We start from the raw sequence: 139130 nt of genomic DNA, 5'->3' as shown, positions 1-139130 counted from the left end.
GGTAGGATTAAAGACAGGGTCCGTGAGAATGTCTACTTGTTTATTGAGTGCTTACTATGTCCAGGCACTGTGCTGAGCACTTTATAGTAGAACCTTTTATCCTCCCAGTTCACCCCCACGAGGTGATTGTTTTATCCTCATTTTATGGATGAAAAGCCCGAGGTTCATGGAGTTGAGTCAGGAGCCAGTCCTCCAGCCTAATCACGGGAGTCAGGCAGACCCTACACGAGCTGTTCACTTCACTCCTTTGTGTCTCAGACTCCTCGTCTGTAAAATATAAATGAGTTCTTACCTCAAAGGGTGTTGCAGGGATTAAAAGAAACAACACCCGGGTGTTTACCACCAGTCCTGGCGCACCGTGAGTCACTCTAAGCCACGGCTGCTTTATTAGACGCCAGGGCTGCATTCAGGACCGGCCCCAGCACAGGGTCAGGCTCCGGGGAGAAAACGAGCCTGGCACCCAGGTCCTCTGGCGCCGGGGCCCCTGACCTGCCTTCTGTTCCTCCCACTGAGCTCTGCCTGCCAGGCCAGTTAAAAGAACTGCCTCCCGCCCTCGCCCTCCCTCGACAGTCATCCTGCATTTTACGGCGAGGCCCGGGCGTGCCTCTGCAGGGAAAGGGGTTGGGGCCTAATTGCCAGTGACAAGAGCGAGTCCAGGACTTTAATGTTCCTGCCCCAAGGCAGACTTTCCGTTCTGCACACTCCAGGCCGGGGCGGGGGTGGGGGTGGGGAGCGTCCAGACCAGTCTCTGCGGAGCATCCACCTGTGTGAGGTGGGGACACGGACAGTGGGCCCTTCCCCCAAGGGGCCGATGAGCAGAGAGAGGTCTGTGTTCTCACATGTCCTGGCCACAACCCGCTAACACAAGGATGAGTCCACCGGACTCAGGCGCTCAGAAGGCAGCCGTGGTTCAAGAGGCCTGAAGAAGCCCCTCGCTCTGTCCTAGCTCCTTGTGATGGAATGGTGTTTTTTCTTTCAAGATCTATTTATTTATTTTTAGAGAGGGAAGGGAGGGAGAGGGGGGGACATCAGTGTGCACAATGTGCGGTTGCTGGGGGCTGTGGCCTGCAACCCAGGCATGTGCCCTGGCTGGGAATCGAACCTGTGACACTTTGGTTCGCAGCCCGCACTCAATCCACTGAGCTATGCCAGCCAGGGCGGAATGTTTTTTTTTTTTAAACCCTCTCCTCTAATCTGCACTTGGATACCTGTGATATCTGGGAGCTCACTCCCTCCCGACCCAGCCCGGCCTAGTCGGCTCCCCGTTAGGAAGTTCTGTCTGATCTCTCAGAATAGCGAGTGCCCGCCGGTCACTGCGCTGAGCTGCACCGAGCATCTTGACCTCCCAAAACCCTCCCCTCAGACCTCCACGGCTGCTGACACAGCAAGCTCTCCCCAGCCCGTGGCAACCAACTCTGGGCACCTCGGTGAGCTGCCACGTGGCCACGGCTGTTCCCTGCAGTCTCACCCTTCCAACTTTTGGGGTGTCGAAGGGAAGGTAACAGTGGTGCTAGCAAATGCCTGCTGTTTCTCTTCCCTCACTTGGCAAAATTAAGAATTAAACATCGGTGATCCTACGCTGATCCCTCCCCTAAATGCAGGCAGGGGCAGAAGTAGGTTCACTGTTGTTCACATGGAAAACAATACAATAATCCATAAATAATAACATAAGAGTCAACTCTGTTCCGAGTGCGCACAGCTGTGAGCCTACCTGCGCCCCAGCCTGCAGGTCCAGGAAGACCTTGGTGCTGCCGGCCCCTGCCCTCTGCCCTGTGGAGGAAATAGCGATGAGCTAGCTCCCTGCCCCTGCCTCCTGCGGACCTTCCTTCAGGTTCGGTGGTGACCGGGCAGGGCTCCCATCCCACAGGGGATGCGGCTCCTAGAAGCCAACCCCGTATTTCTTTCTCTATCCTCCCTTCCTCCCCTCCCCATCTTTGGAACAGACCCCCACATTTTATTTTCCAGCAGTTTCTGCCAGGAAAGGCTGTTTGCCAATCCCAAGTGAAAGGTGCCTAAATACGGTCTCTCCTTCCCCCACCCACGTGACCCCACCCACCCACCTGGGTGCTGGCACCCACTTCCACTGCGCCCTGCTCAGACTCGCCCCAGGGGCCTGTAAACAGTGACTGCACCCGGTGATGGGCGGGGTTAGGGCTCCCCCTCCCTCTCCCCCAGGCAAACACACCTCGCCAACAGCAGGAAGTGACTCACAGCTCCGGGCCACTCCTGCACTCCCCGCTGGCTTCCTCCTCCCCCAAGCATGGCCCTGGGAGAGTTTGCATGGCCCGGTGAGGACGTGGCCCAGAGCTTCCCCGGACCAACAGACCCTCCCCAAAGCAGCTGAGCACCTTCTCAGCACCTTCTCTCTGGCCAAGGCCTCAGGGGAAAGGTCCCCAGGAGCCCCCTCCTCCAGGCAAGAGGTCCCCCATCAGAGCACAGGCACAGAAGTCCGGTTCCTCTTACTCCCTGGCTGTGCCACACTGGACACCTCACCTAACCTCTCTGTGCCTGGATCTCTCATCTGATATACGGAATTAATAGTATTTCCTGCTTCCATGGAGTGATCGTGAGGGCTGAATAAATTCATGCAGGTAACATGTTCGTAACAGTGCTGGCAGAGAGCACTTAATAAATACCAGCCTTTATTAAAAACCGTGCAGTAAATGTTAGCTCCACCCCCTCCCCCCATTTCTCTGGGCCTCAGTGTCCTCTATAAAAGTGATGTCTGCTGGCGCTGGCCATGAGGGCCGTTGTGAAGCTTGAAAGGATTATGGGTATAAACACTATAAAGTCCTATAAAAATACAAGTTGTGCTTGCCAAACTTCCAGAAGAATCCACTCCATTCCAAGACCTCATTTCTTTCAGAGCCCACAGCACATGGTGCCAAATATTCTCCCCTTGCCGTCAGCAGTGGGACCCACGCTTCAGCCAGAGCGCGTTAGCCACCTGGCCAGTGCTGCCCCCAAAAGCAGGCGGGGAGAAGATGCTCCTAGGGCCCCAGGGGGGGCCAGACTCCGGGCTCCGTTCATCCGTGCACTTTATCCTCACTGCAAGTGTTGGTTTTACGCCCCCACTTCGCACACGAGGAAACTGAGGTTCAGGGTGGTTAGGAAAGGTCCCCGATGCCTCTGGGTGGGAAAGCGGCAAAGCCAGGACTCACACCCAGGCTGGTCTGACGACAAAGCCAGGCCCGTGCCTCTGCCTCTGGAGCAACAAGCCCAGGTCAGCCCATCATCGCCTCTCGTCTGACGCAGCCCCGCACCCAGCCCCGGCCCAGCAGGCTCAGACAGAGGCAGCGGTGGTGAGCAGAGCCAGAAGGCCCTGCCCCAGAGCAGGCCGGGGCAGGCAGGTACTCCAGAGTCACGGCAGGCGGGGTGCGCATGCCAGGGCCCAAGTAGGTGAGAGGTAGGCAGACAGGAGCTGAGGGTGCAGTTTCCTGGGGACTCTGCCTCAGTTTCCATCCTGGGAAGCCAGAGGCAGGGGTCACAGCCCTCGGTAACCCCCACTTTTCACCACCTTTGCTGGAAAAGCACTGAGGATAGTTCCTCTCCCCCAGGCCAGGAAGAGGGGTGTCCATCTCCACCCTGGGGAGAACCACAGGGCACCCCACTCCAGGGAGGAACACGGTCTGGGCACAAAAGTCCTAGGTGCCCCCAACTGGGGAATTTAAGAACTTCGGAGTGAGCCAGCAGCCAGGGCCAAGTGCGATGACCAGCCACCAGCACGGCCCGCCCTGCCCTCTGGAAACTCCTGCCCTAAAGCAGAGTTCTCAAACTCTGCGGTGGACCCTGATCCCCAGGTTCTCGCTAAAATTGCAGATTCTGATGCGATGGGCCCGGGGTGGAGCCTGAGATTCTGCACATCAGGCCCGCTCCCAGGTGGAGTGCGCTGCTGGGCAGGGACCACGGTGACGCTGGAATCACCTGGGGAACTAAACAAACAGCCTGAGGCCTGAGCCCACCCCAGAGATGCTGGTCTAATGGGCGCAAAGGGGAGCCTGGGCACTGGGACTTTTAAAAGCTCACTGGGTGACCCTAGGGTGCAACCAGGGCTTCACAGTAGGTTCAGACACAGAAACAGCTTTCTCACCCCCTGAGTAACAGAGGCGCCAGGAGAGGTGCCTGGCACACTCAGGTCATTTCAGACCCCCCCCAGGGGGGGCACAAAGGGCTTACTACTATGTGCCAGTTTTAAAGGGCTGACTATGTGACAGGCACGGCGATGGGCCCCCTGCCTTCATCTCATTCCGTCCTCACTGCCTGTTTGACAGGCGTGGAGACTGAGCGTCTAGGTGACGAGGGCAGTTAGCCAGGCTCTCCCAGGCAGCAAGTGGCAGAGCCCGGCCTGAAACCCAGGGCTGCCTGACTCCAGGGCAAGGCCGGTCCCCACCAAGGGAAGATATCACAAAGAGGGTGACTCTGGCACTGGGCCCTGCAGGTGGAGCTGGACACCAATCCTGACTCCAGTGAGATTCTCGCTCTGGGTCTCAGTGGTCTGGCCTGTTTAACAGAGGGGGCTCTCCCAGCGTCCCCCAGGTCCTGGGAACCCAGCCTCCCGGTCTCACCAACGCTCTGCCTCTATCCCCAAAGATATCAAGTACATCGAGGTCACCTCCACAAGGTCAACGTGCCACGACGGCCCCCAGCGCTGCTCCAGCCCGTCGGTCAGCCCGCCGTTCGGCTCCCCACGCAGTGGCGGCCTCCTCCTTTCCAGAGACGTCCCCCGAGAGACCCGGAGCAGCAGCGAGAGCCTCATCTTCTCTGGGAACCAAGGCAGGGGCCACCAGCGTCCTCCACCCGCCTCTGGGGCTGCGTCCTCTCACCCCCCACCCTCTCCTAGCATCTCCATCCCCTGCACAAGGAGCAAGGCCTCGGGCCCCCATGGCCTGGGTTCCCCGCTGAAGGCTTCCGCAGGCTTGGAGAAGAGGCTGGGCGGCCCTGGCCCCCAGCAAGGCAGCAGGGGCTCCGCACTCTCAGCCAGCCCAGCATCTGACGTCAGCTATGTGTTTGGAAGGTAGGTCACTCCCAGGACAGCTTCTGACGCTTCCCCCACAGCGCACGCACACACACACGCGCACACACATGCTCATGCACACACAGAGCCTAGAACTGGAGAAGCACCCTGCTTGGAGCAAAATCTGGGAATGCACCAAAAATAAAAGAGTGGCTGTTCTCCTTTATGCCACCACAGCCATTGGGATCTCAAGCCTTCCATTTGGAATAGGATTCAGTACACAAAAATCTTGACTTACATCCACCTCTTGGGAAAAGAATCGTATTAATAAGGCCCACCTGTATCCTTTCCAGCCCTCATGCAGTCCATCTTGAGGAAGGATTTGGTTCTTGTTTTGTTTTGTTTTGTTTTAAAAGATGTAAATAGACTTGAGGGGCCTAGGGTGAACCATTTAGGAAAAAAGAGACTCCTTCCTCTTTGTTGCTGCAAAACCCAGCAGGAGAGAGGCAGACCTGGACATGACTGACAATCGCCCAGCCCGGTCCCCCCGCAGGCCCCCCGGTGGAGCTGCACTCACCCACCCACCCTGCACAGGAGGGCCCAACCACAGGACCTCTGTCCCCCCACCCCAGTTCCAGAGCCGCTGGTGGAGGCAGTCCCCAGCAAGGAGGCTGGGGTCCCACGGCCGTGCCCGCTGGCACGGGCCTGTGAGCTCGGGGAGAGTCCGGCTGGGTGCAGAGCTGCCTCCTCCTCCCCCAGCTGGGGAATTCCCTCGGCATTAGCTCGGACGGGTCCACTGCGGGTCCAGCCTGTGTGCAGGGTTCATGGGAGTGATGGAGCTGATGGGGATGCTGGTGTGACGGCTCAGTCAGACCTGCCTTGCTGGGGAAGCAGAGGGAATCCGTCCAGCCTGAGGCCTGTGGTGTGCGGAGGGGCAGCCCATTTGGCTACTTTAACTGACCCAAGACTCAACAGCGCAAGGACATTTCTGCATCCTTCGGCACCCCTTGGGGGTCAGGCAGGCATGCCTTGTGCTCCGGGCTATAGGGAGTGGATTCTGCAGCATTTTACTTGGCCAAGGCCGTAGGCACCTAGATCGCTGAACACCAGAGCCTGGCTCCCGCCCCCGAGCGCCCACCTCGGCACCCTAACGCCCTGCCCGTCTGCCACTCTCTCCCCTTGCAGCAGCCAGTCCCTCCTCCGCTGCAGCCTCTCCAGCCAACAGTCATGCTCTAGGTCCTTGGAAAGCCCGGCCAGCTCTTCCTCCAGCCTCCACAACCTGGGCCCAGCGTCCCTGTGTACAAAAGCCTGTGACATCCAGGTCCCCAGCAATACCATCGCAGGCGTGGGCCGGCCCAGAGCCACCTGCTCCCCACCACTGGCCAAGGAACATGCCAGCAGCTGCCCCCCATCCATCGCCAACTCCATGGTGGACATACCCATCGTGCTGATCAACGGCTGCCCGGAACCAGGGTCTCCCCAACCCCAGGGGACCCCAGGACACCAGGACTCCGTCCGATCTGGGGCTGCTTCTGCCAGCAACCCTTGTCCGGCCACCAGGAGCCACAGCCAGTCCCCGCCAGAAGCCTCTCCCGCCCCATCCCCAGAAGGCACAGGTAAGCCGACACCTCAAGCACTGCAAGCTTTGGCCAGGGGGGCCAGACAAAGCACCAGCGGGCTTCTGCGATAGTCAGTCAACACACTGACTGAGAGCCTACTGTGTGCCAAGCACCATGCCAGGGAGTCGGGAGAGAGGAAATCAGTCTAAAAAGAGAGGCCAAAAGCAAGGATAACTGTAGACTAGGATAAACACGAGGGTAAAGGAATGTTCGAAGTCGTATGGGACCACAGAGGGAGGGGTGACCCCCTCGCCCTGGAGAACTGGGAGGACTCCGCAGGGGGAGGGACGCCTTCGCTGAGTCTGGGTGCAGATCAGGCATCCGTGGCCAGGGCAGGAGAGGAAAGGGGTCCCCAGCAGAGGGAATAGCGCCCACCAGCGTGACGGTGTGGAGCACAGGGCATGTTTAGGAGATGACTGGACTGCCAGGGAGGTAGGTCGCTGGGAGTAATTCAGGGCCAGATTGTAAAAGGCCTTGAACACTGGGCTGAAGGGTAGATTTTACCCTTCAGGCAACGGGAGAGCATGAGTGTCTCACACAGGAGAGTGATGGGGCAGTCGACAGATCCGCTTGGCAGATGAGTTACGTACAGGGCCCGGCTCGTTTGGTTCTGTTTGGGTTCTTGTCATGAGGTGGTCCAGACAAGCCGGAGCGGAGCCTGCACCAGGGTGGTCGTGGGGGGGTGGGAGGAGAAGGGACAGAGCCCAGAGACCCTCGGGCCGTGGGAGCAGCAGCCTCGATGACTAAACTCAGCTCAGGAGAGGGAGACGGGGAGGGGGAGGGCGAGTCAGTGGGCCGTGACTCTGGAGCCAGTCGGCCGTAACTCTGACGCTGGCGGATGGACAGGCAGACAAAGGCGGACAGGGGAACGGAGCCGAGGCGCGCCAGTTCAGACAGCTAAGACCACGACACAGCAAACGGCCTCCTCCCCAGAGGCTGTGCCTGCAGGCCTGCGACAGAGCAAACCCACCCAGAGCCCAGAGCGGTAAACAACAGGCTGGGAGCAGGGCCCTTGCTAGCCCCAGGGACACTGCCCCTCCTCGCTCAGCTGCTCAGCCATCTCCTTCCCAGGGCCGGCCTCTCAGCCCTCCCTGGGCCGCCAAAGGGGTATCAAGGTGACTCACAGCCTGGGGGGGCATACAGGGGAGGGGCAGGAGGGATGAAATGCTGACTCCAGCTGGCTGCTCCATCCCACTCTGGCTCGAAGCAAGAGAAATGCACAGGCCTTTGAATCTGCTCTGACTGTCTTCCTAGGGCAAATCATTTGCCGATCTTAGTCCAGTTTTTGTGAGTTACTCTCCGCTGGCCACAACACACCTTTTCAAGATGCTGAAGTTCAGAACTGCTGCTCTCTGCCGTAGGGACCTGGAAAATGGGCATTTGGGCATCCAGAGAGCACATTTACTTCATGTGGGGATAGTCCTATCCTGGTTTGGTGCTCTTTGGGATTATCACTCAAAACACCCCGGGGATCTTATTAGATTCGCAAAACAGTCTCACAGCAAAGTTCACGGGAGCTTCACAGGCTATTGGAGTGTAAGGGGCCCTCCGCGGTTTGTTTCTGAGTCCACTCAGCCCCCTCTGGGTTTCAGGGGCCGGACAGTGGTCCCCAGACAGAGTCAGGAATCCCATTTCCTGACCTCCAAGCACACCCTTTCCTGCCTGGACCTGCTGTTTTCCCTTCCTTCACCTTTTCTTTCCTTCTCTTTGCCAAACTGAGCAAATCCCTAAGGAACCTGCAGGGTTATTAAGGAGGAGAACAGTGAGAAATCAAACAAAGGATGTATCTCAGAATCCCGTATTTATCCTTTATTCAGTCCCCAGCAGGCAGCACTAGGTTTGAGAAACAATTTCTCATGAAACTGAGATTTTCATCTATTTGGGGTTTTTTTAATCCATTACCAAGGATACAAGGGAAGACCCCTAAATACTAGATGTGCTGAACCCTGAAGTTCTTCTGTTGTATTCTGCCCCTTTAGGCAGTTGGAGATACAGTTGTGGTTAGGGTAGGAGAGGGTGGGTTGAACAGGACCGCTGGGCAGGGGGTGGGGGAGGGTCTCCCAGCTCCCCTCTGTCCAGCCTACAGGGTGCCCCCTTCTCTGTCCATCTCCAGGTGCCGCCCGGGACATGCAGCCCACCATGAAGTTTGTGATGGACACCTCCAAATACTGGTTCAAGCCGAGCATCTCCCGAGAGCAAGGTAAGGGGACACGCGGTGCTTCGGGGGGGTCGGGCCTGGGTCCTGCAGTCGGGGCCCTGGGTGGCGGCAGAGAAGGGAATGGCAAAGGGCAGGTCCCGGGAAGGGCATGTCCTTGTCCTGCGTGTGGACCTCACGACCTGAGGGATGACATGAGAGCAAGGACTTCCCGGGAACGAGAGGCGGCTCTGGAACACCCACTCCATGAAGACCCTCTGGGGCTGGTGGGCGGAGGGCGTCCAGGTGGGGCGGTAACCGTCTCTGACCTGAGGACTATTCCAGCCATCGAGCTGCTGAGGAAGGAGGGGCCGGGGACCTTCGTCGTGAGGGACAGCTCTTCCTACCGAGGCTCGTTCGGCCTCGCCCTGAAGGTGCAGGAGGCCCCCGCAGCTGCGCAGAACGCGTCAGGTATGCGCCTGTCTCGGGGCCTGTCCAGGCAACAGCGTAGGGTGGGGTCCAGTCCCAGCTCTGCTGCTGCTTGCAGGGTGACCTTGGGCTGGGCCCACCATGACCCCTGGGAGCAGCGCCCACCTCAGCCTCCCCCTGGCGGCCCTGCAGCCCTGGGGCTCTGTGAGAAGCTCCTTTCACAGCCAGCCTGAGCCTCGAAGCCCCTCCCCGAGTCCCCAGATTCCCTGCTTTAATCTCCTGGTGGGACGAGGAGGAGGAAGGTCCCAGCCCCGCTCCAGGCTGCTCTCTTCTGAGCGCCCACCTCCCTCCAGACCGGACTCCATGTAAAAACACATGTGTGGCAGCTTATCACGTGCTTGCCCGTGGTCTCGTACATGCAACACACGGGGACGGGACATCCACCCTTCCCCAGACACTGTGGAAGGCACCAGGGTGCCTCGCTGGGGACAGAGGTTAAACACAGGTCCCTGCAGCACGAGGTGCCTGGTCACAGCCCCTCCCTGAGCTCCGGGAGTGCAGCTCTCTACAATGAACATGAGGTGACAGGGCCACAGAGAGTTAGCAGACGGCCCCACAGAGCAAGTAAGTGGTGGAGTGGAAACCCAAGGAAGAAAAGCCAGCCGGGATTTCTCTACCCTACGCCTCTCGCCTCTCGGGCTACATAACAAAGTGAGCCCTGGGGTGCTGTTGGCCATGAAGGAAGCCTTGCTCGTGAGCCCAGAGAAAGGAGGGAGCTGTGGGTTGGCGGAGAAGTGGGGGGGGGCATTGTTTGCCCTCCCAGGCTGGCTCCGGGGGAGACCATCTGGTGGAGGATCATAGGCACCCGGGAGGGGGCAGGGAGGGGGAGAGAAACCAGGCTGAAGAGTTGAGATTTGGTCTAAACCACCCCTGAGGGTTCTTGAGACCAGGAGAAAGGTCTGCTGAAGGGAGAGTCACTGGCCGCAGGAGCCTTTGAGCAGAAGTGCGGGTCCCTCCTGCGGGGGAGGCCTTAGAGACGGGGTTCCCGCCTACAGCCCCAGAGGCAGGAGCGGGAGGAAAGGGAGGAACGAGTTGACCTCCAGATGGACCCCGAGCGGGCTCTGGATCGCTCACCCACACCCATGCTTCCTCCTCCTTTCTCTGTCCAGGTGAGGACAGCAGTGACCTGATCCGCCACTTCCTCATCGAGTCCACCGCCAGAGGGGTGCATCTCAAAGGGGCGGATGAGGAGCCCTACTTTGGTGAGCCCCCAGGCCCCCCGGGTGGGCCCGCCACCCTGGGCCAGGAGGGTGGTCTGGGAAAGGCCTTCTCATGCAAGACCGCCCATGTCCTTGCAGGGAGCCTCTCGGCCTTCGTGTGGCAGCACTCCATCATGGCCCTGGCCCTGCCCTGCACGCTCGCCATCCCGCAGAAAGGTGGGTCTGGGCCCCCCGGAGGCAGAGGCGGGGCGCCGGGTCTGCGTGTTCTCACCAGCAGGGGAGGGCTCCGAGCGGTCGCGTCTCACCTGATTTGTGGGCTATTTCGGTGCCACAGTGACAAGTGCATACTCTAGAATCCCTGAGCCTCAGTTTCCTCATCTGTGAAATGGGGGCAGCTGTCATCATGCCTACTTAGCGGACTGGTGCACGGATTAATTGATATAACTCGGGCGAGGCTCTTAGCACAACACTGGGCACAATGGACGTTTGATGAATAGCAGCCTTCTTTGAGAGGATGAAAGGAACATTAAATTAGCCAGTCTGGGGGGCGGGGGGGTGGGGGTTTTTTCCTTCCAGGTCTAACATTTACTGGGGATTCCCCCATTCATTCATACCTCACTCCACCCTGTAGAGTAGATGTTGCTGTTACCCCCATTTCACAGATAAGAAAAGTAGGGTTCAGGGTGTTAAGTAACTCACCCAAAAACACTCAGAGTCCGGCCTCAAGTCCAGAGCAGGAAGCCCCCTCTAGAGTTTATAGCTGAGCCGCACCCCCAAGCACTCCCGACAGAGCGAGGGAGGGGGTCGTCTCGCAGGAGGAGCAGCAAGGGGGCTTCTGGGAGAGGGAGCAAGGACCCGGGAGCCCCTGGTGGGGGGATGGCGACAGGCTCTCTACATGTGGGTCAACAGGCCTGGGTTGGTGCGGACTGGAATGAAGTAAGGGGTCAGCAGCTTCTGAGGACCAGGTCACTGCAGCTGTCCCAGGGCTGGAGGAGGAAGGAAAGGAAGGAGGCATCAAAAGGCTCGCGAGCTGGGCGCCGGGGAGCCCGAAGCGGCCCCTCTCGCCCAATTCCAGTAACCACACCTGGTTTCTCAGCCCAGTCATTTCCTGGAGGTGTGGGTGGAGGTGGAGACGTTCAAAGGCCTTAATGAAGCCTGTTCCTAGGAGAGGGGTCCACTCACTCCCCCCCTGGCCCCTCGGGGCTTGTTCCTTTACTTTGGCTCAGAATTGGGAGGTGCAGACGGAGCCTCAGACCCCTGGACAGACAGCCGGGCCTCCTGCCCGAAGAAATCTGCGGGTGAGTGATACGTGGGAGGCTCTGGGCTGGGCCGTGCCCCTGGAGGGCACCTCCCAGCCCTGCACGCACGCACGTGCACACGCATGTCCACACGTGTTTCTCATCACTGCCTTATTTCTTCATCTTTAACAAGGTGCCACATTCCTCCCCCTCCCTGTAAACCGGGAGATGAGAGGCTGCAGGCAGTGGGCCAAGGGGAGGAGGGACCGGAGAGCAGGGGCCCTGGGGAGGCTGACACCACATCCTGCACACACAGGGGCACAGGCAGACATGCTGGGGTCTGTTTGGACCTGCAGTACCTGTTCTAGAGGTGACCTCTGTGTCTGCCATCCTCTGGGGGGGCCTGGGGGCTTCCACAGGCAGATGGTCCCACCTCCTCATGTCCAGAGGCCAATCACAGATCAGCACTTGTCTGAGTGACAGCTCCTACTTTGTTTCCCTAAGCACAATGGCCCCCTCCCCACCCTAGTCTTTTCTCTCAACAATGAACAGGGGCTGCAAGGGGTGGGTGGAGGTGGAGGTGGAGGCAGCATCAGCCATGGGTCTGAGCAGAAGGAAGGTTTGCCTGAGTGTCCCCACAAACAGGGCATGTTGTCCCACCCCCGAGGGCCAGGGGCCAGGGCAGTACAAAGCAACAGATGATCCCAGAGTCCTCAGGGGTAATCCGCAAATTAGTCACCCACACAGTCTCAGTCCGTCTGCCCAGCGGCTCAAAGAGGAGCCCTACTGGCTTTCTGAAGAAGACAGGCCACCCTGCCCCCTGGCTCTGGCCAGAGGAAGGACCAGGGCCTGGGTGACCCCCGCCCACCCCACGGATCCTGGCAGGGCCCCAGCTCAGTGTCTGCCTCCCACAGGCTGCCATGCCCTCTACCTGAGTTCCGTGAGTGTGGAGACCCTGACCGGAGCCTTGGCCATACGGAAGGCTATCTCGACCACCTTGGAGAGGGACGTCCTCCCCACACCCACCGTGGTCCACTTCAAAGTCACCGAGCAGGGCATCACCTTGACCGACCTCCAGAGGAAGTAAGGGACCTCCCTTACCCTGGGGCTGCAGGGCCGGGCAGGGTGAGCTGGAGGGCACAGCCAAGAGGGTGATGGACCAGTGATGAAGGTAGAATTCAGTGTCCTGGAGCCCATGGGGTCAGTGAGATGCTGAGTGACCCCAGGCAAGTCCTGTGTCTCCACTGAGCCTCACTGCAATGACCTGCCAAAGCTCCCTTCACTGTGACTGATAGAGGTGGAATCAACCAGCATCCACTGGGCATCGATTAAGTCCGCACCCACTGACAGGACATCTGGCAGCCACTGGGACTCAGTGGGACGAGGCTGCTCCTTCCCTGGGCTCAGGAATTTACAGTCTAGCGAGGGCCTGGTGCTGGGCTGGAAAAGCAAGAGACGACCAAGACATAATTCCTGTCCTCAAATAGTTAGATGACAGGGTGGGCAGGGAGGAGAAAGGGGCCAGAAAACCCCAACACGGAGGACAGACACATGGCAGAAGCACCCCATGAAAGGCGGGATGTACAAGCACGTGCCCCGGGGCCCGGCGGTGGGAAAGGTCCCGCTGGGCTGCAAGGGGCCCGGCTGGGAGGCTGGGAGGGCAGGGAGCTGGAGATGCTGGAGGCACACGACCCAGGGACCAGCCCTCACCAGCTCGCTCCCCTTCTCGCCTTTCTCCTCCCAGGCTGTTTTTCCGGCGCCATTACCCCCTTGCCACCCTCCGCTTCTGTGGCATGGACCCCGAGCAGCAAAGGTGAGTTCAAGCTGGGCCACAGGAGGAAGGCCATCCAGGGCCCAGCTGCCCATGAAGTTCCCTTCTGGCTCTGGGACTGGGGTCCCAGACGGGCCAGGGACAGCAGAAGGAGGGGCAGGCGGGATGTGGTGGGGGCAGGGACGAAGCTGGGCATCCTCCACCCTGCTCAGCCAGGGCTGGAGCGGGAGTCGGAGGCACGGAGCAGAGCCTCAGCCCTCACTCCTGTCCGTGTTCCTTCCCACAGGTGGCAGAAGTACTGCAAGCCCTCCCGGTAAGGCCTTCCTGTCCACTCGGTTGGTCCCCGTAAGAGGTCTCCCTGAGGCAGGGCCTCCCACCCAGCATGGGGCAGGAATTAAGAAAGAATGGGGGCCCATCCTGACCTTAAGAACCCTTGATGGGGGCGGCACAGGCCCTAACCTCAGGGAACCTTAGTCTGTAGGGAGGCTCCCGGCTGATGGCCAAGACACATCCTTGCCCTCCCCACTCTGATGGGATATACATCACCGGTCCTGTAGTTCCCAGGGACCCCCATGTCAAAATGAGGGAAACCCAGATCTTGAGCCCAGGGGCCTCCCAGGCTGACACTTGGCTGGGGCAGGGGCAGGGGCAGGGAGGGGCTCTGTGGGCTGAGCTCCCTGGTCCTCCCAGCCTGGGGCCGCCCGCGGTGCCCCTCCTCACTCAGGCCGCCCTCTCCCACCAGGATCTTCGGGTTTGTGGCCAAGAGCCAGACGGAATCACAGGAGAACGTGTGCCACCTCTTCGCAGAGTATGACACGGTCCAGCCGACCTCCGAGGTCATCGGCCTGGTGAACGCTCTGCTGCAGGACGCAGACAGAGTGTAGAGGGGAGCCCCCTGCGCGTGTCCCCGGATCTCCCAAGGCACTCGCTCAGAACTCCTCTCTGCCCCTCCACACGCTGCTGCACCACGCTGACGGACCGGTGTACTGAACTGAAGGAGACTGGTACTCAGTGGAAACCTTTGAACCCCCCTGTGACCTTCAGCAGTGACCTTCATTCAAACCCCCCTGGGCCTCCGTTTCCCCATCCAGGAAAGGAGGCCAATAGGACCCACTGTTCTTCCGAGACTTTGGTGGGCGTCTGAACACGCTCCCTGCGGTTCTGAAGCGCAGCCATCTCTGAGGCCCCCACGTGCAAACAGCCTCTGGGGACGCCCGGCCCCATCAGCCTGGACGCCAGAGGCCTGCGCCCCTGTTCACTGCAGACAGCAGGGCTGGGTCGTTAGACCACGGGGCCCTGGCCAGGGGCCGCTGGCCTGGGAGCAGGTGGATGCAGGGTGTGCTGACTCTCTTTCCCTCCACATCTGTTCCTTTCCGCATTTCCCCAAAGGCTTCTCGGGCAGCTGTTCCCAGGACAAAGCTGAATTCTCTGGCCCGGGTTCTTCCCGCCAGGAGGCCATGGCTGCTAGGGCAGCTCAGCCAGGGCGGACTTGTCCCCATGGTCAGAGCGGACCCAGCTGTCCTCGCGTTCTCGATGTCTAATCCCCTCCACTGCAAATTAGTGTCAAAGCCCCATCTTTTCAGTTTTTGGAAAGCCAGTGTCCTCCTATTGGTGCTACAGCGGTCCCAAATGTTGCCAGTGTGACCACATCTGGAGTGGGGACAGAGAGACCCCTCCAGAACAGACACAAGGAATGGATCTCTCTAGTTCTGCCTCAGCCCCAGTCTTTCTGAGTCCCCCAACCCCCAACACACCCACAGACACAGACACACACACCCCACTCTACGGTGGTGTGGCGACAACTAGCCCTACAGCCACAGGGGGGCAGCAGAGAGTCAGGAATGCAGCCAGGCCTCCACTCCAAGAAGCTCGGAGAAGCTGGGCGGCCATTCCCGCCCCACCCCCACCCAGCCTTCCAGAAAACTGGGATAGTTTGTCTGGCAGGCCTGGGGTCCTAAGGAAGCCACGCCATGAGGGCGGAAGGCGGGGCTCAGAGAAGAAGCCCACGTTTACTCTATGAAGACAAGTACCTGCTGTCTTCTAACCGGGGGCCCAGCTAGAGCATCATTATTTTTGGCCAAAGTTGGGCCTCACAGATTACGATTTCAACCCAGGAAACCAAACCAGACTGAAGTGGCCCTGAGCTGGTGGACCGGCTGAGACCGGCCCACCCAGCCTGCGGTCTGGCACCGCTCCACCACCAGAGGCTGCAGAATGTTAGGCAAGGTTCTCAAGGTCACAGTGCCAGAATCCTCAAGGTCACGCCCAGGGGCAAGGGGCGGGGGAAGTAGGAGCTGGCAGAGAGCCCTCCACATGCTCCTGGGTGCCTGTGTCGCTCCCATCACGGAAAATAAAGTGTCTGTCTTTGCACAACAGTTGGTTCTAAGGCCATCGGGACTGTCCCCTCAGGGATGGAGACCTGAACAGAGGAGGGGACCTGAGTTGGCAGCAGTTGGCTCTGTCTTAGGGAAGCCCACCGGTGCCCCACCCCCTCCCAGCAGGACAGCCTCCACTGGCTTCCACTTCACAAACCATCGCTTAAACCATGCTCTGTCCCTCTCGTGTCCAGCACGATCCCTTTCCTGCCACTCTGCCAGGAAGACAGAGGGTTAGGGCTTCTCCTGTGTGGTACCCCCGCTGGTTCCCAGGCCCCACTCGGGTCCCCGGAGGGGCAAGGAGAGGTGCGTGGGACAGGAGCCACTCAAGAGGGGTTCAGAAGAGTCCTTGGGCCCAGATGAGCCCCAAGCGACCAGTCCAGCCCTAGAGAACCGGACAGGGGCCCTGTCATCCTCCCACCCTAGGCCTGGGGGGTTCTACCTGGCTTCTGCCACTGGCAGTCCAAGTCCAAGGGGTACCCAAGGGGGCTGCAGGGGGCACCCACTTTCCTGAAGAGCCGTAGGAAGGGGAGAGCTGCTGCTTCTGTTTGGGCTGAGCTGTGGGCCCCAGGGGCAGGTGCTGCCCTGGAAGGTGTTGAAAGGGGTGCTCCCAACAGCTGTGAATAGCCCTGCCCCCTCCCCCTCCCACTACCCCCCCACTCCCACTACCCCTCCCACTACCGAACCACACTTCCAGCCCACCCCCCTCGCCAGGCCCAGGACAGAGTCTGCAGAAGCTAAGAATCTCTGTTGCATGTGCCGCAGCTCATCTTTCCTCCGGGAAAACTTGCCACAGAGCTTGACTTGGATGTTTGCTGGTGGGCAGAGCAGCCAGCCCAGCAAGGGTGGGTGGGAGGCTGGAGGGCCCAGGGGAGGAAGGACTGTCACCAACCCAGGAACCAGGAGGGGAGGGCTCGTTGCCCCCACACGTGGACGCCCAGGAGTTTTCTCTCCAGAAGGTTTCAGGCCTTGCAGCCCTTGGCCTTAAGCCCCCCTCCTGATACCCCCTCCGGTGTCACTTCTCCCAACGTCCCGTCCCTCCCCATCCCTCTCTCCACCCTTCTCTCTACACACACAGATGCTGCCAGCCTACCTCCTCTCGCTTCCCTGCTTCCCCACTTCCCCGAGGCCAGTTCCTCTCTCCCTCCTCCCCTCTCTCTTCATCTTACCTTCTCCACCCACCCACCCCTAAACCCAGCTCCTCCCTCTTGACAGAAAAACCTTCCCTCTCTCCCACTCTTTTCCCATTTAAATCCTCTGCCCCTTCATCCCATGTGGCTGGACCCAGAGCCAAGCCCAGCTGCTGCTGGAGTGACGGACAGCAAGGGGAGGTGGCAGCTACCTGCACCACCAGCCATTCGAGACTCAGACCACCGTGCCCCACGAACCAACCCTGCCTCCTCTCTGGCTACAGAGTGGCCTCCGGAAGGCTGAAGCACCCTCACTCCTATGCCCCCACCTGACCACCGCCCCACAGCCACCTCCCGGTGAGGCTGGTGCTCCCCTCTGCTGCTACATCCTTGACCTCCTACCCTGAACTCTCATGCCGTCCAATAGGCCTGGGGCTTGGGACCAGGGCAGGGCAGGGGGTTAAGGGCCCCCAACCCAGAGACTGGTACCTTGATCCACATAACAACTGTTTTCTGGCTGCATGCTTTGCTCATGTGAGCCAGGAACCCACATAAATACAACGGTGCTATGACAGAGGTTTGTAAGTGCCACGCAGGCCTGGCAGGAAGGGCAGAAACAGGGAAGACAGACTTTGCCCAGTTGGAAGGCATGAGGGCCATGCTACCAAGGAGACGTCATTCAAATTGGGTCTTCAAGGATGGACAGGAGTTCAGCCTCCCAAAAAGGGGGCGCAATCTCATGTCCTGAGGGCAATGCGGGGCACATCATACGTGCTTAATCCCACTTTACAGATCAGAAGACTGAGGTGCATGGGGCTCACCTGCCCACACGCACCTAGCCAGGAACTGGCGGAGAAAGAGGACTCCAGACCTGTGCCCACTCTGTGTCCCCGGCATTCTCAGACGAGCAGGCAGATGAATGAACTTGTGTGTGGGGCGCACAGGTATGAGACGGCATCACGTTCAGTGGGGCTGAAGTGTGTGGTGCCCAAAGGAGTGAGAAAGGAAGCAGAGGAAAGAGGCAGGAGCCGAGGCATCGAGAGCCTCATGGGCTCAACGGAGAAGAAGGTCTAGGGACTGGGGACTTGTCCCATGCGTGAACGAGCGACGCCGGACTCGGACTCACTGCGTGCCGTTGTGCAGGTGGCACAGTGCACAGCCATGCAGGGAATGTGCTTGGAATTCACCCTGTGGGTCATGGAGAGACATCAAAGGCTTTTTGGCCAGGGAGTGAGCAACCACATTTGTGCTTTTGAAATATGACCGTGGGGCAGGAGGCAGGGTTGGGGAGAAGTGGGATGGGAAGAGAAAGCCGTGAGCACTTGTAATTCAGGCCAAGAAAGGCATAGGAGCCTAAGAAGAGGGGCTCTTATTCCAAGACAGGTGGGAGCAGGAGCCTGCTTGATCCAGGCCTGGGTCCTGGTTCTCTCTGAACTTGGAAGGACCACGTGGGAAAGAGCAGGACCAGAGACCCCCACTCCCCCTGGCACCAGTCTGCTCAGGCTGCCGTAACAAAATCCCGTGGACTGGGTGGCTTACACGGGCTGGAACCGCAGACGCTTGCCTTCTCACGGTTCTGCAGCCTGCAGCCCGCATGGCTGGGTTCTGGTGTGAGCTTTCTCTTGGTTACAGACGGCCACCTTCTCGCTGTTCACTGTTCACACGGCATTTCCTGCGTGTGTCCTGGAGAGAGGGATCCATCACTTCTCTAGACCTTGAGGCTCAGTTTTCTCAACCACAATATCCCTACCCTATAAAATTAAGGTTATGGGCCCTGGCCGGGTAGCCCAGTTGGTTAGAGCATCATCCTGATACACCAAGGTTGCAGGTCCAGTCCCCAGCACCTCCGTCAGCCTTTCACCCAGCACCTAACTCCAACACCAAGTCCTGCGGCCCTGGAACAGGAGCTCCGGGAGAAAAACGACTCGTCTCGCTCAGCACCGAGCCCCCACACCTATAACAGTGCCTGCCGCACATCGGGCCGCAGTGTTTGTTAGAAGCTTTGCCCTGTGAAGCTATCTCACTTAATCTTGACACCACCACCACACAAGCACTATTTTTCAGCCTCGTTTGGTGGATATGGAACTGCGGACTAGGTGATGCATTTCCCAGGTTCCAACTGTAAGTGCCGGAGTGAGACTTGAACCCAGGCAACCTGGACCCAAATCCGTGGTGGTGATGACAACAAGGAGGGCAGACATCTGGAGCCTATTATTAAACCAGAGGCCACCAAGTCCAGTCCCCTGCCTCCTCCAGGCACACTGGGATGGGGTTCTCTGCCCTGCCTTCCTGTGTCTCTGCCGAACCCCTCTTCTCCCATCAGGGATTAGGCCCCCCCACTCCACCCCGGTCCCCAGCCTCAGGCTGCTCAGGACGTTGACAAAGTCACCGCTCCCCCTTTCCGCCTGGAAGGTGGCACATCCTCCTTTATCCTCTTCCACCTGGAATCTTCCATCAGGACCTCCTTCCTTCCTCCCAAAGGATAGCCCTTATCACTTAGTTTCCCCTTTCTGGTGCCTGAGGAATCCCGTTCCTTTTGGGTGCCCAAAGGCCCACCTTGGTCCCACAGGGAGATGGTGCAAAAAAAAAAAAACAAACATTGCCCCGAGTTCTAATCCACTTCTACCATCGGCTTGTTTAAACCTTCAGGCAAGCAAGGCCCAGGCTCACTAGGCCTCAGTTCCCCATCTGGGTAATGGGTGAGCTGGAGAAGGTTTTAGAGGCTCTAAAGGTCTTCTTGGGAGTGATCTTTTCCAGCCGCCAAGCTAGAGCCATCCCCTCTCTCTCCACCCTCCCACCCCCCACCTCTACAAGCCCCCTCCCCAGTGCACACACCTTCTCCCAGCCAAGATCTTGCCCTGCTCTCCCCAAAGCTTCCTGTGTGGCCTTTCCTCCCTCCCCCTCCCACCCCAGAAATTCGGGATCTCCCTCCGGGTAACCTCTACTCTTCCCCCACTCTGGGTCTTCCCTCCACTTTGGGTTGTGCTGACCCCGCTTCCCCTACCAGCGCCCAGAGTCCCCCATGGGCCACCCGCGTCCCCTACAAGGCCACCACCTGCAAATAGCACAACTGGAAGCTGACCCCTCCCCAGTCTGCAGGGCCGTCTCCCCTCATGAGAGTCCCACCAACGTCCCCCGCAGGGGTTTACAAGGCAACCTCCCTTTTAAAAGGCAACCTCCCTCACCCAAAAGAAAATTTTTCAGAACTTTTAAGGTCTGCTTACATATAAACCCTTCTGGGCCCGTTGCCTGGGACTTAGGACTCACCCACCCCTAAACTCTTCTGGGGAAGGCTTTTGTTTCTACCACAGCCCCACCCTCCTCGCTCGGGGCTGGGCCTGCCTGGGGCTCTTAGCAGTGAGGGTGGTCACCGGCCCTGGGAGCAAAGTTCAGGCTGGCCTGGCCTGACCAAGCAGTCACATGTCGCTTTGAATGAGAAGCCTTGAACTAAGGCTGAGAAATGAAGTTGGGAAACAGCTCAAGCAAAGGCAACTGGGCTTTTTTTTTTCTTATGCTTTTTTTGGGGGGTGGGGGGACTCTATTATCCTCAATGCTGGAAAATTGAATTTATTTCCGGAGCAGTCTGGTCCAGTTCCCCCCCTCCCCACCCCGGCTGGGGGTGAGGCTGCACTCCCCTCCCCGCTGCTCCAACTCAGAGGTTTCTAAGACTCAGACACCGGACCCTGGGCCCTGGCTCTGCGAGCGGCACCCCACCCCCAGCACAGCCCTCCCGCGGGAAGCCCACACTCCACCCCCTGCGTGTGGGGGGGGGACTGTTTCAGGAGCTTCAAGTTTCCTTGCCCTTCTCACTCAGCAACCAGCTGCCTCGGCCTGTCCCCCACCCGCCCCAGCTCTGCGTGCGTGCCCCTGGGCTCCCCGTCTCCAGACTCTCCCGGGCAAGCGGAGAGAGCGAGGTACAGCTGCAAAGCATTTGTGCTGGCCGCCAGGCTGGCGGGGGAGCCATCTGCAGCCAGGCAGCTGCCAGGCCTGAAATGACGGGAACCCTGGGCCTCAGCCTGGCTCCAGCCAGGCCCGGCCCTTCCACCCCAGCCCCCAGCGCGAGAACCTCTCTGCCTACCAAGGCCAAGGAGGCCAGGGGTGAGGAGAATGACCTTGAGGCCACTCCGGGAGACAGGGGACAGGCACCGTCAGCCCCTACTTGGCAACCTGCACCAGAGCTTTGCTGTGGGGGTGGGGAGGTCATCCTTGGGTCGAGGGCTGCCCCCCCAGCCTCAGTGACAGACTCAGCTGATCACCGCGCCACCCCCCATGGTTAACAGAAGAGCTCCCAGGCCGATAGCCTGGGGAGCAGGGAGAGGAGAAAGGACTCTCTTTCCCGGCACCCCGTGAAGGTGGATTGGGGGGAGGAAGAGCACCCCCACCTCCACCCTCTCCCCTGTTGAGGAAGGACACCGAGTGAGTGGACTGCTGGGACAGCCCTCTGACCACGGCAGGCCCGTCTGGTGCCAATCAGGGGAGCAGGTTCCCGGATGGCGGAGGGCACGAGGGGGAAGGAGGCCACGGCCTCGCCATGCACCCCCGCAGCCCTCCCCAGAGCATGGCCCCTGTCCCACTGGGTCGCCCTTCACCCCCCAGACGGACCTCACGCACAGCCACCAGGAGGCTAGGTGAGGCGAGGAGACCTGAGGGGGCACGGGCCTGCCTTTTCTTACCCAGTCAGTGGTCTGTCACCGGGTAAGAATTTTGTAGTTTCTTTGAGCCAAACTGACTGACGACAATTGCCGGGAAGCAAAACCTCAACGGATTGAGAAACGGCTTCAAAGAAGGGCAGGGTTGCACCTTACTTTATGCATCACAATCGAAGGGGGAGATGGAGGGAGTTACGTGGAATCCATCGGCTACAGATTAGGGGGCGGGGAGAAAGCCAAGGGGGAGGAGCTCTGGGTGCAGGATAGCTAACAGTTAACAACGAGCACGGTAAAAACAACAGTGGAGGAGGGGGTTTGTGGTCTCTGTTCCCGTGCGTGCGGGGGTTGTGCTGTGAGGGAAAAGGGAAATTACTTTGATATTCCAAAGGTATGTTATTAGTATGTTATCCTGGATGTGAAAAAAAAAAGATCACAGACAGGCTCGGTCAAGGTGAAGACGGACCTTTATTAGGGAAAAGTACGGGCCCAGCACAAGACTGCCCGCCGTGACCTGCTTTTGGTTAGAAAGTTTTCCTTTCAGACCATCCCATGTGCTCACTCGAGGTCTCTGGGTGCGTAAGGCCACCACCACGCAGGCCTCCCCTGAGCTTGTCGCCTTTGGTATGTGGCCGCTTTTTTCGCCCACGGGTCTAAGCGCATGCCACAGACCTCTGCCCGCAGTGAGATGTTCAGACCACACGGGAGAGGAGGGAAGCTGGAGGGGAGGAGGGACGTGGAGAGGAGAGATGGTGGCAGAGGAGAGTCAGAGCGAGCGAAGGTTCTAGAAACCCCCAGGCCCCGGCTGAACCTTGCTATAAATGGGGAACCAGAGGTCCCGGGAAGGATGTTGAATGCCACTTACTGACCGCGACCCGAGCCCTGTCCACGCCTTCTGTCCGCTGGTCTTCACAGGCACCATGGATTTGCATCCCCATTTGACAGCTGGGCAAACTGAGGCTCCAGAGGAGCGAAGTCCTACCTGCCCAAACTCCCCCAGCTGGCAAGCGACTCCAGGTGTGTCTGACTCCCGAGTCTGGGCACCCGGCTGCCGCCGAGGAAGTCAAGGCTGCCTCAGCAGCCCACGCCCCCGGGCCACCACGCTGCCTTCCCTGCTCCTCTCCAGCCTCGGACCGGGGGGGGGGGGAGCCCAGTTCTGGAGAAATGCACCCTCTTCGCCCAGGCCCTGCTCTGGGTCCCCAACCTTCACCCTCCCAACCCCAACCTCTGTCTCTGGGCCTAGGGTAAAAGGATACAAACCTGGAAGAGGAAAAAAGGCCCCCCTGGTCATGGCTTAGTGCCAGAGTTCTCACACCCTGGCTCTGGTTGAACTTGGCCTCTGAGCCTCAACTTCCCCATCGATACAATGGACCAGGGCATCTAAAAGTGGTTGGGCAGTGGCTCTGTCGTTACCCAACCCCCATTCCTATCCTAAACAAATGCACCGACTGACTTCCCCTTGGCTTGGAAGGTCTTTATGAAGAAGTTTCTGACCCCAGCTTTGGAATTTAAAGCTGCCGAGGGGGCCAGGAGAAGAGGGGACCCAGCCAGCCGTGGAAGCTGCTAATCGCCATCCCCGCCTGGGGGACGCACTGCCGCCTGCACTGAAAGCAATTTGTCATGCCCTGAATTAAGTGATTCCAAAAAGAGTTTAATTTCAGTTTAATGGCTCTGTTTTTTTGTGTAATTAAATACCATCGCATGGCGAAAATATGTTGTTTGCACTTTAGAGAGTGTGCAAGGGCCAGGGAAGCCAGTCCCACCCGGGTTTCTGGTCCCAGGCTCCAGCAGCCCCTCCCCGGTCTGGCTGCGAGGGTCTAGGTCGTGGGGATGGGCACAGGAGAGCTGGGGAAAACAGGGGGGCAGTGAGCTGAGGGGTGCTCCTCGTGGTGCCTGCTTGCTCAGTAGAGCATATTTCTAATTATGTACAGCACCCCCCTTCCACTCCCTGGGGCCTCAGACGTAGGAGGGGCAGGTCACTCTGACAGTGAGGGTCTAATTCGACCCTTGGCTGGCCGGAGTGGTGTCTGCTCCCCACTGGGTGTGCCCAAAGGTACCCCACGGTCTCTCCTCCACTTACTGTTTCCAATACTCCTCCTCCCCCTTGCCTGTCTTCCCGGACTCATAGCCCGGCCCGTCTCCCCCTCTCTTCCCTGTGACCACCCAGGGTTCCGGCTGCCAGCCTGCCTCCCAGCCCCATCCAGCCCGGCTTCTTGCCTTTCTCTGGGTCAGAGGTGACATTGCCGTAGGCGTGGAGAATGCAGGGGGCGTTTCTCCGGCTGGGAATGTTTCAGGGTCACTTACCACGGAGTTATATTCCTCCCCCAGGACGGGGTGGGAGGTAGGGGGTGGGGCCCGGCAGGCGCCCCAAGTCCTGCATGCTTCACAACATTCCTGGAGCAACTTGGGGGAATCGGGCCCAGAGGGCAGAGAGGTTGGAACGGGAAGCCTTTTCCTGGAAGGAGCTGAAGGGATGACAGTGACTGGAACCTCAGGGCCCCGGGAGGAGGAGGGGCCAGGAGGCCGGGCCAGCGCCCCAGAGACTCCCCCACCTGAATCCAATACTCGCGTCCGTCCGAGGCTCCACTTTTTTCTCCCGACTCCCACCCGGCGTTCTTGCCAATGGAAAGCCCAGCCCCCAACCCTCAGCAGACATCAGGGCTTGATCTCCACTAACGAGCTGGGAAATGGAAACCAAATGCCTGATGTGGATCGGCCCCAGTGGGCAAGGAGATGCTGGCGGGCTGCCCCCCACCCCCCTGCCCCTAGCCACAGCAGGGGGGAATCACGTTTTGGGGGGAGGCAGGGCACAGCACTCAGGGCTCTGGTTCTAAGTTCACCCAGGGCTGGTGGCCCCACGTCCTTGCCACCTCCTCCTTTCTACCTCTGCCGGGGGTGCTGGTGCCCCCGTGGCAATGAGAGTGACCTTGTCAAGGGTATTTGGAGGCTGAGGTGGGAGGGCCGGGGTACAAACCAGGCCAGCAAGCCTTCTCTGGAGCCCAGTTCTCCTCACGGTGACACTGCCCGAGACGGTTTCCTTTGCCCCGGAGAGTGTCCGCATGGACGCTGAGCTGCTTTTACTTGCTTCCTTTTAGACCCCTGGGACCTGCCTCCAGATCATGGGGGCGAGCGCCGGGCTTCTGTGGGATATGAAATCGCTCCCCTCCGAGGGCATGTCCTCTGTTCTCCGGTGTTAGGCTGCCCCCCCACACACACACACAAACCCTGCAGGGGACACCTAATGAGCGAGGGTCACTCGTTCACAGCAGGGAGGCGAGTACATACTCTGAATCTCTTATCCCCTCCCTCCTCGCCTCACACACAGTCACAGTCAGGTTCATGCAGACACACCACACAAACACACTCATCTGCACACACCCAGACCGGGGATACGTGTCCTGTAAAAGCCCACACTTAAGGTATCGCTTTGTTATAGTCACACACGCGTGAGCACACACACACATGCACCATAAATAGACGTATGTCAAAGGCACATCCCAGGCCATTTGTGCAACTGCTGCCTAAACAGACCCTGCTCTTTCTGAAGGCCCATGAAAGAAAGGAGCCTCCTAGTCCCCACTGCCGAGGGTGCGAGGCTGCTAGAGCATTTAAAGAGATGGTTTAGGGGTCTAAAGAGATACTTTTCCTGCATTTGGCTTAGGGACCTCAAGTGTAATCAGCCGCCGACACCCAGCCTCCTACCCCAACATGCCTTGGCCCCGGCCCCAGAAGTAGGGGACTCTCTCAAGTGTGGTCAGGGGGGCTGAGAGCGCAATGCTTGGGGTCACTTTGTTCTTTATCTCCTGCTGCTGGCAGTGGATCCATGGTGCCCCGGGGAGACTAGACGGCTGTGCTAGAGCTGAGTGAAGATTGCAGCCCCAGACTCAACATGCAGACGGCACGGGTGCCAGCACCCCAGAGGCGGGTGAAATCGAGAGGCCTGGGAGTGCCTCTGGGGCTGGGGAGGGGCTGGGAAACCGGGAGGCTGCCCCGGGGTGCAGCAGCCCAGTCTCCAGGCTGCCCTCGACCTCCCAGAAAGAGACCCCCACCCAAGAAATGAGTGCCTGGCACAGAGGTGAAGGGGGCGTTGGGAAGGGACCAGGAATCCAATCATACCCCATGGGCACAATTACGGGGCTGCCACCAAAAGCCCACAGCCTGATGTGCCAGGGCAGCAAGATCAAAGATGCCCCCACTCTCAACCCCTCAGAATCAAATCCCAGCACAACCCCCATCAGGAATGCAGGCAGGCAGCGCTGTGGAATGTGGTGGAACGTTTACCCCCTTTCCCGGGCTTCAGGGCAGCGCCTCCCCCTCACCGCCACTAAATTGATAAATGAAATCCAGATGCAAACCCGATCTGCCTCATGCCCCAGGAAATGCCCCAGGTCCACACACCAGCTGATCCCAGAAATAGCTGTGGCCCAGCGGGGCTGTCCTGGCTCCCTCCTTTTGGAAGTCATCATTTCCCCACCCGGAGTCTGAACACAGACAGCGCAGACTCTGGGGACAGGGAGGCCCCTTAGGAAGAGGCCACAGGGAGAGGCGGGGGCACTGACTGACCGTCAGTAGCCCTTCTACCATGCAGGAGAGGCCGCCCCACACCCAGTGCACCCCCACCTCTAATTGTAAATAAGTCAATGAAACATATTGTCTAGCATTTTTTATTTTGTTTTGTTCTGTTTTGTTAAAAAAAAAAAAAAAAGAAAGGAAGGAAGAAAGAAAGACAAGACATTCTGGCCGACTGGTAGGTCCTTAAGTCTTCGTCCATCCAGCGGGGCCAGAAGATGCCCAGGGGGCGGTGTGAAGGGGAGGGAGGTGCAGGGGGAGCTGGTGTGGAGCGGGAGGCAGAGCCACGCAGGCTGTCAGCCACTGAAGGACAGAGTCGTCCCGGTGACTCCATCCTGGTGACCTCTGACCCCAAGTGGAAGGAAGCAGGGCCCCAGGCAAGCCCCATCCCCGGACCCCAAGGTGCTGGTCCTCCTCTCCATCAGGCACACGCAGTCCCATCACACACTCCTCCCTCTCTCCCCGTGACCGCTCAGACCCGGCCCCACCGCCCAGCCCCCTGTCCTGCGGGCCCTCCTCTGGCCCTCTCTTCCTTGCTCCACAAGCAGGGACTCGGTTACCAGGCAATAAAGCGGATGGTACTACACCTGACCCAAGAGTAGGCGTGTCTCCGCAGGAAGAGAAGAGGAGCCCGGCCCGGCAGCCCTTGGCTTTGGGAGTGGGTCCGCTCTCCTGACCACGGAGCCACCCGCTACCCCACACCTTCCCATGGCCTCCACCCCATGACTAGATCGAGGGGAGGGACAAAAGTCAAGGTACATGTCTACTCTCCTCCTCTGAGGACAGGAATGGGACTCCTCCCACAGACCTGTGCTCCCTGTACAGGACGCGGCCCCTCGTGCCCAAGTCAGAGGAAGTCAGACTAAGAGCCCCCAGGGCTGAAAACCAGAGCTGGCATATGATATGTAGTCAATACATGTTTTTAGATGGCTGAATGAATGAATGAATGAATGAATCCAGGATCAATGTGGAACTACACCAGGGCTCCCCACTGCCACTCTCAGGCTGTCTAAGCCCAAAGGGGACACCCTAGGCTCCAGCTCACCCCAAGGGCACACCCATGCTCATAAACACACACACACACACACATCCTGATGGAAACTCCTGGGCCAGAGGCAGAGCCAGGACTTGGGCCCAGGCTCCCCGTCAGCTCCGCAGCCTCCAGGGGAAGGGGTAGCAGGGGGCACAGAGCCCCCTGCCTGCTGGTAGGGCTCACTCATGGAAGCTGTCAGCCAACTGGTGGCAGTCCAGCTCCCCATTGGGCTCCAGGTCCCCTGACAGCCTCACTCCTGTCTTCCGGTCCACGCACCAGCACTTGCCGCGCTGCCCGTCCAGGGCGGGGTGGCACTGTCAAGACGAGGGCGTGAGAGGTCAGTGACCAGGCAGCCGGCCCCGACCCCAGCCCAGCCCCCCGTCAGACCACTGCTCCAGAGGGCCTCCGAGGGCGGAGACTCTCCGATGAGCACAAATCCCCGGAGCTCACTGCGGTAGAGAGGAACTCGGCCACGGCCCGGAGAAAGGCCGATAGCCTACCCGGAGGGGAGGCTGGATTTGAAAGGCTAAGGAGCAGGTGGGAGAGGTTTTGAGTGTGTTCTCAACGCGTCGGGACTTTAAGAATGAAATTATGGTTCACGGCAGGATGCAAGCTGAAGTTAAGGTTAGGAAGTACAGTTGATTGGGAATTAAAACTAAAACTTGAGTTGGGTGAGGCTTACCCAGGTCAGAAATAGAACTGGGAGAAAGACAGAGGTCAAAGTCAGAACAACTGAAGCAGACGGGCCCCAGTTTGGGTCAGGATTAGATGGAGAGGGGAGGGGAAGGGCAGGGGCAAAGGTGGGTTCCAGAGCCAGGGTTAGAGCTGTGGTGAGCTTGTCTCAAGGGTCTGGGCTGCTCTGGGGGTCAGGGGTCAAGTGTCAGAACTTTCAGTAGGAAAAAAACGGGGGAAAGAAAACCCATAGAACACAAAGGGTTTTCAACATGTAGAGTGAACCCTAATGTAAACTATGGACGTTAATTAATAATAACGTATCTCAGTATTAGTTCCTCAACTGTAACGAACACAAGGTGTCAGTAGGGAGAACTGGGGGTGGGGAGTAGATGAGAACTCCATGCTTCCTGCTCAATTTCCTGTAAACCTGAAACTTCTCTAACAAAGGATATAATTTGTTTAGGGGAAAAGTACTTTAAAACTTGGGACAAAAATAAAAACAAAGTTAGTGCTGGGAGAAAGGTGGGAGGAAGGATTGGCACCAGTGTGGGGGGCCCTCTCGGACCCCTCGCTCCCTGCACACCACTCGCAACACCCCGATGCCATCCCGGGGCCTGCTGACCCGGGGGCAGCCTCTCTCCTGCCGGCGAGGCCCGTGCCGCCAAAAGCCACTCTGTGGGTCTGCCTGTCCAGGGTGAAGTATGTGGGTCTGCCTGTCCAGGGTGAAGTGTGAGAACGGGTGTCTATGCCCACAAGGAGCTGCAGAAGGAGATCCAGGCAACACCCAACATGGGACACCCCAGGGCCCTGTCCAGACATGCCACCCTTCCGTGTGGGGCCAGCTCGGACAGGCCAGAGCGAGGCTGGAGCAGGCCAGCCTTCTCGAACATCCCAGCTTCCCAGGGGCTTGTTGGAGGAAGCCATGTTCCAAGGTGGGCAGGTGCACAAAGGTTTCTACATTGCTGTGCTCCCTCCTGCCCACCTCCTCCTTCTGCTCCCGGCCAAGCCCCCGTCTCCGGCTGTCAGGGCTGGTGTCCCCTCCATCGTGGCTGCGCCCCAGGAGGCTTGGCTGCTCCCCTTGGGCAGGGGCAGGGGCAGGCTGTTTCCCCCTGAACCCCTCATGACTTAGTCCCTCCGTTTCCAGGTGAGACGGACAGGGACACGCCAGGACAGAGGAGGGCCACCCCTGCAAGGGACAGGGTGAGTGAGGAAGTGCTGGGAAGCAGGGCTGGTGGGAACGGGAGGTGAGCGCCACAGACGCTGAAACAAGGTGATGAACATAATGCTGCACTCGCAGCCAAGATGGTCGGCCCGCCACTAACTCATCCTGCGATTTTGAGCCTCAGTCTCCTCATTTCCAAAACGAGTGAGGTGGGCAAAATGAGCTGAGGCCCAAAGGCTGGGGGGGAGGGTTCGGGGTGGGTCCTGGGTTTGGGCACGGTCAGGGAGCCTCCCGTTCCCTGAGACCTCGATCCCCAGCCGAGCCTGTCGAGTGCCCCTGGAGCCGAGGCCAGGGCCCAGCAGGAGGGAGACAGGGAGACGGAGACCCACCTGCTTGGGGTGGAAGTTGCCGTTGCGGTCGCAGTTGGGGATGGGGATGATGTAGAGGTCCTCATGGGTGCGGCCCTGCGAGGCGGCCAGCCGCTCCAGGGCCCGGTGCAGCTCACTCTGGCAGGAGCCCTGGGGCTGAAGGGCAGGGAGGGCAGAGCTCTTAGCAGGAGGGGAGAGGGGCAGGAGAACCGGGGCTGGGGCAGTCTTATCTCGGGACTGAAGGCCTAAAGGAGGGTCAGGGCCCGGAGGCTGGGCAGTGAGGCGAAGGGCGTGGCTTGGGTTCCAGGGACAGTGGTGGAAACAGCAAAGGACACTGAAGACAGGATCTTGGGCCAGAGAACTTCTAGCAAGGAGAGGTGTGAAGGGAAGGCCCCCTATGGGAAAGGAGCTGTGGAAGCCTATGGGGAAGGACTTGCAGGGGACGGTTCCTGAGGGGGAGGCATGAATGAAGTCATGCGACCCACATCGCGCAAGACCCAGGCCCAGAGCCATCAGAGCCACCCATCGGGAAGGACATTTGCCAGACCCTGGGGCCGGGTCCCAAGGCCCCTGAGATGGCCAGCATTAACCCTTTAGAGACTGAGAAGGTCTGGGGTGGGGAACCTAAGAGAAGGGCCAAGAAACATCAGGAGGCCTGGGGAACCATGATTTTTACCAGCCAGTGCAGAAGCATTTCAGTGCTGAACCACCACCTCAGCTGTACCAGTGCAGGGAACGGCTGAGCAGGGATGGAAGTTTAAGGACAGGAATGAGGGCTGTCTGGGTCCTGATGATGACACCCAGTGCCCCTTGTACACCGTAGGCACCCAACGCATGTCTACTGTGTAAACACAGTCCTGGTGGTGGTGGTGGTGACAGTGGTGGTGGGCTGGTGTGTGTGTGTGCCTGTGAACGTGTACACTGGAAGTCAGAGGTCCTCACCATAGGCCGGGCTTCCTCCCGGGGCATCCCAATGACCTTCATCTTGCCCCCACTGTTGCTCCGGTCTCGAATTTTGGCAAAGTGCTTCTGCAGGCATCTGCGGTCATGGGCACCGCAGGGGCTGAAGCTGTTGTTGGGGTGGTCGTCCTCATCCTTGTCTGCAGGCAGGACACAACGAGGAGAGGTCAGCACCGAGAAAGGACAGGGCAGCACACCACCTGCCTCCTTCTTGGGGGTGCTCCAGCCTGGCTCTGGGGAAGAACGGGGGCGGGGGAGGGTCTGGGGACAGGAACAAGCCAAAGCAGCGCCCTGTCTCTTTCCCACACCCCTGGATCTCCTCAGGAGAGTATTATATTCCGCTTCAAGTCCTTGACTCGTCCCTCATCCCACCCAAGCCAGCCCTCAGATGAGTCACCAGCTACAGCTGCCCGGACAGCAGGACGGTCCCCTGGTCCCTGCAAGGAGGTCTGAGGCAGGCAGGGGGGCCCCTACTGGGTCTTGCCTCCCTCCACTCAGCTCCTCCCACCATCCCCCTCTCCGTCTGCTCTCTCTTCCTGTCTCCTTTCCTGCTCTTTTCAGCATCTGGCGGAGCTGGCCAGGGGATCCTCCGGCTGTCAGCTCTGCTCACCCTCTTCCAAATGGCCAGAATCAAAGTTTCCATGAGGGATGAGAAATCTGACCCAACAGACTCTCCCCCTTGGCTGGACAGGAGAAAATAGTGGGAGTGGGGGTGCGTGCCTGTGTGCGGAAGTGCAGTATGTCCGTATGCACTTGTGTAATGCTCTCTGCGGCCCCGGGACCAAGAGAACACCTTCCACATCCCTTCTGCCCCCTACCCTTAGACTCCAGACCCCACCCAAAGCCCACGTCTGTCGCCCAGGGCAGTGGTGATCCGGAGATGGGGTTGCCAAGGCTGGACCTGCACCCCCTCCCTGGGATCTCCCAAAGACTCTATCTGAACTCAAGGAAAACCCAGTTGTAAGTGCTGCTTCTCTCTCCAGGCAGCCAAAACCGGAACGCAGGGCCGAGCTGGGGAAAAGGCTGCAGGACCTCTCCACAGACCCGCACCACCTCCCCGGCGCTCGGGCCTGGCAGCACACGGCGGGCCGAGTGCAAAGCCCCTGCCAGCATTCCAGATGTTGGCAGCCCGTCAGAAGGTCACATCTGGTTTGCGTCAGGATTTTTTTCCTGAGGAGTTAGCAGGTTCCTCCAAGCATGGCAGCGGTCCCAGAGCTGCCTCTAGGTCAAATGGTATTTTTCGGCCCAGCCTAAGTGAGGTTGGGGTGGCGGGGAGGGGGGCGGGGGGGAGGTTAGTTCTCTTTTTATTCTCCTAGTCCTGGGGGTGTGGGGAGAAGCATATGGATAAAGGAAAACCAGGCAAGGAAGACTCAAGACCCTCAGAAAGTCTATGTCAAGATTTCACACCAAAGGTTATTTATAAAATTGAGTCACCCAGGATGGGAAGAAGGCTTTGTCACGAGTGAAGGGCTGGCTTAGAAAAATCAGAGGGAAGGAATAAATGGGGCTGAGAAATAGACCCCAACCTTTGGCATTTTTAACCTCCCAAGGAGGACAGCGCAGAGGGGACTCCTGACTTAGGGTTGGCATCGAGTCCCTGAAGGTCAACCCAGGAGAACACACTGGAGTGGGACCCCCAGCTGACAGGGATGCCCCAGAAGGGAAGGGTCATTCCAGAGGAGCAGCACTGGGCCGTGGGGGCCGCAGAAGATCGGCGCTGGGCCCTCCATCGGGAACCAGAGGAAAGGCCTCAGGCCCAGGCTCTCCCCTGAAGACTCTCCTAAGGAGCCCTTCCGGCCCAAAAGGCCTGGACTGGCCGGGGACCGCCCCTCCGCGTCCACCTCGCACAAAGCCACGAGACTTGTGGATGGGGTCCCCGCGTTTCGGGGCCGTCGGCTGGAGCGGGGGGAATGAAGAGAAAAGGGACACGGAAGACCCAAAAGAACTGGAGCCAGATCCTGGGACAGCAGGGGCTGGGCTGCGATGGAAACAAAGGCCCCCCTCTTGACCTGGGAAAGGCTGACGGGGGTTACAGGGACCCCCATGGTGTCGTTTTTTACACCCACTCGAGGCACACCCTTCCCACCTGGGAGCGCTCTGCTGTCTTTCCTCGGGGGCGCGCTCCTCCCGTGACCATAAGGGAAAGTGCCCCTCTGCGATGAGGCTCACTCCTCTCGGTAGGTGGGCGGAGCGTTCTCAGGCTCGAGGAGGAAGGAGGAGCTCTCTAAGGAATGGGGCTGCCTGGGGGGGGGCAGGGAGCCCCGAGGCCTGGAGGTGTGGGGCGTCCCGGGGGTGGAAGCCTCAAGAGGGACAGAGACCTGCAGTAGAAGTCCAGCGCAAACAGGCTTTTCCGATGTTGAAGTCCCGTGAGCAGAAGTCCGCAAAGGACTCCCGCTCGAAGGATTATTGATGAACATTGGAAATGTCTATCCTTTCATCGAAGAGGTACCATTAAGAATGGCAATGAGGTCCCTTCCCTGAAACCTGGGGCTGCGTGGAGCCTGGAAGCACAGCTTACGTTCTGGTGCTGGTGGGGCCCCCCCGTCACGCAGAGGAGGTCCCCGGGGGAAGATGGGCAGACAGTACGGCTGGTCTCCCCTTCTGGGTCCCCCCACTGCCCAGCGTGTGTGTATGATCAGAGGAGAAGAGCACACCACCACGGGGAGACCAGCCCCCTCCTAACGCTCACGGGGACACAGGCATGCAGAGTGTACCCACGCTGGCCCCCAGACACAGAGGGGCCGGGACTCAAGAACCACAAACATACACAAACAGTCACGTGTCCAGACCACACTCGCACACCAGGGCACGCCCACACGCGCTCAGGCCCTCTGACCCGGCCCTGGGCAGAGACACCGACCTGGGGCGGGCGCACTGACCGGACCCTAGCTTGTTGACTTGCTGTTTAATCTGTAACTTTTCCTCGCCCGGCCTTGCTGACCAGCACACTGAGGACCCAGCCCAGGATCACCCTAGGCACTGGGTCTGGAAGGGTGAGGGCCACAGCCTACGTCTCTGAAAAGCTTGTTAAATACTTGCTATGTCCCTGCTAACACAGGAACCCCAGCCACCCGGCGCTGCTCACAGAGGCAGTGCCCTCTGGAAAGCCCCGATCCTGGTGGGGTCCCCTCTGAGCAGGAGCTGGAGTCAGATCTGGCCCCCTGAAAGGTCTGACCTCCTGAATTCCAAAGGGCTTGTTTGGGAGGCGGGGCTTCCAAAGTAGGCTAGGTCATCTCCTGCGGCCCCAGGCCACTGACATATGGACACGCTGGAAACCTTGGTCTGTGTTCCAGTAACAAGGGAAGGCACCCAGAGAAAGAAGAGGCCTCACAGCTTTGGCACTACTGCCTGCAAAGTTCATGGTCAAAGCTAGAGAATTTCCTCTTTCTTGCTGCCTGATTTCATCCCCATGATTTCTCCTCAACTCCAGCCCCCGCCCCACTCAAGACACCCAGGGTGAGGCTGTGAGGTGGGTGGGGTTCAGCCGTGACCTGGCAAGTCACCCACCTGCCCTAGAAGAAAGGCCTTTTCCTTCTTCCCCTGGACGCTGGCTGAAGTCAAGGCCACCGCGGCAGGCACAGGGCCCTTTCTTTGGGTTCTGGTGCAAGGATGTCCCCTCACTATTGTGACATACTGCTGGCCTCAAGAGTCAGAGAAAGACAGCCGGCTCGTCCTCCCCATGTTTACAGCAGGAAAAGGCACCAAAGTCTACCCTAGCCCTGGAAACTCTCTGAATGTCCCCCAGCTTTGTGCACTTGCCCTACTGTCCCCCGAAGTCCCAGCGTCAGAGGAGGATTTAATCTTCAAGTTAAAACCATCCAGCTTCCTCTTCATCACCATCCTCATCATCACTCCAATTTATTGAGCTCTGACTGCGTGCCAGACCCCACCTCGGGGAGGCACGTCCCGTTGTAGGCCGGGTGGAGGGGGAGAAGGAGAGGCTTGTCCCTGCGGCTCCTATGACTTTAAATGGAAAGACTCCTGATACTGGAGGCACCAATAATTCTGGCTTCGCCAATGCTAAAGAAAAATGTTAAGCAGCTATGCTCCTCCTTCCCCCCTGCCCCCAAGGCACAGAATTTCTGGGAAGGCCCTGTTCCCATGACATAACTGGATTCCCAGTACTGAAGTAGGGAGGACAGTATTTGCTGTGTTAACTAAAAATTAACCCGGCATGCGTGTGCCCTAACCCTGTCCCAGAGGGCCCCAGAGCACAGTTTAGGAACCCCCCAGTCCAAACGCTGGTGCCACCGTCCACTCCCCCAGGTTCCGTGAATCGAGAGTCAATACGCTTACGCAGAACTGTGGACTTCTGAAGTCCATGTCCTGTCCCACCCCCCTTCTGGTGGCCTGAGTGGTGTTAGTCCGCAGCTTGCCCTGGCTCAGAAAGCCGGAACAGGCAGGTGGGGGCGCCTGCAGGTGGAAGGGGGAGACCTGCCCCTGATGCAAATAGTAGCAGCTGGACCACAGCTGTTCAGGGGAGGGGCTATGCCAAGTGGCTGTCCTCCCCTGTCACCTGCTGAAGCTCAGCCTAAGAGGAAGAGGTGGAAAGAAGAGGCTTAGGTCCCCAAGCCTTGGGACGCAGGAGGGACAGTGGCCTACTGACAGTGAGAGGCTACAGAGAATCATGGGGATAGGGGCCAAGCCCTGGACACCTTGGCTCACTAGAAACCTTGCAGGGCTGCTGCACAACTCTAGGGGGCACCTTTCACGTGGTGCAGTGCGACCCACACTGCAACAGGGGATACTTCTGTGATGACTGGGAGTTAAGAAGTCAGGGACACGGCTTGCCAAGAAGAAACTTCGTTTTCCCAGGGTCCTCCAGACTTCACCTTTCCCTCTGCAAAGAGTGTACGCACTGCATGGGTAGGGGGGCAGGCAAGGAAGAAAGGGTGAGGGGCGTTAGAGACTGGGGCCCTGGGATCCAAAGGGGACCTAAAGCCGCCTTTGGAGGCTGGTTTGCAGGATATGCACAGGATAATCACAAACTTTTCATGTCCCCCGCCTCAAAGCTCCTAGGGAAACAGATTTTTCTCCACTACAGGATGGGGTGTCCTACCCAGCAAGGAAAAATGGGTGCCCAAGAATCTCTGCAGGCTCTTCGGCCCATGTTCAAGTCAGTGAGGGAGGAGGAGGCCACCAGCCATACTAGTCTGGTGCCAGATACCTGCTGGCCAGTGGAGGAGGGAGATGCAAAGAGAATGTGGTCCTGTTACACACAGGGAGCCCAAGGATTCAGCTCTCACTCCCAGTCTGGTCTGGTACCAGGACCCCCTCCTCTCCCACTGGCACTGGCATCTCTGCCCCCAGGATCACCAACTTAATCCCTGAGGACCCCCCCCCCTTCCCCGATGTGCCGGGTGCCAGGCTGGCACTTCTCCTAGAATGTTTTCTGCTGACCCATCTCTCATTGCCCAGGGGCAGGAAGGGCAGAGAGAGGCCTGGAGCCCAGACCCCTGGAGTCCACCTCCTTCCTGTTTTCCCTGCATCCTGCTCTCCTCCAGCTAACAAGCTGCAGAGGATTGAGGAAGTGGAGCGGTCTGGGACCCAGGGCAGGAAGCTTGGGGCCAGAGTCCCAGCATCCGGACTGCAACAATGGAAGCTTCAAGCACCAGGAAAAGAAACAGACAGACACACAGGCATGGGGAGAGCTAAACAGAGTCAGAGAGGGAACAAGAAACAGAGGCAGGCACACAGGAAGGCAAGCAAAGAGAGAGATTCCAAAAGTAACAGAAAGACGGGAACAAAGACAGAGAGAGCAACAGTGACACGCAGAGAGAAGGAGCAACAGAAGGAGACCGCAATGCCAGTGCGAGACGCAGGGCAACGGGAAACAGAAAAAGGGACTAGGCGAGAGAAAGAGAAAGCCACCGATACCCAGCAGAAGGTACAGAGGAAACAGGAACTCAAGAATGCTGTTAGTGGAACTGGAGGTTGAAAGACACAGCAGGGAAGAACAAAGAAAAAGAGAAAGAAGGAAAGAGACTGAGAAAGATTAGAAGGAGCCACTGAGAGGCTCACCGAGAAACGGAAAGAGAGAAAGTGCCAGGCAAAGGGCTTTCTAAGCCCGCCTTTCTCTGTCTCTCCCCTGCTCCCTAGCTCACGCCCGTCGGGGTTCTGCAGCCCCCGGCTGGCGGCCGACTTCCCTCTGCCACCTCACGTGGCACCTGCCAAGAGAAAAGAGCAGGATGCCGGCGTTCCAGGGCAGGAGGGTGTGCCCAGACCTGGCAGGGAGACCCCTGTCTTCCCAGCACCTCTCCCAACAGCTAGGCGAGCTGGCCTGGGGCTGTGGGAAGGGCAACTCCCACGCCCCTCACCACCAAAGCCCCTCTGATCTGTGTGTCCCACTCCACCCACCTCAGTGTCAAAAGTCCAAGCTCTGGCTTCTCAGACCTTTGGCATTTCACCTGTAGGTCCTCCGGCACAGAAAGCCCACCCCCACCCCCACCCTCCAGTTCTCTGGCTCACTTGCATGCAGGCTGTGGGCTGGGCCAGGGCACTTAAGTTTCCACTCTTGCACCAGCAGCCAAGACTACTCTTCCCCAGTAGGCATCCTTCGGAGGTTTGATATGGAGGGAGGGGGAAAAGTCCTCCTCGATGGTGGCAACAGGCTGTTAGGGACTCCATAGCAGTTTCCTTAGCTGAGCCTGCCCCGTGCCAATAGAGCCCTGCCACGTACCTGCCTTCTCCCACACTCACAGGGGATTTTCAAGGGCCTTCCAGGCCAGCCGGATTGGGGGGAAGGGGTTTCTGGGAGGGGCGCACACCAGGGAGGGCGTGCAAGGGCAGAGACACCTTACCAGAGGGCTGCATGCTTTCCTGGATGGCCTCGATTTCCGCCAGCTCCATGCACACGCCCTGCCCGTGCATCAGCGTGTGCAGGGGCTTCTCCACCCCTGGGGGTGGGTAGCAGCGCAGGCCCGAGCCGCAGCGGGGGGTGTACACCCCGCAGGGCATCCCCTTGCCCAGGGCGCAAGTGGCGCAACAGCCGCAGCCGGGCTCGCGCACCAGCTCCTCGCAGCCCACGGGGGGGCGGCAGCGCGCCAGCTTCTCCTCGGAGCAGGGCGGGCAGTGGATGGCTTCGTCTCCCAGGCTCGGCCCGGGCCCGGCGGCCAGCAGCAGGGCGGCCACGAGGCAGATAGGCAGCATGATCGGGTGCTGACGGAGCGCTAGCACAGGGTGCGGACGGGGAGCGCGGGCACGCGGACTGGCAGCAGGGGGGCACACGGATGCTGCGCCCCGCGCGCCTGAAGGACCCGACCGGGAGAGCGCGGGGAGACGGGGCGGCCCCGCTGGCGGGCAGAGACGCAGCCGGGGAAGTTAGCAAGCGGGCTGGAGGGGAGCGAGCCTAGCCACCGAGGCGCTGCGCTGCATCCTCGGCCCGGCCCGAGCAGCGGGCAGCGAGGGGAAGGGGGCTGAGTGGCTGCCCCGGACGGGCTCCTCCGGTCTTTATACCGGCCCCTGGCCACACCCCCAGCGCCTTCCTAGAGGTGGGGGAACCGGGTAGGGTGGGGGAGGGCGAGGGGGAGAGGGAGACGCGACCGTTAGGGGGAGGGGGCTCTGTCCTGAGTCGCGGCCGCCGCCGCCGCTGCAACATCTGAAAGTCCTTTTCTGCCCGAGAGGGAAGCGGCGCAGTTTGGAAGCCCAGACAGGCGCCGAGAGCGCTTCTGAACCGGATCCCGGGAGGGGAGAGAAGGGGATGGGGAAGCAAAGAGGCTACCCCTTGGCCCCCTCCCCCGACCTTGGAGGATTCATCCCTGACCCACAAAGGCGGCCCCTAGTCCCCCAGCTGAGAGCGCAACCTTCGAGCCCCAACTCCTGGCTCCGCGGATCCAGTCTCCCTTTCCACTCTCCCCCAGTGCTTCCAGTCTCAACCAGTCGGGTGGGATGGTGGGAGGGGTACAGGCACCCAACAAGGGGCCTGGAAGGGCCTCATGACCGTAAGACGTTAGCTGGCTCTCTTCACAACCTCTTTCCGCCCCCCACCCCAGACTCCCCAAGGTTCATGTGGGTCCGGGTCCACTCTGCCGTCCCCGGGGTGGAATCACTGAACTCCTGGGGAGAGAGGTGCCCAGCCTCTTCCTCCTTCCTGGATATTTGCTTTTACTGCCCAGACCCACTCCTGAGTGGGGGGTGGGGGGAGGGGAGATTGCCACTCTGGGTTTGCAAATTGTGCATTGCACAACTCCAGGGGGCACCCTTTCTTTTGTAGTCATTGTAGATTTGTATGGCTGTCGTGTCAGTTTTCCGGCAGGTGGCAGTCAAAGGTTTTGAGCGAGGGGTGTCTTTTTCTAATTCAGTGAATGGTGCTCTTTGGGGTTGGCTAGGCCCTCAGTGAGATTCTGTTAGTGCCCGAACCCCCGACACTTGCCTCAGTCCTGCTGATTGGGAGAGCCTCTGGGGTCACCTTTGGAGCAGGGACCCATCTCCTAGGTTCTCTCTCAGATCCCCCTAGTCCTCCCCCATCCTCCCCAACAAACTCGTCTGCTCTCCTAGAGCTGGCTTCAGGGTGAGGGCGCCTGTCCAGGCATAATTGGTGACCCACTGAGGGTTTTTTTTGTTTGTTTGGCTTTGCCTAGAAAGCTGCAGGGCAGCCAAGCTGAAATGCAGATCAGAGACCCTCTTCCCGCTTCCTCTCCCAGGGCAGCCGTCTCCAGGCTCACAGGGATGGACTGGGCCCTCTCCCACTGTCTCCAAGTGCAGACTGCCCAGGTGATAGGAGGACGGGGCTGCAAGCCAGACCTGCAGGGACAGAACCAAAAGTTGCAAACGGACGGCACCTACTGGCAGCCGTCAAGACTGCAGAAGGGCTGGCGGGCCCTGGCCAGGGACAAGGCTCTAGGATTCTCCACTGTAATTGAAAAATAAAATAAAATAATAAAAGATTCTAGGATTCACTCCATGCCATCTCACAGACCAATGGGGGTTTCTTCTGTCCCAGAGTCGGGTTCCTCACCTCCCCGTGGGGAAGCCCACCTGTCCCTGATTCAGTGAACTGCCCTATGCCCTCTTCCCCACCTTCATCACGCTGGACCCAGCTCTGCCATCAACTTGATCTGTGAACTTGGATGCCACCCCTCGGAGTGTGAATGTCCCCAACTGTAAAATGAAGGTAAGCCATCTCCATTTTTCCTACTCTTAAGTTCTCGTGAGAATAAAATGGGACCAGAAAAGATGGTTCTGATCCCAATGCCAGACTTGTCCCCTACAGAGCAGAGGTGCTGGGAGGGACAAGGTTGTGGAGGGAGGAGTGCAGGGGAGCCTGGGCGAGGCTGAGGGCAATGCCTGGGGATGGGGAGTGAGTGTCGGCGAGTGTGGGAAACTGGAGAGGTGTCCAGGTGAGACGGATGTCCACACCTTTACCCCAGCGGCACCCCTCAATCCATCCTCTGGTGCCCCACCCCCACCACCGTCTGGGATAATTCTAAGGAGGCAGGAAACCGGACATGAGGAGGCCTCCGAGCACCTCCCCTGCTCATGCATGACGCCTTTCTGAAACACCTGTGGTGCCCAGGCTCCGCGCTGCACCCAGGGGACGCAGAGATCGCTCTCCACCCCCAAGGAGCCCCCTGCCCAGGGAGGGGAGGCAGGTGCGTAAAGAAGTTTAAGAAGTGTGCAGGTGCCCTGAGGGCATTTATATGGGACACGGCGGGGACCCAGAGGCACTGGTAGTCAGTTCTACATCCCGGACATGGACAGACTTCATGGAGGAGGTGAACTGTGAGCCGGCATTACACAGTCTTCCATGTTAGCATCGGGCCGGCCCGGATTCCAATCCCAGCGTTGCCACTGACTCACCAGGGAACCTGAACAAGTTGCTTAAACTCCAAGCATCACCGTCCTTCCCTGGAACATGGAACTGCGGTAAGAAAGAAAGAAGGGTGGGGAGGGGAAAGAAATGGTGGCCTGTGCAGAGTGTCCAGCACACAGTAGGCACCGAGTGTTTGCTCCCTCCTGGAAACTCTTAACTTCTCCCCGTGGCTGCAGACCCCCTGGTGGCAGGACGCGTGTCTCTCCCACTAGGCTGAAAGCTCCTGGAGGGCTGGTTTAGTGTCCCCCACCCCACCACACCCCCGGGCCTGCTAGTGTCTGGGAGAGGCTGGCACACGGTGGGCTTGGGATTTGGAGTCGCAGGACCTGGGTCCAAGTTGCATGTGTTAGACATGGTTCTATGTGCTTCACTCATATGCGCTTTGCAACAACAGGTAGCAAGTGCCATCATTATCCTATTTTTAAGGTAGGGAAACTGAGGCACAGAGAGGTATGGGAGTTGCTCAAGGTCACACAGCAAGTATGTGGAAGAGCAGGGATGTGAACCCAGGCAGAGTCTACATGATTAACCTCTATGTTTTACTGCCTTCCAAAACAGCTGACATAACCATTCTCAACAAGTGCCAAGGACAAAAGACTGTTGTACGGAGGGCAAGCTGGCTGGAGAGAATCAGAGCAGAGGTAGCACTGATGTGGGGCTGGGCCCCAGGCCTCCGCAGGACTTTGGCTTCCTAGACTCTCCCTGGCTTCCCTGGACTGCCCCCTGTGCCCACCCCGAGTCGGGAGTTCAGCTTCTCTCCATGTCAGCTGACACCCAGGCCCCAGGTACGGCACCCTCCACAGTCACCCCAGGTGTGTGGGCTGAGCAATGGCACATTAATACGGCTGCCTCCTTGCCCAGCAGGGCCCCACTCCTGCAAGACCAGATCAGAAGAGTGAGGGCCTCCACGGAGACCCAAAGAGGACGTCAGGTCCAGAGGACAGGGCCTGAGTCCTGCCGAGGACATTCAGCTCAAGAAGTGGACACCTAGCAGGGGAAGGCGTGGGGAGAGGAGAGTCCATCTGCTGTGGGGCTGGCCGGGACCCAGTGTCATATCTCCAGTCCAGCCCGCCCTGCTCCTTGCCAGCTTTGTGGCCACTTCCCCTTCCTCAGCTTCAGTTTTGCCATCTGTAAAATGGAGGAGGGGAGCTCATTGAATTGTGAGAGCCATCTCGCTTGGGCCGTTTAAGAAAGGAGATCTTCTGGAGCCGATTCGCATGGTCCCAGGCCCAGTGCTGGCATGGCTCCCAACCGTCCGGAGTCAGCACCGGTTGCAGGCCAGTTGGCACCGGGGGTGTCTCTTCCTCATTGCCCAAACCCCGTGCAGGAGATGAGCCAAGTGAGTGAGGTTGGACCCTGTGAGAGCCCTGCCACCACCCAGAGAGGTGACGGGCTCGCTCAACGTAACTTAAGCCGAAAAAATGTGCTGCCTGCTGTGGACCTCGCCCTGTGCCATGCTGCCTGTGCTGCCAGAGCACCACCAGTGAGCCGTGGGCTCAGGGCTCCAGGGAGGGGGACAGGGGAGAATCTATGCGGAGAGTACTGCTTGCAAGAGCAGAGACAAGGCAGGGCTCTGGACAGAGAGAGACAGACGTCACAGTGGGGAAATCACTTGCTCTGCCTCTCCTGACACCTGTTAAGTCGAAGGACAAGGGGCCACCTTGCCAGATGCCTCTGGGCCTAAAAGACCAGAAGCCCAGGATGCAAGCAGACCCCATGTCCTTCACCACGTTCCCTGGAGTGTCTCCGGGCCCTGCCTCCTACTCCCCCTGGCCCTGGAAAACAGAGTGCTACCTACTCCTTAGTAAACTCAGAGACACCCTACCAAGTGATGTCTGAACCCAGAAAGACCACCTCCCAAAAGACTGTAGGATTAGAGACCCTCCAGAGTCCTCAGATTCAGGACAACCCCAGACAGAGGGCCTTGGACCCAGAGAGATCCCCAACATTCCCACTCTCAGGGGTCCACATTCCCTGGCTACAGGCCTCCCCTTCCCCACCAGCGCTAGCAGCTCACAAACAGATAGCCCCAGTCGTGCTTTCTGTTTGGTCCCGAGACCTCTCTTCTGGCCTCATCATCCCATGCCCAGAGCCAGGATCTCTGGTCCCACACACCAGCCTCTATGCTTCACCCATTCTCTCCTCCCCGCCCCCGCCCACGCCACCCCAGCCTCCTCTCCTCCCTACCCAGGAGAACTTCCTGGCCCGAGAGGCCTCCCAAGGTTCGTGGTAACCAGACATCCCAGCCCCACAGGGTAAAAGTGGGGAGGGGTCCCCAGGAAAGGTGAGTGGATTGCAAGAGAGGAAGGAAAAAGGGAGCATGGCTTCCATGTCCCCATCTGCAAAATGGGGGTGATAACCACGCCTTCCACATAGGCTTGTTAGGAAAAGCTGTACAGAGTGGGTGTTCAGAGCGCTTGCTTCTGGTTACACCTCACTTACTAAATGCATGTGGAAAAACATAATGGAATACCACTACGTATCCACCAGCTTGGTAAAAATTTTAAATACTGACAATATCAAGATGTGAAGTAAGGGGACTGTCATACAGGAAACAAATTTGTACAACCATTTGAAAGCAACAAAAATTCCACCCCCAGATATACACCTAATGGAAATGTGTGTGTGTGCACGTGTGTGTGCCCGAGCACATGCAAAAGATTGTTTATAGAAGCATTATTCAGCCAAACACTGGGATCAATGGCAGGGTAGATGAATCTACAGTTGAATAAAGTATTGCTATATCTAGCAACATAGATGAATCATGTATTGAATCACGATGAATCACATATTGAACAGAAGAGTACCACTGTATGATTCTATTTATATAAAACTCAAAACCAGGCAAAACTACCATATTTTTTTGGACTATAAGATGCACTTTCTTCCCCTCCCCCCAAGTTTTGGGGGGTGCAGGTGTGTTTTATAGTCTGAATGTAGCTTGCCTGGCTTGCTGTGGCAGGGGGGCAGTGGTGGAGCGGGGTCACAGGTTATTAAATATTTTGCCACATTTTTTGCTTCAAAAAATTTTTTCCTATTTTCCTCCGCTAAAACCTAGGTGCGTCTTATAGTCCTAAAAATATGGTAATGTATGGTTTTAGAAGTCAAGATAGAGGTCAGCTTCAGGGAAAAGCGTGGAAGTTGTTACGGAAAGGGGTCTTTTTAGGGTACCAGTAATGTTTAGTATTTACGCAGTATATTCACTATGGGAACCTTCCCTGAGCTAAATATTTCTCATTTCTGCACTCTCCTGTATGTATGTACGTACGTATGTATGTATGTTATACCTTAATTTTTTTAAGAAAAAAATCTTTTTTGCTTGTTTATTTTTTTAAAGAGTGCTGGCTCTCAAGGCGGCCGCCGGGACTGGATCCCCGGCAGTGGGTTTGGGACCCTTCAGCACACCCCTCGGCATTCATTAAGCGACTGTTACATAGGACGCCTGCAATGACTCAATGAATGGACCTGTGTAAAATGCTCATGATGATGCCTGCTGCATAGTAAGTGCCCAGTGAGTGTTAGCTGTTCGCCGAGATCAGCCAAGTGAGATTAAGCGCCTGGAGCCAAAACGCCTGCCTGCGCCGAACCCTGGATTTGCCATTTACTAGCTCTGCGACTTTGGCCAAGTGACATCCTCCCTCTTATCCTTAAATGCCCTCCGTGGTAAAAGAGGGATAACGCCAGCGGAGCCCCGCAGGGCCGTGCGAGGAACTGCGGAAACGATGTGTGTAAAGCACTCGGCACAGCGCCCGGCACAGAGTAAGACTCCATACACGTTCACCGTTATGATTACCGATCACCATGGCAACCCTATAAATCCGTTTTTAGATGGTGCTCCTGGTAGGAAAAAGACTGGCTTCAGGTCACAAGCAACTGTGCTTTAAACCCATCTGTGGGTGACACGGAGCTTGTGCCCGTGGCCCAGCTGGCACCCTCACTGCACCCAGAAGCGCCACAGCCCAAACCCAGAGAGCATCTCTCCCTCGCGCCAGGCTGCCCCTGTCAGAGTTCTGTGTACCAAGAGGCTGTTGCGCCCACGGTGCCCACCACAGTGCCCACCAGGCTTTCCATGCCTCGGACCTCTTGTGCTTCTGTCCTTGTCCTAAGAAGTAGGGACAGTCCTAAAGCCAGCTGGTGAGTGCTGGGGTGGGGGGCAGAATTTGAGGACAAAGGGACAGGGCTGAGTGGGCCCAGAAACACAGCCCACACTACCTGGAGCCCCTCACCCACCTAGCCCCCCACCTCCTCTCTCCCCAGTTCTTACCCCCTCAGCCTCTGCCTTTCAAGAGGCTTGATGCTTGGAGCCAGTACTCCTAAAGTCTGTGTGCAGCCTCTTCCTTACCCCCACCCAGACGGGATGGTCTCAACAGTAGCAGAAGCTGGGCCCCGGAGGCAGGGGAGAGGCAGATGGCCTACCACTGGGAAGGGCTTTGCTCTCCAGTTGCGGCCCACCAGCTGTGGGGCAGAGTGCTCTTGCAGACAGAGCACTCCGTCTCACCAGGGGTTAAAATCCCAGCTCTGCTCTGACTAATCACACACTCTGGGCTTGTGTCTTCACCATGGTGGACCTCAGTTTCTTCATCTGTAAAATGGGGATGCCAATCCATAGGGCCCTGAAGGAGGATCCAACAAGGCCATAAATGTGGAAGGACGTATATCCCAGAAAGCAGGTTACAAATTAGTGGCATCATTAATTGTGACTTTTTCTGATTCTAAAATTCTACGGTGCTTTGAGGTGGGAAGATAGAGAGAACGGGAGAGGGTACTAGCAAAGGGAAGGCCAAGAGAGGGAGAGACCGAAACTTGGAACAGGACAGACAGATGAAAAGAAAGAAAAGATGGATAGATGTGATGAAATGAAGAGCTTGGAAAGATGGGAGAGATCCCAGTGCAAACTCCTCCTATTCATTCATTCACGCACACTTGCATTCCTTAGAGGAAGAAATGAGGCAGTAACTGCCAAGCTGGACCGGGTCTCAGACCCTGCATCCACCCACCAGGCCTGCTCCCCGCAGCAGCCAGGGGCCCTCTGAAGGCAACACATGGACTGGAGGATAGGGCTCTGCAGCTCTAGTATCCTCCTCCTCATGTCAGGCCCCTGGGTTCAAGGCCAAAGTCAGAGCTGGGGAAGCAGCTAGCTACCAGGAATGCCAGTCCCCTGCCATGCTCCCACTGGGACTCTCATTAAGGAACGGGAGTTCTCCCCCAGGCTCTGTCAGATCCCGCAGACACGGAGTCTCTACTCAGGCTCTCCCACCAGCAAACAAGAAAGCAGATGTAGGGTGAGGAAGGGAAGGGGCTAGAGCCCCAAGAGATGAGACCACCCGGGAAACGGATGCAGGCAGAGGCACACAGCATCCCACTCCGCCCTATTTCTTTCTTTCTGGGACCCACCTTCGATTCTGACACCAATTCTGATGTGTGGGGTTTTCCAACACCATCAAGCAAGTCTCCAACAGTGGCTGAGTGCCCTACAATTTCACTCAATTCTGACACTAGCTACCCGGAATTAGCATCAGACCTCATGGGTTACGGGCTCCGTCCTACAAGACTGCCCCCTCCTTCAGTGGCCAGAGAAACAGAACTCAGAGGAACATTGTACTTATTAGATCACAGGTTTATTATAAAAAGAATACAACCCAGAAACAGCCAGATGGAAGCTGGCATCGGGCAAGGCCTGGGGCAAGGGCGCAGAGCTTCCCTGCCCTCTCCCAGGGAGCCCGTCCCGCTGCACGGGCGAGCATTCACCAGCCCAGGAACTCTCTGACCCTGTCCTTTTGTGGTTTTCTGGGTTTTTGGGACATAGGCATGATTGGTGAAACCACTGGTCACTGGTGATTGCACACCATCTCCAGCCCCTCTCCCTTCCTGGGAGGTCAGTGGGTAAGGCCAAAGTTCCAACCCCCTAATCTCTTAACTGGTTCCCCTGGCAACCAACCCCCATTCTTAATTACCTAGGGGCTTTCGAAAACTTGTCTCCTTAACATAACAAAAGATAGCTTCATTGCTTTCACCACTTAGGAAATTCCAAGCGTTTTAGGAGCGCTGAAGAATACCAAATATGTTTCTTATTATACATCACAATGTCCTACCTCTCAGGGACCTTATCTGGGATTTCTGCTACTTGCAGGGCTGGGGAGAAAGTGACAGGCCCAGATGACCCCATTCCTCACACCACATTAGGAGACATAAATGGCTTTCTCACTCTGCCCCCCCAGGCCAGAGCCATGCCCCACGGCAGTCAACTGCAGTTACACCTCTCTCTGGGCCTCAGTTTCCCCATCTCACCATGAGGAGGTTGGACCTAGTGATCTAAGAGCCAGCCTAGTCCTTCCTAATCTCTCTTCCATGGCGATCCAACCCTGCTCTTGACCTTCCTTCTGGGTCTGCCTGCCCTGCTGGGCCCCCGCATGTCAGATAAATGCCATTCTAGGTGAAACATTTCAGGGAACTGGGGACCCTCTGGGGTGGCAGCGGCCGTGGGGGAAGGGATCAGAAGGAAGGCTGAGAAGTTGGAGTGAGAAAGCCTCCCTGCCCTGCTTGTATCTCTACTGCATGCCTTGTCTGCTCCAACAGCAAGAACAGGTACTGAGCCCTATGTGTGTGTGGGGGGGGGGGGGGCTGTGGGGATCCTACAGGGACCCCGGCCTCTGAGCACAGCAGCCTCACCTTTGGCAGGAGCAGTCAGACCAGAAGTGAAGGGTGGATGTTGTGTGTGGTTGGTGGGAGGTGGGAGGTGGGAGGGAATGTTGGGGGTATGAATGAGCGAATGGTGCATGGGTGATGTATGACAGCATTTTTGGGGTAGAAGGGGGGCTGAGGGTCTTCTGAACCCCAGGGGACTGGGGTAAAGGTGGCGACAGGAGTCTCAGACTAAGAACCCAGATTCTTGCTGAGACAATTGCTATATTTATACTCAAGTACTCTCATGGGGCCTGGAACCCAATAGTTAGTTAATGATTCTGTGACTTTAATTTAAGGCCTCACGCCCAGCACCATCTTAGATTTCCCTGAGTGACCTCAGGGCCATGAGCATTTTCCCATGCACACATGCTGTTCCCATCGGGCCTCCTTGCCCTTCCCTACAAGAGTCCCCTACTCCCAAACACAGCCCGCCACTTCTGTCGTTCACCTCCACCCCTCCTGCCTCCTTCCAGGTGCAGGACGGAAGTGGACCTCCTGGAGGTCGAACGTCACCACCCCCAACACGTGCCTTCTGCCCCCGGGGTAGCCCCAAGTAAGAGGGGCAGGAGGGTTGTCCACAGAGGAATGCTGTGACTGCCCTGCTTCTGCTTCCAGGAAACAGACTTCACCTGCTGCGTTCAGGTGAGGCACCTGGTCGTAGGAGCACCTCACCTCTCTGCACCCCCACCTCACCCTGTCCTCAGAAGCAATCCGGAAAGAGCAGAACATTTGAGAGGAGGGTAGGAGACATTTGAGGCTCGTGAATGAGATTGCAGGGGCTGCTGGCTCGCTGCTGGCTCTTTACCCACTCCCAGTCAGGAGCAGGCACATTCATTCACCCAGTGGGGAATTCTCCTCCTCCCCCTTTCACCTCATGGGGGTGCAGCCTTACTCAGGAGAATTCCCCCGGGACGCTGGCAGCTGATCCCTTCTGCCCATTCTGGGTTTTCCTTCCTGCAGCTCACGCACTGGGTCTTTGAGTTCAAGGTACAGGTGCTCAGGGACAACCCTAGCATCCCCAAGGGCATCCCTGCCAATGTCAGCAATGGGTACCGAGCCTTCCACTGAATCCCCAGAAGATGGGGCAAACTGTTGGTACAGTGGGCCCCAGGTTCCACGAGGGTGCAAGCAGAGGTTCGTGTGTGCCTGTTTCTTCACTTTGGGGGTTGACTTTGCTGGGCCATTCCTCCAGCGTCCGTGCACTCCTGCACAAGTGAGGGGGGGGGATGGTGTTTGCTGCTGGGTACGCTGCCCCCCCACCCTGATAGACAGTGATAGCACTGACAGTGTCATTCACTGAGGGCCCCTCGGGGAGGGAGTGGGCATTGAACTCAGTGCTGAGGGTTCCAGAAGGAGCAGGCAAACCCATGCTTTCAGAAGACCTCCCGGTCTGAAGAGGGAGTCCTTTGGGCAAATGCGTCACGATCAGTGCTATACGTAATAGAGAGAAAAGCTCTGAATGTAAAGAAAACTTAGAGGAGCCCCAGGCGCTTAAGGAGAACTTCAAAGGGAGGTGACACTGGATCTGAGTCTTAAAAGATAAGGAGAGATTTACAATCTTGAGGAAATTACCTAACACCTCCAAGTCTCGGTTTTCTCAGTTTAAAGAGTTGTTCTAAAGATTGGGGGTGGGGGGATTATATAAATGGCTGATTATAGTGCCTAGTACAAAACTGGCACTCAAAACCTTATGTATATTAAAGGAACTGGCTCCAGTGGTGGGGGCGGCAAGTCTGCAATCTGTAGGGTAGGCCAGTAGGCCAGAGGAGGCTCGTGCAGGATTTTGATACAATCCTGAGGCAGAAATCTTTCTTTGCTGGGAAACCTCTTGGTTTTAGTTTTGGTTTTGATTTTTTGCTCTTAGGACCTTCCATTAATTAGGTGAGACTTATCAACACTATGGAGAGTAATCCTTTTACTGAAAGCCCCCTGATTGGCGATGTCAATCAGATCTACAAAATACCTTCACGGCAGCATCTAGTGTTGGACCAAACAGCTGGGCACCCTCGCCCGGCCAACCTGACCCGGACGGCTGACCTTCTGGACGGGCAGAAGGCGCGGGATGGGCTCCCCCACCGCCCGTGGTCCTGCGCAGGCGACCCCGGACGCTCTTGGGAACCACTGGCGACCGGGAAACCGGAGGACAGGGACATGAGCAAGGCCAAAGCGCCATTCCTCTGGCTTTCCCGACCATCCCAGCCGCGGGCTTCTTCCACCCGTGACTGTGACTGCCCGTCCGCCACATCCCGACGCCTCCTTGCTGGCCCCCCTCCCCCGCCCTGGGGCTTCGCCAGCAGAGTGGACACCGGATGTGCCGGGTGATTAACAAGTGGTAGACCCTCGAGTTCTTTCAGCAGGAAAAAAAACCCCAAAAGCATTAAATCCAAATGGGCATGCCTCCTGATCCTGATACAAGTAGCTTACTATTCTAACTGCTGCGTTCGTGGAAGCGTCACACAAATTTGAGGTCATACTATTATTTTATTTTATTTGTTTGTTTGTTTGAAGCAGAGGAAACGAAAGCGGTGAGAGACCGCCTCCGGCAAGGTCACGCCACTGGCAAATGGCCCGGCTGGGGCTGAACCCCCAGGGATGCTGGCGGGGTTGGGGGGGGGGGCGGGCGGGTGGTGGCCGAGAGGGACCTGGCAGTCCTGCACACCGGGGGGTTCTTCCTAGCATCTTGTAAGGGCAACGCCTTTTTTAAAAAAATTTTTATTTATTTATTTTTAGAGAGGGAAGGGAGAGAGACAGAGAGAGAGAGAGAGAGAGAGAGAGAGAGAGAGAGAAACATCAATGTGCGGTTGCTGGGGGCCGTGGCCTGCAGCCCAGGCATGTGCCCTGGCTGGGAATCGAACCTGCGACACTAACACCTTTTTTGTTTTGTTTTGTTCGTTTTTTTTTGTTTGTTCTGTTTTGTTTTGGTTTTGGTCATCCCAACATCGTGGGTTGGTGAGGAAAAAAAGAAACCCGCCCGAACCCTTCTGCACCGGAGGGATAAAACACAGCGGCCGTGGGCATCCTCTCGGCCCGTCCGCAGGGCCGGCCCGGCCCGCGGAGCGCGGGGACCCCAACGCAGACGAGGGCGGCAGGGGCCACCGCGGCAGGGCGCCTCCCGGGCCGTCGAGGTTGTGGGGGGGTCAGTCCCGGAACGACCCCCAGGCCGCCCCCAGCTCCCGAGGCCGTAACTACCAACTATCCCCTTGGACGGGCGGGCGGCCGCCCGCTGCCACTATTTCGCGCGTGACCCCGCCACGCCCCCCCGCCACACGAAACCACAAGCCACAGCCGCGGCACTTTCGTTTCTCTGAAAAATAAATTCTCGTCGGGGAGGTCGAGGCAGCCGCCGGAACCCGCGCTGCTGAGGCAAAAGGCCAGGCGGCCGGTCCCGAGGGCCGGCGCTCGGTCTCCTCGGGGGAAAATGAGGGACGTTTCCTCAGAATGGAGCTCGGGGTCTCTTCCTCTCGCTAAAGAACCCCGGGACGGAGGACGGTCTCTACAGTTCAGGGAGCTGACATGAGGGGACGCTCCGGGGAGTGGAGACACTCCCCCCTCTCTCTGCCCCAGTCTGCCCCTCAGAAAGCCCCTTCACGCCCGCACCGCGTTATTCCGCTCGGATTTCTGCACAGCCTGAACAAAAAGAGCCCTCCTCATTGGCCAGATTCCCTGTCCGTCTCCCCGCCACACCTCAGAGTGGTGCCTTTGGAAAACACCCCTAGTCCCGCCTTCCTTATCTAATTGGTTCATTCAAACAGGCCCCGGTCAACTCAGCCTTTCATTGGTGGGTGTAAAACCCCAGCTGCGATTGGCCCTTCGGGACGGAACCGATGAGAGCGAGCCAGCGATTGGCTTATCTGGTTTGGGCGGAAAATTCGAGTCGAGCTGGAGTTGCGCTCCCAACCGACGAGCGTCTGTGGAGAAGCCGCTGGCTCCGCGACTGTCTCGTGGACCCCGCTAGTTTAGTCGCTCGCAGGGTTCTCGAGCCCTTTCACGACCGTCACCATGGAGGTGTCACCACTGCAGGTACAGCTCGCGGAAAAGGCGGGTCGCGGAGCCTGGGCACGGCTGAGCATCCCCCCGGCTGCCCGAGAGGGGCTAGGCGTCCGGGCTGCGCGCTGGGAGCCGGTGGTCCCTGCGAACCCCGCCCCCGGGGCTCGGCGCGATCGCGGGGCGCGCGAAACCCTGTACGGCGCCGCTATTGGAGTTGGGGCGGCTAAGCCGGCTTCTAGGGGCTTGTGTTCCGTTTCGCTGTTCCTGGGGAGCGGCCGCGGGCGGGCCTCCGGTACCCCCGCGCTGTCCCGGCCGTCTGCCCGCGACCGGAAAGCGACCGGAAACGGACGCCGGCGGCACCGACGCTTTGCCCCCCTCCCTCGGGTTGGCGACGGGGCGGAACGCCCCTGAGCGGCAAAGGTGCGGGGCCGAGCACAGGCTTCCCTCCCGGGTGCCCAGGAGATGTCCTTCCCGCGTCCCCGGCCTTCCCGGCGGCCAGTCGGTGGCCTCCCGGACCGGGACATCGTAGGCGCCCGGCCAGTGCCTGCGAGGGGGACGGGACAGGCGGGGGTGTTCTGTCGGACACGGAGAGCATTTTCCGTGGGAGGCCGCGTATCTATTAAAACGGACGCTTGGGAACCCGGAGCGGGGTCGGCTCCGCCGGCACCTGCTGCCAGGCTGGGATCTCCTACCTGCAGTGTGTGCCACAGTGTGTGCACGCGTGTCACTGTTCATCGTGTCCGACGAACCTGTGATTCAACTTCCCTTTTCTTCCCGTTTCTCTCTTACAAACGGCTAGCCTGTGAATGAAAATATGCAAATCAACAAGACCAAGAAAAACGACGATGCTAAGAAGAGACTGTCTATTGAGAGAATCTATCAGAAGAAAACACAGTTGGAACATATTTTGCTCCGGCCCGACACCTACATCGGCTCCGTGGAGTTGGTGACGCAGGTAAACCCGCACTGGACACGCGGTTCCCACGTCATTGAAGAGCGTGGGCCTTTGCTGGTTAAATTTCTGTAGGTCGTGTGCTTTCCGTGTCACCGGGACTAGCCTGACCTGATACATGCACGCGCGCGCGCACACACGTGTGTGTGTGTAAACATATAAATATACACATATGAACATATACAGATGTACATAGTCAATCCCAAAGACTCTACAGCAATCATGACGATGAAACAATAAATAAATAAAGGGTGAAAATACCGTATCTCTCTGCCTTGTTTCTAGCAAATGTGGGTTTACGATGAAGATGTTGGCATGAACTACAGGGAAGTGACGTTTGTTCCTGGTTTGTACAAAATCTTTGATGAGATTCTAGGTGAGTAAATTCTTTTATATAAAGAGGTACTGGTGAAATCAGTCACAGGAAGTATTGTTCCTAACAAACCCTCTGTAGCCAGAGCTGTCATTTCAAACAATTGTTGGCACAGACGAGGCAGTCAAGTTGAATTCTTTCCTAGAAGCAGTACAATGAATAAATAAAAAATGCTGAATTTATACCTTGTTGATGCTATTGCTGTGCCTGAAACTTTTTCTTTCTATGTCTTAACTATTAGAGTTTTTTAAGTACTTCAGGTTTTTACAAATGTGTATTTTTTTTTCAGTCAATGCCGCAGACAACAAACAAAGGGACCCAAAAATGTCTTGTATTAGAGTCACAATTGACCCGTAAGTCTCTTGCTCAGTCTTTTGTTATAGTTTATTGTTACTGTTAGTTGCATTTTCTTGGGTTTACATTAAAGTTGGGGTTTTTTAATGAAAGTTTGCAAAAACACAGAAAGGCATAATACTAAAATGAACAATCTATGATACCTGTCATCTAGTTCCGACAGCTATCAACACTTTGCCATATTTGCTTCAACTATAGTTTTTCTACAGTGTTTTACAACAAATTACAGACATTGTGATACCTCTGTCCCTAAATACTTCAGTAAGCATCTTCAACAATTGAAGTATTCTGGATTCTAGAGCTTTGGAGCTATTTTTTTTTTCCCACATGATGCTATGTAAATAATAAACCAGCAGGTGGTGATAGAGAGCTAACATTTCAGGTTGTAAATTCTGGTGTCCTTTTGTGGGTGGTCAGGATGCTTGTTTCACCTTTTTAAAATCCAATCCTATTTGGATTTTATATTAGCATCATCAAAATCCAAATAGCCCTGGCAGGTGTGGCTCAGTGGATTGAATGCCAGCCTGTGAACCAAAAGGTCACCGGTTCGATTCCCAGTCAGGGAACATGCCTGGGTTGTGGGCCAGGTCCCCAGTTGGAGGCCTGCAAGAGGCCCGGGATCACTGATGGATGTATCTCTCACACATTGACATGTCTCTCCCTCTCTTTCTCCCTCCTTTCCTCTCTCTCTAAAAATAAATAAATAAAGTCTTTTTAAAAAATCCATATACAATTCTTAGCATTCTTGTGAGCAAGGAAGTTTACAATTGATAATGTTTTTCCCTTTCATATTTGTTTTGCAATGAGTTTTGTTGGGTGGGAAAGCTAAAAGAGCTAGGACAGTACAAATGAACCTCTTAAAAGCAGTATAATAATACTATACCCAAATTTTGTTCTTTCCATTGAGTAGAAATCATTTCCCTTTGTTTACCCTAACATTTTAAAATCTCATGTTTTTTCAACATTATCAGTGTCTGCGTAGGTATTGGAACAGATTTATTTTTTTTCCCCTCTTGGCTCCTATTTCAGGAGTATCAGGAACTGAGCATGGTGCAAAATGTAGTTCATGCTGAATTTCAGAAGAAATATATGAATAAGAGCCATTAAGAAATTAAGACCATGAATTTACATATTTTAGAAACAATGACATTTAAATACAAAACATGTTTAAGCACCAGATTAACAATGAAATTCCAATCTTCTTTCCTAGGGAAAACAATTTAATCAGTATATGGAATAATGGAAAAGGTATTCCTGTTGTTGAACACAAAGTCGAGAAGATGTATGTCCCAGCTCTCATCTTTGGACAGCTCCTAACTTCTAGTAACTATGATGATGATGAAAAAAAAGTGACAGGTAGAGTATTGAAGAAAATAAAGAACATATTGTTGCTTAAAAAATAATAATAAACCCTGGCTGGTGTGGCTCAGTGGATTGAGCACTGGCCTGTCAACCAAAGGGTCACAGGTTCAATTCCCAGCCAGGGCACATGCTTGGGTTGCAGACCAGGTCCCCAGTTGGGGACGCATGAAACGCAACCACACATTGACGTTTCTTCCCCCCTTTCTCTTTCCCTTCCCCTCTGTCTAAAAATAAATAAATAAAATCTTTTAAAAAATACAAAACCTTATTTTTAAAAAATAATAAAATAAATACACCTATTCAATGACCATCTATGGCATGAAGTTTTAAGTTTTAAAATCTTTATAATTGCATCTCTTTGCCAGTGATTAAGAAATGAAATTCAATAATATTTTAAATTTATTTGTCCAGGTGGTCGAAATGGCTATGGAGCCAAATTATGTAACATATTCAGTACCAAATTTACAGTGGAAACAGCCAGTAGAGAATACAAGAAAATGTTCAAACAGGCAAGTAAATAGGTATCTGGTGCCTTGATTACAAATTATATGATACCAACTTATAATGGCATAAATGGTTGGCTTAACTTAACATGATTTATAATCTTAAAACATGGGAAATTATTCATAAATTAAACATGTATTTGGTTATTTTTTAGGACTTACAAATTTGTGTTATTTAGTTCTAGTTTGTGAGGTGATTTGAATTTTTCATCTTTCCTGTCCTTTCCTCCCACAGACATGGAGGGATAACATGGGGAGAGCTGGTGAGATGGAACTCAAGCCCTTTAATGGAGAAGATTATACATGTATTACCTTCCAGCCTGATTTGTCTAAGTTTAAAATGCAAAGCCTAGACAAAGATATTGTTGCACTTATGGTTAGAAGAGCATATGATATTGCTGGATCCACTAAAGATGTCAAAGTCTTTCTCAATGGAAATAGGCTGCCAGTAAGTGTTTTCCAGTCATGAGGGAATTTGTGATCATTGTCAAAAGCAAACTTGATTTTCTTTCCTCCCATATGGTTTTCTTAACACTTCTCAGATATGTTCCTGAAAAGAAAACTATATACCACTTTTAATATGCTCATTTTAAACTTACAAATGGAAATTTCTTTCTCAAAGAAATATCAAACTAAATCCTTTTCTACCCTTTAATTCTTTCATGTCCATCACTGAACAATCATTTCATTGGTTTTGAAAAATACTAGTTATTATTGAATCTGCTTTTTGTAACTTTTTTGTGTACCATTTTAATTCTTATAACAGGTGAAAGGATTCCGTAGCTATGTGGACATGTATTTGAAGGATAAGGTAGATGAAACTGGCAATCCACTGAAAGTTATCCATGAACAGGTAAACCACAGATGGGAAGTGTGTTTAACAATGAGTGAAAAAGGCTTTCAGCAAATTAGCTTTGTCAACAGCATCGCTACTTCCAAGGTAATTTTATTCTTGAATTATTAATCATGATTTATATTTTCATATGTATTACTGTTTTTAATATATAAAATGAACTTGGATATTTGTTACCTCAGTGCAAAGTAAGCTAAATTAGACTTTTGTGTTGGTTATTATAATTTTGAGGATGCTGAGCTTTACAATCGGGCATTTTTTCTTATCAGGGTGGCAGACATGTCGACTATATAGCTGATCAGATTGTGGCTAAACTTGTGGATGTTGTGAAGAAGAAGAACAAGGGTGGTGTTGCAGTGAAAGCACATCAGGTATTGTATTTTAGCACAGTTTTTTTTCCAAAGTCAAGGATGAAGAGGAAGGCTATGAATAAAGCATGAGTACGTTTTCAGTGATTTAATATCAACTTTTACTGCAGGTGAAAAATCACATGTGGATTTTTGTGAATGCCTTAATTGAAAACCCAACCTTTGACTCTCAGACAAAAGAAAACATGACTTTACAAGTCAAGAGCTTTGGATCAACATGCCAACTAAGTGAAAAATTCATCAAAGCTGTGAGTAGTACTTAGAGGGAAATAAAAAATAAAAGTGTCTTTATTTTCCATTGTTCTTCTCAGCTCTGCAGAACAAAGGTTCCTCCCACATATTTTTTCACTCTAAAAAGGAAATTTAAGCCCGGACTGGGGTTGGGCATCATTCTGCAAAGCGAAAGGTCACAGGTTTGATTCCTAGTCAGGGCACGGGCCTGGGTTACGGTTTAGTCTCTGGACTGGCACATGCGAAAGGCAACCAGTTGATGTTTCTCTCTATTCCTTTCTCCCTCCCTTTCCTTCTCTCTAAAAATAAATATAAAATCTTTTTTTAAAAATTAATAAAGTTTTTACCTCACTGTTCTTACCAGGGTCTTTGATTATCACCTATATGCCTATATTCCCCACCCCCCATTTTCTTTTTAATTTATTGATTTGAGAGAGAGACATCAATTTGCTGTTCCACTTATCCATGCACTTACATTGGTTGATTCTTATATGTGTCCTGACTGGGATCAAACCTGCAACCTTGACATATCAGGACAATGCTCTAAACCAACTGAGCTACCCCCCCGGGGCACCTGTATTCCCCCATTTCATATCACCATTCAGTTTAGATCACTTCTGAACCTGGCCCATCTAAGCACTTACCAAACATTGAGTGCCTGAAGTTTCTCTCAATCACACATTCGAAACTTAGTTCTCTCCATACTCACTGTCCTCCATATAAGGACTTCTACCCCTCAAAAACAAAGTTATTTCCTGTCTTAGTAAAAGGCCCCCAAAATGTTGCATAAACAAGAAAGCCGGGAGCCTTCTCTTTGCCCCCATAATCCAGTAAGAATCATGTCTTGGACATAATCAGTAGCCTTCCCTTATCTGTTTTCTTAATAGGTCCTTAACATTCATACAATTTCAGTCCTTTCCTTGTAATGCCCTTGAGTAATCTGTTTGTGTTGTGTTCACTCTCTTTTGGAAGTCTTTCATGAATTTCCACTTTTAGAAAAAGTCCAAATTTCTTATTTTGTTCTATAAAACCCTGCTGTCTCCAGCCTCATCTCAGGGCCACTCTTTCCTGTGTTATCTAACCTTCAGTCCTCCGGGCTTTAAATTCTAGGAAAACACAGTACTCTGCCCCTCCTTAGAGCTTTTTCACATGCTGATCTCTCCCTGAAATGCTTAAATCTGTTGGAACTACTTTAGGTCTTCAATGTCATTTCCTCAGGAAAGCCTTTACTTTCTACCCTTCTCCCCCACTAAGTTCGTTCCAGCAGAACACTGAACACACACCTATATGCAGCACATTCCCATTTATCCTTAACATTCATCACACTTGTGATTTCTCATTTTATTTCTGCCTTGTCTTCTTTGCTATAAAACTCCACGAAGATAAGGACCATGTCTAATTTGGTTTAACTGCTGCATGTTCAACATTTAGCTCAGTGTCTGGTCCAGTATAAGTGCATAGTCAGTAAATATTTATTGAATGAATGAACCCAAAGGAACCAGCTTCCTCAGCAGTGATAACCCAAGACAGGAAGGTGTGCCACCCTCTGTCCAGAATCATATTTCTACCTCAATCTTTGAGTTATTTTTATGGGAGCTCATTTGTATTCTAGATTTCTGAAAGAACTCTTCTTCCCTAACATGAAATCTTCTCATTTTTAGGCAATTGGCTGTGGTATTGTAGAAAGCATACTAAACTGGGTGAAGTTTAAGGCTCAAGTCCAGTTAAACAAGAAGTGTTCAGCTGTAAAACATAACAGAATCAAGGGAATTCCCAAACTTGATGATGCCAATGATGCAGGTATACACTTAATATTTCTAAACTTTAAAGTCTGACAGTTGCTATTTGCCTTATTCATTAACAGCATACCATGAATATTTTTTCTTTGATAGTTAATATCAAGAGAATATTTTTACTCTGTTAAAAAACAGTGGATTCCTTGTTATTAAATACTTAGTTCATTTCCAGTTTGGGGCTATTATAAACAATGTTGAGATGATTGTTTGAAGGTATAGAACAAAAATGTTTACATATTGATCTATTGAGGAGAGGAAAATATTTTCCTCAACCCGCTTAGGTCCTTGGCTGGGTCTGAAAATTAAACTGACAAATTGACAGGAAAAAAAGCATACAGATTTACTTAATGTAAGCCAACTTGTTATGAATTATAAATTGTTTGGGTTTTACCACAAAGCTATTAACAGCATGTCTGAATTAGTATTTGAGGTTGACTTGAATGTGCCGATACTAATTAGTGTTTTTTTACTTTAGGGGGCCGAAACTCTACCGACTGTACACTGATCCTGACCGAGGGAGACTCAGCTAAGACTTTGGCTGTTTCAGGCCTTGGTGTGGTTGGGAGAGACAAATACGGGGTCTTCCCTCTTAGAGGAAAAATACTCAATGTTCGAGAAGCTTCTCATAAACAGGTAGAATAAAAAACTATCTTTAGAATCTCTAGTTTTATAATGCAGGACTTCATGCTGGATGTTTCATTCCCTCCTTGGGCATTTTAAAATATATTTTAGATTGTTTTCTATTTTAAGAAATTGGGTACATTATAGCATGTCTTAATAGGTAGTTCTGGCTTACTAAAGTATAGGCTAATAATAACTCAAAATACCAGACCTCAAGAAAATCCAATTAACATACACCATTGTATCTGTTATTTTCAAGTTTATAAACAATATATGTCCATTTCAGATCATGGAGAATGCTGAAATTAACAATATCATAAAGATTGTGGGTCTTCAGTACAAGAAAAACTATGAAGATGAAGATTCACTGAAGACTCTTCGTTATGGGAAGATAATGATTATGACAGATCAGGTCAGATTTGCTTTTCAGAAACTTTAGATTGTTGCAATAAATTAAGCATGTCTTATTGTATCATTGCTTTCCTGATGTGAAAGGAAATTACTTAGCTTGTAGATTTAGTCTTTGCCTCTAGTCAGATACTATGTTTATATCATATGTACTACATATACAGGCTAAGAGTCTGGATTTGAATAGTCTTCGAATATTTGAATAGCCTCTTTTTATTGATCCCCATTAAAAAAAATTGAGAAATTACCAGTATGTCAATCATAATTTTTTTTGTTTCTGAACAATTCTTCTGTGTTTGGCCTTCCGAATATTTCTAGGACCAAGATGGTTCCCACATCAAAGGCTTGCTGATTAATTTTATCCATCACAACTGGCCCTCTCTTCTGCGACATCGTTTTCTGGAGGAATTTATCACTCCCATTGTAAAGGTATACTAACTTCTAAGATACCATAATGCACAGGTGGCAAACACAAGTCCCAAGGGCTGAATCCAGCCTTCCACCTTGTTTTATCTGGCCTGGCACCTGTTTCTACCCGGCGGCAGTGCCAAACTCCTTGCCCCTCGTTAAGGAGTAGTTACTTTTACACAGTCTTAAAATTACATTCGGCCCTTTGAAGGTAACCATGAGGCTGATATGGCTCTAGGTGAAAATGAGTTTGACACCCCTGTTATAGTGGATATTTGAAGGCCCTACTTCTCAAACCTCAATATACACTTCACGCTAGTGAAGTGTGTTGGTATGTAGGAGACCTAGCCCTGTGCAAAGTCACAGCAGTATGCTCTTTATCACAGGTATCTAAAAACAAGCAAGAAATGGCATTCTATAGTCTTCCTGAATTTGACGAATGGAAGAATTCTACACCAAATCATAAAAAGTGGAAAGTCAAGTATTACAAAGGTTTGTAATGAAACTCGCATAGAACTTCTCATTTTGTAATATACCATTATACAAGATTATATGGAGTAATTTCATATTCTTGGTTGTGTAGGTTTGGGCACCAGCACATCAAAAGAAGCTAAAGAATACTTTGCAGATATGAAAAGACATCGTATCCAGTTCAAATATTCTGGTCCTGAAGATGATGCTGCAATCAGCCTGGTGAGTTTGAACTGTATTTCATACATACATTCTAGTTTTTTTGTGGGTTTTTTTTTCTTTTCTTTTTTCTTTTTTCAAAGAGAAACATCAGTGTGTAGTTGCCCCTCACATGTCCCCAACTGGGGACCTAACCCGCAACCCAGGCACTTGCCCTGACTGGGAATCAAACTGGCAACCCTTTGGTTTGCAGGCCCACGCTCAATCCACTGAGCCACACCCAGCCAGAGCACACTCTAGCTTTATAAGCACTGCTTTAGCTAGTCAATTGAAACATTTAAATTTTTATATAATAGAATGTTTTAGAGTATTTTCAGTAAGCATATCCCAGAGAAAGGAACTGGATATTTTACAAAATGGAGTTTTTGTTATTTCAGGTTTGTTTTTTGTTTTCTTTTTTGTTTTGTTTTTTGTTTTTGTTTTGTTTAATTTTAAAATATTTCTTACTTATTTTTAGAGAGGAGAAGGGAGGGAGAAAGAGAGGAAGAGAAACATGAGTGTGTAGTTACTTCTCATATGTCCCTTATTGGGGACCTAGCCCACAAGCCAGGGATGTGCCCTGATTGGGAATCGAACCAGTGACCCTTTGGTTTGCAGGCCAGCATTCAGTCCACTGAGCCACACCAGTCAGGGCTGTTATTTCAGTTTTTATACAAGAGATATTTTGGAAACTGTTAGTACCAGCGATATCTTTTTCATCTTCTAATTTGTAGGCCTTTAGCAAAAAGCAGACAGATGATCGAAAGGAGTGGCTAACTCATTTTATGGAGGACAGGAGACAACGGAAGTTACTTGGCCTTCCTGAGGTAAAAATTTTAAATATATCCCACAAAATGGACTATTGGCTGACCTTTTAGGATTGATAAAAGAAATTTAAGTTACTGAGTAGTTATTTCAGTAAAAAGTATGATAATCGATAGCTATATACATGTTCCTATTCTTATTTAGACTGCTACATAAATGTATTGGGCATAAAAGAAATTACCAAGAGAGTGCACTTTATTTTTTAAAACAAAATACTTTTGAATTTTTAAGGGGCTTAAGAACTACCCTAAAAATACTGAGAGGTTTCTTTGTTTCATTATTTTAAACTAGATCATGTAATACTCTCTTTGGCCCCTCAGGACTACTTGTATGGGCAAACCACCACATATCTGACGTACAATGACTTCATAAACAAGGAACTTATCCTGTTCTCAAATTCTGATAACGAGAGATCTATCCCATCTATGGTGGATGGTGAGTTCCAGCTCTTTTAGTCTGTTTTTCTCATAACGTAGAAGTCAATGCCTAGAAATAGTTAAATGGAGGATACTAACATTTGCACTTCTTTCATTTTGAAGGTTTGAAACCAGGTCAGAGAAAGGTTTTGTTTACATGTTTCAAACGGAATGACAAGCGAGAGGTGAAGGTTGCCCAGTTAGCTGGGTCAGTGGCTGAGATGTCCTCTTATCATCATGGTGAGGTAAACACACAATCTATGTTTCCAGAAAACATGATAGCAGAAATACCTACATAATCATTCTCCAAACACTTAATGAGAATATAATCTTATATATCCATAGCAGAGAAGAATTTGGTGAAATCTATCAGATGAGATACATACTTACACTTTGGCCTAATAAACCTTATTTCTAAAAATAATATTTATATAAGGATATTCATAAGTCTGTAAGGATCTGTGTTCAAAGATGTTTATTGTAACTTTGATGCTAAAATTTAGACATCAAAAATGTCCCCTGAGTGAAAAATTGTTATAAATTGTGACACATCTGTGCATGGAGACAGTGATATAACTGAAGTGAATCTCTGTACTAACATTAAACAATGCTTATGTACTGTGTCAGGTGAGGGAGAAAGAGAACAGTATGTAAAGCAAACTGTCTGGAAGGATGTGTTCCAAATTATTGACGTTATCCCTGGGAACTGGAAAGGGCAACTTTGCGATTGTTTTTTTAATATTTTTTTTATTTATTTTTAGAGAGAGGGGAAGGGAAGGAGAGAGGGAAAGAAGCATCAATGTATGGTTGTCTCTCACATGCCCCCTACTGGGGACCTGGCCTGCGACCCGGCATGTGCCCCAACTGGGAATCGAATCTATAACCCTTGGATTTGCAGGCCCACAACGCAATCCACTGAGCCACACCAGCCGGGACTTCCAATTTTTTTATACGTTTGACTTACTTGACTTTATACAAACATACATTCTTTTTTTATTATGTGATTGAATTCTTTTTTTGTATTCATATGTTTTTAAAAAACTAGATTGCCTATAAGTTTCTAAAACTTTAATGATTGTCTTGCTTGCTGTTTTCATTTAAAATATAGTAGGTGCTCAGTAAATGTTCATACAACAAAGATTTGTGGAATGTTTACCATGTGCCAAGTATACAAAGATAATATGTTTCTTACCTTCAAGGTATAATCACAGTTTAACCAAGAGGGCCAACACACAACCACAGAATAAAGTTATAACACGCTAGATAGAAATGAGCAAGTTGTGACTTAAAGTAGGGAATTTTTCACTCTGCTTTGGATGAAGAAAGGAGCTATGCCTTTGAGGACTTGATAGAAATTACTAGAAGGCAAGAGCCCTGAACTTGGAGCCTAAGTCCTGGGTTAAAGCACTACATCTGCCATGTACTTATCTGGGCAAACTCAATAAACATTTATACCTCATAACATCTAAAGGATTATAGCACGGCTTAGTCATAATAATGGCTACATACATAATATACATAATACATAATAATAATGTATTATTAAAAGCCTACAGATCAGATTAACAAATTTTTTCCTTCCTCAGATGTCACTAATGATGACCATTATCAATTTGGCTCAGAATTTTGTGGGTAGCAACAATCTGAACCTCTTGCAGCCCATTGGTCAGTTTGGTACCAGGCTGCATGGTGGCAAGGATTCTGCTAGTCCTAGATACATCTTCACAATGCTCAGGTGGGTAATGCTTTCAATTTCTAGTGAATTGACATTTCCAATTTTGAAATAATGTGAGATTTAGTTGACAAAAAATATTTTAAAATTCAATTAATGAGAAAATGTACCTTTAAGAAATTTTTTTACTTACTGATTTGAGAGAGAAACATCGATTTGTTGTTCTACTTATTTATGCATTCATTGGTTGATTCTTAATGTGCCTGACCAGGGATCAATCCCATAACTTTGGCATATTGGGACAATGCTTTAACCAACTGAGCTACCTGGCCAGGGGAGAAAATGTGCTCTGATGCAGATGCTTAGAATATTTTTTAAAAAAACAAAAACCAACAAAAAACTAGCTCATTAAAGCTTAATTATGCTATTCTTTGCCATGATAAAATTCTGTTTCAGTTTGATAGCCATAGACTTTGTATCCTTTAGGTGTATTATTTCCTTACCAAACTATAAATATTTTTACTTCCATTTCTTATGTTTTCCTCTTTCTTTATATAGAGAGTGGTTTTCAACCAGGATACATTTTGCGCGCCCCCCCCCCCCCCCTCCCCGGTACATGTATTGTTGCAATGTCTGGAGACATTTTTGATTGTCTTAACTAGCAGAGCCATGCTACTGGCATCTAGTGGGCAGAGGCCAGGGATACTACTAAACACCCTGCAAGGTACAGGACAGCCCCCCAAAACAAAGAATTATCTGACCCAAAATGTCAGTAAGTGCCGAGTTTGAGAAACCCTGCTGCAAAATTTGGGTCAGAGTGAAGAAGAGCTTGATTCTGCCTAAATACCACAGTTGAAATCGTATGTCCTTTACAAGGCTATGAAAAGTATATTATGAATGGTCAAGTTTTCAGCTGTCAACTTATTCAACCTTTCAGCAGCACTGGATACAGTTAATCACTTCATCCTTCTTAAAACTCTCCATTTTTCATTTGGCCTCCAAGACACCAGACTATTTATTGGTTGTCCTCCTTATTAGCCCTTTTTGCTGGGTTCTTCTCATCTTCCCACCTTCTAAATACTGGTCTGCTGCAAAGCTGCACCAGATCCATTCAGTCTGGGAACTCCGGCCCTGGATCTCTACACTGTTATATGTCTGACTGTCCTCTTAACAAGCACCACTTGGATATCTAGTAAGCAACTCAAACATAAGTCCAAAACAAAATCCTGTCTCAGTAAATGGAATGCCATCCTTCTAATTCTCAGGCTTAAAACCTTGAAGTCACCTTGACTTCTTTTTGCCACACTTGTGTCCAATCCACTGTCAAATCCTATGGGCTCTGCATTGGAAAAATACTAAGCCACACCATTCATCTAAACAATTATAATTTAGTCCACTCCCTTTCTTATGGCAGGCAATTTTTTTTTAATAGGTCACTGGTTCAGAACCTTCCAGCTGCTTCATTTAGAGCAAAATCTAAAGCCTTAGTTTATATAACCAAATCTTGGATGATCTGTGCACTCACTCCCCATATGTTTTGATTGCATCTCATATTATCTGTGCTCCAAACAACACCTGGCCTCTTTGACTGTGCATGCCAAGCATACTCCCACTTCACGGCCTTTTACTTACTTGTCCCTCTTGCTTGCAATACTCTGCAGATAACCTCAGAGTTCATTCTTTCTATTTCTTTGCTGTTCAAGTGTTTTCTTGTCAGAAAGTTCCACTATTTCTTAGCACCCCTTCAATCACTCTTACCTACTTTATTTTTTTTCTTAGCATTTATTGTACCACCTGACAAAGTGTGTTTGTTGCCTAGCTCCCTGTGAGCTCCTTGGAAGCTGAGACTTTATGTTATCAGTGCCTGGCACATAGAAGGTGCTCAGTAAATATTGTTAAGTCAACATTGGTCAGCAAGTAAAGCCAAGGTAATTTTCATGTACAGATATGAGGTTAACACATGTCCTTTTCATGAAAGTTAATTTATCAATGCCAGTATTTTTGTGAAATAACCTTTGATTGTTTTCTTTAGTCCTTTGGCTCGGTTGTTATTTCCACCAAAAGATGATCACACATTAAAGTTCTTATATGATGACAACCAACGTGTGGAGCCTGAATGGTACATTCCTATTATACCAATGGTGCTGATAAATGGCGCTGAAGGAATTGGTACTGGTTGGTCCTGCAAAATACCCAACTTTGATATTCGTGAAGTTGTGAATAACATCAGGAGACTGATGGATGGAGAAGAACCTTTGCCAATGGTAACTATTTTGTGTGTATTAGGAACCTCAGTTTTCCTCTGGTTTCAATTTAGTAGACTGTGCTTAAAGAGGACGTAAATATACAATTAATTTCACTTAAATAGTAGATTTATTGTTTAATGCTACTGTGATTTCTGTGCTTAGTGTCACCTTTATAAAACATTCTTTTTTTTAAATACCAATTTAGCTTCCAAGTTACAAGAACTTTAAGGGCACTATTGAAGAGCTGGCTTCAAATCAATATGTCATTAGTGGTGAAGTGGCTATTCTTAATTCCACAACCATTGAGATCTCAGAGCTTCCCATCAGAACATGGACCCAGGTAAGTAACTGTGGGGTTTTGTGTGTTTGTGTATGTGTGTGATCAGCAGAAACACTTTTTGTACTAATGTTTGTTGACTATTCAGAAACCTGTTTCAGAAACTTACAAAAGGATTATTTATTTCTTTAGACATACAAAGAACAGGTCCTAGAACCCATGCTGAATGGCACCGAGAAGACACCTCCTCTCATAACAGATTACAGGGAATACCATACAGACACCACGGTGAAGTTCGTGGTGAAGATGACTGAAGAGAAACTGGCTGAGGCCGAGAGAGCTGGACTCCACAAAGTCTTCAAACTCCAAACCAGTCTCACGTGCAACTCTATGGTGTGCCTTGTTTTATGACATACATATGTTTCCCTTTACATTAAGATTAATATCAATTTTAAAAGGAAATCATAGGCTAATTTTATGTTTTGAAAGAATAAAGTCATTCCTCTAAAACCATTAAAGTTTAGCCAATTTACCTATTCTTGGCTCTACTCTTATTTTTCTTTTCCAGGTGCTTTTTGACCATGTAGGCTGTTTAAAGAAATATGACACGGTGCTGGATATTCTAAGAGACTTCTTTGAACTCAGGCTGAAATATTATGGATTAAGGAAAGAATGGCTTCTAGGAATGCTTGGTGCTGAATCTGCTAAACTGAACAATCAGGCACGCTTTATCTTGGAGAAAATAGATGGCAAAATAATCATTGGTATGTGTTTGAAATAACCACTTGTACTAAACCACAGTTGTGTCAAACTGCCTTTAAACCCTTCTGGTGAGAGTAATGGTGGGAGGGAGGGCAAAAGCCATTTAGTTCAGCTGGCTACTTGAATGAGCATTTCTTTGAAAGACTTAATTATAATTAGGTCTTTTATCATTTGAAAGACTTAGCTTTTCCTAGGTTGAGCATCTTGAGGAATCAAGATTTAGTTGACACTGAGACAGAATAGAGAGCTAAAAGAGGTGCCCGTGTAAACTAACTGATCAAGAAAAAAGTCTGACAGAAAAAAGGGCTGGAGGTAAGATTATAAATGCTTCTACTATAAGTAAATTGTATCCTTAAGCCTGAAAGAGTCATGTCTTAGGGAATTTTTTAAGATGTTCTAGAGGCAACCAAGTCAGGGTTTAACTGACCAGGAAAAAAACAGTTTTGACTAAAGCTTGGTAAAAGGAAGGTTAAAAGAGATAGCTAAAGAAGAAAAAAAAAAAAAGATAGCTCAGTTCTAGCCAGGGCTAATGAGGAAAGCTGGGCAACTAACTCAGGCTACTGGATTACATTGCAGGTCCCCAAACCATGACAACACAAGTTCCTAGTGATCAGAGGAAATTTTTCTGGTTATATACAAAAATGTTTAATTCAGTTGTTACGTGTTCAATTTCATGAATTTTCGAAATTTTTTTTATTTCTTTTAGAGAGGAAGGGAGGGAGTAATAGAGGGAGAGAAACATCAATGTATGGTTGCCTCTCATGCGCCCCCTACTGGTGACCTGGCCCACAACCCAGGCATGTGCCCTGGATGGGAATTGAACCCATGACCCTTTGGTTCATAGGTTGGAACTCAATCTACTGAGCCATACCAGCCAGGGCAATTTCATAAATATATTTTTTTTAATAACACTGTTTTGCTGAGTTATATATGATTAGGTCACAACCTCACATGATTTGACTGCCACCTTGTGGTAATTTACACTTGTCAATGGTTTAGGGCCATGTTCAACCAGTGTGCTGCAAGAATTTTTAAAACATGCAATATCTTACTATTCAGGAGCACTGACCTCTTTTCCCTTAGATTGTCAAATTAAATGACAACAGCTAACACAACAGTAGCCATACGCTGTGAATGAATCAGAATCATATCTTTTTTTTTTTTTTTTTGTCAAATCGGCAAAAAATGCCTATTTTGATGTGCCACAGAATTTTAGTAATTATGTGTGCCATGAGATGAAAAAAGGTTGAAAATTGCTGGTTTAGTGAGAATGCTTAACTATAGCTGACCCTTGAACAACAAAAGTTTGAACTGGGCAGGCCCACTTATACACAGGGTTTTTTCCAATAAATATGTTGGAAAATTTTTTGAAGGTTTGTAGCTATTTGAAAAAACTTGTACCTTGCCTAGGCTTTCCTGTAGCTTCTTCTATTCTAAGCTCTTCCTTGTTTCACTCTCCCCAGCTTTAATAAACATACTCTCAAAATCAAAAGGAAAAACCTCATACATGAACCTTATGATTTTCTTAATATTTTACTTTCTCTAGCTTTATTGTAAGAGTATAGTATATAATACATATAATATACAAAATATATGTTAATCAACTGTTTATGTTATGGGTAAGGCTTCCAGTCAAGAGTAGACTATTACATTTGGGGGGAGTCAAATTATAGAGATTTTCAACTATTCGGTGGATCATGCACCGACCCCCTGCATTGTTCAAGGGTCAACTGTATGTATCAGGATGTACAAACATATGGGAAAGACAGTTTACTGATTTCTACTTTTAATTTTTTGAATTAATATAGTAAAACCTTATCACTTTCCTAAAATAGTACTCAATACTAACCATTACCTCTGTTTACATTTTTTTAATAGAAAATAAGCCTAAGAAAGAATTAATTAAAGTTTTGATTCAGAGGGGCTATGATTCGGATCCTGTGAAGGCTTGGAAAGAAGCCCAGCAAAAGGTAATTTTTGGGTTAGCATTTTTCTGTATTATTAAAGACTGTATATAATCGAATGTCTGTGTTCCACATTTCCTATTAAAACTACATTTAATTCCTCCTTTAGGTTCCAGATGAGGAAGAAAATGAAGAGAGTGACAATGAAAAGGAAACTGAAAAGAGCGACTCTGTAACTGGACCAACTTTCAACTACCTTCTTGATATGCCTCTTTGGTACCTAACCAAAGAGAAGAAAGACGAACTGTGCAAACAAAGAAATGAAAAAGTGAGTTGCTTGTGGATGATGTTGCATGTTGCTCAGTTATGTTCCAATCATGAAAGCAAAAACTTAATTGTGTGCTAAATGAAAATACTATTTATGCACATAAGTTAACTCTTAATTTTCTGACTATTTAATGAAGGAGCAAGAGCTGGAAACATTAAAGAGGAAGAGTCCGGCAGATTTGTGGAAAGAAGACTTGGCTGCTTTTATTGAAGAGCTAGAGGTGTGTAGTTTATAATGCGCATGTTAGAATTTTTATTAATAAAGTAATAGATTCTAGCAATATACCTCTTTATCGAGATATTTCATAATTGGCAGTAGAGAGAATATGAGAGAGGCATAAGGAGATATTCCAAGATAACACATGAAAGAACAATTGTTTAAAACTAGTTCGAGGATGCCGGGAAACATCCTAACTTAGAAGTTTTTGAACAAAGAAAGGGCAGGAGTTGATTTTTGACCTATTGAGACTAAGAAGATAAAGAGAATTTAAATGTGAGAGAAGACCATCACAACCCAGTCCCCCCCAAGTCAACCTAAGAAAAAGCACTTCACAAATTAAGCTAAAAGGATTAACATGCAAATTCATATTATTGCACTTCAGAATGATGTCCGACTTACAATCAATTGATTGGATAAGTGCATTACTGGAATTACATCCTTATTTTTTGAATTTACAAATATGCATATATGTATTTTATCCCTAATCTCATTTCCCCTTCTTATCCCCAAAAAGATTCAGTGGTAAGATCAAGAGTAGAACCCAGTCTTCTAACTCCACATTGCCCAAAGCCTTAAATTATATCTTTACTATTGTAGTGGTATACTTAGTTATACAACAGGTTATCACAAATTTAAGGTATAACAAATTGAAATCAACTTAACTGTTGATTTTTATGCTATCTCTATGAAGTTTAAGATGTTATAACATCTTTGTTAGCTTATAAACTTGCTTTCTTCTATCCCTTTTTTAGGCTGTTGAAGCCAAGGAAAAACAAGATGAACAAGTAGGACTCCCTGGGAAAGGGGGGAAAGCAAAGGGGAAAAAAGCACAAGTGGCTGAAGTTTTGCCATCTCCCAGTGGAAAAAGAGTCATCCCCCGAGTGACCATAGAGATGAAAGCAGAGGCAGAAAAAAAAAATAAAAGGAAAATTAAGGTAATACTTATGAAAACATTATATGTAAAATACTTTAGGCTCATTTCCACATAAAACTGAACAAATTACATCATAAATTTTTTATACCTATAGTTTGGGATTTAGCCTATATCTAATCATAACATTCCTTTTTTATGAGCCTGATTTTTTTAAATGTTTAAGTATTTTGAAAAAGGTTGTACCTATACCTTTATTCAGAGATCGTAGCCAGAACCCAGAGAAAAAAGTCATTCTTTGACCAGATACAGATTGTATATTTGACCTTATATTATTTTAAGTAATAAAACTTGTCAGAATGTGACCATTTTCATCATGCTATCTTTTATTTTTTTAATTTTTACTTTTAATTATTAATTATATTTTATTGATTATGCCATTGCTGTTGTCCCAATTTTTCCCCCTTTGCCCCCCTCTACCCAGCAACCCCCACTCCCTCAGGCAATCCACACACCATTGTTCATGTTCCTGGGTCATGTTTGTAAGTTCTTTGGCTATGCCATTTCCTATACTGTACTTTACATCCCCATGGCTATTCTGTAACTAGCTATTGTATTTCTAAATCCCCTCACCTCTGCATCCATTCCCCCACACCCCTCTACCATCTGGCAACCGTCAAAACCCTCTCTGTAGCCATGATTCTGTCTCTGTTCTTCTCCTTTGCTTAGTGTGTGTTTCAGATTCAATTGTTGATAGATATGTATTTATTCCCATTTTATTGCTCATAGTTTTGATCTTAAATAAGTCCCTTTAACATTTCATATAATAATGGTTTAGTGATGATGAACTGCTTTAGTTTTTTCTTGTCTGGGAAGCTTTTTATCTCCCCTTTGATTCTAAATGATAGCTTTGCTGGGTAGAGCAATCTTGGCTGTAGGTCCCTGCTCTTCATGACTTTGAATATCTTGATATCTTTTAGAGTGAAAATACTGAAGGAAGCCCTCAAGAGGACAGTGTGGAACCAGAAAGCCTAAAACAAAGACTAGAGAAGAAACAGAAAAGAGAAGCAGGTATTAAAACATTTTAAGGAAAATGGTATTAGAATTGAGATAAAATTATGTTTGTTACCTAGTAAATCCCTCATAGATGTTGAATAAGTTCTTAGTGGGTAACATGAAGGAGAGCTATTTCTAAAGTGTACTTAAACTTCCCCCATATTGTCCTTGGGATTTGATTTGAGTAAAAATCACTTTGTAAAATGAAATATTTTATAACTGGAATTCCTCAGTTGGAATCCAAAGAAAACAAACCCAGTTTATTAGATTTCACTTTCTAGCCAGTTATGAGATTCGAAGACATCAAATATATTAATATATAATGCTTGAGGACCACATGTTAGTCATGTTTATATTATCCCTCGAGTTTAACACCCTGCCTAGGATATAGTTAATATTCAGTTAATTAAATAGAATTAACAGTTCTATTAACCATTTGATTATGCCTTTACTGGGTATCTACTTTTTTTAAGTTCATTGAGATAGGCACATACCAAATTCAGCCATTTACAGTGAACTAGTGATAGTTTTAGTATTCTCCAAAGTTTTAGAGAATTTCTTTCCCCAAAAAGAAATGCTATATCCAGTAATAGTCACTCCCCATTTCCTCCCAACTCCTTCTCCCCACCCCCAGAAACCACTACTCTATTTCTGTCTCTAGATTTGCTTGTTCTAGACATTTCATATAAATGGAAATCATATATGGGGTCTTTTGTGTCTTCGTTTAGCATAATGTTTTCCAGGGTCATCCATGTAGTAACATGTATCAATACTTCATTCTTTTTTTGTCACCAAATAACAGTTCATTATAGAGATATACCACATTTATTTAATTGTTCACCAGTTGATATATATTTGGGTCATTTCAACATTTTGGCTATTGTGCATAATGCTGCCATGAACATTTGTATATAAGTTTTTGTGTGAACTTCTGTTTTAATTTTTCTTGGGTAGATACCTAGGAGTGGAATTGCTGGGTCATATAATTTTTCTATGATATCCTTGTGAGGATCTGCCACACTGTTTTCCAAAGCAGCTACACCATTTTACATTCCCATCGGCAATTTGTGAGGGTTCCAATTTCTCTACATTTTCACCAACACTTGATGTCTTTCTTTCTTACTCTAGCCATGCTAGTGGGTATGAAGTGGTCTCTCATCATGGTTTGCGTTTGCATTTTCCCCTTGGCTAATGATGTTGAGCATCTTTTCATGTGCTTACTGGCCATTTATAGTTCTTTGGAGAAATGTCTATTCAGATCCTTTGCCCATTTTCTATACCATTCTATGGATTTTCTTGATGGTATATTTTGAAATACAAGTTTTTCATTTTCATGAAGTCGCATTTATCTATTTTTTTATTCTTTTCTTGCCCATGCTTTTAGTGTCATATCTATTCTTTTACCAAATCCAAGGTCATGTTGATTTACCCCTATGTTTTCTTACAAGAATTTTAGTTTTAGCTCTTACATTTAGGTCTCTGATCCATTTTTTAATTAATTTTTATATATGACCTAAAGAAGGAATCCAGCACCATTCTTTTGCATGTGGATATCCAGTTGTCCCAGCACTATATATTAAAAATTTCTTTCCCCACTGAACTTTGCCCTTGTCTCAACTATATCCCATCGATTGATCTCTGTCTGTTCTTATTTACTTTTGATAGATAACATGTGGTCAGTTCTGTGTGGAGTAAAAGATAAATAAAACAATGGAAACATCTAAGTATTAAAAAGAAGTAATAAAGCTATGTTGTGTGTGCCATGCTGTGCAAAATTATATATTAGCCTTATAATGCAGCATACATAAACTTTAAACCCAACTAACAATTATATTAGCATATAAAAACTGATGGATCAGTTACGTATTTTGAACATTTGTGTTCCCATCACTGTCTTAAATATTGTGAAGGCACAAGAAGTGGGTTGAGCGTGGTCCTGCAAAGCAAAATGTTGCCGGTTTGATTCCCAGCCAGGGCACATACTTAGGTTGTGGGCCTGGTCCCCAGCCAGGGTGTGTGTGAAAGGCAACCAATCAACGTTCTCACACATCAATGTTTCTCTCCCTCTCATTCTTCCTCCTGTCCCTTCTCTGTAAAAACAAATAAACAAACACATAAATAAGAAAGAAGTGGGACAGCAGGGCATTTACCCTTAAGAAAAAAGTTATAGCAGTATATGCTAGCCATTGTAGCAGTTTAGAGAAAGGTGAGATTAGTGTGGGTGCATGTAGGTTATAGACATTTTGTGAAAGGGGTTAGATTCTCAAAGAGTAGGTATAGTTTAGGCATTCCACGTTGGGAGAAGAAAGATGGGCATATAATATGCATAGAAGGCCCCCTTAACAGAAGTGGGGGTGTGTAGGAAAGTAATGCAACATAGTTAAACCAGCTATGGAGAGCCAGAAAACCAGGTTGTGGAAGGATGGATATCATTAGATTCAGCTAGGAAATATGAAATCAGTGTGCATGCTGATAAAAATATGAAGGACTATATCAGAGCAATAATCTTTAATTACCAACATGAGGGAAATAAAGAGCCAAGGATAGGTATGAGAGACATTTGGGGAAAAGAATTAACAAGACTTAGTGACATTTAACTGTCTCACAAAGCCATGAAATACCCCTCAAGGTTTGGTCCCAGCTGTTCTTTTCCCTTTGAATTGTCTCCCTTGCCTTGACTTCAGCAGTAACTTCTGTTGATCTCCTTGTACCTATTCTTGCTCCTTTCTGAGCTCTACTTTTTAACCTGAGAGAACTTCTTAAAAGGTAAATCTGGTCATATTGGTTCCCTATTGAAAACAAAATCCTTGCCCTGGTTGGGTGACTCAGTTGTTTGGAGCATCGTCCCACACACCAAACGGTTGTGGGTTTGAAATTTGACTCCTGGTCAGGGCACATACCTAGGTTGTCGGTTCAATCCTCAGTCAAGGCACATACAGGATGCAACCGATCAATGTTTCTTCCCCCTCTCTCCCTTCCTCACTCTCTAAAATCAATAAATACACCCTCAGGTGAGGACAAAAAGTAATAATAAAACAATCCTTAGCAAGACCACCCTCTCTCTCCCCAGCTTCTACTTTCTAGCCATAACGATTTCTCTCGGATCCCTTAAGGCACCGTTTTCTCACATGCTACTTCCTGAACTGGAAGATTTCATCACCCACCTCCCTCCCACTAGTTAACTCTTACTTAACCTGCAGTTGTAGCTCAAGTATCTTTCTCTTGGAGAAGCCTCGTCTTTACACCTATACCACATACCCTACATAAACGCATTGTATTTATTTGTGGGATTAGTTGGCCAATCTATAAGCTGCACGAGAAGAGGGACTACATCTGTTTCTGCTCATCACTGTATTTATTCTCAGTGCTAGCTCAGAGCTCAAATATTTAAAGGATGGATGGATGATAGGTGCAGAAAAGTGAGTCTACAAGTATGTGAAGTGGTTAATTCTTTCTCCCTTCTAGGTATCAGAGCAAAGAAACAAAGTACATTGCCATTTAAACCGGTCAAAAAAGGAAAGAAGAGAAACCCCTGGTCTGATTCGGAATCAGATATGAGCGGTAACGAAAGTGACTTTGATGTCCCTCCACGAGAAATAGAGCCACGAAGAGCAGCAGGTAAGATAAACTGAAGAACATGTAGATATACTAAAATATTTGACTGGGCAATATATATCTCAGTGCACTCAATCCCAGAAATTGTTATATGTTAGAGCAGTAATTTTTTTTAAGAGGGGTGGGGGGACATTGATTTGTTGTTCCACTTACTTATGCATTCATTGGTTGCTTCTTACATGTGCCCTGACCGGGAATTGAAACCACAGCCTTGGCATATAGGAACAAAATACACTGCTCTAAGAACAATGCTCTAACCAACTGAGCTACCTGGCCAGGGCTATGTTAAATTTTTTTAAAAGTAAAGCATCTGCCCTGGCTGGTGTAGCTCAGTGGATTGAGCGTGGGCTGCGAACCAAAGGGTTGCTAGTTCAATTCCCAGTCAGGGCACATGCCTGGCGTTGTGGATCAGGTCCCCAGTGGGGGCCACTTGAAAGGCAACCACGCACTGATGTTTCTGTCCCTCTCTCCCTCCCTTCACCTCTTTCTAAAAATAAATAAAATCAGCAAAATCTTTTTTTTTTAATTTAAACTAAAGCATCTTTTAAGAAATTCAACTGAAGCTTAAATGTTCATGAAATGTTAATCTGTGGATCAAATATTCTATTAACCCTCTTTAATTCTTTATATATGAATGTTTTTAATAGCAAAAACCAAATTCACAATGGATTTGGATTCAGATGAAGATTTCTCAGATTTTGATAAAAAAAGTGAAGATGAAGATTTTGTCCCATCAGATGCTAGTCCAATTAAGACCAAAGCTTCCCCAAAGTAAGTGTCTTCTCTTCTAATATGGATTTTATCGTGATCATTTTTCATAGTTGATAACTTCTTTGTTTGACACATTTAGAATTGGTTGTCAGGATGTAATTTTTTTTTTTTTTACTCTAGACGTACAAACAAAGAACTGAAGCCACAGGAGAGCACCACGTCAGGTATGTGTTTAAGTAAAAATAGTGAGGCATCTGCTTCACTGGGTGCTCAGATCCACCTGGGTTCTAATCCAGACTACACTAGCCAAGTCCTGCCTTTGAAAATAAATGCGGGTTTTCATTAGCATCACATTGATGTTGTCCATTTTTAGTTTCGCAAATAAAGAGGCTCTACATTTAATACTCTAAAAGTATCATGTGCTTGCCAGGTACTATGCTAGGTGCTAGAGATACAAAAATAACTGAATTCATAGAAGGGACTAAGCAGTGAGTGGATTTTCCTGTATTGCTTACATGTACTATTTCCTTTTCATTGAAGTCCTAGATCTTGATGTTGATGATGCCAAGGACAATGCACCACCTCCTCCAAGCTCACCTGTGGCTGACTTCCCAGCCGAAACCAAAACCACAAACCCTGTTTCTAAAAAGAGAGTAACAGTGAAGAAGGTTACAGCAAAAAGTGAGCATAAGTCTTTGAGATGGGTTAATAGTATTGGGATTAACTAACTGGTTGCCACAAATCAATTTCCATTTTTTATTGCCACAAAAATTTGCTATTGATACTGAAATTAAATCTTGCGTAAATGAAAGAAAGTCTTTAGATCTTTATAATCATAATTGGTAGTAAAAGGTTTAAAAGTAACATGTTTCTCAAAATGCCAGGCATTATCCAGCTCATTTCTATGACTGGGATAGTATTTACAAACAGTTGGAAATGTTTAAGATAGAACATATTCGTATTTTTAAAATGGATGCTTAAGAACACTGATTCTCTAGCATATTTTCAGCTCTATTGGGTTGGCTTTTCCTGTGTTATATATAAGCAGTCAACAGGTTGCTAAAGACAGTTCACAGTGAGAACCGTTCATCTGAGAGTGGCTGTGATGAATCCCTGTGTTGACTTGCAGGTCAGTCTTCCACCTCCACTACAAGTGCCCCAAAAAGGGGTGCACCAAAAGGAACCAAAAAGGATCCAGGCTTGACTTCTGACGTCCCTCAAAAGCCTGATCCCCCTAAAACCAAGAATCGCCGCAAAAGGAAGCCATCTACTTCCGATGATTCCGACTCTAATTTTGAGAAAATGATTTCTAAAGCAGTCACAAGCAAGGTGAGTGTTTATCCTAACCAGTCCTTTGCTTGTAGGTGTTTTAAAATGTAACCAAGCTTTGCTCTTAATAATTTGGCACATTTTTAAGAAAATAAATGTAAATCCCATAATTCATTAGCTTTTACTGTATTTAGTTTAGTTGTAACAAAGTTACCACTTGGTCCATGAGAGAGCTGCCCTAAATCTATTTCTTAGGACATATTCAAAGGTGGAAAACTGGAATTGTAGTCTGCTGATACATTTTCTGCGTTGAAATTCTGCTGTGAGGTTGACGTGTGCAAATTGCTTGGGCTTTTCTCTTTTAGAAATACAAGGCGGAGGGTGATGACTTCCATGTGGACTTAGACTCCGCTGTGGCCCCTCGGGTAAAATCTGGACGGGCAAAGAAACCTATAAAGTACCTTGAAGAATCAGATGAGGATGATCTGTTTTAAAATGTGAGGTGACTATTTTAAGTAATGATCTTATTGAGCCCAAGATTGGTTTTAAAGTTACCTCAATCTCTTTATTTTCCTCCCCTTTGAATTTAGTTTGGGAAAGATAGTTTTAATCTGGAACCATCAAAGCGGGGAAGTGTGTAGACCTCAGTGTCCCTTATCTTTTCGTAATACCACCTAGATGGTGATCCATCTCGTGGGTTTTGTTTGCATCTCTGCTTTATGTTTTCAGTCAGTTTTGTCTTTAAAACCTGATTTTAACTTCTTCTGGACTCTAGAGGTAGCTGTGTGGTCACTTAGCATAATGTAGTTCACTGACCATAATACATTAAGCTAAAATTGGATCACTTTGATATAAAAGTGTCTATCGACTGTGCCTTCATTCCTACTTTCATAAATATGAAATAGAGCACGATTAATTCTGTTTTCTCTTAGTGGCATAGGTAATTTTCTACCAAATAGAACTTGACAGTTCTAGTACAAATACTCTCTCCACTTGGCCTTTTTTGAACTTTTGTTCAAGCAATGAGTTGCTCATATCCTTTAGAATATCAGCAGAGGCTAAAGAAAAACACCCTGGCTGTTTACCCTCAACACAGTCAACAGGATGAAGGAAATTATACTGTAAGTTATGTGACTATCTCAACTTCTGACTTTTTTCCTCTTGCTGCCTCTGAGTCTGAATTTCCCAAAGAACAAATGTCTCAGGAGCTCTGGATTGCAGGAGAGTGAGGACAGCATTCACTCAAAGATCTCACGTATTTTATTGACCCCAATCCTTAGCAGTGAGCTGGTCTATCCATTTTGGGAAATTTCCGTAATTTTCAACTTGTAAACTCTTTTAGACCTTTTTGCCTTTTACATGTGTGTAATTTGAGTGCTGTTATCAATGTTTTGTAAATATTTAATATGTTTTCTATTTAGCTTATTAATTCCAACAATTTTGTACTTCAATAAAACATTGTGAACATTGTAACTGGTTGATTGCCCTTTTTCTCCCTGCACTAGACCTTTTCCTCACTCTAAAATAGATCCCTCTTCACTTTTTTTTTTAAATAAGAGTTTAAACCTTTTTTTTCTTAACTTCCTTTTGAGAACCATTCTGATCATATTCTCATGTTCCTGGCAGCCCCTGGACCCATCACAGCCCCCATAGTGATGGGTCTAAGAGACAGGCATTATGACCTAATCGAGGCCAATCCAGTTTTTTCCATGGGTTTTATACATGAGTACTAAGTTTTTGTCTACACTCAGAAGGCCTTGGCCCTATATCAGTAAATAGTTTTAAATATGTATGTATCTTTTTTAATGATTTCCTATTTTAACAATTTTTTAATTGATTCTAGAGAGGGGAAGGGAGGGAGAAAGAGAGGGAAAGAAATATCAAAGTGAGAGAGAAACATTGATCAGTTCCCTCTTGCACACGCCCCAACTGGGGACCAAACCTGCAACCCAGGCATGTGCCCTGACCAGGAATCGAACCCACAACTTTTTGGTTTGCAGGACAACACCCAGCCAACTGAGCCACACCAGCCAGGACTTAACAACTATTTTGATAAACCTAATCAACTATTTGATATCAGTAAATTATATTGGGACAACTGGCTAATTGAAAAAAACAAGGAAACTTTAGGTAAATCCAACTTCTCCTCACATCTTACACTAAAGTTAAGTTCCAATAGACAAAATATTTAAATGTCAAAAATAAAACTATTTTAAAAGGTACTAGGAGAAAAGTAATCTTGAGTTACAGAAGGATAACCTAAACATCCCCAAGGGTACTGTTGACAAAAATATTAAAAAATGAGTTCTTTCATCAGAACCAGGACAACAAGGCCAAGCTCTTTGTCCCAGACTCTCACTTTAAGAAATTCAGTTCAAGAGCAGAATTGGACGTGTGCAAAAAGCTAAGTCAAGATACACAATTGCAAGTTCTGGTAACACAGGAAACATCAATATCCTTGTTATGACAGTTTTGCAAAAGGCTACCATAGGCAAAGTGTATAAGGGATCTCATTGTTTCTCACAACTATGTGTAAATCTACAATTATCTCCCAAAAGCCATATACAAAGATGTTTATTGAAACTTCTGTAATAATAAAATTGAATGTAACTTAAATGTTCAAACAGGAGACATTTAGTAAAACAATTAGTTTAAATTATGGTAAAATGAGGAATACCAGGTACTCATTAAGAGTGATCATGTGTACTGAGTAAAGAAAGCAGGTTACAAAGCAAAGGTGTGAAATCCCTGTTTGGTAAGTATGCATCTGTTTATAAAATAAATAGAGGGAGAAAAGCGCATACACTCTTCTTTAGAAAGAAAAATAAATCCTCTTCAGAAACTTCCCTTTTGAAAGTAGAAGTTTACTCCTGATCAGTAAAGTACTTGCTAAGAAGACTTCAAGTAAATATATTCCTGACTCTTTATTCCTTAAGATACTGGCATTCTAGGAGATTAAAAATTTTAGTGCTAATAAACAGTGGTTATACACATTTAGGCCCTTTATAAAATATTTCCTACACATATGAACCATGGCTAGATAAGTAGATATTACATCAATTATAAGTTCCAAAAGAGTGGTTATTGAGAAAATGGGGGATTCAAAAATTGTATTAGTTGAAAGGTTTATTTTACTGCAATGACACTAACTCATTAACTTTCTCTTCAAGTGTAATAGAATATAGTCATAATATGCTGTGTTTTGTCTGCCTAGTATCACTTTCCTCAGATTTCTACTTTTGGAAAACTATTGTGAAACTGAAAAGCAAAAAGTTTGCATCCAAAAATATTCACTGAAGCATTATTTACACCAGTGAAAAACTAGGAACAGCAGAGATGTCCTGATTTGGTTAGACTAGTACATCCTTACCACGTAATCTATAGCCATTAAAAGTCATGTTTTGCCCTGGCTGGGGTAGTGTACTTGGTTGGAGCATCATCCTGATGCACCAGGTTCGATCCCCAATCGGCACATGCAAGATTCAACCAACAAGTGTGTGGATGGGCGGAGCAGTGAATAAATGTTTCCTTTCCTCTTTCTCTAAAATCCATTAAAACATAGATTTTAGCAAACAACTAGAACAGGAACAGAACCACAGAAATGGAGATCACATGGAGGGTTAGCAACGGGAGTGGGAGGAAGAGAGAGGGGGAAAAAGGTATGGAGAATAAGTAGCATAGATGGTAGACAGAAAATAGACGGGGAGGGCAAGAATAGTATGGGAAATGAAGCTAAAGAACTTATGACACATGGACATGAACTAAAGCAGGGGAATGTGGGTGGGAGAGGGTGGAGGGGAGTGAAGGGGAATGGGACAACTATAATAGCATAATCAATAAAATAAAAATAAAAATTTTTAAACAAAACATGATTTTAGAAAAACATTAAAAATCATGTTTTCCCAGAACATTTAATAGTACAGGAAAGCTGTGTTGGGTGGCTGAGAGGAGGAGATACAAAACTAGCCTATACAGTGTCAAAACTCATTAATTACATTATAAAATGGTGCATCTTATAATAAAGTGGGAGGAAAAGCTATTTAGACAATATGAGGCTCAAATACAAACCAGTGCTTCTCATATCTAGGGATCTTGTTACACTGCGGATTCTGATTCAGTGATTCAGTAGGTCTGGGGTGGGGCTGGAGACTAGTAACAGCTCCTCACTGATGTCAGCGCTGATGGCTGGAGACCCCACTTGGAACAGCAAAGGTATACACCACATACCGGCACCTCTCTCTGTGGTCCCTGCGCCAGCAGTATCAGCATGACCTGACAGCTTGTTAGAAATTCAATTTATTGGGCTCACCCCAGAACTGTCTCGAGAGCACTAATATTCACAGGCACCACGGTTCAATTCCGGTGCATGCTAAAATGTGAGAACCAACGTTACATGCATTGGAAGGCCTATTGTGGCGAAATGTTCGCTGGTTTTCTCTGGATGAGATTTGAGTAATCTTTGTTTATAATTTTTCTAGTTAATAACATAGGTTCTAGTTCTAATGTGATACTGAACGTGTTTTTCTCATCCACTCACGTGCTGCACCATTGCAAATCCGAGCAGATGTCCGCAGGCTGGTTTGAAAAGCTCAGTCATGGTTAGGTGTATGTGTCAACTTGACTGGGCTAAAAACGATGCCCAGGTAGCTAGCAAAATATTTGAGTGTGTCTGTGACAGTGTTTCCATAAGAAATTAATGTTGGAATCGTAGGGGGGAGAAAACTGTACTTGAACAATTATTAAAATAAAATTAAAAAAAAAGAAATTAATATTGGAATCAATAAACTGGACAAAGATTACCCTCATCAATGCGGGTGGGCATCATCCAACCTGGTGAGAACCTGAATAGGAAAAGGTGGAGGAAGGGCGAATTTGCTGTTTCTTTCTAAGCTGAGACATCCAACTTTCTGCCTTGGGACACTGGCGCTCCTGGCTCTTGGCCTTGGGGCTCAGATTTACATCACCGACCTGGTTTTCAGGCCTTCAGGCTCGGGCTGAGTTACTCCACCTGTCATCCATGTCAAGTGCGGACTTACTGTGTACATCCTATTGGTTCTGTTTTTCTGGAGAACCCTAATTAATAAAAACTCCCACGTCCACCGTGGCATCCACAGAACCCAGAATCCCCTGGGATAGTAGATACGCCAGCCTCGGTTCTGAAAGATGCAAATAAGTTCACTTGGGGTTCCTTTTTTTCTTAGGAATCCTTCGCTGGAGCCTCTTTCCTTAGAAAGACTAGTCTTCCCAATCTGGTCCCAAAGATAAGAACAAGATACCGTCATACTAATATGCTGTGTCTTTGCTGGACCGGTTAAAACTTGAACGAAGAGCAGTTCCTCACTGGGATAGTGTTTGCTTCTGAAGGCGTCAAACTCCCTTATCATGCATGAGGTGGTTCTCGGCGATGCGCAGTTCTTATTCCAGGCCATGCTTGTGAGTGAGCTGGTGACAGTAGATACACTCACACCCAGGGAACCTTGGCGTCACCACGCTGCCTTATATGTCAGAGTAACGTGCACACAGGGTAACCTGGCAATAAATGGCAGCCCTGTAGGAGAGTTTTATGAAACAACACACTTCCTACATGTGGATGTGTTGCAACGATGTCAAAAATATTTAATAGAAAATAACATGCAGAGAATTGTTGAGTTTTGCCTCTCTTCAGCTGTGAGGAATTAAGATGCTAAAAGATTAGTGGGCATAATTTCACTTCTGGGGACCACCAGAAAGCTTTCACCCAGCCACCACCCGACCAACTGATAGGTGTTGTCAGCAGTGACAATTTATCTGGGTGAGCAGGGTGCAAAGCAGCTGAGCTGTGGCTAGCGTTCAAGCCAGAATCACCTTCACGATGTCCGTCAACCACATCAAGTGGGGCGCTGTTGGCATGACCAAAGAGATGATCACTTCCATTACAGCATCTTCTGAAGAGCCTTTCGGTCTAACTTTTCTGTTTCTACAACCCCCAGATACAAAAAAAAAAGTTCACAGCTGATTTCAAGGGCAGCCCACCAGCTGAGTTGCGCAAGGCTGGAAGATATAAATCCTGATAGCAACGTCTCTGGAGCAGGTGTCGAGTTGTTCTTGAAAACTATACACTATTTACTTAGTTCCCCATGGACTTCTTTGCAGTTGCCTACACTTACTGGGTACAGCTGGTCTGCAAAAGACTGTGCTACATTTTAACATTTAGCAAGAATAGCCTTTAGTAGGAACAGCCCAGACCTGGAGATTCTTGTCCTATCTAACAGACGGGGAAGGAAGAGGAGGACAGAGGCTTGCCCAGAGAGGCGGAGAGAGAGAAACGGGTAAGGATGCCAAAGAAAGTCTTACGCTCACCACCTCCTCAGCAGGTGTTGGTCTGCAGTCCAGACCAACATTACTTCTTTTCTTTTTAAAGCAACTTTACTGAGGTACAATTTACAGACATAAAATGTACGCATTCTAAGTGCACAGACTGATGACTTCTGGCAAATGTATATTCCTGCAGCATCACCATGACGACATATTTCCATCACCTCCAAAAGTTCTCACGTGTCCCTCGAACCCCGGGCCCCAGACAAACACGGATCTGATGCCTACCATTTGAGGTTAGTTTTACCTATTCCAAAACTTCCTATAAATGGAATCACACAGCATGTGTGTTTTTATGTCTGGCTTGTTCCATTTGGCATTATGTTTTTGAAATTCACCCACTGTTGCCTGTATCAACAGTTCCCTCTTCTTTTAATTGCTGAATATTATTCCATTGTATGGATTGTTTATCTTTTCACCTGTTGACAGACATTGGGTTGTTTCCAGTGTGGGCCTGTTACAGATAAAGCTGTCAGGAACATTAGCATGCATTTTCAACAGACCTATTTTCTCATTTCTCGTGGGTGAATACCTCAACATGGAATTGTCGGGTTGTTAAGTATATAGTGACCTTTCTAAGAAACTGCCAATCTTTTTCAAAGTAGTTGTGTCGTTTTACTACCCCCCTTACCTTTGTCCTCAGTACTTCCCGGAGTCAGATTTGTTTCTTTTGGTAAGACAGCATCTCCACGGGCCTCCAGGTGGCCCGATACACCTGAGGAGTGTGAAAAGATGCACACGTCATTTTAGCCAGAGGAAAGGAAGCCCGGTCCCCAGGTGTCTTTGGCTTTTGCCTCTAGTAACTCTCCGTGACCTTCCGGGGCCCGGGCCAGGGCAGTCCCGCGGCCCCGAGAGTATTGCTTCCGGGGAGAGTTACTTTGGTGTGCCCTTCCACTGATCTTGAGTTCATCTGATCCCACTTCCGCCCCCGGGGTGACAGAGAGAAGGCTGAGGACCCAGGGCTGCAGGAAGTGACTGTGGTTGCTTGTACCAGCTGGTGCTCACAAACAGCGGCCTCGCAGGAGGGGAAAGGGACTGTGACAGATGCCTCTTTGTAACTCAGATCCTTACCCTTTGCCCACCCCACTCTCCCAGCAGTTGCTCTCATCTGTCGGTTCACTCTGGGCTTCAGGGGAAGGGAGAGAGGGGCTCCCAGGCCCTTCAGCCACTCAGATGGGGCCACCCGCAGGTCCCAGCCACCATCAGGCCCAGTCAAAGCGAAGTTGCTCCATGTATGACCTAGAAATGGGGGGCATGGGGAAGAGACCAGGTGGGGGCCTCCAGCTGGCAGGCAGTAATGGCTCCTCTGCTTAAGAACAAGGAAGAGGGGATGGGACTGGACAGGGACACACGGAGGAAGGCCCAGAGGGGCAGGGGTGTGGAAGGGCCTGGGGACAAGATGGTAGGCAAGACGGCAAAAGCTCCCTTCTTCCCGGGGGCGGGGGGGGGGGGGGGGGCCTGCACGGGAGGGGATGGTGGGGGCTGCCTTCCGGGGGGACCGCATGTCTCTGATGCCCCAAGTCAGCGTGGAGGGCCAATGCCAGACACAGATGTGTGACAACCAAGGCTAAAAAGTTCTCCTTTCTGGGGTGCAAGGCCGCCTAGAAGAAAGACTACATTTCCCAGCCTTCCTTGTGGAAGGTCATCCTGGCCAATGATATGCAAGAAGGTCGGCACAGAGTAGCTTCCTGGGATTTTACAAACAAGACACATCCTTGCTTCTGTGTTTAGTATGTTTGCTGTCACAGCTAAACCTGGTCTTAAACAGAGCCAAGGAACAAAGGAAGACCCGGCTGCCAAGCCATTCCCAGTTAAGGCTGAGGGCCAAGGGCGAAGTGAGAGGCGCAAGGGCAACCAGCAAGCAAAAGGGTCAGATCTGGAGGGTCTGCAGGCTTAGGGAAGCCTTTGAAGGATCAGGAACTGTGCAGCCAGGTCAGGGAGGGGCTAGAGAGGACCAGAAGACACCAAGAAGAATCTACCATGCCCGTCGCCACTCTCGCCCTCACCTTTCATGTGCAGGCTGAGCTGGGGACAGGGGAATCACTTCAGGGGTCACAGGCTCTAGAGGACGCCAGAATACGCAGCTGAGGCATGGGGCCCACTGGCGTTCTCCTCCTCTTGAGGCAAAGGAGGTCTGCACCCACCCCACTTCATCCACTCATCCACCTGACAGATATTTATTGAGCATCTACTGCATGCCGGGAACTGTTCTAGGTTCTGGAGACAGGAGGGTGAGTAATGCACCAAAAACCCCTGCTGTCACGGAGCTGACGCGCTCATGGGAGAGACGGATGCTACGCAGGATAAATAAGAAAAGTACATGATGTAGCGAACAGTGCAAAGAAACTAAAGTTGAGAAAAGGGATAGGAAGCAGGAGGTTCGATTCCAGTTAGGGTGGCCAGTGGATGCCGCACTAAAAGGCATCATTTCTATAAAGACCTGAACACGTTAGAGGGACACAGGAAAAACAGTTGTGTCCCATGATGTCACTTACTGGGTGCAGACAATTACGTGCTCACCTGTGTGTCCGTCCGTGTGTGACGGACGTGGGACGGGGCTCCATGCCAGCCCGAGGGGGTGGGGCGAGGTGTCTGGGACAGAGACTGACTGTGCAGCCGGGCAGGACGCGCCCCCCCAGCCCAGCCCTGGACCTCAAGTGCGGCCAGGAATGGAGCCACGTGCCGCCAGCCCTGCTCAGCATCAGCGACACCTCCCCCCAGGCTGGACGGCGCTATCTGGGGAGGAGGACGGGCCCCTGAGATTGCAGCGTCTCCTGTGTCTGGACCTGTGGCATCGGGGGGCCGGGGACACTGCAGGGGAGCCATGGGCTCTCCACCCCCTGCCCCACCCTAGCCTACCGCCTCTGGCACCTCCCTCCCCCTGCAGGCAGACAGCTCTGCTGGGGTTTTTCCAGGCTGAGCCAGTGGCCCGACCCAGCAGGGAACCCGGGACAGGGCAGGGACCACTCCTGGATAGTCAGGGGAGGGGAGATGTCGCCCTGAACCCCCATGGCTGTGGAGGGAGGTCAGAGGTCAGAGAGCAGCTTTGCCCGACGCAGGAGGAGGTCGGGGCTGGGGAGGTCTGCGGTCCCCCACCCCCTTCCTGTTTTGGGGATGTGGGGCCCCCACATGTGGTTTCCACTGGACTCCATCCAGGGCCGTGTCTGCCCACCCAAGCCCACTCTCAAGGGAATCTCGCACGAGGGTGCAAAGAGTGGACCAGGGGTTTTCCAGGCTGGGCCGGGCCCCTGAGCCAGTGGGGATGCAGGGCGCCTCTCCCCACCCCTTCCTGACACCAGGCCGGGCCCCGGTCAACACGGAAAACTACCCAGGCCCCCGTGGCTGAAGCAGAGAGGAAACGTCCCTGAGCAACTGAGTCCCGGCACCCTCCCCGCTCAGGAAGGGGCGGGCATGGCCCACCTCCTGCACCTACGCCCGTCAGCCCCGCCCTCAGGGGCTGCCGGGCCCTGGGGCGCCACCTGGGAAGGCCAGCCAGGCTGGACGGAGGACAGCTCCATGACGGGCTTACGAGTATGAACCGCAGGGTCAGGGGTGAGGCTGGGACCTGCTCTTCACAGGCTGTGTGACTGTGGGCGAGTGAGCCCCTGGGGCCCAGCTGCCCCCCACCCCCTGGCCATCAAGTCCTCTCTCACTGATGTGACGCTCTCTGCACTGGTGTGACAGGGCCTGGCCCCGACAACGGCGTGCCAGTTGAGCCAACTCCTAGAAAGGTAGAGTGTCCCCTCCCTGGCTGCTCAGGTCACCACGGGCCATTCCAAGGGACAGCTTCTCCTGCCACCCAGGGCCGTGGGAGGGGATCCAGCTCAGAGCCTGGCGGGAGAAACAGGCCTTGCCTCCATTCCCCACACTATAAATAACACGCTCATTGTAGTAAGTCTGGAAATTACGGGAAGCAGGAAGGAAGTAGAAGCTTTCATTTAACCACCAAAGCCAGCCACTCTCAACACCTGGATGCTTTCTCAACGTGGAGTTTTGTGGGACACGTGTTTTCTGTGGTTCTCCGTAGCACTGTGGGGTCTTCCCACCGAGACAGAGGATGGAAAGGAAACGGGGGTTGGCTGCCCCGGCCGCCTCAGGTGCAAGCTCAGGTGACAGCAGACTGTCCCAGAAGGGCCCAGGGACTCGTCCAAGGTCAGCAGCTGAGCTGGAAGCCCAGCTACCAGGTGCTGGCTGCCTCTCAGGACACCAGTGCCCCAGGCACCGGCACCGAACCTCCCTCCAGCCCCACAGGCCGCCCTCCAAGGGGACGGACAGTCTGCTGACCGAGGACCTAGGCCTTCCGGTCTGGGGGAGCCCACTGGGGGGACTGGCTTCCATGGGGTTCTCTCAATAAAGGGTGCAGCTCTGGTTAGCCCCCTCCCCATTTCCGGATGGAGACCCAGTTGTGGGAAGGGGATGGGGGGGGGGAGGAAGAGAGAGGGCCGGCAGAGCCCGGTAAGGGGCGTGGCCCTGTGTCTGTTCCCAAGGGAAGACCCAGCCAACAGGGTCACCCTGTCCCTTTAAGAGCGGGGGGAGAGCTGGCCCCTCTCGGCCATCCTGTCCTGTCACCCATCCCGGCCAAATCTGAAAGGGAAAATGAAAGAGGGACCAGGAGGAGCAGGTTCCAGCCATCTCCCAGGATCCCTCGCTCAAGTCTAGCACCTCAGCTCCGGCCACGGGTGAGTGGGGCCGACCATGGGTCTGGGGGCCCCGGGAGCCCGTGGGGCCTGTGTGGGTGTGCGGGGGAGGCTCTCGGGAGATGTGGGCGACTGGAAGTCGTGGGGCGCCCGGGAGGAGAGGGGAGAGGACTGGGCCCCATTCCTGCCTGCCGGGGTCGGATGGCAGGGGACACCCAGGACAAAGGGTCCCGACAGAGTCACAGAAGTGGGGCTACTTTTGTGTCGCCCCACAACTCAGAGAGAAACTCACTGCAGCAAAAAGGGCAGAGAAAGAAAGAGGTGGCATCCTGCTAGGTGGGCTGGGCGCCTGCCTGTCCCAGGTGCACCAGACTGGGTCTGGAGACACCATTCTCCCCCGCGGAGAACAGCATGCAGGGTGCAGCCAGCTTCTGCTTCTCCAGAGGCCGTCAGGGGCAGCCCGGCTGATCTCCAAGCTCCCCTCCGAGGGAGCTGGGCTCTGGAGGAGCACAGGGTCCAACAAAGCCGCCCATGGGTGTCAGGCTAAAGCACCAGGGTGCGGCTCCTCCCCAGCACCCATCAGGCCCAGGGAGATGGACACCCATAGTGGAGAAGCACCTAACCCTTCTGCCCCCTTGCTAACTCCCTTCTTCCCACAAACTGCCTGCCACCCTGACCCCCGACTCACCCTGAAGTTAGAGGAGGTCTAAGGGACCCCATCCCGGTGGGCGTGGACGGGTGGGGGCGCCGAGCGCGGCCTCTGACCCACACCCTTCGCCCCCAGCGCCATGGGGGAGTGGGCATTCCTCGGCTCGCTGCTGGACGCGGTGCAGCTGCAGTCGCCGCTGGTGGGCCGCCTGTGGCTGGTGGTCATGCTGATCTTCCGCATCCTGGTGCTGGCCACCGTGGGCGGCGCGGTGTTCGAGGACGAGCAGGAGGAGTTCGTGTGCAACACGCTGCAGCCGGGCTGTCGCCAGACCTGCTACGACCGCGCCTTCCCGGTCTCCCACTACCGCTTCTGGCTCTTCCACATCCTGCTGCTCTCGGCGCCGCCGGTGCTCTTCGTCATCTACTCCATGCACCAGGCCAGCAAGGAGCCGGGAGGCGCGGCCGCCGAGAAGGGGGCGCCGTGCGCGCGGGGGCTCCCGGAGGGCCCGTGCCCGCCCTGCGCCCTGCGCGCCCGTCGCGCGCGCCGCTGCTACCTGCTCAGCGTGGCGCTGCGCCTGCTGGCCGAGCTGGCCTTCCTGGCCGGCCAGACGCTGCTCTACGGCTTCCGCGTGGCCCCGCACTTCGAGTGCAGCGGCCCGCCCTGCCCGCACACCGTGGACTGCTTCGTGAGCCGGCCCACCGAGAAGACCGTCTTCGTGGTCTTCTACTTCGCCGTGGGGCTGCTCTCGGCGCTGCTCAGCGTGGCCGAGCTGAGCCACCTGCTCTGGAAGGGCCGCCCGCGCCCAGCGGCCGAGCGCGACAACCGCTGCAACCGGGCGCACGAGGAGGCCCAGAAGCTGCTCCCGCCGCCGCCGCCGCCGCCGCCGCCAGCCCTGCCCTCCAGGCGGCCCGGACCCGACCCCTACGCCCCGCCCGCCTATGCGCACCGGGCACCGGCCGGCGACAGCGAGGGTGGCAGCGGCCGCAGCAAGGTGTCACTGGCCACGGTCCGCCAGGACCTGGCCATCTAGAGCTGCCTCGGACGGAGGGTGAGGTCAGAGCCCCAACCCCGCCACCGCGGCCCGCACCGCAGAAGCAAGCAGGCAGTGGCTTCTGCTGGATTTGCTCCCAGGACGCGCTGCCTGGGCAGAAGGCACGCGCGGGGAGGACTCCGGGGCAGCCCTCGTTTGCACGTCCCTCGTGCGCCCAGCGTCGCTGGGGCACAGAATGAACCGAGGCCGGTCGGGATGCCACGTCCCGGGTGGGAAGGAAGGAGGCGGGCGGGGGAGGAGGTACAGGGCAGGAGGCTGACAGTGGTCGGGTGAGAGCGGAGGAGAAGTGCAGGTTCAGGTGGTGGCCTGGTTGTCTTACCAAGGACAGAAACAACTGCGACACCAGCATCCCAACACACACCCTGTGTGGGCATACATGTGCCCTGTGTGAGCTCCGTGTGGGCAGCCCCCTCCCGACCTGCAGGGGCATCCCAGGAAGGGACCGTCTCTGCCCACGAGGGGACCCACGCAGGGAGGGGGGCAGGGCAGGGGCCCACCACCCTGGTCTGTCTGCAGGGCGTGTGAGCGCCATCCACACCTGCAGGTGCCTGGGTTGCAGGCTAGGTCCCTAGTGGGGAAGCAACCACACATTGATGTTTCTCTCCCTTTCTTTCTCCTTCCCTCTCCTTCTCTCTAAAAATAAAAATTTTAAAAAATCTAAAAAACAGTAGAAGGAAACAGGTGGAATTAATTTAGCAATAAACTTTCTGTAAGCCAATACATCCAAAGATGCCGGCACACCATCCATGTAAAAAGTACCGAGGAGATATTTTAGATTCTTTGTGCTGTCTTTGGGGCCCTGTGTGGATTTCGCACTTGGCTCAGGCTGGACCGGCCACGGGCGAAGACTCAGGTGCCACCTGTGGGTGGTGCGGCCGTGTGGAGCGGAGCAGACCCAGGTGCTGGTCTACGGCGGCAAACAAAACCTGCCTTCGCAGAGCTTACCTTCTGGTGGGGAAGTCAGATGATAAACACAGGATGTGCCCCCAGGCCAAGGTAAGGGGAGAGGGGATGACGTCCTTGATCAGTGACACGTAACAGCAGGTAGCAAGGGGCTGGCCAGGAAGCTGTCGCCAGCAAGAGCGTTCCAGTTGGAGGGAGTGGCCAGTGCAAAGGCCCCGAGGCTCAGGAATATGCTGGGGGTGTCTGAGGCCAGCAGGGATGCCAGTGTGGCTGGGGTGGAGTGGGGTGAGGAACAGGGAAGGTGGGGGTCACTAGCACCCCAAATGCAACCACAACTTTCTTCTTTTTAAAATATTTTATTTATTCTTTTAGAGAGGGGAAGGGCGAAAGAGAGGGAGAGAAACATTAAATGTGTGGCTGCCTCTGGTGCTCCCCCTATTGGAGACCTGGCCTGCAACCCAGGCATGTGCCCTGACTGGGAATTGAACCAGCAACCCTTTGGTTCACAGGCAGGCGCACAATAACCTCAACTTTCTTAGTTCTCCTCTCAGTTTCTAGTGTCTCCACCCACCTGTGCCACCACCTACGCCCGCTGTTGCCACGGCCCATCCTCTGCCCGCCTTCCCCATCCCATCAGCCACTGGGTCCACCCCTTACCATGTCAGCATTTCCTCCCGGTGACGGCCCTTGTGCACCCCTTCAGAGGCTGCCCTGGGTCGGCCTGGTCACCAAAGGCCCAGGGTACTTGCACTGCCTCAGCTCCTGCCCCAGCAGTGCCAGTCTGAATCCCTCCCTTCGCTCCCAGCCCTCACTCCCACCACCTCAGCATCAAGTCCAGCTCCTCAACTGGCCCTGATCTGACCTGTCCCAACCTGTACAGCCTCACCTCCTCCACCATTCCAACCAAAACCTGAAAACTGTCAGAATACAGAGCTGGAGGCAGTTTTTGATTATGTGAAGCTGTGTATCACTTCCGCATCCTACCTAGCTAATTCTTCCCCTTAGAGCTTCAGCTGGGAGGGGGCACCTCTTCCAGGAAGCCTTCCTAGCCTTCTCCCAGGCCTGGTTCAATTCCCCTTCCTTGAGATCCTGTTTGCCCAAGCAAGACCCCATCACTGCCCTACCCCAGCTGTATCCCAGTCACCAGCCGTGGGTCAGTCTCCCCATGGAGGACGGGGCCTGGCGCCACGCAAAGCACACATCAGCCCTGGATGACGTCAGACGGCCCCCCAGTGCGTCTCCACTGGGGGGCGCTTGACAAAGCCCGCGGACATATTAGCAGTCATGGCTGGGTGGGAGGCGCAACTAGCTTCTAGCGGGCAAGGGCCAGGGACGTTGCTGAACGAATGCCCTGTAATGCACAGGAAGGTTCCCGGGCCCAGAATGTGCTGCGGTTCAGAAACTCCACTCTAGAGCCGTGAGCTGCGTACCACGGTGGGCGATCTCATCAAGCCCTGGAGGGTCCCCACGGCCAAGGTATTGCCCTGAGGGGGAGGGGGGCCTGCTGGCATCTGGCGAGCGGGGACTAAGACTGCCACGAGGTTCTTCCACACTAAAGAATCGTTCTACGCGACTTCAGAGTGTCCCGCTGCACCTTTACGTGGTGAAAGCCTGTTTCACATGTAAACCATTCAAGGCTTCATTTGGGGGCCTTTTGTTTTGCACGGTTTTGTTACGCACTGTTCGTTTTTGTTTCAACATCCAACCATACCCTTCAGCTTCCCTGCGCTTCACGTGCACAATGGCTTCTGACCTCCTGACTTCTTTAAATCCAAATGAGCTCATTAAAAGCAGAAGCAAACGTGGGACGACGTCATATCTACCATGTGGCTGTGCCCAGGCATTTACATATTGAAATTATAGCACTTACCCTTCGTTTCTCCTCTACAATACAGTGCGATAGCATGTGGTATACGTATGTGTGCTACCTTTCATTTCGGATTCACAAAGAAAGTGTGAGAAAATGTTTGTTAAGGGAGGAGAGCGGCTGTCAGCCGGGGCCAGAGGGTGAGATAAGCGAGGAATTGGCGCCACCTGGCGGTAGTTATAGAAACGGCGGGCGGACCGCCGCGGAGGACACCCTTTCCCGCGCAGCGCCGCTGCTAACTCTTCCCAGCGCAGCCTCCGCCGCCACCTCCCCAGACGCCCCAATTCTGTGGTATCTGACGCTTCTTCTAGGGCTTCAGCGACCCAGGAAAGAAGCCTGGCTGAGAGGTGGGAGCCCGGAGTACTGGTTTTCCATCTGCCACTAATTTGCTGTGTGGCCCTGGACAAGGGCACTGCCCTCTCTGAGCCTTGAGGTGCAGTGTGAGAGGTGGGCACTTTGGGTCTCTGAGGACCCTCGAAGGCTGCCGCACTCGACCCTCCTAACCAGGAGCACCCAGGCTCCCCTGCAAGCTGTGCTCTGGGCTTCCTGCTCACAGACCTTCGGGGCGGGAAGAGGAGGGCAGAGGGATGGGGGGCTGGCCTCGGCTTGTACCCCAATCCCGTGTTCTTGTAAGGTCGCCATGTGCGTGGGATCCAAGACCCCGGGCCGACCACCACTGTACCATGAATATCAAGTCTGTGTTCACCCCCCAAATACAACTCTACTATCAAATGACCCCCGGACCCCACCTCCAGGTCCCCAAGGGCTAGGAACCCTCCGAGGGCAGGGCTGGCTGCTTCTCCCACACGGACTCCTGGGGAACTGGGGCTGTACCTTCCCTCCCACTGCGGAGTCTCTGAGGGCGGGGGGGTTCTCTCCCTCTTCCTCCACCCCCTCCAGAGTGGGGCTCCCCGACACAAACCAAGGGCTCCCCGAAAGCAGGCCTGTCTCCTGCCACGGGGTCTCCGGACCGCAGCACAGGGCGGGCCACGGTGCTCTTGCGCGACCCCTCGGCCCCAGCCCCTTGCCCAGACCCTGCGAGAAGGCGGCGAGGCAGCACAGCTGAGGCGTGTGTAGAATAAATATAATTTTAATTTTTTATCCAGTAGATCTCAGTGGAAAGTCCAACAGTAACAGGTGCACCAGCGGGCTCTGGGGGATGAGACCCCAACCCTGGGGCACAGGGGGCAGGGCAGAGCCGGCTCCCCCAGCCCAGGGGTGCAGGGGAGGGGACCGCCCCCTTAGGCCCGTCCCGCGGGGCAAGGAGGGGCACGGGTGTAGGGTGGGGGTTGGGAGCAGGCCAGGGAAATGGAGGAGCTGGGGCCAAGCTTGTCTGTCGGCCTGGGTGTGTCTGGGGGTCCTGTGGGTGGTGCTGGTGGCTGTGAGGCTGGGGGCAGGGGCAGCTCAGGCCCCCAGGCCTGCCCCTTTGAAGTGGGGGCTAGAGGGCTTAGGTCACGTGGGCCCCGATGCGGAGTGGGCGGCTCAGCCAGGCACACGGGGCAGGGAAACGCTCAGGTGTGTGCTGAGGGCCCCTTGCTTGGCCCCGCCCACCTCTGGTGGAGGGCGCCCTCCTGCGGGGGCTGCCGGGAGTTGTCCGGAACCAGTGGTTAGGCAGAAGGAGAAGGGGGCTGGCTGCTTCCCCCCACGCAAAGGAGGGGAGGACAGGCCTTGGAAAGTTAGTACTTCACAGTTTTAAAGAGGAAACAGGAGAGAAAGGCCAGGGGGAAGGCTGGGGGACACAGGGACGCGGAGAAAGTGGGGGCCCCTTGGAGCCACTGCCCTCCCCCAGGGCCCACCCCCCCAGCTCTGGATCCAGCTCCCCCAAATACACAGCACAGATTCCTTCAGTATAAATGTGCTTAAAATGAAAATTCTTATTTAAAAAATCAAAACCAAAAAAAAAATTAAAATAAAAACAAAACCAGCGAGAATACCCGGGGGGGTTGGTATGGCAGGTATGTACAGGGAGAGCCCCCGCCCCCGGCCCACCCCCTCCGCCACCAACTGAGGCAAGGGGGGCTCCCCAACCAGGAGGCAATGGCTTGCGCGTTCCGAGGATGGGGGAGCCGGGTCCTGGCGTTTGCTGGTGATGATGATGCGGCGAGGTGGGCAGAGAGGTGTCTCGATGACCACAAGGCCCCCAGGCCCCATCCCGAGACCCAAGACCAGGGGTCCTCACTCAGTTCGTGACCTTGCCCCTGATGTCAGCCCAGGCCACAGAGTAACAGTCCGTAGCACCGGGCCTCTGTCCAATGAGTGGCCACCTCCTCCCTCCTGCCCTGAGGAGGACAGGGAGGGGGCAGGGCTGGCTGGGGTCGCATGGTTGGTAGAAAGGCAGAGAAAAGCCGGGCGAGGAGCAAGGGCTACGTCTGTGGGGCGCAGGCGGTCACGGGGAGTGGGTGGCCGGGCTGCTTCTGTTCGAGCTGGGGCTGAGGCTGGGGCTGCAGCTGCGGGGCGGGGGGGCCAGGCCACCCCCCTCCCGCCCGCTGCCCCCGGGCTGTCCGCCCAGCGTGTCCAGGCCCTCTGAGTTCTCCAGCATCTCCTGGATGAGAGGTGGCATGGAGCCCGGGATCTCCATCTTCAGCGTGATCACCCGCTCAGCCCCTGCAGGAGAGGAGGGGCAGAGGTCAGCACGCACGCCCACCCCCGGCCCTGCAAGCCCTGCAGGCGAGTGTGGCCAGGAGGGCGGGCAGCACCCGCCACACACCACACCGGGGGCTTGGCTCTTTGACCTCTTTGACACAGTATCTCCCTCTGTCTTAAACTGAGAGATCGCCTTATTGTTCCACTTACTGATGCATTCATTGGTCCATTCTTGCATGTGCCCTGAGTGGGGATCGAACCTACAACCTTGGGGTAGTGGACTGATCTCTAACTGACTGAGTCACCCGGCCAGGGCTGTGAGCAGCTCTCTTAAGTCCCCAAGTCCGAGGGGCAGTGGGGAAGGCGGTTGTGAACACGGGCTCTGGGGTCACACCACCTGGTCTGACGCAGGGTCCTTGCTAGGTGCTGTGTGTCACAGCTTCCCCTGCTGCAAACACCAGCAGCCTCCTCACCGCTCAGCGGGGTTCAGAGCTGCTGAGTGAGCTGCTCAAGGACACACACACCATCTGGTCCCGGGGCTATGCCTGTAACCACCACGCACAGGGGACGAGAGGCGCTCACAGATGGGTCGCCTGGGCATGGTGGGGTCTCGGGGGACCTTGGCCTAGACACGGATAGAGACAGCTTGGGTCCTGACGAGTGGGGCGTCGTCCCGGGCACGAAGACACGGGATGTTGGCTCAGATGTGGGGGGCCCGGCCTGGGTCCTGGGCCAGCCGCTGGGACCCAGCCCCGGCAGGGACACGGGGCCAGCCTCCCTCCAGGCGTGGGAGCCTCACCCTTAGCACTGATGCTTCGCAGGTCCGTGATCTTCATCAGCATCTTGGGGAACATGTGGGGGCGGCTGGGCCTCCGTTTCCGCACATAGACCTTCAGCGCCTCCAGCAGTGGCTCCTGCAGCATGTCCACCCTGTCTGGTTGCTCCAGGTCCTGCCGGTCTGGGGAAGCAGAGGTGTCCCCTGAGCAGGTGCCCTGGTGAAGCTAGGAACATCACTGCACTCCCAGCCTTGGCCACAGGGGGGCGCACCTGCCCAGGCCACAAGCTGGGCCTCCCCACACAGGGCAGTGGAGGGTGTCCGTGTGCTTTAGGATGCAGACTGCCCAAAGCCAGCCCTCACAGTTCAGGCTGGGACCCCTGAACACAAGCAGTGCCAACCTCAAGCGGATGGAAGATGCCCGGGCAGGTCTCCCACGCCCCCCATTACGGACACTGGCAGGACGCTGCAGAACTCAAAACATGAACACGGCAGCAGCGGCCAACACTCACTGGGCCCTACTCTAGGCTCTGCACCTTTATTAACGACCACCTCCATCGGCCCATCCACTTTACGAGGGGGGACCATTACTGTCTCGTTTTACAGAATTGGGGGCTCAGAGATGTTTGGCGACCCACTCAAGGTCAAAGCTGGCCAGGACTTGAACCTGGGTGGTCCGACCAGGTGGGGACCGAGAGTTCAGGTACCCCCTGCCACACCCTCGTTGTGTGGCCACAGGCAGGCTCCTGCCCTCTGGGACTCAGTTTCCCCCTCTAAGCAGGACCTGACAGGGGCCAAGGTCCTTTTCTGATCTGGTGACCCTCGGGCATCCTGGTGAGGGGCTTCACCGCCACCACCACCCTGGGCCCGGCCAGCGCCAGCCCGCCCACCTCCACAGATGAGGCAGATGGCGCTGAGCAGCCCGGTCTCAGCATCGTCCATCTCCAGGGGCAGCAGCTGGTTGGCGAAGGCGAAGACCAGGTCCGTGAGGGGGCCGAAGCCGGCGTTGTGCATCTGGGTCCGGTTCAGGGTCAGCCCGTCCGAGAAGGTCATCGTGTCCTGCTCGGGCGTGTACCTCGTGCAGATCCGCAGGATCTGGGTGCAGAGGAGGTGAGAGTTGAGGGACTCAGCCCGTTCCCCCAGCACTGCCAGCCCCAGCATCTGCCCCCACAGGACCACCTGGCAGCCAGCCGGCCCGCTGTGGCCCGGCGCCTCGCCCACAGTAACGGCTACGTTCTGCATCTGCACCGCCCAGCTCAGTGGCCAGCGGCCAGCACGGACGCTGGACACTGAAACCACCCTATGGTGCAACTAAGGGACCGAGTGGGAGTTAAATGTTAATTAACGTAAGTTTAAACAGCCACACATGGCAGCAGGCGGCTTCTGTATTGGTCTGGTTCAGGGTCAGCCTCCTGTCTCTGTGCCAAGAATTCAGAATCCTCCAGAAACTAGACTAGCGCGGCAGATTCATGTCCACAGGACAAGGTACACAACAGGAGCTCAATAAGCGTGCGTCAGCTTCCACCGTGCCAAACCCTCATCCTGCCTCCTGCAGCCGGCACGTGGGGGGGGAAGCTGCCTGCAGACAGCAGCACACGCTGCCGCTGCCCCCCCTCCCTGGAAGTCACAGCCCACGCACCCCGCCCTGCAGGTGGCTGCGGGGGCTGAGCTGGTCAGGATGCCAGGGAGAAGAGTCCTCATCAATGGAGGCTTTGGCAGCTGCCACGGTCCCCAATCCGGCCTGCAGTCCAACCCACCCTCCAGCCCCACCCATCTCCCGACCCCAGCTGGACTCAGAGCAGCAAGCCCTTCGAACCCTGCCCTGAGTTCGAGGCATCCCTCCCACACTCCTTCTACAGCCTGAGACGCCCTCTCCTCCAGGCCCCTCCCCCGAGCCCAGCCTTGTGGCTTCTCGTCTGCATGGAGGGAGGTCAGCTCTTGCCATCGCCAGCCAGCACGTATCCCAGTCCGCTGCCTCTGTTTACCTATGTCGCTCCCCAAAATGGAAGGTTTTTGAGAAAGGCAACAGCGTGGCATTCGCCTCTGTTCCTGACACCCAGCTCGAGGCCTCGCCACACAGGGACCCGGGTGAGTCTTTATTATAACCGAACAGACGGGAAGACGTGTGGCTGGACGGAAGGCTTAACGGAAAGACGGGGTGAGGGGTGGACGGGTGTGTGTGCAGGTAAGTGGGTGCACTAGCGAGCAGCCAGGTGCTGAGGGGCCGGCCAGGTGGCCAGGCAGACAAGTGGACAAATGACACACAGGGAGAGGGATCATGGGCGCCTGGGCGGGCGGGGCATCAGGCCAGGCCCAGTCCAGATGGGTGTTTGGGACGGTGGCTACATGGGCAGCGGGGCATCCTCCACAGACACGGGGCGGTGCCCAGGTGGGCAGGCAGTGCCCAGGCAGGCGGGGCACAGACCCTCACCAGGATGTCCAGGCAGGCGGCCTTGAGAAGGGTGATCTGGTCGGCGATGGTGAGCGTGGTGAAGCCGGGCAGCTGCTTGGCGAACTCCACGGTCTTGATGATGCACTTGGTGGAGAGTTCACTGAACTTGTCCCAGAGGTCGATGTCCAGGGAGACGCGCTGTTCCGAGCTGTTGTTCTGAGAGGACGGGGAGAGTGAGGCCCTCTGCTCACGGAGCCCCCTCCTGGCCTGGCCCCGCCAGCCCCCCCGGGCCGGCCCGAGCCCCGCCAGCCCCTTCCCGCGAGCTGCTTGAGAAGAGGAGGCGGGAGGAGGGACAAGGGAGGACGTGCAGGCCGGGGCCGGCCCAGGGAGAGGAGGAGCCAGCCTGGCGGAGAAGGGGCGCCCGCCAGCCGAGCCGGGGGTGGGGGCCGTACCGTAGTGTATTTGCCCAGCTGGCAGAGGGCCGGGAAGGTCTCCTGGTGCGCCTTGCGCACCTTCTCGATGAGCTCCCCGACCTCGGGCGTCAGCGCGTAGCTCTCGGAGCACTCGGGCTTGGGCGCCTCCTTCTTCTTCTTGTTCCGGTCGTTCCTCACAGCTGTGGGGGGCAGAGGCCGGCGGTCAGGGGGCGGGTACAGGCAGCGGCCTGCCCCCAGCCCGAGCTCCCGCCACCGGCGCCGCTGGCTGCAGAAGCCGGCGCCCGGTGGGTGCACACACACGCCGCACACAGGCCGAGGAAGTGTCCACCCGTGGCCCACTGAGCCGTGCCCACCGGACACGAATCCCAGGTCCCGCCCGGGACCCCAGCCCCCATGCCTGTGGTCCCACACTCCAGGGGCCTGGCGGGGTCCCGGTCTGGAAGCCAGAGTGTCCCACGTCCCTGCTCCGCCCCCCTACCCCTTGCTTCCAGGAGGAACGCGCAGCCGCCCCTGGCCCTCGGCCCTCCTGGCAGCCGCCTCCCCGGGGGAAGAGGAGGCAGCTCCTCTCCTCGGGCAGAGGGGTGGTGCCGGGCTCCCCATCCTGAGAACGGGGGGCCTGACGGGAGAATCTCTCGGCCCATTAGCTTGGGGAGCTGACAAATCACCAGGGGCGCTGAGCCGCACACACCACTCGGCTTTAAAGAAGCGATGGGGTCGTTACTAGCCGATTATCCCAGACACACAATCACTCACAGGGCCAGTGGTGGCGGCTGCTGAGGCTGGAGGAAGAGAGGGTGGGGGCAGGGGCCCCAGGAGGGGGCAGCGGGTGGGGGGGGCCCTGGCATAATTTGGAGATCACTCATGTCGATTCTGCAAATTCAATAAAGTGCAAGGGAGAGCGGGGAGAGGGAGAGGGAGAGTGGGGGGATAATTTGGGAAGAGAAAATTGCAGCTGTGACAAGACGTTTATCATTCGGAAGCTTTAATTCTATTGAAATGGCAGCTGCTCAGCTCAGGGGCACAGAGCAACCAGAGGAGGAGGGAGCCGGCGAAAGGGGGCGATGGCGGTGGGAGGGGAGGGTCCCCACCCTGGCCCTTCCGGGAGTGCAAGGTGGCAGAAGCGGAGGGAGAAGGAAGTCCTGGGCCCTGAGGGTCCCAAGTGGTCACCCACTTTGCAGCCTGGAGGAGCCACCACTTCCTGGGTCCCCAACAAGGCAGCCTGTGCCTCCTGCGGCAGGAGGTGGTGGGGTGGTGCAGGACCCCTCCTCTCCTGTCTGGGGCTCCATGGTCCCCCACAGCCCTTTCCCACTTTCTTCTTCCACTGCCCAACCCACAAAGGGCTAGGGGGTCCTGCAGCCCCCTCCCCCACCCCATCCCCCAAGGCTCAGGCTCCATGGCAACGGCCACGCAGACAAGGAGGCGTCTGTCAGCGTCATTTATCTCTGACATCATCAATCACCGGTCACCACGGCAACATCCATGATTCAACACAAGAGGGTCTCCCTGTCCAGCCCTCCCTCCTCCCTCCAGCCAGCCTCAGCTGAGCCCAAACTGGAAACCCCCGCCCCTCTGGGATCTGAGAAGCCCCAGTTCTCTCCTCCAACTCAGGAGCCCAGGCGTCAGCACCGGACAATGGCGTTCAGATCCCTGTGCCAGCCGCACCCTCCCCCCCTCGAACACGTGCGTGTGCACACACACACCCCCCCCCCAACTGGCAGCCCCCAGTGCAGGCCCCTCCCTATGACGTGCACCCCAAATGGACCTGGGGGTACCTCTGAGGCCGACCCCAAGGCCAGCCAGGGCCTGGAAGCCAGCAGGCCTGAGGCAGACACACAGGCACACGTGCGTGCCCATCACACACAGCCAGCCACGTGCAAACAACGGCTGTCTGCATGCAGACACACGGCCAGCTAGATGCAGACAGACAGACCGTCTGTCTGTCTATACAGAAACCATCCTTAACCATGAGCCCGCACACCACAGCACAGGTGTGCAAGCTCACATCCCTGCACCCCCCCCACCCCCCGGCCTTCAGGAGCACCCCGGGGCCTGGCCCGCCCGGCACTCACACTCCTTGGACATGCCCACTTCGAAGCACTTCTGCAGCCGGCAGTACTGGCAGCGGTTGCGGGTCACCTTGTTGATGATGCAGTTCTTGTCCCGGTGACACGTGTACACCATGTTCTTCTGGATGCTGCGGCGGAAGAAGCCCTGAGTGTGGGGGGGAGGGAGACAGGTCAGCCACGCCCGCAGCGGGGGCCGCCCCCGCCCGAGGCCTCGGCCAGGGGGTGCGGAAAGCCAGGCCACCGCTCCCCCGAGCCTCTGGCCGTGACCCACCTGAGCAGGCTAGGTGAGGAGGGAGAAGAGCCCACCTACGTGGGTCCTCCCAAAGGAGCCCCAGCACCTGCCACACAGTGGGCAGCAGAGGTCTTCCCCCAACCCGCACCCACACACCCGCTCCTCCCTCCCTCCCTGGGAAAAGGACGGCAGGGCTGCCAGAGCATCAGGACGAGGGGGAGAAGGGGCGACACAGGAGAGACGCAGAACTCCGGAGCCCACAGCCCCGGACCCGGCGCAGGGCGAGAAGGCCAGGCAGGGCGAGGTCGGACGGGGACGTGCACGGGCTGGCCGAGGGGGTGAGGACGCACGCCCTCTCGGAACGAGCAGCAGACACCGGTCACCAGCCAGGGAGGTGCGCCTGGACCCATCCCAGGGGGCCGGGGCCGTGGGGGGGGGGGGGGCTCCACGCACAGGCTGGCCACAGACAGGCTGACAGGCCAGGGCCAGACCGGGGACACCCAGTCAGGGCAGACACACACGCACACACACACTCGGAGACCTTCTGCTTTGCCCTTGATCTTGGCCCCACACCTGGGAACAGCCAGCCCAGGCTGAGGGGCAATCTGGACCCCCAAGTCCCCAGACAGGACAGGCTCTGAGCCCCAGCCTCTGGGGAAGAAGCAGGTAGAGAGGCCCCGGCCGTGGGAGACGAGGAGGAGAGGAGGGGCCGTGCCCGCAGCCGCCGGGAAGGTGGCAACCACATCTGCGCCCCGGACGGACGGAGGGAGCCTGACGCGGCCGAGGGAAACCCGGCCCGGCGCTGGGGAGCCCACGGCCGGGGCGTCTGGAGCGGGGGCCAAGGCAAGGCGCCTGCCCCAACCGCCTCCTGCCAGGCCGCCGTGGGGAGGTTCAGGCAGGGCCACCGGGGGCAGGCCTCCTGGGTCCCCGGCCAAGAGCCTGCCGACAGCCAGCTCACCATGGCAACCTGGGCAGCGGTGGCGGCGCAGGCTCACGCCCTGCCAGCTGGAGGATGGAGACGGGGAGAGGAGCTCCAGCAGGAGGGGACCTCTCCGGTCTGGGGGCGCCCTGCTCATCTGCAGGCCTCCTCTCCTCCCAGGCTGCTGCTGCCTCCCCCGAGGGCACACGCCTCTCCCGCGGGGACACGGGCAGCAGCCTCGGGGACACTCCCCCCACCCCCACCGGCAGACTCCCAGGACAAGGCAGTGGGGACATGCCATCAATCTCATCCGGACCGTGTCTCCCGAGGACGCGACTCACCTTGCAGCCCTCACAGGCGCTGACCCCATAGTGGTAGCCCGAGGATTTGTCCTGGCAGACGAAGCAAGGCTTGTAGATGCGGGGGAGGGGGGGCGGCGAGGGGGGGCTGGGCACTATCTCTTCGGAACTGCTGCTCTGGGTCTCGATGGCTAGAGAGAGAGCAGAGGGAGGGGCGGTTAGAGACCCAGGCTGCTGCCCTTCACACCTGCCCACCTGCCTCCAGGCCCCTCCCAGGAGCCCCTCCCAGGAGCCCCTCCCAGCCTCCCAGCCTGAGGGCAGGAACACGGTCCCAGCCAGGCCTGGGGAATGAGGTTGCCCATGAAGCCATCGGCACCCCATCTGCTGTCCCAGGACCCCACCTTCACACCCAGAAAGACCAGAGGATAAACTGTCACATTCGTTCGGATGTGCCTGCAGACGGGGCTCTACCGGGGCCGTGGGGGTGGGAGCTGGCCTGGTTCTGTAGCCAGGGCCCCTGGGCAGCCTGGACCCGCCTCCCCCAGGGAGGAAGGGGTTAAGGCCTGGGAGGAGGGAGGGACGAGGACACAGGCTGGGGGCAGAGGAAACTGGGGTCAACAGGATATTCAAAGCCGGCCACTCCCCCACCCCCTCGGCTTCCGCTCCCCCCTCCCCTCCCTGACAGCAGCCACAGCCCCTCCTCCACCCAAACAATCCCCTGGCCGGGGACCCGGGGCAGGGTGTGCACAGAAAAGTTGCAAATGCTGGGGCAAAGCAGGCCGGGACTCCCTGATAAGCAAGGGGGCCCCCGCCTGCAGACAGGGAGAGGGGTCCCTATGGGCCCCGGAAGCCCCTTCCTCTGGGTGCCCAGTCTGGGGGCAGCAGCATGACAATGGGGGTCTGTTCCCATCAATGCGCTGTCTGTCTGGCCTCAATACCATGTCCGGGTTACTGCCCCCCTCGCCTCCTGTGATTCGGCTCCAAGAGGGCAACCAGGAGGGCTGACCCAGCCAGCAGGGCGGCCCTCGCTAGCCAAGCCCTCCCCAGCGCCTGGCTCCGTGCCCACCACCCCAGGCAGAACAGGACTGGGCTGGGGGGCTGGGGGAGGGGAGGGTGTCTGTGCCTTATGTCCGGGCAGCTGGGGGGCGAACTGTGATGGAGGGAGGGCTGTGGTCACGGCACCCATACCCCCAAAGGGCCACCCGCACCCTCCGGAAGCCCCTGCCTAGTCGACTTGTCCAAGGACGAGGAGCACCATGCAGGCCTCTCCAGGGGATGGATCCCTACCTCCTCCCACCCCCCAGAACCCTGCCTGGTCTCACCCCCAACGCCAGCACTCAACCTTCTGGCATTCAAAAGGGCCCACAGCTCCTGGCCCGAGCACCTTACAGCCATGGGTCACACGGCCCCCAAATCCAAGGAACCGAGAAAAGCAGCACCTGGTCCTGGGGGGAGCTACACGCTACCACCACCCCCCTACCTGTGAACACGCCACGGGCCGCCGGGGCAACCCCCTTGGTGGGGCCTGGGCACCACTCCCCCGGTCAGCCTGGCCGGCCAGCACTGCTGTGTCCCCACCCCCCAGGCCTGCCCAGAGACCAGCCCACAGCAGAGGGGCAGTGGGGGCCCCCCCGCCTCTTCCCTGCCCCCAGCCCGGCCCCCCCCCTCACCCCAACACGAAACTGCCAGCTCCTGGTCCCCCCCCCCACTCTCCCAGAGGCCAGACAGGCCAATCAGACAGGCGAGAGGCCTGAGAACAGCTGCTTTGGGGGGCAGGGTTGGGGGGCCTGGGTGAGGCCAGGAGGCAGAGGGGTGGGTGACAAAGGGGCCCTTTGTCGCGCTAACTTTTTCCAAGACGTAAAAGAAGTAACAATAGACAATCCAGACTGCACTGGGTGGGGTGGGGCGTCAAGGACACAGGCGTGGGGGGGGGGGGCTGTGGCCTCGAATCCCAGTCCGCGCTCCGACAAGCAGAGGATGAGGCACTGACCTGTCTCCCTCCCCTCCCCTCCCCTCCCCTCCCCTCCCCTCCCCTCCCCATCGGCCCTTTGCCCTGCGACAGCTTCCCCAAGGCCCCACCTCCAGAACAGACCAGACTGGAGGGGGAGAACAGGACGGGGAGCTTTGGGGTACACAGTGGGGGGAGGGGAAGGCAGGCATGAGGAGACACACCGGATGCCAGGATGAGGGACAGACAGAGGGACAGACAGCTCCAAGGTCAGAGTCAGAGTAGGGGGGCAAATGCCTGCAGAAATTTGGAGCCCAGGCAAAGTCCAGGGCATGTTTATGGACTGAAAGAATGTGTGTTTTAGAACTGTTTGCTAGGACAGAGGGATTCCCCAACGTGGGGGCTACAGTTTGGGCTGAGGCTCCCCCCACGAGGCAGTGCTGGCTGCCAGCCTTGGAGGCCATAAGGCGGTCTGCACCCCCACCTCGGGCACATCCCACCTGTCACCCAGGGAACAGGGCACAGGTTTCCCGGAGTGCCCTTTGGGCCCAGAGTGGGGCCCGGTCCCCACCCCAGGCCTCCAGCCAGCAGCTGGGGAAGACACGAGGCACTCTGGGGCCCTCACAGCCTCTGCAAGAGTTAAGGGCACAGCTTCGACTCAGCCCGCACCACCCGTGGGGGAAGGACTGCCGTGGCCCGGCCCCTCCCGGCTCACCTCCCGCCCCAGAGGCCCCAGCCCACAAATCTCTCCTCTTCCTGCAGAAAGGCCTGGGCAGGAGAAGCACCACACCTTCTCGGCTCAAAGTTCCAGCGCCCGGCGCGGGGCTGGCACCGGCCCAGGAAGCCTGGGTCCCCTCCGGCGCTGCCAGGGTGCCCCTCCCCCGCTCCCCTCCGGTCGGGCAGGAGGCGTAGAGCGCGCTGGATTCCCCACGCCCCAGAGCCGTTCGCGGGCGCGCACAAGGGGCCGGTTTCCTGAAGGAGATCAGCAGGAAATCAGCCGGGCCCCCGGCCAGCGGCTCCCCTCCCGATCCAGCTGGCGCCCGCTCCTCTGCAGCTCCCCTTGCAGCCCCCGGGGAGGGACGGGAAGGGGGCGCAGGGCCCTCAGCACTGCCCTTCCTCCCAGGGGTGGGAGGGGGTGGCTCGGGTGCAGCTCCGGTGCAGCTTGGCAGCAGCGGAAGAAGGCCCCTGGCCCAGTGGCCGCCGATAAGCATCTTTCCTCCTCCCCCCAGTACAGGGGGCCACGTGCTTCACATTCTTGGACGTCTGGGAGCGGGGCAGAAGCGTGCGCAGCGGAGATTGGTTGGGGACAGATGGGGAACCACATCCTGTGTACCCCTTGTCCTCTGGTGCCCCCAAATGGGAGCTCCGGGGAGGATGGCAACGTCCCCAGGGCCGCGTAGGACCGAGGAGGTCTCTTCCCAAAGCCAGCCCGCTGTCTCTTGCCACCTCGGGTGAGGGAGGCAGGAGTGGAGAACTCTGTGAGGGGCTGCAGCGGCCTGTCACCAGAGGACCTGCACACACGCCAAGGCAGTGCCAGCGACCCTGAATGCTCTAGACGAGGTCTAGTCCCCCTTCTGGCCTCCAAGCCTTCCAGTGCCTCAGGAACCCCCCCCCCGGGGGGGGGGCTCACAGCCTTGGGGGCTGAGCCCACAGCACCCCACCCAAAAACACAGACACCTACACAGACTACGGGCCCAGACAGGGTGTGGGACACCGCCTCCACTTCCCCACGGCCGGCCTCACCAAACCCGGGAACTCAGGGGCCTGTGGGGCTCCACGCTCCTCCCCCTTCCCCTTGGGGCCAGAAAGAGCCGAGCTGCCCTCCTGGGCAAAGGAAGAGACAGGGCTGCAGCTCAAGGTCTCCCATCCCTGCTCCACCCCCCCGTCCTCTGGAAAAGGCAGCCACAGTGGTGGAGGGGGTGGTGGAGGGGGTGGCCCGGGAAGCCCTGTCCCAATTATCCACTGCAGGGGGCGGGGGGCGGGGTGGAAGGTCCTGGTGTCACAGCCTTCACCTCTCCGTTTCTGCCAAAGTCAACCTCAGCTCACACCTCGGTCCTTCCCACTGTCTGCAGCCTCCCAGCCTACCCGCCCCCCTGGGAGGCAAAGGTCAGGGGACAGGACAAAAGCAAAGACTGAGGTGAAGGTGGCTCTGGGAGGGGCAGTGGTGGGGTGTCTCTCCGTCTCCCCTCCTAGAGCTAAGGGGCTGGGGGCTGCCCTCAACCCTCTCCAATCTGCCAGGCCCCAGGAGACCGGCCCCAACCCTCCTCCCTGGCTGGCGGCAGGGAGACCGCAGGTTCTGGAGGGTGGGCGACGCTCTGGGGGAGAGTGGAGCCCTGAGGGAGCGGGGAAGAAACCGGAGCCTGGTAACAATAACCCCCAGGCGGAGAGCCAGCCAGCGCTCTCCCACCCAGGTACCGGCGGCGGGCAAGGCTGGGTGTGCACACGCCCAGAAGTGCACCGCCCCCCTCACAGCTCCCACAGCGCACTGAGCCCCTCCCCCACCAGAGGAGCCTGAACCCAGGCGGGGACAGTGAGCACAGAAGGGGAGCGGGCTGCCAGGACTCCAGGGTTCTCCTCAGGGCCCCTCTTAGGGAGGGACGGCCCAGCACCTGCCCCTGTCCCCAAGTGAACACAGGGTAACAAAAGGACATGGCTGGGTGTGGGTGGGGGGGATGTATTCATTTCCACAGAAGCCCCAGACTGGTAAAAAAAAAAACACACTCATCCCCCAGAGAACAGCCCTGGTTAGGGTTAGGGGGAGGAGGGTTCTTCCCGCCAGAGCAGCTCTCTCCTCCATTCCTGGACATTAGCCTCCAAGATGCCAGCCAAGTGTCCAGGGCCAGGACGACACCCAGATGGACAGGTGCCCCTCCCCAGGATGGACGGGTCGCTTCCCAGGGCAGAGGGGTGTCTGACCAAGTTGCCCCTTCCTGCCACACCCCGCTGCCAACACCAAAGACATCCTGCGCTCCCCCGACACCCACTCTAAGGACGCAAGGGCAAGGGCCGGGATCTGGGGAGGAGGCCTCTCCTCCTCAGGGCAGACAAGCCCGCAAACGGGACCTTTACCCCGCCCTCCGGGATGCGAGAAAGGACCACTCTGCTGTGAAGCTAGCGGATGCCAAGCAAGATTGTAGAAAGTGGGACAAGGGACTTCCTTTTCCCTCCAAGAAGTGTAAGGATAAATGAACAAATGTTTCCTGAAGGGAGGAAGCCCCAAAGTTTCTCAGCCCTAATGTAACAGAAATAGTGCCTGTGGTTCCTCCAGTTGTGCAGCAAGGGGACCGCGGCTCCAGCAAGAGAAAACGAGGGGAGGTGAAGGGGAGAGACGAGCCCCCACCACGCCCCCAGGCTCGCATCCCCCGGTAGGTTCGGAAGCCCCACCGCCCACCCCCACCCCCACCCCATACAATAGGAGAAGGGTGGCTGGTACCTACAGTGGTTTGAGCCATTCCAAAGCGGAGTCCGGAGCGGGGTAGAGTAGGGACCGGGGGCCGGCAGCCCCTTCTCTGGGAGCAAACAGGCCCGGTTCTGGTTATAAAAATCCACCACCAGGAACGGGTTGGGGGTGGGGGTGAGCCCCCCCACTTCTACACTCTCATACATCTTCTCGGCAAAGACAAGAGGTCCAGGCGGGGAAGTCGTGAGCGTCGCCTCCCTCACTCAGCCGGAGGCGCCATCCGAGGAGAGCAGCTGGGGGCGAGGGGGCACGTCCCCCCCACCCCCCGCCCCGACTGGCGACCCGGGCGGGCGGCCGCCCTGTGCCCGGAATCCCGCGTTCCCGTTTAAGTCAGCCGCTGCTCCGCCAATCCCAGGTGAAAAGCGGGGAAGTTGTGTGCGGCGCGGGGCGAGGCGGGGTCCCTCGGCTTCCCCGGGGAACGCCCGGCCGAGCCCCGGAACTCGGCGGCTTCACCTCGAGGGGTCTCCCGTCTCGAGTCTCATGGTGTCCGAGGCTGAGTCCCGCGGCTCCCCGAGAGCGCCGGGCGGGGGCGGGATCAGCGCGGGAGGCGGGGGCTCGCCGAGCACTTCCTCCTCCCCGCCGGGGCTCCCGGGCTTCTCCCGGGCGAGGACACCGGGTGGGGGCGGGGACCCCGCGCGGCCCCGCCTCCGCCAGGCCCGGCGCTGGGGCTCGGGCGGTGCGCGCCGCCGCCCCCCACCCCCAACCGGAGCCCCGCGCGCCTGCGGTCCCACCCCCTTTCCTCCGCCCCATCCCGTTCAGGCGCCACCCCCAGGCTTAACCCTTTCTCCGCTGGACCGGCTGCAGCCGGAGCAGCGCCGGGACTGAGACAGAGAGGCGGGATGTGGACGCGCGAGTGGGGGGAGCCTGGGAAGGGGGAGGAGAGAAGAGGAGACGGAAGGAAAAAGGCTCTGGAGGAGGAGTGCGCGGAGCACGGCCGGAGGCCCGGCACGGGGAGAGGAGGGGGCTGCGCGCGAAGGCCAGGACGGAAGAGGGGCTGACGTTTCCCCCAACCCAGTTCCGGCTCCCAGCCTCCCCCGTAGCTTGGTCAGTCCCGGAACCGGCGCTGCCAGGCGGGGGAAGTGTTGGTGCTAGGAGGAGAGGGGTGGTCCCGGTGTCCTCCCCTAACACACCCCCACCCAGCCCGGGCCTCATTTGCCTAATGCAATGCGGCTGAACTCTCGCTGAACTCGCCTGGCGGCGCCTCACCTCCGGGTGACCCACCCACCGCTGCCCGTGACATCACCCGCTCGCCAGCCCGCCCGTGGGGCTCGCCTGCCGGCCCCCTGCCCAGCCGGGCTGGGCCAGCTTCCCTGTTGGCACAGAGAGACGCCGCGGGAGGTGAAGGGCAGGGGCGCGCGCGGCCAAGTGTTAGCGCCACGGACGCGGCGTGCCGGGTGTCCCGGGTGTGACATTGTGCAGCTCAGGCGCTGCGTCGGATTGAGACACCCGGTTTGTGTCATTGTCTGTGACATCATGTGTGACTGGCCGCCCGCCCGCCGGAACCCGACGCTGCAGCGCGGGTGCTTCAGCAAAGACGCGCGCAGCCGGGGCTCCCCTCCCCACGCTCTGCGTGCTTCCGGTGAGCAAAGCCCCGCCCAGGGTGTCTCCCAGCCGTGGAACCAGGACCGGCACCCCCACCGCACAGTCCAGCCCTGGAGAGATCAAAGGACCGGCTGGTCCCTTACAACTGACCACTTCCTCCTGGAAGTCCTCAAGATGCCTGTTCATTGGAAGAAAGGCCTAGGTTGGGTGGGTCCCTGAAGCAGGGGATGCCCCTGGAGGAGAGTGGATCCTGTGACTCCTTTTGGCCCTGGCAGCGGAGCTCCCCGATTCCGAAAGGGGGTAGGAATTTACATGCTTCCCAAGGATGTTCTTCTAGAAGCCAGATTCTTAACATGTGTATTATTGAACCCTAACGGGCACTCCAAGAGAAAAGCAGGCACTATTCCTATTTTACATCAAGGCTCCGTGGGTTGTCCAAGATCACACTGCTAATAAAGGGCAGTGCATTTGAAGTTTCTGACATCAAAGCCCATATTCCTACCGTGCCAGGCCAATTTAAGGGGGGGGGTAGTATTTTGGAACACCTCCTACCTCAACACTCTGGCGAGCCTGCCCTTGCAGACCTTATGGGCCAGCAGCCATTCAGCAAATATTTGTGTGTGTGTGTGTCAAACTGTGATCACTGATTGGTGTTATGACACAAATATTGTGTGCTTTGAAGGAGAGTTAATGTAGGTGTTGACGGGTCATGGAAGAGCGAAGCAGAGACCCAGTCAGTCAGGCGAAGAGGAGCCAGGAGCACAGTCCCAGTAAAAAAGCCTGCGCAAAGGTCCTGGTTTGCAGAAGTTGGTGAGTTCATTCAGAGTACTGACGGAGCACTAGGGTAGGCGGAGCGTAAAATTCCAGAGGAAAAGGGGCACAAAACCAGGCTGGAGAGGGGTGCTGAGGCCAGGCCAGGGGGGCTTGTTGGCCTCAGTAAGACTTTTGAGTTGTATCCTACAGGCAGGGAGAACCCACAGGAAAATTCCAGGCACAGGAGAGGCAAGATCTGAGTTACAGCTCGTTCCAGCAGCCAGCTGTGTGAAGAACGGAGTGTGGGAGGGCACGGGAGACCCGCTGGAAGCCACAGTAGTCGCCCAGACAGCACACGGCGGGGGCGCAGTCTAGGACACCGGCAGTGTTGACAGAGAAAGGTAGAATTCTTGGAACTTTTTAATGACAGAATCAAGGCAGGGTGAGTGGGGGCAGGGAGGAAGCGCTCCAGAAAGACTCTGGTGAGCCTGGTGGAACAGCACAGTTCCTGAGACTGGAAAGTAAAGGAGTCTATGGGCTGGCACACACGTGTGTGCGGGGCTCCGAGGTGAGGTCGCACTAAGTGAGGTCTGGGGCGGAAGGCAAGCCTTGGCAGTGAAGGAGGTTGCTGGGGAGGAGGGCGGATGCTTCCACAGCCCAGGGTACCTTTCCTCCCAAACGATGCAGCTACTGGGCCCCAGGTACGCCCTAGGCTCTGTGTTCACAGCTGTGGAGGGATAAGGGATCGGAGGCTGTCCTGGCCGTCAAAGACCCGGGGGTGGGGGAAACATCTCCCAGACCATTACAGCTCTCAGCGGAACGAGGTGGGGAGAAGTCACTCTGTGGTAGAGGCGAGTGATACGAGAAAAAATAAGGACCCACGGGCATTCAAAAGAGGGAGGGAGAGTGTGGCAAGTTATGGGGGACAGTCTCTGGGAACAGGCTGGATTCAAGATGCTGTCCCTTGCACCCTGTGCAGGTAGCTCAGTTGGTTAGGGCGTCATTCTGATGTGCCAAGGTTGTGGGTTCGATCCCTGATCAGGGCACGCACAAGAAGCAACTGGTGAATGCATAAATAAGTGGAACAACAAATTTATGTTTCTCTCTCTCTCAAAAAACCCAGTAAATTAATTTTTTTAAATGTTCCTTGAAGGACGGTTAGGATTTCCGGAGCTGGAGAGGGGGAGAAGCCGGGGATGAGATGCCCGTTCTGGGCAACAGCCAGGTGGTGGCACAGGTCAGAGCAGAGCACGGTGTCCTGGGGCAGTGGGAGAAGAGGGTAGAGTGAAGGTCAACCCACAGAGTGAGGGGGCACTCCACGGCGGCCGCCCACAGGCGTGGGGTCTGCCCTCCACTGCTGCTGCTGCTCTGCTGCGTCGCCCAGGGCTCCTCTTGGTCCGTGCGTTTACCAGCACGTCCTCAGCAGGTGTGGGCCCGGCCGACCTGGCCCTCAGCTGTGCCAGGCACGGCCCCCGCCTGTCCCCAACCCCATCTGGAGAGAGTGATCAACAGGAGACCGTGAGGCCCTGAGCCAGGCAAACAGCAGGTCCCAGCACAGGGAGGCCATGCCCCTGGACAACGTTTGGCTCCACCAGCCCCTCATCATCACGGTGCATCGCCTCAAGGGTGCTTTTTTTTTTAATCCTCACCCGAGGACACTTTCATTTGCTTTTTTAGAGAAAGAGAGGACGGGAGAGAGAAAGGGTGTGAAAGAAGCACCGACCGGTTGCCTCACACACACCCAGCCCGGAGGATCCATCCGCACAGGGACTGGGGGTCAGGTCGCAGGCGCCCAGACCAGGGGTGAACCCACAACCTAGGCTTGTGCCCTGATCGGGAATCTAACCCCGACCTTTGGTCACAGGGTGATGCCCCAACCACTCGGGGCGAGGGTACTTGAAGTCCACGCAGGCCCTCCCCAGCGAGCAGGCCGCCGCGGCCTCACAGCGAGGCCCCGAGCCAGGGGTGGGCTCGGAGTCGTGCTGAAGAGGAGGAAACGGGCTCAGAGAGAGAGGCTGGGCTGGGCGGCCTGCCCACGGCCGAACAGGAAGAGCTGTCCTTCAGCGCTGCTGCCCACAGGGGCGCCGGTCTGTGGTCTGGCTGAGGGTCCCAGCAACCCGGCAGTCCACATGGGGGAGGGGAAGGGCCTCCGTTTCTGGTCTGGCCGCCCCGGGAGGCCCGGCTCCACGGGCTGTGCACCGACTCCATGAAGGAGGAGAAGGAGGAGGAAGAAGACAGTGTGGGCACCGCCCCAAAGTAATTTGAAGAAGGGAAACACTTCCTCTTTCCACAGATGCCACCGCCCCTAAAGGGCAGTCAGGGTCAGCCGTGGCCCATCTCCATGGGTACATGGCCCTGGGCACGGGGTGGACATAGTGTCTTGGGCCTTGGCTAGTCTCAGAGGAGGCCAGTCTTCCTTCCCTGAGTCCCCTCCCCCCAACCCATGCTGGGAGCCTGCCCAGGAGGGGCCTGTGCATTATTAATGCTGCCAGATACAAGGTGAGGGGCCCTACTTTCATTCGAAACTCCATCCACTGTCTTTTGGCTGACTCTCCATTTTGGACCCCGGGAAAGGCCAACTGATAATACCCGCTCACCGGGGGGCTGTCCCTCCTACCGTCTGGGAAAAGTAGGAGGGAGGGAGTGGTAGAGAAAAGGAGAAGGGTTAGGGTTAGGGTACACCCCCCACCCCCACCACGTCTCCCCAAGGTCCCAGGTCCTAGGGCCATTCCCCAGTCTCGTGGCACACAGTGAGTGTGAGGACAGAAAGGAAAGGCCAGTCTTGGGGTTCCCGTTCCCTGATCCCCTGCTGAGTGCTTCCAGCTTCTCTGCCCCCAGCCCACAAATGGAAACAAAATAACATGAACCGAGGCCTTCACACGCTGTTCCTACAGTGTCTGTCTGGAAGTGGGGGAGGGTCGCCTGCTGAGCTCTGCAAACGCCCGGGGCTGCAGCGGGCAGGTTCGGGGGTGAGGATGGGTGTGAACAGATTGCATCCGCAACTTCCAGGACAGGATGGAGATCGCTCTCTCCCTCCAGCCGTCAGGATGCAAAACAGAGCAGAGGAGGCGAGGCTCCGGCTGGGCTTCCTGCGCCCCCTATTGGGGAAAGGTGGGAGTTCTAAGGCAGAAGCCAGGCCTCAGCCACGGCGGAAGGGGTTTCAACGTTGGCACTGCTCCCCCTGTAGGTCTCCCCGCACCAGTAGTGCCCCCCAAATACCCTCCTGCAAACGCCAATCTGAATGTTGAAACGGCCGGGCCTTCCAGGCCCCTGAACCCAGGCACGAACTCCACTGGAGCCGTTTCCTCCCGGGTACACGCGGATGGCGTCGCCCTCCCAGGACCGCGGGGCCCGAGATTGGTAAACCAGAGCTTTAAGTCCCCCCACACACTGGGTGCTCCACAGATGCTGGCACCCGGTTCTCTCCAACTCCCACCCGGAAAGGCCCGGGTCCCTTTCCACGGTCACGAGAGCGGCGCCCCAGCAATGGGACGGCAGTGACGCCCAGCACAGCGTGCAGCTGAGGGCTTGACGGGATGACCTGGCGTAGATGCTCTGGCCTCGCCTCAGCCCTCCGAGGGGCTCCGGTCCCGCCTCACAGCCCAGGAACCCGCCCACAGAGCGGCCCCCAGAGTAGTGCAGGACGGAGCCTGAACGCAAACCAAGCTGCCGGCACGGCCTCCCTCCCTGGGAATGCCGGGGGTGAGCAGCGAGAAAAAGGCGGGTTAGGTTCCCCTCGGGCCTAGCTGATAAGAATTAAAGACCTTTCCCTCCCCCAAACACACAACATAATCCACAGGCCACGCCCCCTTCAACACTTGGCGCTCTAAGTCACCACCCGCTCCAGCACTCAAGCCCAGCGACACCCTGCCCCCAGCTCCTCTGGATTTGGTTCCCCCCAAACACACTCAGATCTCCGATCCACTCACCCAATACACACAAACCATTACCTCCCTTCCCCACACACACCCGGCCTTGACCTCCCCACCCCTAAAACACACACAACCCTGACCCTCTCCACCGCGCACGCAGAATCCAGGCCTCCCCAGTAAATACCAGCCCCCACAGGGGGCTGAGCCCCGGGGCGGGGGAGGGACTGGGATCCTGTACCATCTCTGGGACCTCCCAACTCTGGCTCCCTGAGAGCCGAAAGCAGAACAAATACCCCCCAACACACACACACACACACACACACACAGTCACCTGGAGAACATTTATGTCACTCCACAGGCCACTGGGTCTCTAAAGGGTACACCCAAGACACCCAAGGTCCAGCCACATCCTGACTCGGGCAGAGGGATGGGGAGGGGGAGGAGGGAGCCTTAGCAGCAAGGTTTCCTACAGAAGGGTGGCGGAGGCCGGGAGCCCATCACTGCCCCCTGCAGGAATAGGGGCCCGCATGTCCACCTCTCCCAGGAGGTGCCTGAGCCCAGCGCCCTGCTGGAGTGGGGAGGGCAAGGCTGCCTCCATCTCCCACCCGTGTGACTCCCACTTGTCCTGCTTCGACGCCCAGCGCCGAGAGCCAGGCTCGCCCCCCGCCCCGTGCGAGAGGCAGGGAGATGCCCGTGGTCCCAGAAAAGGGGAAGGTGAGGGAGAAGCTCAGAAGCTGTGGGTCCGGGTAGGGAGAGGTGTTGTTGTTTACTAGGAAGGGGGGAGGGGCAGGGAAACCCACAGGCTCCCGCAGGGAGGGGGCAGGGAGGGGCATTGCCCAACCTGGGTGGAGAATGCCAGAGAAGCCTCCGCTTGCCTGAAGTGGGAGCACCCCACCCTGGGGGAAAGGTTACCAGGGTGGGAAGTAGGGGGCCCGGAAGCCCTCTCCACCCACCTCTAAGAAAGAGGAAGAAGCTTGCAACATGCAGAGGGCAAAGCACTCGCTGCTCTGGCATGGGACAGGGCAAGGCTGGGGGCCAGGCCCCTGACCCCTGTCTGTGAGCCCAGGCCCCAGGGGAGCAGCGTGTCATGTCGGGGACGCTGTTCCCATCGCCAGGGGAAGGACAAGTTGTCCACAGGCACCCGGCTATGGCCCCCTGCTCCTCCCTCCCTAGAAAATCCCATCCTGGCAGAAAGCAGGCGCTCCAGCTACCCGGGTGGAGATATGAAGGCCAGTCCTAGTAGATGCAGCGATGACCCCACACGGCCACTCAGACCCCCAGCCACATGCGCCTGCTCCCCAGCAACCCCAAACCCAGAGACCGGCCTCTCTGCCACCTGGCACGGACTGGAAGGCCAGGTCGGAGCCAGGCTCCTGGCTCCCAGGTCACTCTGCCACCCACCTCCCACCCTCTGTGAGGAGATCAGGAGAGGGAAGAAACAGAAGACAAAGGTGTGGGGGGCGTGGAGGAAACTGAGGCAGCGTCTGACTGCCCCTCACTCCGGGGCTCGCGATGGGGGCCTCAGGGAGTACAGACACAGAGCTCCCGCCGCCCGCAGCTGCGGGGCCTGGGAGGCAGGGGGCCACCGCGGGGCCAGGGAAGGCGATCCAGGAAGCAGTGGTGGCGGTGGGCACTGGGCCAGTGCGGGCAGCGAGGCACCCAGCCAGGGCCTGCCCCGGGGACAAAGAGACTCCCTGGCTCTGGGGAGAGTGCACTGCCCCCGCGCCGAGAAGGGGGCACTGGCCCGGCCCCGCCAAGGGCTCAGGGTGGCGATGCCAGGCAGCTTGCCAGCGGCTGTGGGAGGGGCGGTGGGCACCCGGGGCAGGGTGTTCAGTCCCTGCCCACCAGGGGAGGTGGGACACGTTTCCCAGGTCAGCAACTGACCGGCCAGCCTGCCTGTCCACCGCCTATTCTGCTGCTTCCAACCCCCCTCCAGCCCCAGGCCAGGCCCCGGCTCCCTCCTCCCCCCAGCCCTGGCCGGGCGCCCAGCTGGGCCCTGGGGGCCAGAGTTACTGTAAGCGGCCTGGCAGGCCCAAGGCCTGGACTCTGCCAGCTGGCCATAGCCGCCGCCACCTCCCACTACCTGGCTCAGCCAGCCAGGGAAGGGTACTGAGACCCCCATCCAGCTAACAGGGGACCCCCGCGGCAGAGAAAGGAGGCCGAGAGAAAACACAGGCCCTGCCAAGGGCGTGCGTGTGTCCGCAGCCAGAGGCCAGGCCCGGCGCTCCTCCTGGGTCATTGGCCCCGTCCTCCGGGCTGCTCCGGGGTCCCTCCCTCTCCCCCCTCCGCACGGGGCAGAGCTGGCAGCGGGAGAGGGTTCCAGCAGCCTGCCCCTTTCCGCTCCTTCAAGCCCTTTCCCTCGGGGCACTGGGCGGGGGGCGGGGCACTAGGTGGGTGCTGCCCGGAGCAGAGCTGCCTTTCCCACCAAACGCTGAGAGGTTTGTTTACCCGCCTGCAGCCCCCGGGGCCCAGTCCTTGGAGCTGTCTGTGAGGCTGTCAATGGCCTCGAGGGGGTGCCGCGGAACAGCCTCAGCTCACCTCTCCCTCTGCGGCCCCCCAACATCAAACACAACTGCGGACCACCGCGTTTCATCCTCGAGCCCCCCAGACAGCAGCCCCCTTGTCCGGAGGAGACCGCACCACTGCAGCAGAACAGACAGACGCGCCCGAGGCCTGCTGCCCCTCAGAGCGCCCCCACCGCGCCCCCTGCCACCCCACTTACTGGCTGGGGAGGGCGTGCTGTAGCCGCTAACCGGAAGCTGGTGCTGGAGAGAGGTCAGAGCGCCCGGCGGGGAGAGTCCACCCAGCATAGGGGGGAAGAAGAAGGCGTAGGGGGGCACCGGGTACCCATTGAGGTGCCCTCCCCCGGGTGTCGGGCAGGAGCTGCTGTTGCTGGCCATGCCAAGCAGCCACAGTCCGAAGGCAGGCGGACAGTCTGGCAGGAGACTCCGGCGGGCTTCAGGCCGCCCCTCCTTGGGGCATGGGGCCTGGGCCCAGAGGGGGTTTGGGTGGTCAGCCCACCCCCCCTTCTGTCCTGGAGCGGCGGTCCAAGGCTAGCAAGTTAATTTCAGCCTCCTGGAGCCCCCACTTTAGCTTGGGGCCAGGGGCTGGGGGATGTCCCAAGAGCCGGTCCTTCGGTCAAGCGGTTCCGTGAGCTGGCACTTTCCTGGGGAGGTCCAGAGCTGCCCTTCAGGACGCGGAAAAGGATGCCTCTCTTAGATGACCCTTGGGTAGGCGGCTGGGGGGGTCATGTCCCGAGACGCTGCAGAAAGAGGAGAGACAGGTGAGTGGGCACACGGGCATTCCCCGTGGAGCTCCCCAACCTGGGCGGCCGGAGATTTTCCCGTGGCACCCGGCTGAGCAGACAGCTGGCACCGCGCCTAGATGGCAGAGACAGCCTGGGAGCAGGGCCCAGACACTGCTGGGGGTGGCAGGACCGCGCGGCCAGGCTGGGGAGACGGGGACAGAGCTCAGAGCCGCGGAGGGCCTCTCACCACAGCCCTGAGGGGAAGGGTCTGCAGTGCCCCCCCTCCCCCGGGCTCCCCGCGGCACAGGCAGGCAGCTGCGCTGCTTCCCCCAATGCAGGTTACCTGAGGTCAAGACGCAGAGAATGAGGGCTGGAGGGGTTGGTGGGGGGAGAGGAAAAGCCGCTTCCCTAAAGCATTGGCACTTCTCAGAAAAATGACTCCTAAACCAGGGGCCCCTCTTACACCACTTCCCCCCCCCAATCCAAGCCCCAGCACCCCGCAAGGGTTTGTCCCACCGGCCAAGGGAGGAGGCCTGTTTACATACAAGAAAATAGGGAAACGCGAGCCGAGGACTCCTGGGCATCACTCCCCACTCCCCGTGCTTAACAGCATGGAGGGCCGGTGGCTTGGCCGGAGGACGGGGGCTGCATTGAAGGGGTGAGGGGGACTGAGCTCAGAGGTCACCCACATACTCTGTCTGTGAAGGCAGCATCCCCTGAGGAGCTGAGAGGTGGGGGCGGATGAAAGGCCAGAGCCCCCCCCCCCACACCGAGTGTACACCGCCCCACACCCTGTTTGAACAGCTGGGACCAGAGGCCACTCACAGATAACTCCCTGGGCGGGGAGAGACAGCAGCGAACCCCGAGACGCCGTGCCACCGCGAGGCAGACGGCAAAGGGGGAGAAACAAGAAGCAGGTTCACAAGAGGCTGCTTCAAACCCATTCAGGCTATGTAGAAGGGTACACATACAAGGATACACACCAATACATGTATGTATGCATCTACAGAGCATATACACAAAAGACAAAAGAAAAGATAGACAGGGCCCTGGCTGGCGTGACCCTGTGGACTGAGTGCCGGCCTGCGAACCGAAAGGTCGCCGGTTTGATCCCCAATCAGGGTGCGTGCCTGGGGTGCGGGTCAGGCCCCCAGCGGTGGGCGTGCGAGACGCAACAGACGGATGTTGGTGCTTCTCTTGCACACCAATGTTTCTCCCTCTCTCTTTCTCCCTCCCCTCGCTTATCTCTAAAAAAAATGAAATCTTCAAAATAAAAAAAACAGGAACACTGCCCATCAAAACCACGTGAAGTGCCACCTCCCGTCCACTCGGATGACTACGATCAAAAAAGACTGATACTAACAAGTGCTGGCAAGGATGTGGAAAGACTGGGATCCTCACGCGCGGCTGGTGGGAATGAAAGTCAGAACCTCAGCATTGAAAGTGGTGGAGCAGTTCCTCAAAAGGTGACACGGAGTGATTCTGTAAGGACCCGGCAGCACCTTCACTGCTAGGGGTCTGCCCGACAAGAGACGAAAACATCAGTCCACACGAGCGCCCGCGCGACATCTCTCGTAGCAGCTAACACATGACCCCAGGCGGCCACCCGCTGATGCATGAACACAACACCGTATCAGCCACACGCCGGAATATTACTTTGCCGTCAAAAGGAACCGGCCGAGTACTACACGCACTACAACTACAATATGGATAAACTTTGAGAACACTGTACTCGTTCCGAAAGACCACACAGTGTATGATTCAATTTACATGAAATGCCCAGAACAGGCGATCCACACAGACAGAAAGCAGATTGTGGTTATACCAGGGACTGGGGTGTGGGTTTGAGGGAAATGGGAAGTGACAGCTGAGGGTAGGGGGCTCTTTCTGCAGTGAGGGCAATTCTCTGAAACAGATGGGGAGGGGGGTGTTGCACAACTCTGAATATACTCAATCCAGCCCACGGCCCACTTCGATGGGTGACTTTTACGGTACGTGAATTACATCTCCATAAAGCTGTTAAAAAGAAGGGACAAGGAAAGAAGGGAAAGGAAAAAAAAAAAACAGAGCCACAGAGACCCAAAATGAGGACGGTCCCCCTTTGCAGCCCCTTCCCCCCAAACTCCAGCCACACCAGGCCCCAAGCCTCAGGCTCCAGGTTCAGAGCTGGGGTCCAGAGCACACACACAGGCCGGGGAAGGGGGGGTTCCTGCCAAGGGTGCCGTGGAGGAGGCCCGTCGTCTGCCAGCCCGCGTCTGGCTGAGGGAGGGGGATGTAGGGACGGGTACTTGCTAGGGAGGGGGCAGCTCTCCCAGGACCTTGTCAATGACCATGACTTTTAGGGCTACTAATTAGGACGACCACTGGACAACCTCTGTCCTCAGCCTCGCATGAGGTGCCCCCTTCCCTCCCCAGGCACCTGCGACTCCTTCCCAGGCTGAGGGAGCTGACGTCAGAGAGAGAGGGGCCCCACCCATCGGGCCAACTGCTGCCCTGGGCCCCCCACGCCCCTGTGGGGCCCCAGTCAACGGAACTCAGCCAAGGGAAGGGGGGGCTGACTGAGCCTCCTCAGCACTGACAGCCTCTCTCTCTCTCACTCTCTCTGTCTCTCTCTCTCTCTCACACACACACACACACACACACACATGCCACGCGCAGAAACATGCACACGGGTCTATGGGAACCGTCTGGGGAGGCAAGAGCGTGCCTGCACGCCCAGCCTGTGCGGGCGGCCTGCACGGGAGCAGGGGGAACCCGAAGACACCACCTCTGCACACCTGGGCCCCCCCACACAGGGAGCCTGGCTCAGCCCTCGCACGCCCAGCCCCGGGGCGCAGCTCCCCACAGAGACACAGCCGCAGCCCCCACAGCCTCCCAAGGCGCATCCGCCCTGGCCCTCCCACAGGCGGGCTGGCCTCTGCGCCCCCTCCCTGGGGACCATGAGCACCCAGCGGTACACCCTTCAAGAAATACTCTGGAGGCTTCGCGTCCCTACTGGGGGCCCGCGTCCCTGAGGGGAGGCCCAGACAGGCACTCACTCCAGGCCCCAGGCATCCAGACCCAGCCTTTGGGGGGTTGGGTGGGCTCAGTCAGTTGCCCCCACGGGAGACATGACTACAGTCGCCTTCATGCCACAGCTCTGCCCGTCAGGAGTTTGACACTGGACCAAACTTCCCCCCTCCCCACCAACAGACACACACCTCAGGGAGAGGCTGGGAGGTCGCTCGGCCTGACCCTGCTAAGCCTGCGAGCTGCTGTGCCAAGTCCCTCAGCCCCGCGGGGCGGGGGGGGGGGGGGGGGGGGCTTGGGCAGCAGGAGGGGGTAAAGATCACAGAGCCGGGCCAAGGGCCAGACTGGCAGGAAAAGAGAGCTGGGCGAGGGCGTGGGTGGCGGGGCCGGGGCTGGAGAGCACAGGCTCTGCCTCGCAAGGCCCCTCTGCGCCGTGACCCTCCAGGAGACACCTGGGCCCCAGCCCCCCCTGCACCCAGGGGCGGAGGAGACACCATCGCAGAATCGAAACCAGCACCGGAGAAAGGGAAAACAAACTACCCACATCCAACCTCCACCCTGGGCCCGCCACCTCCACTGCCCACAGGCACCCTCCCTGGAGGGAGAGAAAACCACAGGCCCACACCTCCATTCGCGGAGCCCAGACCCGGCCCAGCAGACGGGAGGGGGGCCGCCGGCCACACACCCCTGCCCACGGGGGCCTCCCTCACCGAGGTGCCAGCGCCCCTCCCCAGTCTGGGGTCCGGTGTCCCCAACCACCCATGCGTTGTGTTTCCCAGAGTCACACGGCGAGAGGAAGGGGCAGGGGCTGGCTGAGCCCCGGAGATGGGAGAAAGCAGCAGAGGTTTGATGGGTCAAATCTCAGCTCTGCCACTCTGGGTGACCTTAGGCAAGTCACTTAAACTCTCTAAGCATCTGTTTACTCGTCTGTGGACTGCCTACCTCAACAACGGTTGTGTGATTGAAGAGATAAAAGTCCTGGAAAGCACCTAGCAGGGTGCCTGGCAGACAGGAGGTGCGGTGCGGGGTGGCGGGGTCCCGCCCTCCCCACACCTCTCGGCATCACCCGGCGCCTCCCTTCATCCCAACCGGGGTTAGCATCTGTGGACGGCGCAGGGCGGCAGAAGCGCCCGTTCTCCGGGGTCTGCCTCCCCCAGACTGAGGTGAGGGATGTGGGGAGAGGGACACTCAGGGCGTGGGTGGAGGCCTGACCACAGCCTTCTCCCAAACTCCCTTCTTTCATTTCACAAACCAAAAAAGGGAAACCTCTGGATTTGGGGAGAGGAGGAGCGGAAGAGAAATTGACCATTTCCTCCCCCATCGTCAGCGGGGGAGACGCCAGGGGTCTGCAAACCCAGCTCTCCCAGCGAGACCCCCCCCCCACCCCGCCCCGGTCCTTCATTCTCTCCTCTCCACTCTGCAGGTTCCCCCGAAACAATGGTCCTCCCTGAGCAGAAATCAGGCAGTCCCAGAGAGACTGAGAGGAGGAAATCAGGATTGGGGCGCTTAAAAGAAGGGGGGCAGGGGGTTTCCTAACAATTCTAGACAGTCAATGAATCATATGCAAATGATACCCAAAGCTCAAACTCAACTCGTGGGGGGTGTGGGTGGGAACTCCAGCCCTGGCAGAGACAAACACCTGGCCCCTTCGGACCCCCTGCCCTGCCAGGCGCTGGGTGGGGCGGGGCACATTTCAAACCAGAACAGAGGGCTGGAACTATTTATAAACTTTCCAGGAACACACACACACACACAGCCACAACCTCTCCCTTCCCTCAGACTCCTCAGTCTGCAGGCAGGGCTTGGGGAGCAGAGGTAACCACTACTCCTTTTTTTCCAGGGGTCCCCTGGCTAAGGCTCTTACCCGTCTCCCCCGCATGCCCCCCCTCCATGAGTCCGAACTCGGATGCTCTGTTTACCTTCTGCTCGCCAGGGTCTAGCCTGCAGGAAGACCAACCCAAGAAGGTGTGAGAACATCACAAAGACCAGGCTGGGACAGGTGTGGGGCACCCCTGCCCCACCAGCCCCTTCAGAACCCCGGGCCTGCCTCGCTGGGGCCAGGACTTGTTTGAACACCTGCCCTGAGCACGTGCAGGCCCCAAGCAAGCCCTCGGTGGGGCCAGGGGTGGGCTGCAGTCGGGCGTCTTCCTCCGGATGCTGCCACTGCCCCACCACTCCACCACGCAGCTGCTGGTTCAAGAACACAGTGGGTCTGAGGTCTCCCCGCCGTGTGCCCCACCCAGCCTCAGGCTCTGAGCCCGCCGCCCAGGCTACCTGGCCTCCGCCAGCCGCAGTCTGGGCGGTGACTGCGTACCAGGCAGAAGGGGCCGCTGGACCAGCCCAAAGCCCAGAAGAGGCCAAGTTCTGGGAGCAGGAAAAGGGGGTCTCTGATGGGCAGGGCAGGGCAGGGCCCCCCAGTCCTGCACCTCCAGGGACCAGAGCCCCGTGGGAGCTGCGCTCAGGGCCCCCAAAGCCCAAGGGGCTGGCGCCTGCCCCTGGAACCCGAGCCGCAGTCTGCCACTCTCCGAGCAGAGAGTAGGTGAAAGGGCAAGGGGCAGCCCAGGCCTCGAGGAGCGGGCGCTGCCCTGGGGAAGGCAGAAACAGGAAGAGGAAGAGATGAGCCAGCCTAGGCCGCAGCCAGACCACACGAGCGTGGACCAAACAAAGGCAGCTTTGTCCGGGCAGGGGGACCAAAGGGGCACAGACAGAAGGGGACCCCCCAGCTTGGAAACCACCGGCCCCGTACCCAAGCTGGCATGGGGCTTTCCCCACCCTCACCTTGGCAGCTGCCCACTCACCAGGGCCTCCAAACCTCCACAGGGTAGGCAGCACAACCCACTCACTCATACAGGGGGTGCTGGACGGACAAAGTGCACAGGTAGCACGTGTGTGTGCATGTGTGTGTGTGTGTGTGTGTGTGTGTCTGGGTGTAGCTACAGCAATCCCCCATCCCCTCCACTCTGCCCCACCCAGAGACTGCCCAGAGTCCGAATCCCAGCGCAGGCAGGCTGCCAGCGGGACTCAGTGGTACCAGCCCCCCCAGCCGGCACCCCTCCCTGGGGACCCAGGCTGCAGGGAAGCCGGGAACGCCCCCCCACTCCTGCCTCAGGATATCCTTTTGGCTCAGGCCCCAGACCAGGCCTGACTCAGAGAGTCTGCCCCGCCCCGCACCCCCTTCCACTGACCCCCCGGGAGCTTCCTACTCCACACCCGGCGACTCAGTTGGGGCTAGAACTTGGGGGAATCTCTTCCCCTCTCCATCCCCAGCGAACAGAGAAACCCAGGAGGGGTGGGGTGCATGAGTCACCAAGTCCTATGGCTTGCCCCTTAATGTCAGGGCCTGTGGGGTCAGGAGAAGCTGGTGCAGGCTCTGTGTGAGGGGGGGCGCCACCTCCCCCCACCCCCCCAAGCACACACAGCCAGGAATCCTGCCCACGGCCCCACCCCACTGCAGCTTGGACCCCAAGAGGCCACAGAAACGCCCTGGGAAAGGTCATTTCCATGAGAACACAGGATGGGAGAAAGCTCCAAAAGCAAAGAGAGACATGAACTGGCATCTTGACAAGGCGGCCGGGCCCAGGCTGGAGGGGACAGGGTCCACACGGTCACACTCACAGGGTCGGCCAGGGCCACGCACACCCAGATGTGGTCCCGGCCGCCCCAACACTCGTCTGACTAGGTAGCCGTCACTCCTTCCCACAGACAGAAGCCTGGGGGGGGCTGGGGAATCTGGGGCATCAGAGACCACACACACTCAGCCTGAAACAGCCCCCTAGGCAGGTCCCCCCAAGCCCCCCCAACTGTGGGCCTAGGGGGAGGGGCACCTTCCTCCCCACAAGAACCAGGGTAATGCCTACAGTGGCCATCTCCATGGCAACCAACAACAAACATCCCGGGAACCACAGTGGGACAGGAAGTGACAGTCACATGACAGGAAGACTTTTTTTTCAGTGTGGGGAGGGTGAAGGTTGTTAGCAGCCCCAGGGAAATCAGCTGTCCTCTGAGCTTCCCCCAGTTGGAGCTGGAGGGAAGAGGGGTGGCTAAGAGGCCGGCCACCCCCCCCACCCCAGTGTGCCAGGCTGGTCGCAGGACCGACGGGCCCTCCCTCCACGCCTGCCACTCACGGTCCCCCGCCTTGGCCCCCCTCCCCTCCACTTCCTGCCGTGACTGGAGATCAGAGAACTCCCCACCGCAGCTTCCCCTTCTCGAGTCTCGATTCCTGGGTTGAAGGTTTCACTGTGGGGCAAGGGACAGAAGGCAGGAGGGCTGGGACCTGCGGTAGGACCCAGGGGACAGAGGTTCGGGGGGAGGGACTGGGAGGGAGCCACTCCAGGGCAGGTATGTACACACAGGCACACAGCGAGAGGGTCACGATGACACACAGCGGGGCGCAGTGACACAGAGAGGCTGCCTGACCTCAGGCAGCTCCGAGGAGAGCAGAGCAGAGCCACTGGACCCAGCTCTCCGCGCCCCACTCCGGCGCTGTCCTCAGCCTCCGGGTTCATCCCAGGCTTCTGCCGGCCTCCAAGCCAGTGAGGTCTCCGCGGTGCCCCGCCCCCACCCACCTCTCCCCTGCCTTTTGTGCTGAGGAATGCCCCTCCCTGCTCCAAGGTGCCCGCCCAGAGAGGGCACCTTGGCCAGAGGTGGGGGGAATGGAACCGCCCTCTACTCCCCTCCCCTTCTCTGCAGATGTCCCAGACTATATTTAGCCCAAACTGGGAGGCCAGCCAGACCCAGACTCCCCACTGGCCCCGAGCTGAGCTCCCAGTTTTTATGCAATTAAAATATTAACACACAACCACCCCCATCCACACACCCCATGCCCCCAGCCCTGCCAGAGCAGCAGAGCTCAGAAAACTTGAGTAAGGGCAGCCTGGCTCTGCAGCCGGTGGGGGTCACTGGGCAAATAGCAGCAAACTCATCCCCTTTCCCCATCTCCCAGGCCCTGCCCCACAGAGGACAGGGACATCACCCGTGAGATCAGGCTGACACTTGGGAGGGGGCAGGCTTTCCTCGTTCTGGGAAGGGAAAGGCCTATCCAGTGGGTTAGGGTGGGGGGTGCCTGGTTGCAGAAATTCCACCTGTCATTTTGCAGCCCCCTCCCAGGCCGGCTCCAGTTACAGGGCTGGGGGTTGGCAACAGGTGCTGGCCAGGCTGGCAGCAGTCTAATCCCCCCCCTCCGCCGCCGCCCCCCTCCAGGCTGACAGTAGTGCCTGGAGGTCCCAGCAGGGGCCCTGGCAGCCAGGATGCAGGGTGGAAGAAAGAGGCGTCGCTGCCAGGCGGCGGCGGGTGGGGGGCCCATGCCCCTTCTCTCAGACCCGCCCCCCACACTCTGTGGTGTGTGCTGGAGGGTCTGGGGAAGCCAAGGAAACCTCAGTTCCATAGCGCCTATTTCATTTCCCCATGATGCCAGGCGGGCGGGCTAGAGTGTGGGAGGTCTGTCTGCCTGCCTCTTCCTCCTCCTCCTCTCCAAATTCCAGGAACAAGCAAGGGAGGCTCCAGTTGCGGAGAGAGAGGGAGAGCAAGCAGGCGGTCCCAGCTGGGGAAGGGGGGGGGCGGGGACTGGAGCGGGAGGCAAGATCCAGACGGAGCAAGAGACACCCACACCCGAGCCAGACTGGGGACAGACGCACCAACCCTGACACATTCTCACACTCTGGGCCCGGTCCCTGCACACCGCCCACCCTGCGGGGACACCCAGACACCCTCAGCCAATTCTGCCAGTCCCCAGAACACTCCCTGGACACACACGGAGATGCAGGCACTCGCCCTCACCCCCCCTCCCACAAACCGTGTGGGCTCCAGACAGCAGCCAGAGGGTGGAGAGGGAAACGCAGGGAGGAAAGACAGCAGGCAGCGGAGAGGATGTGCAGCCAAAGCCCCGGGAGCCGGGGCATCGCCGCCACACTCCCTTCCCCAAACCCAGTAAGTCAGGCCAGCTCTGGCCATCTTGCCAGGGCCCCTGCCAGCTTCCCACACTCCCAAAACCACTACCACCAGAAAGGGGTGTGGGTGCTGGGCTAGTGGGGATGACCCCGTTTATTCGTCACAGGGATACAATTACCTCTCCCAGATGCCCCTCACCCCAGACCTCAGAGCACTCACAAACAGACGCCCAAACACACCTACCCCTCCAGCCCAGCCTAGGTCCTGCCCCGCCTCTGCCACTCAGAGGACAGGGAGCTGGGCACCGAGGCTCGTGTTTTGGGACAGGTCCCACCCTCAAGTCACACAGTTCTGAGAAGCAGCCCACCTAAGACCCTCGAGTCTGAACAAGCAGCGGCCTGGTGGGCAGGGGGAAGGTCCCAGAGGGCACAGCTGACTTCCAAGACCGAATGATTCGGGGGAAGGGAAACTAACTGGGGTGTGGGTCAATGCCCCCAGAACACAGACCTGAAGGGCCACTCAGATAATGTCCTCTCCCCCACACTAGACGGGGTGGCAGGAACCACGTCATGGCACATGTGGGTGACTGTGCCCAGCGGGGAATGCATGGGGGTGATCAGGATGGTGTGCCCACAGCTAGCTTCCTGCCAGACTGCCACATGATTGGGAGTGGGAGGGGGACCGCAGAGGTGACCCAGAGGAGTAGCAGGGGCATTGAGGATGACACTGAAGGGCAGAGGAGACGGCCAGAATTACGCCACTCCAAGCCCAGGGTCTGCCGAGAGCTGCCCAGGCCTCTGCACGGCCTTCCACAGTCTGGTGGGGGGGGGGGGGGGCACACTCTGCAGCGACCGCCTGATGCGTGCTCCTTCGCACCCTCAGCATCCCTCCAAATCCGAGACCCTCCAAATCCGAGATCCTCAGGTCCCAAGGGCCTACGCAAGTCTGACCTCAGTGACCCATCTATCTCAGGACCCACACGGCCAACACAGATTCCCGGGCAGAACTGATGTCTCAGCCCCTCCTAGCACACCAACATCTTTCACAGCCACGAACTCCCTGACTCCACGGCCGCCCCCGCCTTCTTCCTCCATCTCCAAGTCCTCTTTCTCTGGTTCCCTCCCCCAGACTCATCTCCACTGCCCCCCTCAGGGGAAGCCCCAAGGCTCCAAGTCATCCCCACTCCAACCTGGGGCTTCCCCGGCCCAGCCTCCCCATCGAGCACAAGGCCCTGGAGGATGAGCCCCAGTTGAAAGCTGGAGCCCCAGTCTCCCAGCCAGACCTGGTGTTCTTACTGAACCACTTCCTCAGAACAGCCCTGCCCTCTGGCCACTGAAGCCAGGGAATCAGACGAGAGACATCCCTGAAACTCCCAACCAGGAAACTGAGGGTGGAGGACGGTGGTCAGCAGTACAAGTGAGAGGTGTGCAGAAGCGGGGGGTCTGCAGCAGGGGTCAATGGGGAAGTGTTCTCAGGGACGGATCCTTCGGAGACCGTTCATATACACACATGTGCGGACAGCAGGCAGGCAGGAGGCAATCTAGTTACAGGACAGGGAGCCCACATCAGGTGGGCATCCTCTCCCAGACAGAGTAGTTGGTAAACGTCTCCCAGGCTGGGGTGGGGGCTGTTTTTCAGTCTGATTTCCATATGAGGCGGCGCACAGCCCCAACCTAGCACTCGGGCGGCCCAGTCCCCCTTCCCACCGAGCAGCCAGACTATAGGGCAGTGCCTAGAGAGAAGAGGGGGCATAGCCAAGCTGATGTTCCAGTGCCCCCTCCCGCAAACACATCTGGCTAGCAGCTTCCCCGCCTCGTGGGTGGCACCAGGTCCCAGACACCCTCAGCAGAGCAAAGCCGACCAATCTATTACATCCTCCTCTCACCCAAAGAGCTTCTACAACCCCACGGTAGCACCAGACCCGGAGACAACCCTCTCCCGACTGCCCTGGTTCCCGCACCCAATTCTGACTGCTCCCCTCACTCCACGGGGGACACCAGCTGAGCGGGGCCCCGCCCCCCAAGCCGGCTGCCTCTGGTGGGGGTGGGCCCCCGGGGCTGATTCTCCCCAAACCACAGGGCGGCTCAGATAACAGGAGGGAGAGAAGGAGGGGGCTAGTCCGTTGGGCATCCGATCTCTCCCCAAACAGGTTTGAAAGTCTTTTTGTTTTGCTTGTTTCTGAAGAGAAAAGAGTGAGAGAGCAAGAGTTCCCAGCAGTGGTTCTGCCACAGCTCCGGCGCGCGGCAGACTGCCCCAGACGCCTCCCGGCTGTGCGCGCGATGACACTGGCGAAGACAGGCGCACAGACGGGGCTCCCCCACCCTGGGCACGGCAGCGGCGGCGGCGGGTTGGGAAGCCCAGGAAACCCCGGGTTTCCCTGGGAACCCGCCCGGCACCGAGTCCGCACCGGGAGCTCCTATCAGGAGCAGAGCAAGGGGCCCCGATGCCTGTGAGAGCCCGGGGCTCTTCCAAAATCCCGGGGGTAGAAGTTACCTCGCAGCGCGGGGGACGCAATCCTTCCTGGCACCGCGTTGGTCCTGACCCTTTGCCTTGGTATTACTCGGCGTCAGGGGTGAGAGATCCCGGGAGAGAAGCCGTCCGAGGGACCGCCGCGGCTTAGCTGCGCGGGTCGAAGGCAGCGGCCATGGCGAGTCACGTGCGGAGGCTGAAACTTTACCCTGAGCCCGACTTGGGGGGCGGAGGGTACCGAGCCGAGGGAGGCCCTCTCCCTAAGGACCGCCCCTGCCCGCCCACCAACCAATCACCAGCCAGGGGCCGACCCACAGCATCACACTCCACCCCGCTCTCCTCAGTAGACCTGGGGCTGGGAGAGCCTTAAAGGAGCCGCGCCTAGCAGGAGGCTGGACCGTGGGAATCTGTGAGAATCCCTCCCTCTGCCCCAAAAGGAGAGCTTCAGAGCGACGAGCTGAAGTTCCGCAGGAAGGCTGGGGAAAGGGCTAGGTGGAGAAAGGACTGCAGTGTGTGGTATCACACTCCCTTCCCCCCTAGCACCACACACACACACACACACACACACACTTAAACCTGGGAAGATGCAATGTGATGTGGAAGTGAACAGTGTCTCCAGCCCCAGCTGTCAAGCCCCTGACTCCCATAATTACAATTCTCTTCCAGGGACCATTTGGAGCTGAGAGCTGTGTGACCTTAAGCAAGTTGGTTCCTCTCTTTGAATCTTAATTTTCTCATCTGCAAAAAAAGGAGAGCCAAAGTAGGTAGACGTCCCTCAAGTACACTCCTCTCTCTCTCATCTTCCCCCCCAAAACTGCTCCAGTTCGAGTGGGTCGTAGGTTGGAGAAACTCTGGCTCTCCTCAAGCCCTCAGCAGCCCCCCACCCTGTAGCCTTCCCCAAAAAGAGCAGCGGCTCTTCGATCTTCCAAGAGCTAAGTAGGGGGCGCTAAGGAGCACCCCTCCATTCTAGAGAACTCTCTCGGACTCCAGCTTCTCTCTCCTGGCCCAGGCTGGAGGAGCCAATGAAGCTTACGTGTTCTCTCTCTTTCTTTTTAATCCTTAGCGAGGACATTTTCTTTCATTGTTGTTTTTTAATTTTTTAATTTTTTTTTTTTTTAGAGAGAAAGAGGAAGGGACAGAGAGAAAGAAGAAACATCGATTGGTTGCCCCGAATCCACAACCTGGGAATCGAACACGCCACGCTTCCGGATGGCACTCCAACCAACAGAGCCACACCCACTAGGGCAACGCTTGCATTCTTGTTCCAGTGGGGCAGGATCTGAATCCCTCTCCATCTGCAAGACCCCAGTCCCCAACACAGCTGCATACCCGCTCCCAGCTTGAGGCTCCAGTTTGAGAGGGTCATGTCCCCACCTCTAGCAGTCGGGGAGCTGGGGGGGGGGGGGGGCAGGGTGGAAGCGGAATCACTAGGGAACACTCCTCCTTCCCAGTTAGAGAAGTGGCCACAAGTGCCCCCACAGAACTTCCCACTGGAAGGGGAAGTGCCACACTCCCAAGCCTCCAGCCCGGAGGACTGGCCCAACTGGCAGAGCTCCCAAACCCACCGGTCCCACGGCCCCCCCTCCTTTACAGACGGAGGAACCCGAAGGCCAGGAGCGAACATGAGGTTTTGTCCACTGTCGCTTTGGTTACACAGCCAGGTCTAGACTTGAGGTATCTGATTGTCTCTCTCCAGCTTTGGCCCCCAGCCTTGGAAAGGTAAGACAAGCCGGGTCTGCAGGATGCTCTCCCCTGAGGTCTGGCACAGGGGAAAGGTGCCCGGACAGCGCCTGGCAGCGCTTCCCCAGGCCCCTTCCCGCCCGCTGGGCCCGGCTGTCTCCCGCTCCTGTCTGGATTTCCGTCCGCCGGTGTGAACCGCCTGCCCAGCCCCTCCCGCCCTGTCCTGTCCAGATCCATCCGCAAACATGCGCTCAGCCGGCAGGAATGCGCCAATGGCTCCCAGATGTGGACGCCAACGCTTAACCCCTTCTCCCCCGAGCCCCCCAAAGGCCTTCAACCTGAGCTCTGCCAAGCAGCCGTGGGCGCCGCCCTGGTGAGGGCCCAGCCTGGGAGGGGACGCAGCGTCAACCACCCCCAGATCGCACAAGCTGCCCCTGGCCTAGATTCCACCAGTCTTCCTTCCAGCTGAGGCCAGAGGCGAAGGATCATGAACACGAAAATGCAAGTGTGCATAATCGCAGGTACACCACTTTCCGCCGAGGGTGGCCTTCACGTACACCTGCCGGCACATGGCATCAGGTACGCTCATGCACACTGAGAGTCAGGTGTACAAATGCAAACTCAGGACACCCGTGTGCACTTTCAGAGCACACATATGCACACCCCCACATGCACGGCTACCCATGCATGCGCATCCATAAGCACACAGAACAAGCACATGCAAGACAGGCATCTGTGGACACACAAGGACATGAAGCATAGGGTGGGGCACACTCCTACACAGACGCAGCAGCACACCCGTGTGCAGATGAAGGAAGAAATGCATGCACCCACAAACCTGCTCGCCACAGGGAGTCAGGCACACGTGCACGTAAGACTGGCATCCATGTGAACACGCACACGGCCTGCACACCTTCAGTGCACTCCCTCCTGCCCAGGTACCCAGGACTGCTTCTCTAATACTTAGCCCTCCCCAGACTTGACTGTGGGAGGCAGGAGAGGTCCCAGGTGGGAGGCCAGGAGTCCAATCTGCAGCAGCAGCTGCATCCCAGCCGTGCTGGGGCCACAGCCGGGCTCCTACCCGCCATCCTCCAGGGACCTTAACTCAGGAAGGGAGACGGAGACGATGGCGGTGGGGGGGGGGGGGGCCCGTGCCACGGGCCTAGGGGTTCCTCACTCTTTAGGAAAGACACTCGTGGGGGCCCACCCTTCCTCCCCAGCACACAGAAGGGCTGCAGGAGAAGCCTGAGCCACTCGTTTCCCAAGACAGGGATCCTCCTCCGAAACCCGAGAGCCCTGACTGGTGCAAGGCCAGAGTCAACCCACAGCAGTCAAAGCAGTCAAAGGAGATACAAAATAACTCAGACACCCCAGGAGGGCCCACACTCCTAGCAAAACACGGCCTCCCAGCCTCCCAGCCTCTGGGGAGCTCCCAGAGAACGGCACCGTTGGCCATCTGAACAGGGTCTGCCAAGACCACCTGGATGCAGGTGGGGTGGGCCATGTCTGCTGGAACTGCAACCCGCTTCAGTTGACGCCTCTTCCCGTCCCCAGCCTCCCGGCTCCTCCCCAAAGGAGATCCTCCCTGGAGCACCCTCGTGGCCCCACCCCATTTGATTCTCCAGTCCAGAAGGGTGTTCTGGGGTAGGACTCCTGGCTCCATTGTGCAGATGAGGAATCTGAGGCTCAAAAAGAAATTGTCTTGCCCAAGGTCATTTGTAGTGGCAGAGCTACGATTCAAACCCATTGTCATCTCCTTAACTCGCCCCCCCCTTTACTCCAAATCAAAGTTGTTTCCATGCAGCACCCTGCCACCTCTTCCTTCACCCCCACGACAGAGCGCATGGGAGAAACGCCGTCCTTGCCCGGCTCTGCAGGTCTATGTCGGGGGCCAGGGCACGCCAGGGAAAGATCAGAGAAGGCACCGAGCCGACGCACGGGGCCCCCCCAGCCCCACCCCAAGCACGGTGCCCACCTGCCCAGCAGGCACAGCCGGGTGACTCAGCTGCATCCGGGGGAGATGCCAGGGCAGTGACTCACCTACCGAGAAGAGCTCAGCCTGGCACTTTGCCAGCCCCAGGACAGAAGTGACTTAGTCACCCAGACTGTGATGCCCAGCAGGCACAGCCCGGGGACTGAGGACAGGGACAGGCTGTGTCCTTCATGGTTACATGCGCCCCCTGGTGAAGAACAGGCATCCCGGGGCGAGTCACGGCTGTGGGCACCCCTGCCCTTCACCGTGCCCACCCCTACCACACCGGGCCCTGCTCCAGTGCAGGCAAGTTTTGTGAGACCCCTGGGCTGCCCCGAGCGCCCCCCTCAACAGCCTGCCCCTGCCCATCATCACCACCCACTCTCCCACCAGCCCTACCGCCTCCTGCCGCCCAAGTTGTACCCGAGCCATGAGTCTCCTTTAACATGCCCTGGCAGCACCTCCTGCCCCCACAGCCCCTCTCCCCGCCCCCCAGCCCCCTTCATACACACACACACACACACACACACACGCACTCATACGGGCTTCTGCCAGCAGCTGCTGAAGTTGTTGAGCAGGAGGGGAATCGGGAGGGTGGGGTGCAGGGATTGAGTTACCAGAGGCTGACGGGGTGGGCTGTCACCCAATCCCTTCCCCAGCTAGTCCTCCGCTCTGGGCACGGGCCTCCTCACCCACCTGCTCCCCTCCCGCCTCTGGCCCGCGGCCCACTGCCTCGAAGCCCCTCCACCCTCACTCCACCCAAGCCCGAAAAGAAACGTTCAGGAGTATTTGTCACGCTAAGACCAGCCCCTTTCTCTCCGTGTAGGAGAGAAAGAGATCAGGACGGAGGCAGGGACGGACTGGGAGAATCATTCATTCCCCTGCACGGTGCGCTGGCGGCAGCCACCACGAGGTGTGTATCTCTCCGCGTCTGCGGAGCCGGAAGACGTCCCAGGAGAGTAGATAGGGCCCGAGGGGCGTCGACAGGCTGAACGACTGACTTCAATCCAATCCATTTGCACTATTGATTTCTCACACACTGCGGCAGGCCTGATGGGGGGGGGGGGGGGCGTGATACATCAGCCCCCCAGAGACAGAAACAGTGTGGAAAGAGGGGGAGGGGCTCCTGTGCCACCATTCGTGGCCCACGGAGCTTGGGGGGAGCAGGGGGTGGGCCGCTGAGGAATAGGAGACGTCGCGGGGCAGAGACAGAGGCGGGGCGGTGGAATGGGTGTCGGATTAAGGTCCATCCGGAACACTTCCTGCCAGCTGGATCCGAAGCTAATTCGAAGAAAAGTGGTGGGGGCCCAAGTGCCAAATTTGGCTACACGGGCAGAGCCCCGAACAACTCCAGGGGGCGCCACTGGCATCAGCCTGCGGAATGGCCCCTCCTGCGGCTGTGCCGCACGGTGGCCCCGGGAATGGGGTTGAGGCAGGTGACTGAATCCCAAGGAACCGTAACTCTCCGCCGTCCTTTCTGCCCCCAGCCCCTCAACCAGCTGCGCTGCCTCTGGGCCTCCGGGGAGTTCTCGCTTCTACCCAGGAGTCCGAGCCTCTGATAACCTCCCTGCTCCTCCGCCTGCTCCCTTCCCTCGCCAATGGGATTAGCCAACCACCACCGAGACCCAAGCGTGTGAGGATGGGGGCTCCCAAAGGGGACCAGAGAGCCTGCAAACCCACACCCCAGATCCCAGTCCTCCGTCTGTCCCCCACCCATCCCTCCACCGTAGGCAGCTGCCTGCCCCCCTCTGGGTCTCTGAAATGGAGTCAGACAGGATGCTCCTTCTCTAAATTGTCTCCCAGCCCCACAGCTCGCCAGCCCGTGTGCTTGTTGGAACCTGCCCAGCACCCTGTTCACACCAGCGGCCACAGGCCACCTAAACAAACCCCAGCCCTGACCTCCTTCCAGCCCGGACGCAGACTCTCCCCACACGGTGGAGACGCACAAACAGACCGAGCTGGGGTTCACCAGAGACCCTGCACAAACAAACAAGCAGCGAGGGAGACAGACCAGGCACCGGGCCCAGGGGCCTCCCCGCTGCGGCGAGGGGGTGAGGCGCACACAGGTGTGGTGAGGGGCCGTGACGACAGAACACCAGTGCAAGGGGCCCGGGCAGCCAACGACCAGTTGAGTGTCCTAGGGTAAGTCTCAGCTCCTCGCTGGGCCTCAGTTTCCCCCTCTGTGAGGGGACTGTCTAGATGGCCCCTAAAGCCTCTTCTCTCTCGAAGTCTGGTCCTTGTTGGACAGAGACAGACACCCTGAGGCGTCCCGGGACTCCTCCGCCCGCCCCAGCCCGTGCACCTGGGTGGGGACCCTCTCCACAAGGCCCCACGCCTGCCCAGCCTGCCTCCTCGCTCTATCTGGCGCCCCCCTGGCCCTTCCTTAGGCCTCAGCCTGCCTCCTTCCCCTCACCTTGGCCAGACCCTCTGCCTTCCCCGTGCTTTTCTGCACGTCCCTCCTGCCAGGGGACAGACCAACTAAAAATAGTCCCTGCAGCCTTTCTCGCCCACAGCTGCCCGAAGAGCAGGAAACGAGGGGGGCAGAGAGGCCCATGTCCTGCTCTCCCCCACACACTCCCAGCTCGGAGCCGTGTCCAGCACTCCAGCCCGGGACCAGCGCCAACTTGGCCATCTCGGGGGCGTCCCACACCCCTCCCCTAGGGGGAGGCCTGCCCACAAGTGCCCACAATCACAGAGCTGTCCCAGCCCCGGCGAGAGGAAAGGAGAGGAGGCAAGCGGTCTGCAGGGAAACCTTCCCAATTTCTGACAAATCAGTGCCAACCACATTGTGGGCACCAAGAAGGCAGGGTCTGGCTCTGCCGCCTGGTCTTTTGAGGGCAGAGGGAATTGGCGTGGGGAAGTCTGTGCCGGTTTCCTTCGTCCTGGCCGAGCGGGAGGGAAGACAAAATAGTGCCCCAGCCTCGAGTATTCTAATCCCCTGCCCCCCCAAAAATGTATGGGTGCAGGTATAGGGGATTCAACAGCCACCCCCAGATACCATGGGAAATAAGCGAAGAAGGGCAGCAGAAGATCTTGGCTACCTGCATAGGAAGAGGGAAGCCCGGAGGCTAGAAAAGGCCCAAGCAGCCGCCAAGCTAAGTCGGAGACTGGGAGGGAGGAGTTGGCACAGTGAGCCAGGGACTGCAGTGCCCGCACCCCGTCCCACCTGGGATTCCTGACACCTCCCCGCCCTGGAGACGGCCCTTCCCACACAGGAGGAAGCAAACCAGCTCAGCGACTCCCCTGCAGCCTGCAGGGCAGCCCCGCACCACGAGGCAGGCAGGGAACCCAGGAGTCCTGGCGCCGGGCCCTGAGAGCGAGGTACCTCGGGGAGCCGGACGCCACCCACCTGAAGTGAGGCGCATGCACGGTGGTGCCCCCAGCAGCGCCCGGATGTGACCCATAAGGAGCTACCCCGGCCCAAGGGGCTGGGTGGGAAAGTGAACCCATTTCTGAGCAAGAAGAGAGAAGAAAGTGGGGTCACGGGGATGGGGAAGGGAGGGGCTGGCCTGGCTCTCACCTGCTGTCCTCCCTCCCCTGTCAGAGTCAGAGATACTGACGTTCAGGCCACCAAATACCGAAGAGGAGTGTTTCTCCGCCCCCAATCTCTAGACCCCGGCCCCTTTGTTCCTGAGCTTCCCCTTGTACCCCTTCACGGGGGCCAAGCCAAGCCAGGAGTCAGCAGGCACAAGGTGGTGCCTGGGAGGCCCGGGCAGTGCCAGGGGCAGCCCTCCTACTATCCTCCCACTGGCTTCCCTCCCGCCTGCTCTCAGCCGCCACACATATCTCAGCTGTCGAATCCGATTAGGTCTCCTGCCCAGTGAGCCGGACAAGGAGGCCACCGGGCAGGGGAGAGACAGGGACAAGGACGAGGAGCGGGAATGGCAGGAGAACAGTGGACACAGGACTCAGGGGAGAAGGTGTGGGGCCCGAGGAAGAAAAGTCTGGTGGAGAATCTGTCCCTTCTGACCACGGGCTCTCTGGCCACAGCGACCATGTGCATTAGCGGGGTTCTACAGCCCCCGGGGTAGCCACTCTGCCTGGTCCCTCCGCCCCGCAGATGGGCAAGGATGGGGGAAGGACGCTGAAGGCAGAGAGACTGACCTAGATTCGGGGAGAGAATCCCATCCTAGAACTCTCCCCAGGCCATAACTGCCGTTTGCACTGAGCTTTATGAGAAATTGTCTTATGGGGTCTTGGCCCGGTGTCCTATCAGGCAAGTGGGCTTGTGACTGATCGCTGACTTTGCAGGCGAAGAAACTGTTACAGCCGTGCGCGCAGTGAAATGGCCAGGCGGAGCCTCGGATCCGGGCCTCTGACTCTCAGGTCACGGCTCACACTTAGCATCGCTACTTTTCTTTCTGAGTCAAGAGCAGAACTAAGTCGGTACCCACCCTTTCCTCCAAAACCAACCCGTAGGGGACTCAGGGAGCTATGGGGGGATGTAGATTGCACCCCCACACGTGGATATGTGGAGGCCACGCCACTCACCCCCAGCACCCAGAGGGGGTCCCTCGAAGTGTGACCAGTGTCTCCCATCCCTGCCCTCCCCAGGCTAGCTCACCGGGAAGCAAGGTACACACACACACACACACACACAGTTCCTCAGACAAGCCATACACCTGCTGAACGAGATGCCCTAGGCCCTCAGAGGACAGAGTCCACACGGGAGGGGAGAAGAAGCCACTGTCATCAGTAGGCGCCTTGCAGCCCTTCTGCCAGGGATCCTGCAGCAGGGAAGAGGCCTCAAGGGTAATACCAGGAGCCCGAGGCTCTGACAGCCCAGTCACCCAGGGAGCTGACGAGGCTGGGTGGCCTCCCCGATCTGGTCCACACCCCCTTCCCCGGCCATCTGGGCTGAGCCTGTTCTGGCCTGGGCCATACTCTGGGATCGCTCCCCGGCAGTGCACTCGGACACCTCTAGCCAAAGCTTATAGATCTTACAACCAAACCGCATGGTCTACACACATGCACGCACGCACACACACACACGCACGTGGGGGTGGGGGGAATCTTTGCACTAGGTCTTGGCACAGATGGGAATCTAAGCTGAAAGAACTTTCCTTAGAGGAAAGGTCACCGCACCACACACACACACACACACACACACCCTCTACTGTGCTCCAGCAGAGCCTCTGGCCACCCAGATGTGAGGTGTGCCTGGAAGGAGACGTTACTTCTCCAAGGTGAGGAGGGAACGGGGGCAAAGTCTTGAGCTCCTGGGGCTGGGAGGCACGGAGGAAGCGAGATAGGAATTCCCCAGGGAGGCTCCCGTCCGGCTCCGGTTCCCTTCGCTCTCGATCACCGATCACCCCAGCACCACCACCACCACCGAGTCTCCTGTCGAGGTGAGGTGGGGGAAGGGGTATTGGGCAACGCTGCAAAGGAGGTACAAGGGCGTGGGGCCTGGGCAGTGCTTCCCCCCGATTTCCATGCTCAGCTAGCGAGCGGACTGCTCGGGGAAGTGCAGGAAGGGCGCTGGAGGGGCTCTGAGGCTCAGACACCCCACGGTTCCCAGGCTCCCACCTCGCAGCACTACGGTGAGCGGTGGGGGAGGAGGGATGGGGAAAGCCTGAACAGGCAGGAGGGAACCGCCAGATCAGAAGAGGAGAGGCCAGGCGGAAGGCGACCAAGGGGGAATTGGGAAGGGGTGCGCGTGGTCCTACCTGCTCAGGTGTGTGCTGGCAGGGGGGCAACGGGGATCCCAGGAGAACCGGGGAAGCCCTCTTAGCTCGATTCAGGATTCCCCCTGCTTCTGGGTTAGACTGCTGCAAGAGGCACGGGTTTCCGCCGGGTCCTAAAGCCCACTGCGCAGCCATTGGCTCTCCCGCCCTCTTCCACCAGCCGGGACTGGGTCAACGGGTACAGCCAGCGCTGAGGACTAACGGGGAAGGAAGAACCTCACTAGGGGAAAGACGGGGGTCTGAGTCATGGGCTGGGGCCAGGAAAAGTCCCGTCTCAAGCACACAGCACAGGGATGACTTCAGCTGAGCATGAGACAGGAGAAAAGAGAGATTTCTTGCTGCCTGCTCTGAGAAGATGAACTTGGGCTTTGGTGCTGAAGATGAGGTGGCGATCAGTTTCCTTACCCCTCCTGCTATGCAGCTCAGTTGTTGAGAATTGGGGGAAGGGGACCTTCATTCTGGACGAGCCTTCACTCCTACCCCCTTCACAGACACAGCACCCCTCCCCGCTACTCCTATTTGTCCCAGAGGACACCCCACGGCGGGGGACTGACTTCCAGCAAGTAGAAAGGGCAGTATGACCTGATGGTATTCAGAAACTGGTAGAGTTTTATATTTAGACTGAGGGGCACCTGGGAGTGTGTCGAGATGTGCAGACAGACGCACACAGGTGAGAGCACAAGCTGGTGGGGCCGAAGGGCTCATGCTATGCCCACCACCGGGAAAGACAGTCGGCGGTGGAACAAGACGCAGCTCCCACGAGTCCAGTGGTGCCCCTCCCCTGTCCTTCAGAGGATCTTGAAACTTTTCCAGAACAAATACGTTGGAGAGATTATTTCCCCAGGTACCATTTGGGATAAATATAGGGGGCAGAAGGGCCTCTTAACGCAATCACATCAATTTCAAGGTTACAGACCCAGCTTAGGACAGCTGACCCCCTCAGCAGCTCTGAAGGGAGAACTCAGGTCTGCTGGGCTAGGCGGACCAGGGAGAGGTGGCTGGGGAGTCTGCAGAGGGCTGGCTGAAGAACGTTTTGCAAGGAGAGTTGCACACAGCCCCAGCAGCAGAGCTGGGGAAATGTCATGGGGTGAAGGGCCAGGCAGAGTGAGAAACGAGGGAAGGGGGAAGCACGGCCTCTCCCTAGAAGGGGAGAGGGCAGCGGCAGTGCCTCCGCCTCTGCCTGTGTCTTGCAGGAAGAACTGGGGAAAGGAGCTAGACGGTGGGGACGGAGGGCCCCAGGGTGGAGCCCGTGGTCGGGTGAGCTCAGGTCAGGCCCTTCACCCCGATGTGCCTCAGTTCTCCCCCAGCTGTTAAACACGGCCCTCGGTTCTTCCCAGGGAGTTAATGAGTGTTTACAAAAGAGCCTGGAGATCCTCAGATCCCAGCTGGGCCACCACTCCAGTTATAAAGCTCAAGAAGGGCTGAGTGTTATTTGGGAAGGGGAGGAGTAGGGGCAGCGGGGAAACAGACTACTCTCTTACAAATGGAGGAGGATCGAGTCAAGCTCGGAGAGCACAAGCCTCAGCTGCCACAGGATATCCTTGTGCCCAGGGGTGGAGGTCACGCACCCTCGTACCTCTACCCGCCACCAAAGCACGGCCTCCAGCTAACTGCAGGCACGGCCCAGACTGGCAGCTGGTCTTCATTAACGCCAGCGTTTCTCACCCCACACTGTGAGCCCGCAGCCTCTCCAGGCTCCGGCTGGAGGGGGCTGCCCTAGCGCGACCTTGCAGCTGACTCTGGGCTGGGGGACACCGCACCAGAGGCCACGTTACCAGCTGAAAATAAAGTTGAAGCAAGACTTCCTTTTCCCACCGGGAGCAAGCAGAGAGAAAAGAAAGGGAGTGTGGGGGTGAGAGGGTGGAGGTGGGGGAATTTAGGGCAAACAGCAGGCAGTGAAGTCAGCTGGATGGAGGCCCAGAAACCCCCGCACCCTGGGGCCAAGTCTTACTCTAGCTTTGCTTTCAGCTCCAGTCTTGGCGAGGCCCCAAACCAGGGAAGGCCCTGGCTGCCCCTTTCTGCCTCCCCACCCCCACCCTTATTAAATACACATTTTATCTCTCAGCATCTTCATTATCTTAACTGAAGGAGACAAGCGGTGGATGGCGGCGGCAGAGCATCAGGAGCGGGGGGCGGGTGCGCGGAGCCGGCGCACCCTTGTTGTAAAGTGCTGATCCGGCGCTTTCAGGCAGTGTGGGAAAAAGAGGTGGGATCAAAGGGAGCGAGGCTGATTCAGAACTCAATTAGAGCTTCTTAAAAAAGGAGCTAGGTCTCTCTCCTTTTGCCAGTCTTCAGACGGCCTTCTTTACCCAGGCCCCTTGCACCCAATTAGTTTCTCCTGCCAGTGCCTTGGGGCTGGGGTTGACAACCGAGGCGAGACCAGAGGGCACAGCCTTCTCCCCCTAGGGCGAGGCGCGGAGCTCAGCGCGCCCTTTCTGAGAAGGGGGAGACCTGCCTCTGAGTGCAGCTTAAAGGAGAAAGTCTTAGAGGACAACTTTTTGGGGAAGAACCTAAGGTTACAACCTTCCCCAAAAGTTAAAAACAAAAGTTGGATATCCAAGGCGGGCTCTTCCGTAATCCCTTGCCAGCCAGAGGCAGAGGCTGCTGGCGGAG

General features: G+C 55.4%; 5 protein-coding genes across 7 annotated transcripts in view; 3 read left to right on the top strand and 2 right to left on the bottom strand.

Annotated features, from left to right (window-relative positions):
* TNS4 (tensin 4) overlaps positions 1–15738 on the top strand; it is a 21488-nt gene extending 5750 nt beyond the window's left edge. Inside the window, exons 3-13 of the mRNA XM_036033875.1 lie at positions 4591–5014; positions 6140–6570; positions 8687–8773; positions 9053–9178; positions 10306–10398; positions 10495–10572; positions 11583–11654; positions 12509–12677; positions 13339–13407; positions 13652–13678; positions 14108–15738. Coding sequence (XP_035889768.1) covers positions 4591–5014; positions 6140–6570; positions 8687–8773; positions 9053–9178; positions 10306–10398; positions 10495–10572; positions 11583–11654; positions 12509–12677; positions 13339–13407; positions 13652–13678; positions 14108–14249 — 1718 coding nt within the window. The 3' untranslated portion in view covers positions 14250–15738. The remainder of the gene's footprint in view (positions 1–4590; positions 5015–6139; positions 6571–8686; positions 8774–9052; positions 9179–10305; positions 10399–10494; positions 10573–11582; positions 11655–12508; positions 12678–13338; positions 13408–13651; positions 13679–14107) is intronic.
* A 10428-nt stretch (positions 15739–26166) lies between these two features.
* IGFBP4 (insulin like growth factor binding protein 4) lies at positions 26167–37721 on the bottom strand. Its single transcript, XM_028520403.2, has 4 exons — positions 37084–37721; positions 30266–30423; positions 29345–29479; positions 26167–27432 (listed from the first exon to the last, which is right to left on the bottom strand). The coding sequence occupies exons 1-4, from the start codon at positions 37430–37432 to the stop codon at positions 27298–27300; spliced, it is 777 nt and encodes a 258-aa protein (XP_028376204.1). The 5' UTR covers positions 37433–37721; the 3' UTR covers positions 26167–27297.
* A 12906-nt stretch (positions 37722–50627) lies between these two features.
* On the top strand, positions 50628–77308 carry TOP2A (DNA topoisomerase II alpha). 2 transcript variants are annotated; one of them, XM_028519323.2, is made up of 35 exons: positions 50628–50798; positions 51565–51720; positions 52003–52093; positions 52380–52443; positions 53655–53800; positions 54218–54315; positions 54545–54757; positions 55076–55249; positions 55432–55533; positions 55641–55778; positions 57423–57561; positions 58033–58190; positions 58465–58590; positions 58905–59015; positions 59381–59486; positions 59578–59687; positions 60398–60490; positions 60809–60923; positions 61028–61149; positions 62491–62639; positions 64609–64840; positions 65028–65162; positions 65292–65492; positions 65668–65863; positions 67740–67831; positions 67935–68093; positions 68230–68313; positions 69065–69247; positions 70164–70254; positions 73705–73857; positions 74502–74625; positions 74746–74789; positions 75106–75246; positions 75695–75894; positions 76200–77308. In XM_028519323.2, the coding sequence occupies exons 1-35, from the start codon at positions 50778–50780 to the stop codon at positions 76326–76328; spliced, it is 4596 nt and encodes a 1531-aa protein (XP_028375124.1). In that variant the 5' UTR covers positions 50628–50777; the 3' UTR covers positions 76329–77308. The 2 variants fall into 2 exon arrangements, with proteins under 2 accessions (XP_028375124.1, XP_028375125.1); XM_028519324.2 differs by having other exon boundaries at positions 50653–50798; positions 75112–75246.
* A 9414-nt stretch (positions 77309–86722) lies between these two features.
* On the top strand, positions 86723–89072 carry GJD3 (gap junction protein delta 3). The gene is made up of 2 exons (XM_028521383.2): positions 86723–86867; positions 87610–89072. Exon 2 carries the CDS (start codon positions 87614–87616, stop codon positions 88502–88504), a length of 891 nt encoding a protein of 296 aa, XP_028377184.1. The 5' UTR covers positions 86723–86867; positions 87610–87613; the 3' UTR covers positions 88505–89072.
* A 3295-nt stretch (positions 89073–92367) lies between these two features.
* Positions 92368–127398, bottom strand: RARA (retinoic acid receptor alpha). Of its 2 annotated transcripts, XM_028519993.2 has the most exons (9): positions 127206–127398; positions 115293–115832; positions 101038–101186; positions 99549–99690; positions 97498–97658; positions 97085–97261; positions 95544–95748; positions 94678–94836; positions 92368–93899 (listed from the first exon to the last, which is right to left on the bottom strand). In XM_028519993.2, exons 2-9 carry the CDS (start codon positions 115468–115470, stop codon positions 93682–93684), a joined length of 1389 nt encoding a protein of 462 aa, XP_028375794.1. In that variant the 5' UTR covers positions 115471–115832; positions 127206–127398; the 3' UTR covers positions 92368–93681. The 2 variants fall into 2 exon arrangements, with proteins under 2 accessions (XP_028375794.1, XP_028375796.1); XM_028519995.2 differs by lacking the exons at positions 115293–115832; positions 127206–127398 and adding an exon at positions 106381–107071.
* Positions 127399–139130: the final 11732 nt, after the last annotated feature.

Source organism: Phyllostomus discolor, chromosome 8 (genome assembly GCF_004126475.2).
Source record: "Phyllostomus discolor isolate MPI-MPIP mPhyDis1 chromosome 8, mPhyDis1.pri.v3, whole genome shotgun sequence".
NCBI classification, from domain to species: domain Eukaryota; kingdom Metazoa; phylum Chordata; class Mammalia; order Chiroptera; family Phyllostomidae; genus Phyllostomus; species Phyllostomus discolor.
The sequence above is the reverse complement of the archived record's forward strand: the minus strand, read 5'-3'. Positions and strand labels throughout refer to the sequence as shown.

Bases quoted from the DNA above. Each gene is read 5' to 3' on its own strand.
- IGFBP4 (XM_028520403.2), bottom strand. From the start codon at position 37,432: ATGCTGCCTATCTGCCTCGTGGCCGCCCTGCTGCTGGCCGCCGGGCCC. The intron at 29,480-30,265 runs GTGAGGACCTCT...CCTGCCCTTCAG, and splicing joins GGGAGGAAGCCCGGCCTATG to CCCCAGGGCTCCTGCCAGAG. The intron at 27,433-29,344 runs GTGGGTCTCCGT...TCGTCTTGACAG, and splicing joins GCAACTTCCACCCCAAGCAG to TGCCACCCCGCCCTGGACGG.
- TOP2A (XM_028519323.2), top strand. From the start codon at position 50,778: ATGGAGGTGTCACCACTGCAG. The intron at 52,094-52,379 runs GTGAGTAAATTC...TTTTTTTTTCAG, and splicing joins AATCTTTGATGAGATTCTAG to TCAATGCCGCAGACAACAAA. The intron at 75,895-76,199 runs GTGAGTGTTTAT...TTTCTCTTTTAG, and splicing joins CTAAAGCAGTCACAAGCAAG to AAATACAAGGCGGAGGGTGA.
- GJD3 (XM_028521383.2), top strand. From the start codon at position 87,614: ATGGGGGAGTGGGCATTCCTCGGCTCGCTGCTGGACGCGGTGCAGCTG.
- RARA (XM_028519993.2), bottom strand. From the start codon at position 115,470: ATGGCCAGCAACAGCAGCTCCTGCCCGACACCCGGGGGAGGGCACCTC. The intron at 97,659-99,548 runs GTGAGTGCCGGG...TGCCCCCCACAG, and splicing joins AGTGGGCATGTCCAAGGAGT to CTGTGAGGAACGACCGGAAC. The intron at 93,900-94,677 runs GTGAGGCTCCCA...CCTCTCCTGCAG, and splicing joins GCGAAGCATCAGTGCTAAGG to GGGCTGAGCGGGTGATCACG.